The 144,179-nt window shown below is 37.9% G+C and overlaps 6 protein-coding genes across 8 annotated transcripts in view; 2 read left to right on the top strand and 4 right to left on the bottom strand.

Moving 5' to 3' along the window:
• LOC133301354 (PHD finger protein MALE MEIOCYTE DEATH 1-like) overlaps positions 1-2,861 on the bottom strand; it is an 11,290-nt gene extending 8,429 nt beyond the window's left edge. The window contains exon 1 of the mRNA XM_061500983.1: positions 2,567-2,861. Coding sequence (XP_061356967.1) covers positions 2,567-2,861 — 295 coding nt within the window. The remainder of the gene's footprint in view (positions 1-2,566) is intronic.
• A 16,445-nt stretch (positions 2,862-19,306) lies between these two features.
• LOC133301347 (5-methyltetrahydropteroyltriglutamate--homocysteine methyltransferase-like) lies at positions 19,307-24,857 on the bottom strand. The gene is made up of 12 exons (XM_061500974.1): positions 24,705-24,857; positions 22,765-23,118; positions 22,328-22,415; positions 21,970-22,097; positions 21,501-21,892; positions 21,255-21,418; positions 21,101-21,181; positions 20,840-21,006; positions 20,642-20,747; positions 20,299-20,549; positions 20,005-20,206; positions 19,307-19,920 (listed from the first exon to the last, which is right to left on the bottom strand). The coding sequence occupies exons 1-12, from the start codon at positions 24,821-24,823 to the stop codon at positions 19,552-19,554; spliced, it is 2,421 nt and encodes an 806-aa protein (XP_061356958.1). The 5' UTR covers positions 24,824-24,857; the 3' UTR covers positions 19,307-19,551.
• An 11,505-nt stretch (positions 24,858-36,362) lies between these two features.
• LOC133301351 (serine carboxypeptidase 1-like) lies at positions 36,363-39,844 on the bottom strand. The gene is made up of 8 exons (XM_061500977.1): positions 39,469-39,844; positions 38,969-39,076; positions 38,450-38,724; positions 38,105-38,356; positions 37,231-37,337; positions 37,040-37,126; positions 36,731-36,836; positions 36,363-36,521 (listed from the first exon to the last, which is right to left on the bottom strand). Exons 1-8 carry the CDS (start codon positions 39,842-39,844, stop codon positions 36,363-36,365), a joined length of 1,470 nt encoding a protein of 489 aa, XP_061356961.1.
• A 4,876-nt stretch (positions 39,845-44,720) lies between these two features.
• Positions 44,721-46,713, top strand: LOC133301350 (uncharacterized). Its single transcript, XM_061500976.1, has 2 exons — positions 44,721-45,849; positions 45,932-46,713. Exons 1-2 carry the CDS (start codon positions 44,721-44,723, stop codon positions 46,711-46,713), a joined length of 1,911 nt encoding a protein of 636 aa, XP_061356960.1.
• Positions 46,714-46,848: 135 nt separating this feature from the next.
• On the bottom strand, positions 46,849-53,553 carry LOC133301349 (uncharacterized). The gene is made up of 4 exons (XM_061500975.1): positions 53,046-53,553; positions 51,722-52,645; positions 50,711-51,229; positions 46,849-47,793 (listed from the first exon to the last, which is right to left on the bottom strand). Exons 1-4 carry the CDS (start codon positions 53,551-53,553, stop codon positions 46,853-46,855), a joined length of 2,892 nt encoding a protein of 963 aa, XP_061356959.1. The 3' UTR covers positions 46,849-46,852.
• A 15,906-nt stretch (positions 53,554-69,459) lies between these two features.
• LOC133301353 (F-box/WD-40 repeat-containing protein At3g52030) lies at positions 69,460-129,209 on the top strand. Of its 3 annotated transcripts, XM_061500981.1 has the most exons (11): positions 69,460-69,731; positions 69,852-70,052; positions 70,626-70,680; positions 73,259-73,357; positions 85,320-85,418; positions 88,106-88,209; positions 109,233-109,322; positions 109,790-109,929; positions 115,376-115,460; positions 128,669-128,772; positions 128,866-129,209. In XM_061500981.1, exons 1-11 carry the CDS (start codon positions 69,532-69,534, stop codon positions 129,030-129,032), a joined length of 1,344 nt encoding a protein of 447 aa, XP_061356965.1. In that variant the 5' UTR covers positions 69,460-69,531; the 3' UTR covers positions 129,033-129,209. The 3 variants fall into 3 exon arrangements, with proteins under 3 accessions (XP_061356965.1, XP_061356964.1, XP_061356966.1); XM_061500980.1 differs by having other exon boundaries at positions 128,669-129,209; XM_061500982.1 differs by lacking the exon at positions 85,320-85,418 and having other exon boundaries at positions 128,669-129,209.
• The last annotated feature ends 14,970 nt before the right edge of the window (positions 129,210-144,179 follow it).

Below are 144,179 nucleotides of genomic sequence, written 5' to 3'. Positions count from 1 at the left end.
CTCAACCCAAAACCTTAAGGCATTGGGTTCATGGGTCCTTTCACTTATATACTCTTCACTTAGCTCATTACCAACCAATGTGGGGGGACTCATCACACTTGAATATCTCAACAATCTCCCCCTCAAGTGTGAAACCCACCATTGGTATGCTCCCCCTCAACCGAGTACCCGAAGCGCAAAGTACTCGACCCGCCTCCTAGCCAATCACTAGGCTAGCTCGAGCCCAATCCGGCTCTGATACCACTGTTGAGAATCTTAAGGTCACCACCCCAAAAGCTAGCTCAAAGGGTGGGAGTGCCCAAAGCCTTATAAACTCCACATTAGTTGCACATACAACCAATGTGGGACTATATATCTCAACAAAGAGTATGATCCCAAGTATGATAATGCTCAATACAATAGCAGAGTTCAAAGATACCCAGTTTATTTACACTAACTACAAAACAGAAAAATTAAAACTCAGCCATGCCTGGTATCATTTCCCCTTTTTATCACCTGATGAATTTCAAAAAGATGCCCTGAAATTTTATGCTGGATAGGTTGAGGGTCAATTTAATTCCCAAGGTTCTTTCATAATTGTTCACACAACAAAATTTTACAATACAAAGTTAGACAGATTTTAAAACAATCGGATATACCTGCCTATCACATATACAGACCAAAACTAATTAACTAGAACCTTCAATTTCACTTATTTTATCTTTAAAGTTTACAGGTTACAACTTATACTGTTATCCTTTCCCTAGTGACTCTTTATACATATTAGAATTCAATCTGATACACCTCACAACCATCTACCAGACTGGACAGGTATTAGAAGTGGAATTTTCTAATTTAATAATCTACAGGAAAACAAGCAATTAAAATAGAACGCCCAACATGCTAATTTATAATGTAGAAGAGTGTTCATAAAATTACAGAAGTTCATCACTCCTGAGATATAAAAATTTAATGGCATCCATTAAGTTAACAGCACATTATTTGTTACTATCTTGCGGAAGAGAATTACATTAATGAGTATTGCTTTTGGTCTAGAGCTTATGGTTTGGGAGACACTTCTAATTGAATTTGAACTATGAAGCTGAATTAAGGACACGAGTAAGAATACTTAGATTCTAAAATGCTCAATTCTATTTGTCGTGGTTACCAGAAATGCTAAGTTTGTTAGTTTATTTTGTAGCCACTTGTCTAATATTTTTCTAAAGTCCAAAAGTAACCAAATCTATTCTTTTACAACGTACTAAATAAATTTAGAATACCAAGCAGTCATGCAAGCAATTAATTAATTCTAGCATGCTCTTCGTACATATCACGTGCGATGGTACCTCTCATACAGTTCGCCAATACACCCATATGAGGAAACTTCCTCGAGCTTTCCGCTGTCCTAGGTACCTCGGATGTAATTGACTCCACTGGTCAGAGGATCCATTACCATGACCTGATCTTTCCCATCATTAACACAATACCATTCGAAACAGTCATCAATCATAATCCATTAAATAGACTAGACTTCCAACATTTCAAATTTCACAACAATCACATTCCAACTTCAAGGTGTATTTAAATTTCTACTTAGAATGAACAAGGGAATACAGCTATATCCATAGTAACCAACTCAACATAATACTTATAAATTTTCTTACATTCCCATTGTGATAATATGTATCTATTGTAGTTTTCCTTTTTACCAAATTTTAATCTCAATTTGATTCCGTAGTATTTCATGAGGAGTAAAACAACTGAGTCACGTGAATTCCTTTTGTACATTCATTAAATAAAGTATAATTATTTACACAACTTCTCCACACTATTGCAGCAATTTTCTATTCGTACTCCTTTACATCTACTTCTCTTTTCCGCTAGTATACTATTTAATTTTAATTACTGCAATTAACCAAAATCTTAGTTTCTACCTCAGGTTCGGTTTGCTACTGTTCCCACTATGTACCACACACTAAGTCCAATTTCAATATAACATAAAATTCGCAAGAAAATCAAATACTCAGAACAGAAAGTAACTCGACCCAATTCACAAGGTAAAAGAGTTTTCAAGTAGTAAATAGACTATAACAGAATCCACGCATTCAGATCACGAAACATATATAATTTCTTAAGCACAGTACCCAACTGATATTAACTAAGCATTCATACTATGGATTTCACATTCTAGACGGTTGACACAATTTAAGCAATTCATAACTATTTCATAATTGGCGACCAACCAGAGAGAGACCTATTCAGATCAGAGAAAGACCCTATTTCAGAGATATTGATCACACTATTTCATAATTACAACCTAATCACACCATCCACTTCATTATCAAAAGAAAGACCCTATTCAGAGATACTGATCACGATGACAACAACCACAACAGACGTCAAAGAAAGCACGAGAAAAAAGGAACCCTATTCAAGACTCGAACAAATTAAAGACGCATGCCCAATTCAGAAAAAAAAAAACAAACAAACAAACAAATCAAAATTCTTGCAAAATCGAACCGACCCAGATCAAGAATCATCAACCAAACCAAGCCCAAGAGGAAAAGATTGGAAATTGTAAACGTACCTACACAGCGGCAATGATCGCAGAAGGGATTGGAAGAACGGGAAACGTCCTCTTCGATGGTGTAGAGAGGAGCCGTTAGGTTAGTGTTGTCGCGGTTGAGAATGAGAAGGGTGCACCATAGGGGGTTGCCAGAGACAGTGTAATCTTGGGGTTGTGCCGCTTCTTGAAGAAATAAGCGAACGTTGTCGCGGAAGGGACCAGAAGGTGCGATGGGGCAACCATGGTCAGCGAAGGAGTGAAACCTGAAAACCTTGGGGCATCGTTTTCTCTTCCTACAGATGAGAGAGGAAGACATGTTGTTGAGCGACAGAGAGTGAGTGAGTGAGTGAGTTTAACAGAAGAGAAGAGAAGAAAATTGAGAGAGAGAGAGAGTTTAAGAGAAGAAGAAATTAGAGAGAGTTTAAGAGAAGAAAAATTAGCGAGAGAGAGTTTAACAAAAGAAACGAGAGAGAGATTACCGTGGATGCTTAAGGCGGCAATAAAAGGGGCCAAACGACTTTTGGCGCCCAAAAGAATGTGCCGTTGGGACCTTGTAATTCAAATTTCAAATTTATGCTGCACATGTGTTTGGGACCGTTGCAATCAAACTCGACCATTGATTAAGTTCACGATTTCAACGGCTTCGATTTCGTTGAAGAGCTTGACAACAACCAGCTACAACTTGCGCACGTGATATTGGAGCTGCTCTCAATCAACGGCTACGATCTCCCGTGGGAAAACGACTCCACCGAGCAGCGGTCATGATTCATGAAGACTGAAGAGGAGATGGGAATCGACGAGAAGAAGGGATTTATGTTATGATCATTGTGTAGTAATGTTGCCTTGGCGAGCTCATTGTGTCTGGCAGTCACCATCATAAGAAGAAACAAAAAAAGGGTATTTTATGCTTCAGATTCAGCATTCCATAGGAACGAACAGTGTCAGTGAATGAAATAGCGCCTGAGAAGAAAGAAAGAAAAAAATGGACTTTTGTGGTTGTGGTTGTCGGATTTTAGACATACAGAGAGAAGAAAAAAATGGATTTTTGGCCAATCAAGAAGCATCACCAGGATTTGTGTTTTCTATTTCTCTTGATCACCACCGTCCCTTCCCAAGCTCAACATGCGATCCAGTCCGTCCATCAGCAAATACTCATCACAAAAAGTCAGAAGCTTATCCATTTATCTATACTAATGGATTCTCTCACGTGAAAAAATAGTCATGTGGTGGTCATGTTATTTGATCACAACTACTCATTGATAATGAGATAAGAGAGAGAAAAATATATAACTTTTAAATGAGTGATTGTGATCAAATAACATGATCACTTTTTTACATGAGAAGATCCACACTCATGCATGAAGTAGTAGTGTTTCTACTTCTACTAGTGTTTTTACAGATGATCCTTCGTTGATCATGTACGCAATACGTGTTCATCGTATAATTTTTTATTGCAGATATGTGACTCTCGTATAATTCCGATAATTTAAAGAAACCATTAAATAAATAAATTATAGTAACCAAAATTACATAAATTATATGAGAAAAAACTATTATAAATTATGTGTGATATACTATTTTATTTCCATGTTTCATAGAATGAATCATTCATTAGTTCAGGAACAAAAAATTACAGAGAGTATATTTTTTAACTTCTTTATTTTGGAGATTAAAATAGAAAAAAAATTCTTAAAAAATAAAATAAATAATAAAAATAATTATGCACATCCTGAGAAACATGGTTAAACCCACCTTTTGCATTTGCAATAAAAATTATAACTCAAATATTTTCTTAATTGCATATTCAAAATTGCTTTTCATCAAAATATTCAAATAATATATATTTTGTCAAAATTACTTTTAAACGTATTTAAATTATTTTTGACTAAAATTTATTTTATTCAAATTGAAGTTTTCATGTTATAAACTTGAAGTCGTGTAAGAGGAATTAATTTTCAGGCTCACTGGTCATGCATATTAAATTCTTGGTAGTTATTTTCGAGCTCATAGATTTATTATTAAAGTAAATATCATTTTGAGTCCCTAACAAAAAAATACGATCCCTACTTTAGTCCTTTACAAAAAAAAAATTAGTCAGTTGGTTCCCTTGAAATTCAAAGTGAATCCATTTTAATCCTTTTGAGGGACTAATATGATTCTTTTTTGAATTTGTGTGAGACCAAGATTTCAACTAAATGGGTCCACTTTGAATTTGTTAGGGACTTCGAGACTAATTTTTTTGTAAAGGACTAAAATAGGGATCATATTTTTTGTTAGGGACCAAAAAGGATATTTACTCTTATTATTATTTAATTGTTAGGTTCAAAGGCCTTGTTTTTTTTATTTACATGAAAAATTATATTCTCATGTTGCATGAGATTCATCTTTCATATTATACTCATATAAAAAGATGTATCTCTCTTCTTCTTTTTTATAAAAAAAACATTGATGGACCTCACTTTATTTATCTCATAACATAAGATAACTTATCTCCAACTTTATATTTAAACTCGGAGGTTCATCAATATTTAATCTTTAGGGCCAGGGACATGTATTCTAAATTTATGCTAATCATTTTCAAGGTTAATGACTCATCATTATTTAATTTTCAGGTTCGGAGCCTCACATTTTATATTCATATCATTTATTTTCAAAATTAGTCGAGGCTAGTTGCATTTAATGTTTAATTTCACAGGCCTTGCATTTAAAATTCGTTCTATTTATTTTCACGCTCAGAAGCTCATTCGATTTAATATTTAGGCTTAGTGTCCTTGCATTTTAAACGCATGTTATTTAGTGTAACATTTTATATGCATCCGGTCCGTTAACTTAAGTATGGTATTAAGCGTAGCAAGAATAATTAAGAAAACAACAAAGAAATTACCTTACTTTGTTATCCATCCTCCTAACTTAAACAATTCCTTATATCTAGAAATATGGATTAACTTTTCCTTTTATTTAAACATGGCATCTAAGTCTACTAGATCCTTTCACACTTCAAGTGATTCATATGTTCACCTAATTACTTCACAACTTCAAATCTTAGAGCTTTACTAAGCCAGAATTAAATATGGGTAATCATGTTGAGACTTTAAATCATAGTGGGAGAGGTTATCAACTCCCTATGGATCCAATATCCTTGAAATTTCAATTAATATCACAATAGAGTTCTTAAGTCCTTCCATTTAAAAATAATCAAAAGAAACAAACTCTATTGTCATGCTCGACTCTAAACTGTCTTTACCATTTGTAAAACTGATACTACATCACTTTACCATTAATTCTAATATTTTATTATGTTAAATTAGACATCTCAAGATTTTCAAAGACCCATAATATGCTTCAGTTGGATTTATACATCTCAAGTTACGTCCGTCGCAAGCCAAATGCTTTAAATCGGACTTCCAAAAATAGGGCAGAAACTTCAAATTAGAACTGAGATTAATTCACTTATCCAATGGTCTTAATATTTTGTAGAGTTGTAGTTCTTTAAGTTAGTTTTACACAGGTCCAAACCTCACTCGATTCGGAGTTCTCTAGCTCAAGATATACGCATTTTACTGCGCGATGCTGAGCATACTGTATGTTGGCACTGGAGGCGCCAACCTGGAGGTGGAAGTACCAATTTGGTGCTAGAAGCATCGTGGGACCATTAGCTACTATTTCTTGGTGCTGGGAGCACCAACTCTGGCACCAAAAGCGCCTCGAAATAGGGGAATATGCAACAATCCATGCTTTAAACTTCCTAAATGGAGTTCTAAACCACTTCCCAAGTGTGTAACTCTAATCTTGCACCTAATAACCATATCAAATGTATAACCTATCTATACAAAAATTTATTTCATAAAACCCATACATGGATTCATCAAATAAGGCTTTAAGCCATCATTTAATCATCAAAATACATCTTAATACTTGAACTTTAATATGAAGTGTAATACACGTTACAAACACATCCTTTGAACATTTAGATTACAAAATATAATATCCAAACTTTATAAAATTACATCCACGATAATTACAAGCCTTTACTCCAATGAATGTTAAAGCTTATACAAAAGGTGTGACTATTAAGGAAGCACCGACACATGATTTTTTCAAAAAATATGTGTCGGACACCAACACGCATCCAACGTGTAACACCCCCAAATTTCTAACAATTTTAACAACAATAAAATATTCCATAATAGAGAAATTTTCAAAAATAAAAATAAAAATAATATTTAATTATTTATTAAGATCTTATATCTATTGCGGAAGCTAATCTAAAACTAATTTGGAGAAATGTTACCACTGCACCTGTACAGGGACAGGTGCAAGGCTAACTCTATTACATTCAAATAAAATCTAAGACTACATTTTAATACATAATATTTATGACTAACTAGAAATATCTGAGTCGTTATCCTCAGATCTCACTGCTAGCCCGATCCTTTGGAACCTGTTTCACTGAAATTCTGCTCCCCCGTAGGATCATTGCAGTCAAACAAACACAAAAGTCAACAAAGCTAATAATCCTAATCAAAACACAATTATATAACTCAAATATAATAATCAAATAAAAATTGTAATTACATAACAATTGAATCAAACATCAATTTCAATATTCATCATATATATATATATATATATATATAATTAAATCAATTATTATCTTTATTAAATTCATTTAGTGGGAAGAGAACCATGGTAGACCCGAAGATCCTGCCAGTCTACCTTGTAACCCGGATATCCTGCTAGTCACATATCAACAATTTGGCCATTATCAAAAACATATATTCCTAGTGTGCACACATCTTCCCAAAGTTACTACTAGTATCCAGATATCCTGCCAGATACCACTTTGAGAAGAACGAATAATATCTGTTCACATGTATAAATATATCAGAGGCATAATTATCACATGTAGTGATTTAAGTTAAAAATTTTTACCTATATATATATGTATATATATATATATATATATATATATATATATATATATATATATATATATATGTTCACAAAAAAACTAACCTGAGAACACCTAGGGATTAGGATTACGTCATAACAAATTTTATATCAAGCTACCATATGACTCTAGAGATTAGGATTACATCTACCAAATTACATATAACATATAACTCTCTAAGGATTAGGATTATCTGGTCTCTGTGTATGATGACTTCTAGGAGGAAAAGCAATTAGAGAAGAGAAGCGGTTGTGGCCAAATTAAAATAAATAAATAAATTTTGAGGTAAGAAGAAAGTAGCAGAGGAGAAGAGGAGAAATATTGGTTAGGCTATGCCTCTATTTATAGTTGGAGTTTTGGGCTTGGGTATGAATTTCGTGTAATTATTTTCTTATTCTTCATTGATGTATCTAGCTCAGATATTGGCTTCATACACTATTTTATTCTTAATTTCTTATGGCTCATAAAAAAGTTAATTTATTTGCTAACTCAAGGCTGACTCATGATTGACTCATCATATCTAATCAAATTAAGTTTGTTGACTCATCCTAATCCAATCAAACATTACCAATTAATGCATAAATGACCAATCAATTAATGATTCAATTAATCATAATTTATCATCTAATATATATATATATATATATATATATATATATATTAATATTATTTTATTATTATTAATCTGAGTATTACAAAATATCAAAATCATTTTCCAATAGCACTCATATCGCACAAAATCATTTTATCAAATGTAAAATTTATATTATAGTTTGTTATCTATAACCATCAAATATATATATATATATATAAATATATATATATATATATATATATATATTATAACTACTAATTTATAGTTTAATATTATTATTATTATTTTTCTGAGATATTACCCAACGTGTGGTCAATATTTTGGAACACGTTGAACATCTCAACGATCAAGAAGCAGAAATGTAAAATTTTTGTGGGCTCTTATGGAGTTGCTTTAGCACTTCCTGTATCAAGTATCTATCCCTACCCCTCTCCAATTCAAATTGAAATTGAGCCTTATCAGCTTCAAATGCAATGACATCGGAGGTGGTTTCGCTGTGGTCGAAGTAAGTGGAAACAAGGTGTGTGAGGGTGTTGTTGGGTTTAGCATTGGCGAGTGCTTCACGGATGCTCTGTATTAGAATATAGAATTTTTTAATTGGAGTTTGTTATCTTTTAGCACAGCTGTACTAACCTTTCTGTTATGAGCTCATGTGCTCACGTTTTATTCTTTCTGTTATTTTTCCTTCTTTCACAGTAGCTCTTGTATATAAGACTATTATTTCATTGTATACAAACACACAGAAAAATGAAATTGAAATTCACAAGTTCTCTAAGTTTATTCTTCTAACATGGTATCAGATGAATTTTTCTGATCATCTTCTTTATGGCTCGTGGTAGTAAAACCACAAACCCTGCCACATCCACACCTCTGCATCTAACACAGGTGCCTCACACTCTTCCATGGAGGATTCTGGAAGTCTTTTTTATCTTCAGAATGGTGACCACCCTGGTATCATTCTTGTTACTCACACTCTTATTGGTCCTAATTTCAACTCGTGGAGCAGGGCCATGCTTATTGCTCTTACCGCCAAGAACAAGGCGTGTTTCGTCGATGGCACTCTCCCTCGTCCAGAATCATCAGATCTCTTGTTCCACTCATGGAACCATTGCAACTCCATGGTCATATCTTGGCTTCTTAATTCGGTGTCCAAAGATATTGCAGACAGTCTCATGTACTTCTCCAATGCCTTCAATCTATGAGACGACCTTCGTGTTCGATTTCATCAAGCCAACGGTCCCAGGATTTTTCAACTCAAACAACAAATTTTTTCCCTGCATCAAGGGGCCTTTGATGTGAATACCTATTACACAAAGCTGAAAATACTTTGGGATGAGTTGAGTGATTATGCTCCCAATTTCTCTTGTTCTTGCGGTGGTCTTAGGGCTTTATCTGTATCGCAATGACGGGACTATGCAATGCAGTTCTTAATGGGATTGAATGATTCTTTCTCTTCAATGCAAGCTCAGATTTTGTTGATGGAGCCTTTACCCCCATTGTCTCGTGTCTTCTCGTTGGTTATACAGGAGAAGCGACAACGTCAAATCTCAACCTCTTCTGTTCATCTTCTTGACACTCCTCTGGCGAATTCTGTCAATGGTACTCCTGCTGCAACTGTTCTGGCATCTTCTCCCATCACTGCCGCCGTTAACAACCAACGAGGTGACGATCAAGAACAAGTATCCCCTTCCTCGGATTGATGATCTGTTGGATCAGCTCAGGGGCGCTTGTGTGTATTCCAAGATTGATCTCTGGTCCGGATACCATCAGATTCGGGTGAAGCCGGAGAATGTCCCTAAGACCGTGTTTCGTTCGAGATACGGTCACTTTGAATATCTGGTGATCCCGTTTGGACTCACCAATGCGCCAGCAGTGTTGATGGATTACATGAACAGGATTTTCCAGCCGTATCTGGATCAGTTTGTGATCGTCTTTATTGATGACATTATGATTTACTCCAAAACTGAGGAGGAGTATGCGGAGCATCTGAGGATTGTTCTGCAAGTGCTGAAGGAGAAAAAGCTTCATGCTAAGCCTTCTAAGTGTGAGTTTTGGCTCAAATTAGTCAAGTTCCTTGGGCATGTGATTTCAGCATATGAAGTTGCAGTGGATCCCAACAAGATTCAGGCCGTGCTGGATTGGGAGAGGCCCAAGACAGTTACGGAGGTGAGGAGCTTCTTAGGTTTGGCAGGTTACTATCGGAGGTTCATCAAGGGTTTCTCCACGATGGTTCTCCCTTTGACTCGTCTTACCCGAAAGGAGACTCCAGTTGGGTGGACTCACGAGTGTGAGGCGTGCTTTCAGGAGTTGAAGGAGAGATTGACTACTTCACCTGTGTTAGTCCTTCCTGATCCTGAGGAGCAGTTTGAGCTTTACTGTGATGCTTCTGGAAAGGGGCTGAGCTGTGTGTTGATGCAGTCTGGTAGAGCTGTTGCTTTTGCTTTGAGGCAATTGAATCCTCATGAGGAGAACTACCCGACTCATGATTTGGAGTTGGCTGCGATTGTTTTTGCTTTCAAGATTTGGAGGCATTATCTGTTCGGTATGCAGTTTGCGGTGTTCAGTGACCACAAGAGCTTGAAGTATCTGTTTGATCAAAAGGAGCTGAACATGAGGCAGAGGAGATGGATGGAGTTTTTGAAGGACTACGACTTTGAGTTGAAGTACCATCCTGGCAAGGCCAATGTGGTAGCTGATGCTTTGAGTCAGAAATCCGTGAGTCTATCCAGTTTGACTATGGGTGACTTCGACATCATAGAGAAGTTTCGAAACTTGAAGGTGACAACCTTGTTTGGGGGTGCATTTCTCGAGATGGAGACTGTGAGAGTCAGGAATGAGCTTATGGAGAAGATCCACGAGGCGCAAGTGCAAAGAGAGTATCTCGACTACGTGAAGAACCAAGACGGTGTGTTTTGGAATGAGGATGGACTTCTGTTGTTTCAGAAGCGTGTTGTGATTCCTCGAGGTCCTTTGACCGAAGAGGTTATGGCGGAGGCCCATAAGGGACAATTTACTGTTCACCCTGGTGCTACAAAGATGTACCAAGACCTGAAGAGGAATTTCTGGTGGCCAGGAATGAAGAAGGACATAGCTGTGTATGTGTCCAAGTGTTTGATCTGCCAGAAGGTGAAGATTGAACACCAGAAGCCGTCTGGTAAACTTCAACCTCTTGAGATTTCGGAATGGAAGTGGGAGAGCATTTCCATGGACTTCATGGTGGGTTTGCCGAAGACTCAGGTTGGTTGTGACTCTATATGGGTCATTGTGGACAGACTGACGAAGTCTGCCCATTTTCTTCCAGTGAATGTGAGCTTCACTACTGAGCAGTTGGCCAAACTTTAAGTTCGCGAGATCGTGAGGCTTCACGGGGTACCCGAGAGTATCATCAGTGATAGGGACCCGAAGTTCACATCTCGGTTCTAGGAGGCGCTGCAAGGAGCTTTTGGTACTCAGTTGAGATTGAGTACAGCCTATCACCCTCAGACTGATGGACAGACTGAGCGGACTATCCAAACCTTGGAGGACATGTTGCGGGATTGCACGTTGGAGCAGGGCTCGACATGGGATAGGTACCTTCCGTTGGTGGAGTTTTCGTATAACAACAGTTTCCATGCTAGCCTGGGCATGGCACCTTACAAGGCATTGTACGGTAGAAGGTGTCGTACACCTACCTGCTGGTCTGAGGTTGGAGATAAAGAGTTGTTTGGCTTGGACTTTGTTCAAGATACTACCCAGCAGATCCAGATGATCAGAGAAAAGCTGAAGCAAGCGCAGAATCGCCAGAAGAGTTACTACGATGTCAAGTATCGTCCACTGGAGTTCAGTAAGGGTGAGCACGTGTTTGTGAGACTTTCACCTGTCACCGGTGTTGGACGGGAACTCGGAGTGAGGAAGCTGAGCCCGCGATTTATTGGGCCATACCAGATTCTTGGTAGAGTAGGATCTGTTGCCTACCGGCTTGCCTTGCCTCCGAACTTGGCCAACATCCACGATGTGTTTCACATGTCTCAGCTTCGCAAGTATGTATCGGATCCTTCGAACGTGGTGCAACCTGATGATGTGGAGGTTCGGGAGAACTTGAAAACTCTTGTCCGACCACTCAAGATTCTCGATCGTGGCGAGAAGCAGTTGAGGAGCAAGATCATTCCGATGGTCAAAGTGCAATGGTCAGGAAGGACTCCTGAGGAGTGTACCTGGGAGCGAGAGGATGAGCTTCTCCGGCAGTATCCCGATTTCCGAGACAGGTATATTCTGATTTTGAGGACAAAATCCTAAAAAGGTGGGGTGAATGTAAGAACCTGCACCGTTAATTAAGGAAATTAATCAGTTAATTATGAATTTAATGAGATAATTTCATAATTGACCCTAATAATTATTATGAGGCTCTAATAATTAAAGTAATTGGGTAATAATGCTGAAAGTCGCTTTTCTGACGAAAAGTGCAGATACCGGTTCTGCTAGTCGGTATAAATACGTACCGAAAAAGTATCTCAGAAAATTATAATAAGTATATGATAATTACTAAAATAATATGTAGGACTTGTAAAACGAGTTTCAAGTTAAAATAATGAGAACTGGTGCTAGAAACTGATACTGGCTATGAAAAGCGCATACTAAAAAGGTGCTGCGAAAAATATGAGAAAAATATGTTAATTCTTGTAAAATTGAGTAGGTTAAGAATCCTGAGTTTGGAATTAAAAAGATAAGCGTAGCAATTTAAGTTAATACTGTGTGTTTAATTGTTGAGTGACTATATATACAACTTATGTGCACAACCCTAAGTTGATTTACCAGATTTTGTGCGTGAGTGGCTGCTGAGTGTGGGTCTCTTTGCTGACTTGGTGTCTCCTTCCCTTGCCTTCACCATTTCTTCATGGGAACCCACCAAATGATCATATTTTCTCTTGGTTCTTCCTTGTAAACACCTTGTGGTTGTGTTGGGTTGAGTGAGAGGCTTGTTTTTCTGAGTTGGTGGGTTGTTCTTGGGTGCTTTTGGTGCTGACTTTGGGGGTTGGTGTTGTTGGAGCCATTGTGGTGGCATTTTGAGCTTCAAGAAGCTTCCTTTGTGTTGAAAGGTCCAAGCTTGTGTTGTCATTTTCGTATTCCTTGGTAGTCTGAACCTTGGAGACAGTTTGGAGAGCTCCAAGAGCCTTTGCTTTTCTGTTTTGAGCTTTGGTAAGTTGTACCTACCTTGATTATGAGTTTTAATGGTTTAAAGGTGATATCTTTGCATGTAAATGGGTTAAGCAAGTAACACTGGTATGTGGACCTAAAACAGAATTAAATTGTATGCTCTGACGTTTTAAAGTGTTAAAAATGGTACCTTGGATGGATATGCGAATGCAGAAGCTGCTGTCTGTTGCGAAATATCCGGATATGTGTATCCGGATATTGATATCCGGATATGGTATCCGGATATTGATATCCGGATATGGTATCCGGATATTGATATCCGGATATGGTATCCGGATATTGATATCCAGATATAGGGTCTTTGATATCCGCAACATGCACTACAAGCATACATCATAAAGACAACGCCTTTCTTATACGTTTTACGTCTGGAGGCTTCTCACAAAGCCATAAGCCCTTAATCCATTGGTTCTGACTTAGTTCAATAATTACAGAAGTTCAACTTCCTCAATCTAGGGTCCACAAACCCCCAATAGCCTACTGTATGAACAGTACAGCTACTGTTCTTCGAAATCCCAGAATATCCGGATATTCGTCGCGGACATATCTGGATATCAATATCCGAATATCATATCCGGACTCTTGGCTTGGAGTGTTAGCTTGCAAGGTAAGCTTTCGTGTCCTCGATTTGGCCATGTTGTGGTTCCACCATGTCCCATGGGGGTATGGTTATATGCATGATGTGTTACATGCTTTGGATATTTTGAAATGCTTTTGAGCTGGTATGTGCAATGGCTTATAATATGTATGTGTTGTTTTCACTTAGTCGGTAAGCCTGAGTATGTAGCGTCATACAAGATGGTGAGTCCGTGGGTAGGTGCAAGTAGCGTCTTGCATATTGTGTGGTAATAGACGTATTCCTACATTTCTCTGATCAGTAGAATAGTATTGACACACATGACATGATTATCTGCTGCATTGCACTGTTTTAGAAATGATATTGATGAACTGCTTTTGAACTTATATTGCACATGTAATTGAGCTTGGGGTGGAAGATCCTTGAGGACCCCTTGCCTTACTAAGATTTCTTGTTTAGAGATCTCACCCCACGTTTGGGGAATGCTTATTTCAGGTTCAGGTAGTATAGGGACTGATGTCTCTGGCGGCAGGAGGCCAGAGCTTAGTTGATGATATTGCTGTTATTTATGCTGACATGTTGGATGCTGGTTATATCTGCTGATTTGATGTATTAGCTTACTTTTATTATGTTACTGTTGTTGAGACGATGTGGGCTTTGTTGCCTTATGTGTGTGAGCATGGGGATTGTCCATGTCACTGATGTTAGTACTTATAGTTGGAGTTGTATAAACTGCTAGTTGGACCGGTCTACGTGTTGTAGTTCTGTGTCTAGAGACATACTTATGTTATTTAATTAATGAGGTATTTTAGTTAGCTGTTTATTGCAATGTACATACAGGCGATATTTTGAAAATGGTTAAGTAATCAAGTTGGTAATGATTAATGACATCATAATTGAAAGAAAAAGATATTCCGCAATTTTAATTAAGCGCAGCTTAATACGATAACATGACAACATTACCGGATATATACGAGGTGTTACAATAAGTGTTTGAGACTCCATGGGTTTTCTCCTGGCTATAAGCCCAGGAGCCCAAATCCCAACTACCAACCCAAATCTTCGATGGGCCAGACATTCCCTCAAGCCCATGTCCATATGGCATCCTCTCAGACAATTCCCCCATCTATCTCACCTAACCAGTACGCTCACCTACTTTCCCTTATCAATCACCAACCTAACACCACCGACAATGCATCCTCATCTGATAGTTACCCCTCACCGACAAGCACCAACCACTTACCGTCAGCTACCTCTCCTGCCAAACCTATGTTCGCGAGCTTCAGTGGTAAGCACTCTTCATTTCTTCCTTTATCTAGCTGGGTACTTGACACTGGTGCTACTCACCATGTCACCTACCTTCCCTCTTTTCTCTCCAATTCATTTTTTCCTTCTGCATCTGCTACTGTTTCCCTTCCAAATGGTTCCCATATTCCAATTTCTTCTATTGGCAACGTCTCTCTTTCCCTATCCCCTATTTTACAGCATGTATTATTAGTTCGATCTTTTCAAATGAACCTAATCTCTGTCAGTGCTCTCACACGAGACTCTAACATCATTGCTCTTTTTTCGGGTTCTTTTTGTGTACTTCAGGAACCTACAATGCACAAGACGATTGGGATTGCTAGGCGCACGGGTGACCTCTACCTTTTTTATTCTTCAAAAAAATTTCCCATTTGTAATGTTCCCCATCCCCTCTATTCTTCTGTAATTTCATCATCTACACTTTGGCACTCACGTTTAGGCCATCCTTCTCCATCCATTTTAAATTCAATGAAAAATACTTTAGAATTTAAAGATGTTATTTCTGATTCACATTGCTCTGTTTGTCCATTAGCAAAACAAAAAAGGTTGCCATTTATTTTAGAACCAAAAATATCTCCCAATGCTTTTTCTTTAATCCATTGTGATATTTGGGGCCCTTTTAACCCCATTTCTGTTTCTGGTGCCAAGTATTTTTTAACCCTGGTTGATGATGCAACCCGTTTTATATGGGTGTATTTTTTAAAACATAAATCCAAATTTTCATCTGTTTTTCAATCTTTTTACACTTTAATGCTAAATCAATATTCATCCTCAATCAAATCCATTTGGTGTGACAATGCTCCCGAATTCAAAATTCTTGACTTTTACTCCTCAAAAGGAATTCAATTATTCCACTAATGTGTTGAGCGTCCTCAACAAAATTCTGTTGTTGAACGCAAACATCAACACATCCTCAATGTTGCTCGTGCCCTGCATTTCCAGTCTCATATCCCTCTAGCTTATTGGTCTGACTGTGTATTGACTGCCATTTATCTAATAAATCGTATTCCCTCTCCTCTCCTTCACCATAAAACACCGTTTGAACTCCTTTGCCACAAACTTCCCTCTTATTCTCATCTTCGTGTGTTTGGCTGCTTGTGTTATTATTCTACATTTTCTCGTGAAAGGCACAAATTTTCTCCACGATCTAGTCCTGCTGTTTTTCTGGGATATCCTCCTAGATATAAAGCTTATAAGCTTCTTGACCTCCACACCAACCGTGTCATTATTTCAAGGGATGTTGTGTTCCATGAGTCAATTTTTCCCTTTGTAACTTCTTATCCTTTTTCTTCCCCTTTAACTTATTTATCTCTTCCACCAACTCCAACCATTACTGCTGAAGCTCCTGACCACACCACTACCAGACCATCTCGAATTAAGAAGTCTCCTATCCATCTCTCAGATTATATTTGCTCATCATCTACTGCCCATCCCATCTCAGCACATTTATCATACAACCACTTATCTCCTTCCTATCATGCCTTCCTCAATACATTTTCATCACATTTTGAACCTTCATCCTATGCTGAAGCTTCTCAGCTACCCGAATGGACTGCTGCTATGGATTCTGAAATATCTGCTCTTGAACACAATAATACATGGTCTAGTGTTTCACTGCCTGAAGGTAAACAGCCTGTTGCTTGTAAGTGGGTCTATCGAGTCAAATACAATGCTGATGACTCTCTTGAGCGATACAAAGCCCGTGTGGTTGCAAAGGGATTCACCCAGCAAGAAGGATTGGATTTTACGGAGACCTTTTCTCCTGTTGCAAAAATCACCAGCATTAGTCTTCTTCTTGCTCTTGCTGCAATTCACAGTTGGCATCTAATTCAATTAGATGTCAACAATGCATTTTTACATGGGGAGCTTTATGAGGAAATTTACATGAACTTGCCTCCTGGCTATCATAAACAGGGGGAGTTTCTACCAGCCAATGTAGTTTGCAAACTTCACAAATCATTATATGGACTCAAACAGGCTTCCTGTCAATGGTTTGCTAAACTTTCCTCTACTCTTTTATTTCTTGGTTTTTCTCACTCTCAATCTGATCATTCTCTGTTTATCAAGCATTTGGGTACCTCCTTTCTGGCTGTCTTGATATATGTTGATGACATTTTGGTAGCATCTAACATCTTGATCAGATTCATCATCTCACTGACTCTCTGAGCAGCAAATTTAAGTTGAAGAATTTAGGTTCTTTAAAATATTTTTTGGGCATTGAAGTTGCTCGTTCATCTGCTGGAATATCCATTTGTCAAAGACAGTACACTTTGCAAATCCTCTCTGATGCTGCCCTTCTTGGTTGCAAGCCAAAATCAACACCTATGGAACCCAACCTTCACTTATCTTCAACTACGGGTGACATTCTTCCTGATCCAACACAGTACAGACGATTGATTGGGCGGTTGATTTATTTAACTATCACTCGGCCTGATATTTGCTATGCGGTTAACCACTTTAGACAATTTATGGCCAATCCTCGAGTTCCACATTTACATGCTGTTCACAGAGTGCTTGGCTACTTAAAAGGTACCCCTGGTCAAGGGATATTATTCTCTTCCTCTTCCAAGCTTCAATTAAATGCTTTTTCTGATTCGGATTGGGCTTCATGCCCTGATACTCGTAAATCCATTTCTGGTTTTTGTGTCTTCTTGGGCAACTCCCTTATTAGTTGGAAATCCAAGAAGCAAGCTACTGTTTCAAGGTCTTCTGCTGAATCTGAATATCGTTCAATGGCTGCTGTAACTTGTGAGCTTATTTGGTTATTTTCTCTGCTCAAGGATTTTAAGATCAATCATCCTAATGTTGCTCATTTATTTTGTGACAACACTGCTCCTCTTCACATAGCCCACAATCCTGTTTTTCATGTGAGAACAAAACACATCGAAATTGATTGCCACATAGTTAGACAAGAAATCATTAAAGGCAGTCTCCAAATATTTCCTATAGCTTCTGCTCATCAGTTGGCTGATATACTGACTAAGGCCCTTCGTCCTCATCAGTTTACATCACTGCTTTTCAAGATGGGAGTGCACAATATTCACTCTCCATCTTGAGGGGGAGTATTAGAATATAGAATTTTATTTTTAATTGGAGTTTGTTATCTTTTAGCACAGCTGTACTAACCTTTCTGTTATGAGCTCATGTGCTCACATTTTTATTCCTTTCTGTTATTACCTTTCCGTTATGAGCTCATGTGCTCACGTTTTATTCTTTCTGTTATTTTTCCTTCTTTCACAATAGCTCTTGTATAGAAGACTACTATTTCATTGTATACAAACACACAGAAAAATGAAATTGAAATTCACAAGTTCTGTGAGTTTATTCTTCTAACACTCAGGGGGTCGGGTTAGAGAACCTAAGATAGGACATGACGGTGGTGTGAGTCCTCGTCGTTCTCATTTTCCTCGATGTGTTCAATCCTATGTGTGTTTGGCATTTTTTATTTTTAACTTATCTTTTTCTTAATAAAAGAAACTTAATCAAACATAATTTTATGAAAGCTCTAATTATAAAAATGATTTTTTTTTTTTTTTGAATACAATGATTTTTTTAATAATGAAGAAAAATGATAAAAACTAAAAGCTCCGTGAAGAACCTTTTTTAACATACATACCAACTTTTTGAATTCCTCATAATTATTTTATAATTTTACTCTTATTTTAGACTTATAAATTTTATCCTTTACTCTAATAATCCATCCTAACAACAAATTATTCATCTTCCTTTCTTCAAAACTATTAAAATAATATTATATAATCACCAAACAACTTTTGACTTCCTTTTTTAAGGGGTTTTTTTTTTATTTTATTTTTATAACTTTTAACTTAAAAGTAACTTTTGCACTTAACTTCTCCACATGACTTCTTCATTCAAAGCACTTGTGAGCAATTTGTTTCACCGGCAGATCTTGCATAAAATTTGAAGGTCGTGATATTTTACTAATGTTGTGAAATGATTTTAATTTCTGTAAATACTCCACTGCCTAGAAGAATAAAGCCACTCATACCACAAACAAAACAAAAAAGGAGATCCCCTTTAATTATAGCCTACAAAGGGTGTGTCGTTGTGGGAGTTTTAAGCATAAGAATATAAAAGAAAACAAAATAATCACCCAGTTCTACAACAAAACATGCAAGATAAACCAATAAAAAAAAGAAAAAGACGATAGAACAGTTTATTCATATGCAGATTCATATACTGAAAAAAAGCATACCTATAAACAAAAATAAAAATAAAAATAAAAATAAAGCAAACAAAATCATGTGGAAAGAAGAAAGGACAAAATCTTATATCAAGACATTATAGGAAATATAAAGCGTTTAGTTGTCCATCTCGAGCACATTATGTCACCACATCCAAGACTTCGTTGGTTCATTTTTAAGTCACTTGGCAGTAGCTAGCTGGTTGCGAATATGTTTGGCAGCAGCAACCATATTGGTAAGAGCAGGATTAACCTCTGTGTATTTGCGTGTCTTGAGGCCACAATCTGGGTTGACCCAGAGAATGTTGCTTTCAAGAACTGCAAGCATCTTGTTGATTCTTTCAGCAATTTCTTCTGTGGGTGGGATCCTTGGTGAGTGAATATCATAAACGCCAGGACCAATGCCAGCACCATATTTAACTCCCTCGCGGAAGACCGAAAGTAACTTCTCATCTGATCTGGAGTTCTCAATGGTGATCACATCAGCATCCATATCTATGATTGAGTGAATGATATCATTGAAGTTGGAGTAGCACATGTGGGTGTGAATCTGGCAAACAGCAGTATATATTTTAATATTTAATAATATAACTAATCATTAGTAAAGATTAGAGCCAGAGATGTGAAGCTGAACCTGAGTAGTGTCCTTCACACCACAGTTGGTAATCCTAAATGAGTGAACTGCCCAGTTTAGATAAAAAGCCTCCTCAGACTTCCTTAGAGGTAAACCTTCTCTTAGAGCAGCCTCATCGATCTGGATGACAGTAATACCAGCTTTTTCAAGATCCTCAACCTCATCCTTGATAGCCAAAGCAATCTGGTAGCAACTTTCAAATCTAATAACAAATAGATAAGGTTAAATGAAACTGATATCTTGCAAAATGATCCTTTAAACTTGCATGGTAGCCATAGAGGTTTATTTTCATACCTGGGCTGGTCATCTCTTACAAAGGACCAGTTCAGAATAGTAACAGGGCCAGTAAGCATTCCCTTCATAGGTCGTTTTGTCAAACTTTGAGCTGTTGAAGACCAAAAGACAGTCATGGGCTTGGGACGGCTAACATCACCATAGATGATGGGTGGTTTGACACAACGCGATCCATATGATTGCACCCACCCATTGGCAGTGAAAGCAAAGCCAGATAATTGTTCTCCAAAGTACTCAACCATGTCATTCCTCTGAATTGGCAAAAAATTTCAACAATTATAAATAGTTGAAGTTTTGAACCATATTTTCACCCAATAATTAATAACAAATATCAGCTCCGCACCTCAGGCTCTCCATGCACCAAGACATCAATGTCAAGTTCTTCCTGGAGCTTTACAACATTGTTAATTTCTTCCTTAATGAAATTGATATAATCTTCCTCAGAAATCCTAGTAACATACAGACATATAGCAGTTTATGTTATAAAATGTAATAAGCATCCAACATGACAGGTAACTGAAGATGAAAATTTGATGCTCACTTGTTGGCCTTGAATTCACGGCGAACCCTTCTAAGATCTGCAGTCTGGGGGAAAGATCCAATCGTGGTGGTTGGAAGAATAGGAAGGTTCAGTTTCTTCTGTTGAGCATCCAACCGGGCACTGACATTTGTGGCCCTCCGGTGATCAGATCCCTTCAGAGCAGCAGCCTAAGAAAAGAAACTACCCAGTTTAAGAATTGTTCTAGCCTAAATTTTATCAAATACTGTAAAAACCAAATTGACAGTCCTGATGAGCACTTACAGCCTTTTGGACAGCCTCATTCGTCACCCTTGGGGAGGACTTCCTTGAAGCCAAGGCAGCAGCATTAGAAGAAAAGAAAACCTGCAAAAGGACAGGCAATAAGAAGCAGAAAGATATCAAGTATTTGACAAAAAGCCCTATGGGTATGATGTACCTCATCCTTTTGTCCAGTCAAAGCCTTGGCCAAAGCATTTACTTCCACTACTTTTTGTGCTGCAAATGCAAGCCAAGACTTAATTTCTTGGTCCAACTTGGTCTCATTCACCAGATCAACTGCAGTATGTAGAAGAGAACAGGATGTGGAAACCACAACCTTGTCTGCAGAAGAAAATGGTAATTCACATTTAGCTTCTAATGTGCTGAATATAAAGCAACAACAAAAAATAATAATAATAAGTACCCTTGCCAACAATGTCCCCAAGTGCCTGCAAGGCATTCAGAGAAGATGCCAGATTATTGGCCCAAATATTTCTTCCATCAACAACCCCAGCAAAAAGGAATTTTCCCGATGGAAATCCTTGCTTGATCAAATCAATGGTCTTTGTTCCACGAACAAGGTCAAAACCGTATGCAGTAGCAGCCCTTAAAGAGGTGAGTGTTTTGTATGCTTCAGAGGGGACATCAGCAAAGTATGTCTCTATCAGAACATTCAAACCAGATAATGTTGATTCTAGCTCTGAATAGGCATGAGTAAATGCTTGTAACTGGTGAGCATCAAGATCCTTGACAAGGGTAGGTTCATCAAATTGGACCCAAGTGGCACCAGCAGCTTTCAGTTCAGCCACAACCTCCCTACGAAAAATTACAAAGTACGAGTAAAGCAACTTTAATATATGATTCAAGAACATATCTGTACATTAAGGCCATACTTGTAGACAGGAAGGATCTTGTCAATTAGGGAAAGAAGGGAAAATGACTTCTCGACACCCTTTGCTGGTTTTGACAGCAACAAGTAGGATACAGGTCCCACAAGCACAGGTACAGTATTAATTCCCAGCTGTACAGAAGAATGCAGAAGCATCTTATAAACATCATGAATGAAGTAAATGATTTGAAATAATTTCTTATTCTCTTTGTAATTAACATTCTTCCCAGATCAGAGTCTTCTGTAGTATATCATTGGTCAGGCAGTGAAGATTCTTTCAAGGCCAGAGTCTTCAGTAGTTCATCAATGAAATTTTCAGATCAAATGTAAGATAGTTATGCTCAAGAAATCTTTAAACTTACAAGTTTGGCCTCATTGTATTCAAGCACTGCCTTGTGTGATGCATAGGAGAACTTAACATCAGGACCCAATTCAGGAACAATGTAATGGCTGTACCATAAGAGATTATAATTTTGTTACAACTATGAGAAATATCAAGTCAAATTGCCAAATTCAATTTGCATTTATATATTCAAATCATATATAAGAAATGAATGTATATATAATATTCATTCCTGCAGTTATTTCGAATTCCTACTATACTTTGTATAGTTATGCATCAAAAGTCAAAATCTCCATTCATACACTAACCTATACTTTGTTCAATTTTATTTAATCAAATTGTGTAAACTCAAAATTAAGAAATACTTTCACCAAAAAAAATGCATAAGTGCAAATAATTACCACCTATCACCCCATACTATTTTTAATATTTTGGGGGGAAGGGCGATTTACTTACTAGTTGGTGTCAAACCACTTGGTCATTTCCATAGCTGGTACAGATGAATTTCCTCTTGCCATGGAGAAGTAAATATCAAATCCAATCTCCCCACCATTCCAATTATATCTAGCAGGAACTGCCCCGAGCATGGCTGTTGTGTCCAATACTTGATCATAGTATGAGAAGGTGTTGCTCGGAATATACTTGATTCCAGCTTCAGCCATTTGCTTCCAGATGGCTAACCTAAGGTCTGCAGCAATCTTCTGCAGCTCCTCAGCACTACTCTTTCCATCCCAAAAGGATTCCAAGGCAAACTTAAGCTCTCGCTTGGGTCCCATGCGAGGATAACCAACAATATGGGATGCCATCGTTCTGTTATTGCAAATACCCAATTTGAATACCTCATATAACCAATTCAAATAAGTTTAAAAATATTTCATACAAATTCAATTCTCTTCAAATGATGACAAAACCAACGAAAAGACAGTATTGATAGTAAAAGAAATCTGTGGGTTCAACACAGCCAAATAAATCCTTTAAACATAAGTTTCATTAAGAAATTGGTGAAGAAAATATCATAAACACAATGTAGCAGTTTAGGACCAAAATTGTGTGTGAGAGTGTGTGTGTGTGTAAGAACCAAAATCTAACAATGTCTTCAACAACAGGAAACATATAATCCAAGGACCTCAAGAAATATTGACTACCTAATTCAGCCTTTCAAATTCTAAGTAGTGGTGTGAAGGGGATACTATAGACATATTTGTAACTTTGTTCATCAAATACACAGTTATAAATTAAGAGGAATGATTGAATGAATCATAAATGGATTGAATATTTGAATATGGCTTTCCATATGGATTTCTTTTACTGAATGTGAACAGACAACAACTAAATGTGAGAGACAAAGTGAGCAAACTATTACGTTAACCTCCAATAATGAAACCTTTTTTTTAATAAAACCTCCAAAATTGGAATCTGAAGCTAGAAGACCATCCATGAGATTGTTTGTTCATTCCCCCCATAAAGGTGGATGAACCTGACATTGAAATCAACACCTTACCCAAATGTCAAAAAGTTCATTGATAACATTGTAGCATATCAGTCAGTCCAAGCCCAATACTTCACCGTTTATGAATAAATTGAACTAATTATTTTACCTTCTCCAGATCACAGGTATGCTTTCAATTGTACAATTTGAATAAAGATCAGAATGTTCACTATAAAATATAAATAAATAGATATTAAGCATTTGAGCCTTTGTACTTTTCATGTATTATATATTACTTATTACTTAATTCTTGCCAATTGTCTTAAATACAAGTTCTATACATCTAAGGCAATCTACAACCATGGTCCAGTACATAGTCTCGCAGCTTCATCAATCACTCCTTCCTATTAGTTAAAAGAGCATTTAAGTTCAAATTTAACTCCGAGGGAAACATATTCAGAGAAAGAAAACACCCACCCAACATCTTTTTTTTTTTTTTTTTTTTTCCATCTTACAAAAAACAGACATCTAACATAAAAAAACAAGAACTACTAGAATTCTCAATAAACCCAAACTAAAACACATAGTGAACAAACATAAATTTGGGCTTGTTGGTCATACAATTCTAGCGAGAGCGAGATACAGACCAAAAGGTTAAAAAAAAAAAAAAATTAACAACTTACCAACTTCAACAGACTACGAATGTCAAGTTTTAACTAAATCATGCTTAGTACCCACTTCAAAAAAAAAACATATATCCATTTTGAAAGTGGGAAGCATTAGAAGGCATTAACTTGCACATGTGAACATCAACTTTAACCTCTACATAGCATCAAAATCAAATTTTGAAGGCAACAAAATAGCAAAATCATAAAGGGCAACCTCAAAACACGAAAATCCATTTCTGGGCATAGATCGATTCTCAGTTACCACTTACTTTAAATAAAGAAAGATAAAGAGAACAAACCGAGAAGAAGTAGCACGGACAGAGAAGCGAAGAAAGGAGCGTGGGTTGGGTGAGAAAGAGAAAGAGCAGAGTGAGAAAGTGATCGGCACTAGACTCTGAAGGGAGGAGACTTTGATCATTTATACTACTCACTGCGCAGCTTCTCTCTCTATCTGTCCTCCTCCCTATTCTTATTTCTTACTGTTAATTAAATCTAGCTTCTTATCCAAAAAAATAAATAAATTAATTCTAGCTTGTATTTTACTCATTTTTTCTTTTTCATATATTTAATTAATTAATAGGAAAAATATTTGTATTTTTAAATGATATAACTTATGTCATTTTACTCTCACAAATAAGTAGGATCCACACTTTTACTTTTTTTATCCACTCTTCCCTCCATAATTTATTTATTTCTCTAACTTAAAATAACGTAACTTTACAAAATTTAAAATGACAGAGAGTTTACCCTTATAATTAATTTACTTTTTCCCATTCTTACTATTCTGGATTTCTCCAATTCGAGTTCTGCATTTTTCATAAACCTTTTTGGCTTTTCATTTTTCTTTTTTCTTTTAACCGCTTTTACATATTTATATATTTCAACCCGACACCTAGTATCGTGAATAAAGTTTTTAATCTTTTTACGATTAATATAGATAAATTATTTATATTTACTCTTAGGGATATTTGGTAGAGGAGATATTTTTTTTACTAGAAAAATATAATTACTGGAGAAATAGTGAAAAAATGAGTTTGACAGAAAAATGAGAAAAAAATTGTTTAATAGGGCAAAAAATTATTGAAAAAATTGATTTAAATCTTCAAAATCTATGTTTGGTTGAAAGTGAAATATTAGTAGAAAAATAGGATTCAATTACCACAACACCCTTTTGGTTATTTGGTTTTCTTGGTTGTAAATAGCAAAGAAAATGAAGCTTCTGGCGCTGCTTTTTATATGAAAGAAAGAGAAAAGAGACCCCAACAGTAGAACATTTTTGTCATCGCAAATTGAGCTCTTTTTCCTTGCCCAGCTAAATCTCAAATACCACCCATTATGTGGTTTTTCAAAACAGTGTTTTCTATCTACTTTTGCAAATGAATTGCAATGGATGGAGAAACAATTTTGATGGTAAAATTTGTTAAACTCTTACAACAAACATGGTGAAATAGAAATCCCAATAAAAGTTGCCTAGCTATCCATAAAAACTCCTACCAAACACCCCATTAAAATGATATTGTTTTGTATTGAAATATTAAAAAATTATGATAAGAACAACTATTGTAACACTAAATTAAATTATAATTATAAAAATATATTAATTTCTGTCTCAAAATGACATCATTTTAGATTTAATATAGATAATTTATTTACATTAACTGCAAAAAAATGAACCCAAAGTTTAATTAGGTGAATTTATTCACTTTTTTTTAGAAATATTTTATCGGTTCATCACTTCACGACAAATTCGATTGGGATGAATTCATAATTAAGGTTTTAAAATTTAATTAGGTGAATTAAATCACTTTAAAGTTTGCATAAGTATCTAAAAAAATTAAGGCCCAATGATGTAAAATGGAAATTTTTATGTAATTGATTTAAAATTTAAATATTTTATCAAAAAATTGTAGGGGTGTGTTCAAGTCATGTATAAGGGAGGTGTGTGATTTGTATATAAATGAATGTGTGTCAGCAGAGGCGAAGCCAGGATTGTTAATCAGAGGGGGAAGAATTTTTTTTTATAGCAACATGTAATAAACATTCAGAAATTTAATACCACCAAATCTAGATTTTGTTCACTCAATTTTTCATCCAAGAAATGCAAAGTTTATTGAATAAAACACCAAATCTAGAGTAGCCATTAGAAGTGATCTAGTGAGGGATTTTGGTAGGTTGGATTATTTGTTCAATTCCCACTTGTATCCAAAAAAATGATCAAAATGATGTTTTAAAAAAAAATAAGAAATATAAATTTTAGTACTATATACTCTTGTTAAGTAGGAGGACTAGGACAAAAGAAAACACACACAATAACCACCCTCACACACCACAGAATTGACAACAGGAATAGTAAAAAAAAAAGAGATAGTAAAGCAACCTTAACAAGATATACAATAATCTCGTGGTTTATTTTATTACAAGGTGAAATACATAGGCATATTGCCATGGTAGAATTAATATTGCTAAGTACGAAGCAACTGTTGAGAAATATAGTCTCACATTGGTTGTATGGGCAACTAATGTGAGGTTTATAAGACCTTGGGCACTCCCACCCTTTGAGCTAGCTTTTGGGGTGGTGACCTCAATACCAACCTCAAGGTTCTTAACATGGTATTAGAGCGTTCGAAATCTCACCGCCTCCCACTTTCTTTGTAGTGGAATTTCCACATGTAGGTGGGCTTGTATGTTGTCCACTCTTCAAGCCCAGTGGGCTCTCGTGTGAGAGGACGTGTTGAGAAATATAGTCCCACATTGGTTGTATGGGCAACTAATGTGAGGTTTATAAGGCCTTGGGCACTCCCACCCTTTGAGCTAGCTTTTGGGGTGGTGACCTATAAGGTATCAGAGCGTTCGAGATCTCACCGCCTCCCACTTTCTTTGTAGTGGAATTTTCACATGTAGGTGGACTTGTATGTTGTCCACCCTTCAAGCTCAGTGGGCTCTCGTGTGAGGGGGCGTGTTGAGAAATATAGTCCCAAAGGGGGGGTTGAATAGGTGTTTCCAAATTTTTCAAAACTTTTTCGTAGTAGATTCTTAAATCTATAAAGTCTAGACAAAGTTGAACTAACAAGGTCAATCACTACACCAACACAACAAGATTGACAGTTATCAATATATTTTGCAAGTTCAGTACAGATAACAGTCACACAGCCATAACAATTTTACTAATTTTACCTTAAGTCTCCATATGCCCAAAATGATTTTTCACAATGCTAAAAGTAATATAGTAACAGAAACTCAGAAAGTGTACTTTAACAATTTACAGAGTATAAAAGCAACAATGTAATTTTCTTAAACAAAACAGAAGATATTAATTTCGCTACAGCACTTTTAATATATCACCAGAAAACTGTTATAACACTTTCAAATCAGGAATCAAAGTTACTTTAAGTCTCTAAACAGAATATTCAGAAATTAAATCAGAGAGACAAGAGACACGCAATATATCCTGGTTCACCCCCGCTAAGCCTAAATAGGGTGCTACGTCCAGACTAAAGTTGCTGTAGATATTTTATTTATCACTAGTGTACCTGTTTTACAAATACGCGTCACACACGCAATCAAACAAAATATCAAAAATCTTCCTAGTGCCTACCCTGTTCCAAACTCTGAGAATACTCTCAAGCCGAACCTACGGAGTTCACCAACTCCTCTCACACAAAACCTCCACTCTCCCTAGTGGATTCTTAAGGCTCCAGGCCTTGAGATACACTCTCAAGCCAACCACAAGGTCGTTAACCTACAGGGTTGCACCCACACACTTAGGACAGATTTTTCACACGCGCACACTTCACTTTAAACAACCAATATAGAATTTTTCAGAACTGTAACAAGTGAAATTAATAAAAAGTACAGTGTTTTATCACACCAAATATATCACGGTAATATCAAACTAAGCTCCACAATTTTATGCCATATGCAGAAAATTAAACGAATGACATGTGTATCAAAATCTCTAAAATTAATGCACCAAGGAGCTTGGATATTACAAAATTAATTCTCTAATCAAAGGCAATCAACAAATCTGATTTAAACTGAAAATATCACAATGTAAATGGAAAAATCAGATTTGAAATTTTAACAAAAAATCTCTATATCAATGAACAACTAAAGAGATTTAATTTTCAGATTATACCACTCAAAATCCCTAAAGCTTATGAATCAATAAATTTGGAATTTTGAGAATAGAAGTTTCAAATCAAATATTCACAAAAGATTTGAGTTGGTCAAAAATTACCACAATGAAGCCCCAAAAATTTTATTTAATCTGCTCACAAAAGAAAACCCAAATTTGCCAAAGTATTGCACGTCTTGCTCTTGAGAAAGATTTTTCTCTTAGAAAAACCAGCACCAAAGATCCAAGAAATATCAGCCTATGTATATCGAAAAAGAACAGTGCCTTCTTTTCTTTTTAGAATATGAATGTTCAAGAGAGAACATCAAGTAGTAGAGGCTCAAAGAGAGATTGCAGAGAATGAGCTTCACGCATGAATGACGAAGATGAAGACTTAATTTTTGTTTGGTTCTTTGTGTAGATTTTTTTAAGCGGTGGTTATGTATAGAAAGAAAATGAAATCCATGAAACTGTATTTGACGAAGACGATATTTGACGAAGATGAACACCAAAAATTTTGTAAAGTGATGCTCTTTTTTTTTCTTCGAGTAAAATCGGTTGTTGAAGAAATGAATTCAGCGTGTATATTAGTATATGTGCCAAACAGAAGAAAAGATTGGTAAATTGATCCCTTTCACATTTTTTTATTACTTTTCTTTTGTTCAAAAGTGTAACATCTTGTATGCATCCGGTAATGTTATCATCAATTACGATATTAAGAGTAGTAACAATCACAGAAGTTCATTTAAATTTTATGGTAAAACTTTTTTCTTTTTTATACCGTTTATAAAATGTCTGTATTTAACATTTTACAAAAATGTAATCGTAACTTAAGACTATTGCGGAATCATAAAAACTATGGCTTAACATCACACGACGTCTATTTAAAGTTGCTAAGTGGTTCTTATAAACCAACGAAGCACAAATACACAATTTGACGTTTTACCTACTTGAGGTACATTCAGTTTTATCAAAACTGCAACTGGACTACTTGTCCATAAATATTCATCTTTTGATATATTATTCTACACTCTTATATTTCCAACAAGGTATCACACGCCCTATTTGGAGTTCTACAACTCCGTATACACTCGCCATAAATTAATTTCTTAAAACTGTCAAAATTGCACTTTCAAGAACAGAAACATCCTTTACTGCTTTTCAAACTTCAGACGTTATACTTTGTTATTTTCTCCCAAATTTTATTATGTTATAGGAGACATCTCAAGCTTCAATTTGATATATCATATGCATAATTTGGGTAAGAATAGAGAGAGATATGATTTTTTTCAAAAATGCACACAACGTTGTCAACTTCAGCATGGACAAAAACAGCTCTCATTCAAACACAAACTGGGCCGTTTTTAATAATCCAAATGAGACCAAATTTTATGAAAATATAGGTAACATCCTAAGCTTCAAAATAAGGTATAGTACGCCTTATTTGGACCACTGCAGAGAGAGTTATGATCTCTCAAAGTTAGGGTGAAATCTCACTGTTTTTCTAGTAATTTCGACCGAGTCTCCTTTGTTTTTATAACTTTTTCCCACTTTATATAAATGTGTTCCAATAGTCAAAAAGGTACCTAATAGACCAAAAGGTGGCATCCAAAGGATCAACATACCTTGGTGCACTTACAACCCACAATATACTTTTTCATACACAAATTCTCATTTATCGTTCATTATAAATAATCATCATCAATAAATACAATAGGCCTAAAGCCCTTCCATCACATACATCAATATTTACATATACAAAGTTCTCCAAAAATACAATTACATTTACATCAACTATAAAATTTAACTATTACATCGTTAACATAATAATAAATGACTTATACACAAAAGCATGAACAACTCTAACATGTCCACAACATCTCATACAAGACTAATGTTCATGCACTATGTCAATGATACAAAATAAGCCACTACCATGTGTATCAAAATAATATCTCAAAATGCCAAGTAAATTCTCATGCACTCCTATGTACATGTCAAAATACTCCATATGCTCGTTTCCACACTAAAGTGGGCTTCTTGCCCAAGGCTTCTCCAGCAGCACTAGTGGTACATGGAAATAATGCCCCATAATGCGGGATTAGATTTGATAATCTCAGTAAACCACGGGTCTTGGAGGGTCACTCCACCCAATGGCTCACTCAATGTGCATGTAATGATAACAAATGTATAATATAACATACAAAATCACATCAATCACTAGGCAAACATGCAAGAACTACTACTCAAGGATCCCAATCACAACAATCATCGGGAAAACATCTAAGAACTATTGCTCAAGGATCTCGTCACTGGGCAAACATCCAAAAATATCCCAATAAGGATATTTTATAAGGATCCCATCACATAACTACCAAGACATTTCTAGAGCATTAACAACTCTAAGGCACCGTGCCAACCGGTACTCCATACCTAGAGACCTATCCGGTGGAAGTCCATACAATATCTATCTACTGGCCAGAGATACAAGTATAGATACCAAACTGTATGCCAAAATGCATGTCAAACATCAGGTAAAAATGCATGATCATACTCTATCACATATTATCAAAGATCACAAATCCAACTATTCCGAAAGGACATGACGGAGCACACAAATGGACTAACCCCAAGACACACAAAAGTTTACCTGTAAAAAGTTCCACAAGCAATTTCACAAATCAACAGAGAGAAGCTTTCAAAGCTTAATCCTCCAAGATTGGATCAAAGAGAGTCAACCTGCAATGATTATACCACAATATGATCAATCACATGCTTGAGAATACACAAGCAAACACAAACAACAACTCTCAGAAAAACCTAGCCCACAACCATTAAGCCCCAAAGTATAACCAATAATATTTTAATTTCAACAAACCAATACCAACACTTAAATAACCTTATCAACCAAATCACCAATACATTCACACACACTCCATCAAGCCACAACACTATTTACATCATTTTTCGTAATATTTTCCAATATGGCCGGATGTGTGCATCCAAGAAATCCAAGGATTTTTCAACTAATTCACAAGCTTAAAATTCTTTTCAAACTTCATAATTTATGATTCAAACAACCACCAATCAATTACATCATCCATCAAAGACTTCCTTTACAAATCATCATTCTTTCATTCTTCAAAATTTGTCTAAGTGTTGACACTAAAATTATTTAAATTTTGAATTTGAATTTTGAAATTTGAAATTTGAATTTGAATTTAGGATTTAAATGTTTGAACGTTTGAATTTAAATGTTTGAATTCAAATTTGAATTGGCTATGAAAAGTTGTTTCATAACAAAAGGATAAGATGAGATCTTGTTGGAACAAATCCCTTGTATCAAGAGAAGATTTATGGAGATCTCCATGGGCTGATTTGGGGCGCCATTTTGGTGGGAGATGATTGTCATCTTGTCAAACCAACAAGCTCCAATCAGATTTGGTTGTTGAGAGAATCAGTGAGCTAGTTGGTTCAAACTTGAATGCAACAGCTCAAATGTATCTGGACCCTTTTTGGGCTGAATAAGGGCGCATGAATTGGTAGTCATATGATGACCATTGGTTCAGAATTTTGACTAGATAAAAACATAGTCTAATGAGGATTCAAAGGGGAGGTTGTTGGGATTTTTGAATTGCAACAACTCTACCTTTGTCTCACTCACTTGTGCGCCACTTTCATTATAAGTAAAGTAAATTTTTTGATTTGATACACTAATTCTCTCCCTCTCTTGTGCGCCTAGTTGGTGAGTTCCTCCTTAAGGTTTTTCAAAAGAACCTAGCCAATTCTTCTATATACCATTCCCACTCTTGTGAAGTTTTCATGCTGGAGACTTCACTCTTCTAAACACATATACCTAGCCTCCTCCTTCACCTATTGAGCGCATAGCAAGCCTCTCTGTGGTGGTCAATTGGTGGATTTCAAGAAAGCGTTCTTGCATCTTGACGCGGGTGGTGTGGATCAACGTTAGAGGGTTTGAACCCTTCAAACCTAACACTGATCGTCTTGGAGTTTTGAACTCACAAACAAAGGTAACATCATATGCCATAAAGCATGATTCTTGATTGCATGTGTAATTCTGCATATGAAAAATTTTGTTTTTCCCTCTCACATGCTACGGCCTTCAAGGCCATTTTACTTTCAAGTGGTATCAGAGCCCGGTTGCTTTACCATTGGCGGGTGATGGTACTTTGTTTGTGAAATTAATTTTCTCACGGTTAAAAGGTCTTTTTGTTAAAGATTAATTCTTTGCATGTGGATTTTTTTTATGAACCTGTTTAATATGATTATGGTGTTCATATATCTACATGACCTCGTGGTTTTGTTTGTTTTGATTCTTTGTGAAAGTTTTCAAAAGAAACATTTTTTTTGAAAAGGGAATATGATTCTGCCATGATGTGAATATTCAAATGCATTATTTTCTCCATGATTTTATTTAATAAAATTTTTGTATATGATGATGTATGGTTCGGCCATATGAGTTATGGTTGAATAAATGGTTTAATTTTTGTGATCTTTGAGAAAGATTTGACAAAGATTTGAATTATGCATAAAGATGCAAAATTCGACCATTGGGAGAAAATTGGAAATTTTTTGAATTTTGATTCTTGTTTTGATATTTTAATTGTTAAATTATCAAAATATATGTGAGGAAACTAAGGCGTTTGAAGACTACTTCGCAGTGTCAAGCCTTGGCTGAAACAAAAAGGAGAGGCTAACAAGTTAAACTCGAAACCTTCAAAGCCCTGACAATATAAGCCGGGCCAGATCAATATCTAAAAAAGGCCCAAAAATTACCTTTGAAGATTTAAGGCCTTGGCATAACAAGTTGGGCCATTGTAACGAACAAAAGAGAAACCCAAAGCCACCTCTGAAATCTAAGGCGACGACAACACAAGCCGAGCTAAAGGAGTGAAGTTACTGTAGTCCAGGAGCAAAAAAATATGGGTGGGAATGAGGTGAGAGGAATAGAGAAAAGGTTGAGAGAGAGGAGAGAGAAAAAAAATTAATACATGTGTCAATTTTTGAGTGGAAGGACCAAGGTGGTCCTGGAGCATATTAAAAAATTCTGAGCTAAAAGAACTTGAACAAAAAGAATGACAAGATGCATCATAAGAGCATAATAAAAGTTGAAATTGAAATGGCCATAAAGGCCGGGAACAAACTCGACAATATACTTTACAACACAAAAAAAGGCTCAAGCCCCCACAAAAGGAAAATGTAGAAAGATTACCAAGTAAGACGACATGTCAACACACAATTACTCGCCCACAATCCCTGATGCAAACGTTTCATAGTGCAATCATTGCACACAAAACTCAAAGGCTACAAACGTTCCCCCAATGCATGTCCCACAAATAAGGATTAGACACGTGTAAAGGTATAACCACTAGAAAGAGATACAGGAAGACCAAAAGCCATCATCCTGGACAACCCTAGCAAGACGACTCAAGAACCTGGACCGGTTTAAGGAAGCCGAAAAAATCATATACGAAATATTAATCATCCTACTAAGCATTTATTGCACTGATGACATTGAGTAAATTTGGATTAAGACTTAAATTGGGCTCGGTGTCATTAGGATCAACATATAGTTCTTGAATCAATCCAATAGAAGCTTTTTAAACCTTTTGGCCCGTAACCTTATAATGGGCGCAATTGGCAGCTACAATGGATCCTTAAATGTTATGATCTTATCAAACACGTTGCTAGTTAGGGGTGTTCGCGGTCTGGATTGGATCGGTTTTGAAGCAAAAATCATCGAATCTAATCCCTTTGGTTTGAATATTTTTTAAAATCCAATTCAATTTTATTCGGTTTGAATTGGATTGGTTTTCGATTTTTCGAAAAGCCTAAAATTTGAATGATACAAATTACTAGCTATGTCATAGTAAAGTCATTCAAGATTATAAACCACTAAAAAATTCAAGTCTTCAAACTAAAAGTCTTAAAACTCATGAAGACTTAAAATAGATTAATAGTCAATAAAAAACTAAAACAAGATAATTTGTTATCAATAATATCCAGATTTCAAGTCTACAAAACAACAAGTCATCATCTTTCGAAAATAATAAATATATAATACATTGTATCGGTTTATACTGGATCGATTTTTACCAAACAAACTGGATCAATTTTTACCAAACAAACTGACAAACTGAAAATCAATCCAATCCAATTAAATTATGTGATTTTTTTTTTTTATTTTTGATTAATTCGATTATCGGTTCTTTTATTTGGTCACCCCAATACCCCAATTTGAATCGGTACGGATCATGAACACCCTTGTTACTAGGTCCTACAAGTGGAAGGAAGCCAGTGGCAGGCGTTCGTTCTCAATGATCAGATAATATTGGATATAACGCTCATTGGCAAACAACCACTTGTTGGATCCCTCGAGCAAAAACGGGGAAATCCAATTTCACAGATCTGGAGCGGTTGGCTGTCTATCCTGCTGTGATTGCATGTGGGAGGAGGTTGCACCCAATATGCCAGTTGAGGGTTGGATGGTAGGTCCTATAGCTTGTGTTTGATTCTTCAAGATCTGCGCCAAGTCCGGCCAAATCTTATCATATGAATCCTACAGTTGAGTTTGGGACTCTTGAAGGTTTTGAAATTGATGTTCCCTAAATAGTTTTGCAAGTTGCTGTTGAGGCACAACAACCTGATCGGCTAAATATCTATGTCGCCCATGCCGGATTAATAGTATTTTGGGTTGGGACAATGAACCTATTTGAAATGGCTCGTTTCCAACTGTTCCACGCAGGTAAGCAAGTCACGTATTCTAGTGTTTTCGGCCTTAAGGGAGATTGAGATCGAATGGAAACACCAGTGTAACAAGGGTTGAGAATTAGGGAATAACAATCTGCATATCATTTGCATCACGCTCCACAAATAAGTAGCCATCTTACCTATGGGTTCGATTGGGCTGATAGCTAACCTGATTAATTAACAGAATGTAAATACTAAACCTAAATGGAATGAAATAATTTAAACATTGCTGTAATAGAACCCAGCCCAATTCATATTTAACCCAGTACACAGTCGAGAGGTAATGCGTCTTCCTGGTGCTCCTCTTATTCTTAGGCCTTGCTCAGCTTGCTTGCTGGGCTGGAAGCGGGCCTGCCATACCCACAACAAAAATGTATAATGCATGAACACTTAAAAAATTTTTGACTTGTTATCAAAAAAAAAAAAAAAAAAATTTTTTGACTTATCATGTTCGACATTCTCGACACTTCAACACACCTTGTAGAGTAGAGACTTAAAAAAGGTTCAAATGTTACATTGCGTTTTTGGTTCTAACTATTAGATTCGTTTGATTACGATTACTATTTTATTGAGTTTAATATAAATTTTTCTGATATTTTATGTTTCTTTGCAAAATTTATTGGTATTATAAATTTAGCTTCATTTTTTTTATAAAACTATTGAGTATTAAATATAATATACACTACATAAATTTAAAATATTTATCAAAACGTGTCTTAACATGTCGAAATCTAATATTTTTTAAAATTAACGTGTCAGAGTATTGTATCGTGTCCCGTGTCGGTATTGGTACTAGGCAAAGATTGTAGTCAAAAGTTTCCTTTCAATAGCCAACACCGATTAAAATGAAAATATTATCAAGCATTACATAATCAAGTACACCCTTAACATACAATGACTAAATTTTCCAAGATTCAGTCTCCATCCATCAAGCGTTACATAAACAAATACACAAACAAACTTTTAATTGGAACTGTAAAATTATTATTCCAATCTACTAAAGTAGATTTTGCATAAAGCGCATCTCATCAAGCCAGTAATTTTAAAGTTTCAAATAAATGATGGATAATGCTTAGAACCCTATCCACGGTGAAGCAGGAGGCAGGCTTTCATAGAGGAATGATAAGATCAAGATCAGAGCCCGAGCTGGTTGCCAGCTTGGAACCGTATGTCCTGCTCCTCTTACTGTCACAAATGTCACTCCTTTGTATTTCACCACATATCCTCCAACCTGTGATTATGACAAGTTGGTCATATTGCCAATGGGGACTTACATGAGTTTTACTTGAACATCCAAGTAAACCATGTTCACAAATGTGTTTTATTTTGACCGTAAATGATTTTGACTGAAGCAATACTGAAATCTATTTTAGCTGTTTTTTGCGAATGAAAGGCAAAATAAAAAGAGGTGAGATGAGATAAAGAGACTCATTTCAGTACCTCATTTCCAGAATACCATGGATGCCATGCAACCTGGATAGGGAGCTTGAGGGTGTTGATTGAATATCTAGAAGATGTGACAGGCACCCTTGCATCTATATCACCACTGTACGATAACACATAATCTAGATTTAGGAGTTGGGATAGATAAAACAATATACAAACCTCATGGTTTTTATAACATCGAAGAATTAATGGATAACCAACTATTTATGTGTATTTCTGTATAGTGTATATGTTACATATCATGGTTCTTGTGGATTCAACATGTGATAGCATTGTTTAATACTTTAATGAAATTGAGCTTGCCTGTATATCCACAATTTAATATCATTGGCAATGAGATACTCGATGATGGGTAGGATGGTAGTGGGGCTGTCAGTCCAGTTAAAACCACTGCAAATTATTACAAAATATGACAAATGCTTGGTTAGCATAGAAAGATAAAGCCATGCAGGCATCAAATAGTAGTATTTTGTAAATTGTTGCAGGTAAATTACCTGCAATGGCTCCAATTTGTGGGTTTTGCATGAAGAGCTAATTGGACCTCTGGCCTATTTAGATAGGCTGTCCCGTAGTAATCAGAACATGGGTCAAAATCATATACCTGAAATTAAGTGTCAGAGGGTTTTTAAAATTCACTTGGAAATTTCATAATTGAGTTTAGAAAACCTTGGATTCTTAAAACATTGTTTTTATCATTCTAAATGAAATTATGAACTACTTTGGTAAGAAGATCTTGGTGCCAGTTTCATTCTTAAATTATAAAATTTTACACAGCATATCTCTAATGAGACTTCGGAATTGCTACCAACATGTGATCCACCAGTTCAGTCCAAGAAGTAAGACGTTAGCAGTTCTAAAAAACAAAAGAAGGAAAGAATGAGGAGGCGAAGAGAGTCAAATGACAGCGGACAACTAGTGTGATTGCTATAATATGCTCATTTTGGTTCAAAATTGGTGTTACTATTGCAATAAATGAAGTAGAGGAATGCACAGTTTATAATGTTGAATTACTTATGTTTTAAGAGAAAAAAAGGAGTGTACTTTTAAACAAAAAAAGCTTATGTCCTTTTAGTAATTTTTAATTATGTATTTTCGGAAATGTATTGTTATAATATTAAAGTTGTACTTTTTTCACTTTCTACGTCAGCAAACAGCTTCTGAAGTGAGAGAAAAAAAACTACAACTTTAATATTACAACTATCCATTTCCGGGAATGCATAGTTAAAACCTCTAAAAATATATAACTTGTGTATTTTAAAAGAACACTCACTAACCCCATATTTTAATGCTGAATTATATATATTTTGACAACCTTGTGTGCCACACAGTCTATGCAAAAAATGGACACCAGAATATAGGAATACTTACAGAACCAGTTGATCCATTTTTCAAAGAAGTGTCATGACACAGGGGAGCATAGATGTTATAGAAATCTATGCTCCCTTTCTCAGTTATGGCCCTTGTTGTTGCATTAAGGCATATTGCTGAAAGATTTTCAGAAGAGAAGTCGCAATACTTCTCAATCACCTCATGGGTTTCATCTGAGTTCAAAGCGTGAGCCCATAAGTAATCAAATATTCCCTTTAAACTTGTAGCATCATCAATCCAGGCATTCCCTATCTGAAATTTTCAGTACAGATCATGAGGTTAGAGAGATAAGTTAATAAGTAATACGATATAGGCATCATTTGAAGTTGTAGTCTTTGAACATACAGCAATGCCTTTGAGATTAACAATTGTTTGGTAATTCAATTTATTGCTTAGCAAAATGGTGTATGCAAGCTGAGGCACATAATGACCACCATAGCTCTCTCCGGTTATGTAAAAATCCCTGCTCTTGTATTCTGGAAACCTCTCTAACCAGTTTATGAGGAAGACATAGGCATCCTTGGCAGTAGACTTATCTCCTGTACGGTCATAGTCAGAAGTAGTGTTTGAGTAGGAAAAGCCAACTCCAGCAGGGGATTCCAAGAAGAGCACATTTGCAACTGCAGAATACAATGATGTGGTATTCAGGTCTAAGCTGAGAATCATCAAGGTTGAAATTTTAAAACACAAGAACTCGATGACTATTGTAAAGAACCAATTCAACCTAAAAGCTTAAGCGTGAGTATCGAACCCGGGACACCGAAACTTTAATACCATGCAAAGAACTAATTCAACCTAAAACCTTAAGCTATTGGGTGGGGCTACATTAATGATTTTATATATATCTAACAACTATATTCTCACCTTCATTCCAAGCATATTTGTTATTAAATAGTGTTTTGCCATCAGAATTGACTCTGAAGGGTCCCAGCTCCTCGAAGGCCCCATACCCCAGTGAGGAACAACCAGGTCCTGTGAGTTTCAAACATTATGGTATCAAGCGGTAATCCTGTATGATCTGCACCTCAAAATGCTCTGTTTTTAATCAGATGTGAATTTGTGAAGTTCAAATGATGATGCTGATAAATTCATTTATTCAGGATTCCCCATGTTCTTTTATATTCAAAGGGAAAACCATAGCAACTATAAAGTGATATATTTGTCTTTGGTAAGCTAGACTTTCATGTTTCCTCACTGTGAAAAGTGAAGAAAAGCTATCATTAAATAATAATAAATAATCAATCAATTGATATTATCTTGCGTTTATCACTGCAAAAAATGACAAGATATGCATAAAGCATTAAAAAAAAAGGCACATAAAAGAACATAAGTTATGAGCATAAAGCAGTTTGAGTTATTTTAACCTCCATTGAGCCACAATACTAAAGGTTTAGTTGAAGAGTTATATGGAGACTCCACAAAATAATAGAAAAGTGCTCTTCCGGCCACTGGATCAACTGTTACGTATCCTGCATATTGGTCAAAATTCACCCCATAGGGCTGGCCAGGCAATGCAACAATCTTGTCAGCTTGCCTTAAACCCTCTTGAGGTGCAACATTGGCAGAATAATGCGTTTTCATTGCATCTTCCTCTGCCCAAGAAAGTGTCATAGGAGGATTCTGTGAGCTCCTAGACAGAATCAACTCATCAAGTTTATCAGCCTGACTGGCTTTGCTATAAGGAAAAAAAGCCAAGAGACTCAAATTGAGTAAACAAGCATAAGGAGAGAATTTCTTCATCTCTTTCACAACTTGGTTTCTGTATCTTAAGTTTCTATCAATTTATAGACCAGAAAAGTTGGCAATACTGCGTAAATTAAATGGTTTTACATTTGTACCAAAAAATAAAATAAAATGGTTTTACATATGTTTGTAGGCCCGTGAAAAAAACTAGTGATAGATACCACTAGTACTATTGACCATGCATACATCAGCCGGCTGATTTAATTTAGTTTCGCATTTAAAATAGAATGGCTTATCCTTGTTTCTCTTTTTCTAGAATCATATGAAGTTAATATTTGATAATTTAGCACTTCGTAATTAACTACGAAAATTACTCGTTCCTTCAACTTATTCTTATGGTTTGATTTAGTTGTACATTATCTTAATCTCAGTTTCCCAATTGATGCCTTTGATGTACTGGTGGCCTAGCGGAATCATGTCCGTATCTGATATCAATACTCATACAACACACCTGATTCAATAAAAGAGAACAAATCATTAAGACAAAATAAAAAAGAAACCAAAATTTTAAAAGATTATATTTTGTTGGTGGAAACAATAAAAAATTATTTATTGAATTATTGTGTTTCTTTTTTATATTGGCACAAAACTTCAAAAAAATAAACAAAATAGATTAATATTAGAGGAAGAAAATATTTTGCATTTATTGTGTACGTAATGATAGGATTATAATAGTTGTCAGCATAATTAGTATGCATTGTCAACATATTGTTAGCATAGGATTAGAATTTGTTGTCAATATAATTAGTATGTTAATATTCTGCATTAAATAGAATTAAATAGAATTAGTTGTTAGGATAAATTCAAAATTCAAATAGCAAGTCTTTCTATTATATTCTTTTTGTATTTAAGAGTCATGTTGGCACAACAATGATATGGTTGTATTATTGTAAATCTTATAATAATATCAGAGCATTGATCCAAAAGACCGCTTCCTGATAAACACGCATAATGGAAGGCAAGTATAACATCAATCGATACTTCCAAAATGTAGTACATACAATGCAGAGTGACACTGAGCAGGAACGAGAATCCAACAATGCGGCAATGTTCTCTGCGCTTCGCCAGAGGTGGTACAAAGACTCCTATCCCTGGTTGAATCATCATCATCGAACCCAGATCAACTCTCTGGTAAGAATTGAAGCTCATATTTATGGTTGGTAGATAGCGGTGCTTCACAGCACATGACCGGTAACCTCAAACTTTTAAGTGACATTAAAGCAGAGCAGTCTGCGCGTGTCAAATTGCCTGATGGATGATTCACTTATGTTGTCCAACAAGGAATAGTTACTAATGCCTCAACTAGTCGTTACTAATGTCTTATACGTACCTGATTTGTGTTGTAACTTGCTTTCAGTTGCTCAGTCGACTGGGACAAAAAATAAACGTGTTGTCTTTACTGATAATGGATGTATATTGCAAGACCATCTTTCGGGATTGTAGATTGCCATGGGTAGGCAGCAAGTTGGAGTGTATGTGTGAAGCGCGATGCAGGACAACTCACAAAGTGTAGTGAATGCTGTTAGTAATATGGAATCGTTGGAAATATGGCATCAACGCCCGGGTCATCCTTCTTGTAAAAGTCTGTCTTCACTTCCTTTTATTTCAGTGACTGGTAATAAGAATAAATCTGATACTGTCTGTAATGTGTGCTACCAATAAAAATAGACGTGAAGCCCATTTCTTGTGAGCATTCACAAAAGTGTAGCATGTTTTGACTCAAATCAAATGGATGTTTGAGGGCCTTATAAAACATCATCTTCTATTGGAGCACACTATTTTTTGACTATTATTGATTATTGTAGTAGATCTGTTTGGGTGTTTTTGATGAAAAAAAGTAAAACCAACAATTTTGGACTATGGTGAAAACGCAATTCGGCAAAATAGTTAAAATGGTTAGATTTGATAATGATTCAAAATTTTGTGATCGTAGACTCAAAGACATATACGCAGCCATGGGAACTCTACACTAAACATCTTGTGTAGACACCCCTCAACAGAATGGTCGTGTAAAGCGCAAACACAGATAAATACTCATTGTAGCCAGAGCTCTAAGATTTCAAGCTCATCTTCTTGTCAGTTTTTAGGGTGAATGCATTCTTATTGCTGCTAATCTGATCAATCGTACACTTTCTTCACTTCTTCAAGGAAAAACTCCGTATGAAATATTGTTTGGCATTGCACCAAACTATTCTCATCTATGTGTTTTTGGGTGCTTATGATATGCACCACAACGACCAAAACCAAGGGACAAGTTTGCTTCTCGTTCATGACGATGTGTGTTTGTTGGGTACCTTTAAGCACAGAAAGGTTGGTGTCTCTACGATACTGATACACATGAATTTTTTGTTTCACGTGATGTGATGTTCTTTGGGCAAAGTTTTCCTTATGCTCAACATACTAATGTGGAGCAACCGCATAATCGCCCAAATTTGACACTTTCATACCCAATGTTTGATGAAGAAATGCCACAAGTTCCTTGCCTACTAGACCAAGAAACACCAGCATCTCATTCACCTATACAAACTGCACTTCCTTTGGAAAATAGGGGGAGGTCTTTTTCGCAACCAGCCACACCTCATATTCGCTCGAATGAAATCCAAGTATTGTGTGAGATCGTTGTTGCTCCAGAAAATCCTGAACCTGAACGCCTAGGCTGTGGACAATGTAACAGCCCGTTACGTACCAATGTTGTTAATATTCATTATGATATTAAGCGCATTTACAATAACAACAGTTAATTTAAAAGTGCGGGTAAATTTTTTCCTTTTCATTACGTAAGCGTTTGAATTTATAAACAACCAAAGCTAATTATGAATAAAGGAGAAAAAGAATACACCTACCTCAAGCAAACTTATCAACAATTTAATATTAGTTACGGGTGGTAATTAATAGTAGGGAAATAATAGTGTTTGATGTCTTAATATTTCAGGCCGGCCATAATTTGTATGATAATTCATGAACGTAGACTCCAAACATGCCTTCAACATATAATATTATTATTTTCTTCTCTTTTTCTGACTATGACTGCGAGTCATCAGTCTTCTTTTATGTCCTCTTACATATTTTATAGAGCTCAAAACCTGGCAGAAGTCTTTGATATTTTCCCTGTTTTTGTTTCTCGGCATATTCTTAAAACTCTGATAAAATTCAAATTAAGTTTTCTTAATTTACTGGTAGTAAAAAATTTCTCTAAGTACCCTAATTCATTTGCTAAGAAATTATGGTAAATTTGATTGTTGGTTGAAGTACAAATTTGAGAAACCTGGAGTTGTGGTTTGATTTGTGCATTAGATGAAATTTTCTAGTGTGTGATTTGAGTTTGGAGTTGAGTTTGTCCACGTACGTGCCTTGTTGCGTCTTGGTAGTCCTCTTATTTTTACCCACCACGGCAAATTAGCGCACCTAGTTTTCTACCATTTATATTTAGGTATTCCAATTATTTATTTAGAGAACTCCACCATATAACATTAGATTGATACTTTGTTTCGCTAGCACATTGTTGTGAAACGTGGCAAGTGTACCAATTATACAAGTATCAATCTAAGTTGTCACATTTTAGCACATTATCCTAAACGTGGAAAGTGTCCCACAAGAATTAGAATTATAAGCATTAATTCATTTCCTAGATCTATGATGGATGATTTGAAATTTAGGGATATAGTTCTTGAACTTTAAATCTTAGAACAAACTGTTTTTGGATATTTTAATAATTTGAAAGTAAGAATAAGCAAACTGAATTTAAATGCAAAAAAGCGTTGATTTCCTCTAATTGGATCTTATTTAATTTTTACAGAAAAACCTAATTTTCTAGGATCTTCTCGTAATGGGTCTTGTTTCTACAAACCAATCGCTTAAGCATGCAAATGGCAGTGTGAATTTCCAGCATCAGGTATGCGCACATAAGCATGTAGCATGTATTCCATCGTTGTTGAATGCCCTCTGCTTTCATGTTTTATGCATAACTTGTACTCATTTTATTGATACAATCTTGGACTTGTGGGCAAGAAAAAAGAAATATCTATTGTTTAGAAGAAGTGGGTAATATTAAAAATCAATAAGAGATTTGAACATATGTATAAAATAGATGAGATTATTAATCATGAACACAGTGCTATAGTAAGAATAAAGAACAAACCCAAAGTGTCTCCATAATACAATTTCCCCTCTCACTGATGCTTAAGGTTAATGGACACTTGTCTCTCAAGATAAAATAGATTGCGTTGTTGGGAATAGAACAAGGGAGCCCAAAACCCTTTGCAAATGGTACATCCACTAATGGGCCAACTAATAAACCACAATAAGTGAGCCAACACCACATCCCAACCCAAAACCTTAAGGTTGTAGGTTTATGGGTCTTTTTGCACTTATATGGTCATCACTTGGTCTATGTTTAGCCTATGTGGAACATACTTCACCACCACTCACTCACACTTGATTATTTCCAACAGTTTGAAGATTGATGATACAAACCCAACTGTCAATGTCCCAACACCTCGCCCACGTAAGCCACCATCTTACCTCTCAGACTACGTGCAAGGAAGATACAACAATAGAAGTTAAAGACTTGCTGACCTTCAGTTATTTTAATAGACCAAATGCACGTCCACTGCATTCTTGTATTTTTGTTGTTTAGTTTTTATTTTCTGCGGTGTCAGTTATTAAGTTTTAATTAGTGGGAAGTCAGTTATTAAGTTTCAGTTTTCTGTAATTAGTGGAAAGAAACTGCTCATTGTAATTTGTATTTAATGTTTTTATCATTTAAATGAAAGGATCAGAATTATTATTCCATTTACGTTACTTTTCAAAGCTTAGCCTTTTTGCTAAAAAGGTCCCCATCATTTGGTGCTTTCATTGAACACACTCTCCCTCCATGGCAGAAGGAACACGGTTCCGGAAGCTTGAAGAAACACAAGAGACTCAAACAAACCATATCAATCAACTTCGTGACTCTACCACCAAAACCTCTACCCAAATTTCTGAACTCACAGAACAAACCAACCAAACTGTCCTTCGTCTAAATGAAGTTCAAACTACTCTCACCACCTTGCTGGGGCGCCTCGATCAACTGACACTTAGCAACAATACCAATTCTTCCAACACACCACCTTATTTCCCTCCGGTCCTTCAACCTCGTGCCTTTAAGCTAGAGTTTCCTCGGTTCAATGGCAGTGATCCATCAGGATGGCTCTTCAAAGCAACACAATTTTTTGACTTCCACAACACTCCCCAACACCAAAAGCTCCAAATAACTTCCTTCCACATGGATGGACCAGCTCTAGCATGGTTTCAATGGATGCACTCTAATTATCCATTTCATGACTGGAACGAGTTCACGCAAGCATTAGAAGCTCGCTTTGGTGACTCACCATATACTGATCATATGGGATCCTTAGCCAAACTTCAACAGACCACCTCTGTGGCTGACTACATTGCCACGTATGAAGCATTAGCCAACCGTACCACCAACCTCCCTGCAGAATTCCTCCTTCGCAACTTCATTTCCGGTCTCAAACCAGCCATACGACAAGAAGTCCAGGCCTTACAACCAACCACTATTTTTTCCGCCCAAGGATTAGCCAAACTACAGGAGGAGAAACTTGCCGATCTACACTCTAAACCCACTGCCATCACTGCTCTAGCCTTGCCTGCACCAAAATCAACGACTTTGTCACGCCCTTCCATTTCTTCAACACCTTCCCTTCCACCCGGTGTCCGTCGCCTCACACCTGAGGAAATGAAAACCCGCCGTGAACAAGGATTGTGCTTTAATTGTGACGAACGATTCTCCCGTGGCCACAAGTGCAAACAGCCCTCCAATCTCCTTCTCATAGAGGATATCACTGACATTCCACCCGAAACTGAAATCGACCCAATCACCCCCCTTTCAACCGAAACACTTGACATCTCTCTCCATGCCTTTGCTGGCCAAGACTCTCCCCGTACACTTCGTCTGCAAGGGTACATTAAGGGTGTCACAATACAAGTTTTAGTGGATGGCGGTTCAACTCAACTTCATTCAACAACGGATGGCAAACCACCTTCATCTTCCTGTAGATACCAATCACTCTTTTCCTGTTACAGTGGGTAATGGAGATACGTTGCAGTGCTTTGGTTTGTGTCTTGCTGTTCCTGTTCAACTTGCTGGACACATTTTTCACATTGATTTATTTGTTCTTCCCCTCCATGGTGCTGATATTGTTCTTGGAGCTCAATGGTTGCGTCAATTAAGCCCAGTTACCTTTGACTACCGTCTCCTTACCTTGTCATTTCATTTCAACTCTGAACCTGTCACACTTCATGGATACACTCCTCCTATGTCCACCCCTATTACATCATCCACAGTAAGACGTCACTTGGCTACTTCTTCCATCGCAACACTCTACCATCTTCACCTTAATACAGATTCTACATCCACTTCTCCCACTATTCCACACGACATTGCTCCTATCATCCAACTCTTTCACCATCTCCTTGAGCCACCTAGTGGTCTTCCTCCCCCCAGAAACCAAGATCATCGCACCCTCTTACTTCCAGGAGCCAAACCCGTCAATGTCAAACCCTACCGTTACCCGTACTTTCAGAAACAAGAAATTGAGCGTCAAGTTCATTCAATGTTGCAAGATGGACTCATTCAGCCTAGCCTAAGCCCATTTAGTTCACCTGTCCTCCTTGTCCGTAAAAAAGACGGTACCTGGCGCTTTTGCGTTGACTTTCGTGCCCTCAATGCCATCACTACCTGTGACCGTTTCCCTATCCCCACCATTGACGAGCTCTTTGATGAACTTAGGGGCTCCAAATATTATCAATCAACAGTCCGAACGATCACAACTGAATGTGATTTACAAAAAACGGAAACAATTTAAATAATGGAAATTGGCCCGATCTCATAGAGTCTCTTACTTTCCCCTTGTCATCAGGCCATAGTACTAAACTAACAGTAAAAACTGTAAAAAGGTATTTTTCTCTAACAACCCAACTTCAATACACATGACAGAACAAGAGTCAAACTGCATTGTGATGAAGAGCATCCTTTATTAACCTAAAGAAATCATTGTAAGACGATCCACTTAAATCAGTAGCTTTTATTGCTTTCTTCTTCCACTCCAAAGACTTCTGTCTCATTTCCTTTCCCTTTTCTCCCATCGTCATATCCTTCAAAATCTTTGTTATCTCCTCTCTCTTGACATCATGGTTAATGTCCATCCCTATTCCCCAAGTTGTGCATGCATACCTGCAATTTGTTTGTTGCTCAGCAAAGAAGGGCCAACAGATCATAGGCACACCAGCAGATATGCCTTCTATTGTAGAATTCCAACCACAATGAGTTAGAAAGATGCCAACTGATGGGTGAGCAAGCACTTGGTCTTGAGAGCACCAGCTTGTTATATATCCTCTATCCTTGATCTCATCTAAGAACTCTTGTGGCAAAGTTACAGATTCTCCCATTACAACATCTGGCCTCATTATCCATAAAAATGGTACCTTGCTATTTGCTAATCCCCAAGCAAATTCTTTCAAGTGATGCTCTGTCATGACAGTTATACTTCCGTAATTAACATATATGACCGAACAAGGTTCCCATTTGTCTAGCCATTCTATGCATTCTGGATCATTTTTCCAAAAGCTTGACCCACTCGACATGAAGCCATTTTCCTTTTCAGAAAAATGCCTACCTAGCAGGTGAAGTGGGCCAACGCTGTATATGTCAGGGTTCTTGGCCTTAAGGGCATCAAGGGCTTCACCTTCCAATTCTTGAAAAGTGTTGATAATGATTGAAGATGATCTCAAACAGTTACGTGCCTCTGAACCCAAGAAATCAAACATGATATCATCTAGAGTGGTGGTTCTAATGAAGCTTGGAAGGTCTTGGAGTCGGATATTTTTCATTCCTGAGATCCAATCTAAACTTGTATCCAAGGTGCCATCGCTAACGAAATTTTCATCTAAAAATTTGACAAAGGTAAGTAAAATCAGATAACATAAATATTAATGTACCAAAAGGATAACTTAAACATTGAAATATTTGTTATAAATTTGGTATATTGTCATTTTTTCTGTAGTTATCTTTTTCCTTATATAAGCATCAACTGCTTTAAGAAGAAAACTCAAATTGATAAGGAATTATTTAACTAATACCCAATAAAAATAAAAATCATTTATTAACAACAGATTTTTGGAAGAACCTGTCATTACATAATTTTGTTTTTGTTACAATGAGAGTTTTTTTCACCACTATTAGAACCTATATATTCTGTACTTAAATATCGTGCACCTTAATCACTCGAGCTGAATTTCAGTCATACTGAAGAGGTTAATGTGACACTGTAGCGGGCCCGACTGGGATAAACAGCTAGAGTTTAGCTATTGTCATAGGGCCCAAAAGAGAATAACAAACAAGGTCAGGCATTTTCGGGACTATAAGATAACTAAAGTCAGGATCCAACATTAAGCTGAGAGTATTGGGCTTGAGAGCCTCAAACTTCAGTATTAATCAGCTATATATAAAATTAATTGAACTATGGATAATTTTATTTTGTAGGACCTTTATGTCGGTGTAGAAGGAAATGAAAGGGTAAGCAGAAAATCACAAGAATTTATCTCTCTTCCCTCTACTCTCCTCCTATCCCTACTCCCCTCCCCCCGTGTCTTCTCCGACCTGACCCTAAGAACCAGGGGATTATAGACCCTTTGTCTTATGGTCGCCTTGTCAACATCATTCATTATTAAATGGTATAAAATCAAAATAATGGTAGTTCACTTTGCACCGACAAACTGAGTCGGTGAAAGTGAGTGAATATATTCGATTCTTTTTAGTATTATTTTTGGGAGACATATAAATTCACCAATTGAAATATTTAAAAAAAATAATATAAAGAAATTTCGTCAGCAGAAATAATTTATCAACTTTATATTTAAATTAATACACTTTTTGTTCAAAATATTTCTTTTACGGGCTAGGGATTTTATTACGGCTTTGTAAAGAGTCAAGAGTCAAGTTTTGAGTGTACCAAAAAAAACAATAATAAAGAGTCAGGTTTTGATAGTTGCAGCACCTCATGGGCTAAGGATTCTATTACGGCTTTGTAAAGAGCCAGGGGTCAAGTTTTGAGTGTACCAAAAAAGCAATAATAAAGAATCAGGTTTTGATAGTTGCAGCACCTTATGCGCTAAGGATTTTATTACGCCTTTGTAAAGAATAAAGAGTCAAGAGTCAAGTTTTGAGTCTTAAAAAAAAAACATATAATAAATAAAGTATTTTTTTGAGTCCCTGACAAAAATAGGGTTTTCATTTTAGTCCCAATGTCTCTAAGAAATTTAAAATTACTTATTTAATTGAAATCGTGATTTTTCATAAATTCAAAAAAAATCTATATTAAATCTTCAAAAAAAAAATAAAATAAATCTATTTTGAATTCGTAGAGACCAGAAGACCAGAAGATTAAAAAAAAGTATAAAAAGATAAATGAGAACTGACTAAAGAAAAAGCTTTACTCAAAAATAAATAAAGAGTCAGGATTTGATAGTTGCAGCACCTTATGAGCTAACGATTTTATTACGGCTTTGGAGTCAAGTTTTGGTATAGTTGTTAAGCCTCTGCTGACGTGGCTTTAGGAAATTAGATGAGCTGTATAGTTAGTTACTTAACAGCTGTACTAAAAAGAGTCTAGGGTGGTGTTCGCAATCTGGATTGAATTAATTTTGAAAGTAAAAATTGTCTGATTCAATTCTTTCGATTTGATCATATAATCATCCATTCGTGTTAGATTTTTTTTTTCAAATCCGATCTGATTCAATCTAATTTTTTTTGATTTGGATTGAATCGATTTTCAATTTTTGAAAATCCTAAAATTTGTTTCATAATTATTGTGCAAATAACATTTTTTTTGTTTATATTGACTTTGTAATTTTTTTTTTGAAATATCAAAGCATCAGTAGATGATAATATAATTTTTTTTATGAGATGTGAGTAGGTTTATTTTTGTATTTAGTTGATGGTTTAATGAGTCTTGAGTTTAAAAATTTTTGGGCTATGATTGAGGAAAGACCCAAGTAGGTAGAGAGAAATTAATATATTGGATCGGTTTGGATTGAATCGGTTTTCATCAACCAATCTAAAAACTACTCTAATCCAATTAAAATTTACAATTTTTTTAATTTTTAATTTATTTAGTTATCGATTTTTCAGTTCGATCACCCTTTGAATTAACAATGCGAAACTCATGAGTTGAAGGAAATCAATATTTTTTTTCCTTCTTTTCTGTTATCCGTGACTGTTCATCTGAGATATCCAAGATAAGATCCGAGATCCGCTATCTTATCATAATACGAACCGCGTTATTTTTTCTATTCTTATTGTATTTTTAATTTTATTAACAATTTATATGTTATATCACTGTAGTGACATTGATTTCAACTTGGTACGCGACTTATTTTTTATAACGAAAAATTTATAACACTACTTTAGTTTATTTCAAATTTATATTCATTAAAATCTTGTTATATAATTCAACATTTTTATTTATTTAAAAATATGTATGCTTATTTAAGATTTAGTGGTTAGAAGCAATCAATTTATCCGTAGGTGATTCGTATGGTTCAGATCTTATTCAGAAAGAATAATGGATTAGATATGCCTTCATTATGAGTGTAAATTTAATATTTTTATAAAAAAATTGAATTGGTAAAACTTTTCGAATTTTGTGATAATTTCAAGCAGTAAAATGAATATAAAACTGTTGATGGAAAAATAAACAAAATCATGCCGGTTTTTGCTGTCTTAAGTCATCAATATTATCACATAAACTCTAGAATGGAGACGCACACAAAATCGAAAACCAACAGAGAGAGAAAAAACCGCACCTTTGAATGGAAGAATACCTCTTCTAACAAGTTCATCGTATTGCAAATATCCCACAAAGCCACAACCCGAGGCTGTCCAAAACTGTAGCTCTCTTATGCCTAAATCTTTTGCCACTTTTCCAGCGAAGCCCATAGTCCCATCAGCAATTATGCAGCTAACTGAAGGCACATCAGGTGAACAGTTCAGCTTCCTTACCAGCTCTTTCAATGGTTCATAACAATTTTTCCTCGTTGAATCACACAGTAGTGGAACATCTTGAGTTGCATTCTTCTCTGATGGTGGCAAACCATCTGGTATGGTCTCAAATCGAAAATCTGGCAGACCCTTCACAAAGTCGGGTCCAAGAGACTTAACTAAACGATTGTGGTTGAACTCAGTGTTCACAAATGTTATGTGAAAACCAATGCAACGAAGAAGTTTGGCGAATTGCATGAAAGGGTTTACATGGCCCTGTGCTGGGAACGGTACACATACAGCATGAAGCTTTACGCTATGAAGCGAGTCCATTTTTTGTTTTCCTTGAATATGGGATATTGTGTTCAAATAACAAAACAGAGCACAAGAAATTGAATATCTATGAAGGATGAGGACTTGAAGAATGACTGTCTTTTAGCTTTCCTCGTCTTATCTTTATGTTAAGAATCAAGTTGTTCCACGGCCTCAGGGTCCTTGAGGGATAAGAAAACTAATGAGATGATGGTATTGAGAAGAAAAAAGAGAGAGAGAGTAAAGTAAATATTATTTATTTACTTTTTAAATAAATAAACTAATGAATTCTAGATATTATATTCCAAATTAAAAACTTTTATTCAATTGAAAATACATAATCATACAATAACATACACGGAAACACTCCAAATATAAGCAATGTTTGATCAATTGCATGCATACACATATTTTATTTTATAGCCTTGCTTTCGATTAGTCAAGGCGTAGTAATTGCATTATAATATTTTATCTAATAGCCCAACCTTCGGATCTCTCATGAAGGACTCAAATAGCGGAGTGACGAAGGGCCTCCTTTATTAATCGATAGAAATCACTGTAAGATGACCCTCCTACGTCAGTAGCTTCTATTAATTTCTTCTTCCACTCCAAACACTTTTGTCTCATTTCCTTCCCCTTTTCTCCCGTTATCATTTCTTTCACAAGTGTTGTTACCTCATCTCTTTTTACATCATCGTTGACGGCCATCCCTATACCCCAATTTGTGCTTATATACCTGCAATTTGTTTGTTGCTCAGCAAAGAAAGGCCAACCAATCATAGGAACACCCCCACATATACCCTCAAGTGTAGAATTCCAGCCACAATGAGTTATAAAGATCCCAACTGATGGATGAGCAAGCACTTGGTCCTGAGGGCACCAGCTTGTTATGTATCCTCTATCCTTGACCTCATCTAAGAACTCTTGTGGCAATTGTATACATTCACCCATTACCAAATCTGGCCTTATTATCCACAAAAATGGTAGATTGCTGTTTGCTAGTCCCCAAGCAAATTCTTTCAAGTGATGCTCACTCATCACAGTTATACTTCCATAATTAACATATATGACTGAGGAAGGTTCCCATCGATCTAGCCATTGGATGCATGTTGAATCATTTTTCCACAAATTTGAACCACTTGACTCGAAGCCTTTGTCCCTCTGAGGAAAATGTCTACCAAGCAATTGAAGTGGACCAATGTTATATATGCTTGGGTTCGTGGCCATAAGGGTATCGAGGACTTCACTTTCCAATTCTTGGACGGTGTTAATTATGATTGAAGATGATCTCAAACAGTTTTTTGCTTCGAAACCAAAGCAACTAAAATTGATATCATCTAGAGTGGTGGTTCTAACGAAGCTTGGGAGGTCTCTGATTCTGATATTTTTCATTCCAGAGATCCAATCTAGAGTTGTATCCAAGGAGCCATCAGCAGCAAAATTTTTATCTGAAAATTTGACCAAAGAAATTAAGTTACAAGATTACACAACTGAAACATTTTAATTTATTTTTTTTATAAAAAAAAAAATTCCGGTAATCTTTTTTTAATGTGGGTACTTGGTACAGCTTGTTATCCGTCTCTATTATATGAGCGTAAACTACTTTAAACGTCAGAGCAGTTCTCTCATGTTACACGCTATTTAAAAGCAAAAAGAAAAAAGAAAAAAGAAGGGGCACGATTTTTAAAGTGAGAGAAAAAGAGATAACTACTTTATGTAAAAAAATGAGAGTAATATTTTCCAATATTTATTTAATGAACAAGAATGAAACATTATCGTTGGCTCAGTTTATAAAAGGATTTAATGAGTATTAGCTTAGTACTAAAAAGAGACAGAAACCGTCACCACCTTCGAAGGGAAGAATGCCTCTTCTGACAAGCTCATCGAATTGCAAATATCCCACTAATCCACAAGCTGAGGCCGTCCAAAACTGTTGCTCTGAAATGCCAGAATCCCTTGCCACTCTTCCGGCAAAGCCCATAAGCCCATCGTATATGATTGAGCTAACTAGAGGCACTTCAGGTGAAGTGTTGAGCTTTCTTATGAGCTCTTTCAATGGAGCATAACAATGTTTTCTAGTTGCATCACACAATGATGCAATGTCTTGGGTTGCTTCCTTATCAGATGGAGGCAGACCATCCGGTATGGTCTCAAATCGAAAATGTGGCTGTCCCTTTACAAAGTCTGATCCAAGCGACTTAACCAAACGCCTGTGGTTGAACTCAGTGTTCACAAATGTTATATGGAAACCAGTACAAAGAAGGAGTTTGGCCAATTGCATGAAAGGGTTTACATGGCCCTGTGCTGGGAATGGTACACAAACAACATGTGGCTTCTGAGTATGGGACAAGTCCATTTTTCTTTTTTCTTTTAAAATAGGATGTTAGTGCTTTCAAATAATAGAGCGAAGAAGTAGACTGGCAGTGAAAGGGGGGAAGGACTTGTACGAATGGCTGTGGCCTGGTTTTCTCCGGCTTCCCTTATATAGTGCTAAGAATCAACTGTTGTAAATAAACTGAAAGAATCAACTGTTGTAAATTTTAAAGATTAAACCTAAGGTTTAAAGTTTGTCATGGTACATGATAAACTTTTAACTTTCCTTCCCAAATAAACAAACGTGGAATCCACCATTTTTTTTTAAAGAAAAAAGGAAAAGAGCTGATGGAACTGTTGCTATCTGTGCAGAAAAGTTAGAAATTTGTCCCGTAACATCAAACACTTTTAATCCTTAGGGGCTGTTTGGTAGGAAGGCAAAAGAAAATTGCTCACGAAAACAGGGTAGAGAAAATTATAGGATTTTATTACTATTATGTTATATAACTCAAGAAAATTTTCTTACACACACAATTAAGAGGTGGGATCCACATATTTTTTTTTTCTCTTTCATCATTCCATCTTCTCTCTCTTCTTTATTGTGAGGGTAGGAAAATGTTCTTATATCATGTAACATTATAGTAATAAAATCCAAAATTATATGACTATATTTGATACGAAGAAGAGTTGAAAGGGGTGTGGAAAAAATTCTTTCCCGTCTAATTGTTTTACACACAAACCATAATGTGAATTTTGCCATTGAATGGGTGGAAATTCTTTTTTGCTAAGCTGCAGTGAAGGTATAACATCTTTTGGTTGACAAAATTAGCCTGCACATGTGTCTCAATAAAATGATACTCTGTGAATTTGTGCAATCGGAAACATACCCTGCACATTTTTTTATTTGTGCAATCGGAAACATACTAATTTGTATTTACTTGTTTTTTTTTTCTACTGATTTATTACAAATCTGATAAAATGATTTTGTTCATTATTAATTTTTTATTTTATTTTTCAGTTAATTATAAATGTAAAAAATTTTGTTGCAGATTTGTTACATCTGTACAGGAAATTCAATATTCAAAATGGTGGGCATTTTGGTAACTTACGTTTACTTTCCCATCAATATTTTACAACCATCCAAACACATCAGTAAAATTCACCCAATTTTTCAGAAAAAATTTTGTCCTACCAAACACCTTTTTTAACTTACCTGGCAAAAAATTCTTCCCACCATATTTTGAGCAAATTTTTTTTTCTTGGTAAAATATTTTTCCTGTACCAAACGCCCCCTTAAAGCTTTCACGGTACTAATGTTTTAAATATTTTTGTCACAATTAATTTTAAAATATTTAAAACATTATCATATTTGTCTTTATACAAAACTAAACTATTAATACAAAAAAATCAATTTAGTATCAATTTACTCTATTCTAAAACCTTCGTCGATTATTTGAATCCGTCTTAACAGGACGTTTGTGAACACCTTGTTTTGTCCCTTTTTTATATCATGTCTTTTCCATTTTTTATTATATTTTCATTTTTTTAAGGAAAAAAATATAATAATAATAAAAATTATAGTAATAGAAGTATTAAATTTTTATTTTATTTATTTATTTTAGCCCACTACCAACAGCCCAATCCAAATAATTGTGAATATGACAACAAACTTCGCTTATCGTTTTTAAAATTGAAATTGTAACTCTTTACCAACAATTCTAAGATTTTAATATGTTATACTAGACATCTCAAGCTTTCCAATGACATATTACATGTCTCAATTGGAGTTGTATAACTCCGGTTATATTTTCAGTAACCAAGATGCTACTTCAAAATTAAACTACTGTAAATTCGCTTATCCAACAGCTATGAATATTTACAGAGTTGTAGCCCTATATGTTAGCTTCACATAGGTTTAAACCTCACTTAATTTGGAGCTTTGTAGCTTGAGATATCAAATTTTTACTAAAACATGTCGCTGTTGTCTAGACCAAATATCGGGATACGTATTGTTCACATATCCGGATATTTGATATTGGGATACACACTGTTCACATATTCGGATATTAGATATCGGGAGACACACTGTTCAAATTTCTGAATATTATATATCGGGATACACACTGTTCACATATCCTGATATATGTCGCAAAATATCAATTTTTCGTCCAGAAGCTTATTTTCAAGCAATAAAAGGTACCATTTTTAACATTTAATGAGGTTCCAGCTACTATTTTTAAGGATGTTTAAGCTAGTAATCATCTTGGTCACTTATTTTTCTCATTTAACATCTCCAAGACTCAATATTTTCGTATGAAACATAAGAGGAAAGGTTGAGACATATACTTAAGGCTTCAAAATTGTAAAAAAAGATTTTGAAGGCTTTGATGCTACTCCATGCTATTGTCCAGAGGTTGCACGAATATTTCTTGGGAAAGCTTGGTTCTTTCTTCACCAAAATCTCTCCTTGATGGTTCAATGTATATGTAAGTGACTCCAATCCACTCAACCTAAAAGGACAACCTTCTAACCTCACAAAACAGAATCTTAAACCCTTCAAGAATGGGTTTTTCTCCTCTAAAATGCTTTCTCTCAAGTATTTACAATGTTTGGGTGATCAAATGATGAAGAAATGATGTGTCTTGGTTGTTTTCTTGAAGAAATGATGAAATCCTAGAAGAGAAGAGCATTTTCTGCTATAAGAGAAAATAAAGAGGGTGGTTTACGTAGGTGAACAAAAGAAATAAGAGTGAGTGACTAGGTTTAAGTTATTTACAGTAGACTGACTTAACTCAACCGGTATAGACCCACTCGCTACAATCGTCTAACTCACTATTAATTTTGGACCACCGTGTCATATAAAATTTATGACGCATGAATCTATAATTTATTTTCAGTTTCGGATATTTTTCTATACCTGCTGTTTCTACCGCAGGTATAGAAAAATTTATTTTGTTGTCATTAACTTCATAAAACTTATGGAATAATAATTGCTAATTATCTTTAAGTTTCGAGTAATTTCGCCCCTACTGCATTTTTTACCGCGAAACCCTCAATATTTATCCTTTCATCAAAAGGTGCTTTATCTTAATTAATTAAAATAATTAAATCTTTCATTTAATAATCCTCATTTAGTTATTATTTAATTTTAAAAATTATAATTTAACGGTGCAGGTTCTTACTACTTTGCTTCCTCACTCCCAAAGCACGACCAACACTTGTAACTGGTGATAATTTAACAAATACATGCTTTCCTTCATTGAACCTTTCAGTTACTCTAACAAATACAACTCTCCTTCACCGGTCTATGCTTATTATCATAGTAACTTTTCTGACGACTTTATACCAATTTCAGTTATCTCTGATCATTTCTATCTGCTCAGTTGTTTCTTGCACAAAATCATGTCCAAACCTTTCCTTATCACCTACCTCATACCAACACGTTGGAGTCCGACATCTCCGTCCATACAATGCCTCATAAGGTGCCATGCCCAAACTGGAGTGAAAACTATTATTATATGAAAATTTCACCAATGATAGGTACTTATCCCAAGTAGTACCTGCTCCAACATACAAGCTTCAAAAGTTATTATTATCCTCCAATGTATGAATGGTCCTCTTAGTATGATCATCAGTCTGTGGATGGTACGCAGTACTCAGTCTAAGCTGAGTGCCAAAAGCCTGTTGCAAAGCTCCCCAAAAATGTGAAGTGAACTTTCGGTCCCGGTCGCTCACAATACTAACAGGATTCCCATGAAGTCGTACAATTTCATTCACATAGAGCTTCCTCAATATCTCAATAAAGAAGTTAACCTGCACCGGTAGAAAAAGTGCAGACTTAGTCAGTGTAACACCCCGTTCATGACCAGCGCATTAACATACATATGATATTAAGCGTTGTTACAATCATGGTGTTTGAATTAAAATATGGTAGAACCTTTTGGTTTTGAAACAATGTTTTCATTTAAAATAACCATACTTAATGCAAATAAAACATGATTGAGGACCCAATGAAAACAAATTGGAATATTTTTTCTAACCCTTTTAGGTAGAATGCTACCATAGGTGGATTGTGATCTTGTGGTTAATAAGGATAATTGAGATGAGTTGATATCATGAGGATAATGTTGGTAAATCTTCTCTATATGTGTGGAGTAGTTAAAACAATAAGGTACATATGGATTTAGTGGTCTGACTTTGACATAGAGGGTGACTTGGAATCCCGGTGAACTCTTGGAAATTTGAATAGGTATGCTTATATCTAAGCTTGGATACATTGAGGTTAGATAAGAAAGTTATAAGTCCCTAATGGAGGGCATACACTTTAATGAATTGAGATGTTTAGGTGTAGAAATAATTTGAATCTTTAAAATCTGATTGTGAGGAATGTGAGTACCTTGGAATGACTGTGACAGTGATGAAGGTACGTTAATGTTGGAATATGAAATTTCAGTCCACGATGATGTCATATTGATTGGACATAAGTGAGGATATCATGATGTATTGTGAGTACAATGGAAGAAGTTGAGAGAATTGCCATAGATGGCATTGGACAAGGTATATTGAAAGTACAATTGTCAATAATGGAATACTGGTTTAACTTGACAGATATGCCATGAAGGAAACAAATGTGATATAAGAAAGTATGACTAAATGTTATATACTACTAGTAGTAGTGTGCTTTTATAATGTCTGATAGTTTGTGATTTTATAATATTGTAACATGTTTAGAATGTGCATTAATGTGTGGGATTTCCTCTGGAAATGGCTCCTTTGCGGAGGTTCAGGTGGCATAATGCCTAAGAGGATTGATCAAGGATGGTTGTCTCTTGGAAATCCCAATGGATGAATATTGTATTTTTAAATGGCTTGATTGCCATGTTAGTATTTGGGTGTCCTAAAGACAATCTTATGATTAAATAAGGACATAGATGTAGACCTTTTTAATATTGTCGCAAATAAATAAAAGCACTCTTTATCTTGTTTCATAATTCTGTCTCGATATTAATGTTAATATATTATGAATAACTTGATAAACCCCGTGGAATAAAATAGGTATCTCTTGAGTATCTGTGATGAGATCACAATCATGAGGATTCAAGAATACCAGATGTTTATTTCTAATTTTATGTTCCTAGTCTAGAGATACTGAGAATGAGGTCAGTAATCTCGGGTAAGACTAGCACGACTTATCTACTTGTATATGGATACAAGGTATAGACCTCATATGCTACAGATATGGAGATGTCTTAGCTAAAGTCGTGGGTGGACCTATAAGGGTATAACTCGCACTGAACAGACCCACAAAGAGACTCTATGAGGAACTCTCACAGAGAGTATCATTAGAGTAGTCTCTTTATATTTGGGTATGTCTTTCCTAAGACCAGAAGTTATTACCTAGACTGTGTTCTAGAAGGCATGCTTTGATTGTGCACCTCGTCTGCCTGAAACATGGAGACTCATAGGTATACTGTTGGGCTTGTCCTGAAAGAACACAGGGCTAGGGTGATAAGCTGAAGGAATTCGTCAAATCTCTGTGAGAGATTAGGTTATCTGTAAACCGGAGAAATCGGGATGACATTTACAGGGACTCGAGAATCTATGCATAGTAAAAGAGATCATGAGATGATCTGCCTTTAGAGTCTGTAAATTGAAGATTCCCTATTTCGAATAAAGCTTACCCTAAACCGCAGGGGTTGATATGCTTCCTTACCCTAAGTTTTATGGAAAGGTAACCGAGACGAAAGGAAATATATACGGCAACCAAATATGTGCAATAGGATGATCAAGTCACTAATCTAACTAGTTCTGGGGCAACAAAGCATTGCTAGTGCTCTGTGTTGTCATTAGATGGGTTGTGGGCTTATTGGGCCCAAACCCATTTATGTCAGTGGCTATGTTGGACCTAATGGGTCACACACTAACACCTAATTGTCTAGATGCTCTAGCATTAATGGTATTGGCCTAACAATTGTTATTAGCCCAAGAAGTAGTTTGGAACTCCACAGATAAGGTGGAGGGCGCATGGATCAAAGTAATGGGTTTGGATAGTCCAAAACATTACTAATTAATTTAATTAGTTAAATTAATTATCAAATGTTTAAATTTTGAATTTTGAATTTGAATTTTGAAATTTGAATTTTGAATTTGAATTTTGAAATTTGAAATCTGAAATTTAAATTTTGAATTTTGAAATTTGAATTTTGAGTTTGAATTTTGAAATTTGAATTTGAATTTAGAATTTGAATTTGAATTTAAAAATTTAAGTGTTTGAAAGTTTGAATTCAAATGTTTGAAATTCGAATTTGAATTGGCTATGAAAAGTTGTTTCATAACAAAAGAACAAGATCTCATCTTGTTGGAACATATCAAGAGGAAATATTTTGGACATAATCTAAGAAGATTTGGGGCGCTGATTTGGCTGTTGGTTAGTTATCAGAATCAGCTCCAGAAGATACGATCTGTTGGGAGAATATTTGAGTGATTTGATTCAAGTTTGAATGCAACTACTCAAATGTATCTGGTCATTATTTAGGCTATATGGGGCGCACCATATAGCTGATTATATGATGATTTATGATTAGATATTGATTAGACTTTGAACCTAATATCATAAAGATATGATAGGATGTTGTTGGCAAGATTTGATAAGATTTGATTTGCAACAAATCGTCTTATTTATCCTTGTTGGTGCGCCCTTTTTGGCTCCATCAAGAAGGATTCCAACTGCGACCTATGCAGACTGTGTTAGTATATAGGTGTCCTAGAGACAATCTGTTTTATCAGATGAACACCTTTTTTCTATTTAGTATTTCATGATTAATAAATATGAGCAAACTTTATCTTTATCATATTTATGTCTCACCAATATTTTATTGTTAATATGCATTTAAAGACCCTAAGAATAGAAGAGGTGTTCACTCGGGGATCTATGATAGGGATCATGATCATGAGGACTCGAGGACACTGAATGTTTATTACCTAAAATATGTTCCTGGTCTTGAATCACCAAGAAAGGGTATTGGTGATTTCAATAAGACTAGTATGACATCATCTACTTGTATGGAGATACAAGGTAAGGACCTCATGGAATGCATGCATGGTGATGCCTTAGCTGATGTCGTGGGTGGATCTGTTGGAGAACAGATAGCATTGAACTGACCCGCTTAGAGACTCCACAAGGATTCATTATGGAGAGTATCATTGGATTTGTAAAGTCTCTGAACGTTTGGTAGTGCGGATCGTCCTAGACTTAAGGATGTCATCGAATACTATGTCTTAGAGTTATACTTTGACCGTACAACTCTATCCGTTTGAAAATGGGGAGAACAGTGTACTCTTGGGTATAACTCGAATACATAAGTATAGATGGACATGCCGAAAGGACTCACAATCCCCTATAAGGGATTAGTTATTCACAAAGACCGGTAGGGCTGAGATGACTTCTAGTTGACTCGGGAATCTATGCATAGTAAGAGATCATGAAGAGCCATGATCTGTCTTAGAGTCAATAGAAGAAGATTCCTAGTTCCTGTGAAATATTATATTTAGTCATAAAGAGAGATGATACTCTATCCTTGCTCTTGACTAAATGTGAATGATGATGTGAGGGACAATGTTGGCACGGTATCCAAATCAGAAAGGTAGATCACTTGATCAACTCAATTAGTTCTGGGGCTACAGAGCATTGCAAGTGTATCATGTAGTCATTAAATGGATTGAGCCTTTTAAAGGAGTTTAACTGGTTCAAGTTTATTTATGTCAGTAACTAATTGGGCCTAATGGGTCACACACAAAGGTTATTCTTTATTGCAAGTTATAGCAAGTTTGGACCAATAGTGAGTTATTGAGCTTTGTCAAGACTATGAGTCAATTTGGGTTGGAGTACGGACTCCAAGCCCACTTGACCCATGCGCCCTTTTTTGGGCATTAGTGGTGAAAGAGTTTTCTCCACTAATGGGCCCAAATATGTGTTAGTATTTGGGTGTCCTAGAGACAATCTTATGATTAAATAAGGACAGAGATGTAGACTTTTTTTAATATTGTTGCAAATAAATAAAAGCACTCTTTATCTTGTCTCATAATTCTGTCTCGATATTAATGTTAATATATTATGAATAACTTGATAAACCCCGTGGAATAAAATAGGTATCTCTTGAGTATCTGTGATGAGATCACAATCATGAGGATTCAAGAATACCAGATGTTTATTCCTAATTTTGTGTTCCTAGTCTAGAGATACTGAGAATGAGGTCAGTAATCTCGGGTAAGACTAGCATGACTTATCTACTTGTATATGGATACAAGGTATAGACCTAATGTGCTACAGATATGGAGATGTCTTAGCTAAAGTCGTGGGTGGACCTATAAGGGTATAGCTCGCACTGAACGGACCCACAAAGAGACTCTATGAGGAAATCTCACAGATAGTATCATTAGAGTAGTCTCTTCATATTTGGGTATGTCTTTCCTTAGACCAAAAGTTATCACTTAGACTGTGTTCTAGAAGGCATGCTTTGACTGTATACCTCGTCTGCCTGAAACATGGAGACTCCTAGGTATGCTCTTGGGCTTGTCCTGATAGTGCACAGGGCTAGGGTGATAAGCTGAAGGAATTCGTCAAATCTCTGTGAGAGATTAGGTTATCCTTAAACCGGAGAAATCAGGATGACATTTACAGTGACTCGGGAATCTATGCATAGTAAAAGAGATCATAAGATGATCCGCCTTTAGAGTTAGTAAATTGAAGACTCCTTATTTCATATAAAGCTAACCCTAAACCGCAAGGGTTGGTGCGTTTCCTTACCCTAGGTTTTATGGGAAGGTAACCGAGACGAAGGGACAAACATACGACAACCAAATATGTTTAATAGGATGATCAAATCATTAATCTAACTAGTTCTGGGGCAACAAAGCATTGCTAGTGCTCTGTGTTGTCATTAGATGGGTTGTGGGCTTATTGGGCCCAAACCCATTTATGTCAGTGGCTATGTTGGACCTAATGGGTCACACACTAACACCTAATTGTCTAGATGCTCTAGCATTAATGGTATTGGGCCTAACAATTGTTATTAGCCCAAGAAGTTGTTTGGAACTCCACCTAAAGGGGTGGAGGGCACATGGATCATTGTAATGGGCTTGGATAGTCTAAGACATTACTAATTAATTTAACTAGTTAAATTAATTATCAAACATTTAAATTTTGAATTTTGGAATTCAAAATTTGAATTTTGAAATTTTGAATTTTGAATTTGAATTTCGAAATTCGAATTTTGAATTTGAAATTTGAAATTTGAAATTTGGATTTCGAAATTTGAATTTGAATTTTGAAATTTGAATTTTGAAATTTGAACTTTGAATTTGAATTTTGAATTTCAATGTTTGAACATTTGAATTTGAATATTTGAATGTTTGAAATTCAAATATTTGAATTCGAATTTGAATTGCCTATGAAAGGTTGTTTCTTAACAAAATGATAAGATGTGATCTTGTTGGAACAAATCTCTAGTATCATGAGAGAATATTTTGGACATAATCCAAGGCTATATATGGCGCTGATTTGGGCTGTTGGTGAGCAAGATTTGCTCATCAAAATCAGCTCCAGAAGATTCAGTCAGTTGAGAGAAAATCTGAGTGAGTTGATTCAAATTTGAATGCAACTACTCAGATGTATCTGGTCACCTTTTTGGGCTATAAGGGGCGCATCATATAGCTGATCTTATGAAGATTTCTGATCAGAATTTTGAATAGGTTTTGAACCAATTCGCAAGAGAATATTCCAGGAGCCTGTTAGTAATTTTTGAAATTAAACATCTCCACTTCTCTCTCTCCAATCTGGCGCCTAATGATCAGATTTTTGGGAGAAAAATCTGATTGGTATTTTATTTTAAATACTCACCTCTTATGCGCCTAAGTGATAAGTTGTTCCTCAAAAAGTTTTTCTGAAAAGTCTAGCCTATTCTCTCCTTTCTCCTGCGCCACTTGTGAAGCTTTCACATTGATATCTTCACTCTTTCAAACACTTTCACCTAGCCTCCATCTTCACACATAGAGCACCTATCAAGCCTCTTTGTGGTGATCATCCGGTGGCTTCATAAGAAGGAGTTCTTGCACCTAGACGAGTGGGTGGTGTGGATCAACATTAGAGGGTCTGAACCCTTCAGACCTGCCTTGAACATCTGGTGATTTCACGAACAAGGTAACATCATGCTTTCCTAAAGCATGATCTTGATGTGCATGTATATTCCGCAAAGAAAAATTTTGTTTTTCCCTCTTGCATGCATCGGCCTTCAAGGCCATTTCGAACTTTCAAGTGGTATCAGAGCCCGGTTGCTTTACCATCGACGGGTGATGGTACCTTGTTTGTGATCATATTTTTCACGGTTAAAATCTCTTTAAAGGTTAAAGATTCAATTTTTTATGATTGGATTCTAATTTACAATACTTTAAACGGTTAAAGTTTTTGTTTTTATGAACATGTTATTTCGAATGCCATGTTCATGCATCCATTCATATTCATGGTTGTCTTTTTCTTTATAAAAGTTTTAAAAGGAAGCACCTTTTTGAAGGGTGGAGTTCGACCATGAAAGGTGTTTTGAACACCTTATTTGTTTTCTTATTTTTTTTCTCCATGAATTGTTTCATGAGCATGCAATAAAATTTTTTGAAAATTAATCTCATATACATGAGTATATGGTTCGGCCATTAAGTGTTGATGGCTATATGCATGATTTAATTTTGTGTTCTTTGAGAAAGAGTCAACAAAATTAGAATTATATTAATTGTTATATAATTCGGCCAATTGAAAAATTAAGAAAAGTTTTAAATTTTAAATATGTTTTGATAATTAATTGTTAAATATCAAGACATACGTGAAAAATATATATTATGTGATAATATTTTGTACTTGTGAGTTGTCTAACATTTCAGGTTTAAAAGAGGAAGGAGATGGTCATGGTGCCCGGAATTTGAAATTTGAAGTTTTAAATTAATTTGTAATTTTGGGCTCTTTTACAAGAGATGTAATTTAAATTTCAAATTTTTTGTAATTTAAATTTTGTCCCTCCAAGATGTTTTGGAGTTTCTTTAATTGTAATTAGAGAAATTAGGCTAGTGGTGTATAGACGACAAGAAGCCGAGGCTTGAGAAGCAAGATGGACAAAAGAGCGAGCACCATGACTATCTCAAAATAAAACTGTTTTATTTGCATGTATGTTATTATACGACTAGTATGCATGAGATAGAGTATCGCGATATGTATGCTTTATGGCTAATGACGTCTAGTATGCATGAGTTGGACTAAATCGCGTTTGTATGATTATTATGCAAGTCCAATTGCGACTAGTTTAAACCATTAGATGTATGACATAGGTTACGACTAGCATGATAATATATTAATGCGTTTGATGAGACTTAATAAACCCTTAATAAAATGAACCCTTAAAAGGAATAAAATTATTGAGCGCATGATTACCTCCCACCACCAATATTACTCAAAACTCCTCTAAATAGTGGTGCTCTACAACCCAGTTGGGATCCACTGTTTCGTTGAGTAAAAGTAGTATTAGAAGTGTAAGACACTTGGGGTGCTGGTTAGTGCTTAACTGAGACATGAGCTGCAGGCTCAGCCGGGCTTATGTGCTTAGGGTAATAGTGCTAGGTTGGTTGCATGAGATGCACCACTAGGTGACAAAGAGTTGTCAACCTAATGTTAAGAAAGGGTATAAGATACCATTGATAAAGATCAATCCATTATTTAAATTAATCTTGCGGTCTCAGACGGGGGTTAAAATAAATAATCGCATTCTTAATCCCACTAAGGTAAATTCTAAAAGTAGAATAACCCTAAGTCAAAAGGAAGGGTCATTGACTTAGATAAAATAGTGGGAGGGGCAAAATTATTTAAAGTCTTTAATAATTTGTTTTTACTACATGACCAAATATTAATTAATTTTATCTTTACATTTTTCAGTTAATTAGTATGACTAATACACTGTCACTGCGCTCAATACTTGATACGAACAAGCTGACCGGTCCAAATTTTATGGACTGGTATCGGAACCTAAGAATTGTTCTAAGGGCCGAAAAGATTGCTTACGTCCTAGATGCTGAATTACCCGTAGCTCCTAGGGAAGGGGAAGATGGGTTCGCAGAATTTGATTTTGAGGCCCACAAACAGCACATGGATGACAATGTGTTGGCTGTCTGCATCATGTTGGCATCCATGTCACCTGAACTGCAAAAGCAGCATGAGCATATGGATGCTCCCTCTATTGTCTTACATCTCAAGGAGTTGTATGATATTAAAGGCAGGCATGAGAGGTATGAGGCCTCAAGAGAATTGTTCTCTTGCATGATGTCTGAGAGCATGCCTGTTGGCAGTCATGTTCTTAAGATGATCGGTCTGATTGAGAAGCTAGGAAATCTAGGCTTTATCATGGATGCCGAACTAAGTAATGACTTAGTGCTCACCTCACTTCCACCTTCCTTTAGTCAATTCATCATGAATTACCACATGCATGGGATGCAAGTGAACTTGCCTGAGTTGTTAAGTATGTTAACAACCGCTGAAGTGTCTATCAAGAAGGATAAGACACAAGCTCTTCTGATTGGTGGGCCTAGCAAGGCTAAGGGTAAGGGTAAGGGGCCTGCTAAAGGTGACTCCCTTAAGCCCAAAGGAAAATCCAAGAAGAAGAAGGGCAACAAGAAGGGTAAGAAAGCATCCAAGGACAAAGGCGATGCTGAGTGCTTCCATTGTGGCAAGAAAGGCCATTGGAAGAGGAACTGTCCAGACTACCTGAAGAGTGTGAAGGACAAGAAGCATGGTGATGCTTCTACCTCAGGTATTTTCATGATTGAGATAAATTATTCATGTGTTAATCCTACTTCATGGGTATTGGATACCGGTTGTGGTTCTCACATCTGCAATATGTTGCAGGCACTTAGGAGCCCCAGGAGATTGGAGAGGAACGAGGTGGACCTCCGCGTTGGAAATGGAGCAAGAGTTGCTGCTCATTCTGTTGGAGAAGCCGACCTCATTTTGCCTACGGGCCTTATTTTGCATTTGAATAAATGTCTTTATGTTTCAAGTATTTCTAGAAACATTATTTCAATTTCTTGTTTGGAACAAGATGGTTTTATTTTCAGTATTAAGAATGGTACATTTTCTATCATTATGAATGATATTATTTATGGTACTGCTACCTTAATAAATAGATTGTATGTTCTGGAAATGGGAACTGAAGTGCTCAAAATAGATGTGAAACGACCTAGGATGGATAATCAATCATATCTTTGGCACTGTAGACTAGGGCAAATAAATGAAACAAGATTGTCTAGGATGCATGCAAATGGATACCTAGATTCCTTGGATTTGGAATCCTATGGACAATGTGAATCTTGTCTAGCTGGGAAAATGACTCGTCACACGCCCAAAGGGCTTGAGAGTCATAGGGCTAGTAATTGTTATAAAATTCGGCCAATTGAAAAATTAAGAAAAGTTTTAAATTTTAAATATGTTTTGATAATTAATTGTTAAATATCAAGACATACGTGAAAAATATATATTATGTGATAATATTTTGTACTTGTGAGTTGTCTAAGATTTCAGGTGCAAAAGAGGAAGGGGATGGTCATGGTGCCTGGAATTTGAAATTTAAAGTTTTAAATTAATTTGTAATTTTGGGCTCTTTTACAAGAGATGTAATTTAAATTTCAAATTTTTTGTAATTTAAATTTTGTAATTTAAATTTTGTCCCTCCAAGATGTTTTGGAGTTTCTTTAATTGTAATTAGAGAAATTAGGCTAGTGGCGTATAGACAACAAGAAGCCGAGGCTTGAGAAGCAAGATGGACAAAAGAGCGAGCACCATGACTATCTCAAAATAAAACTGTTTTATTTGCATGTATGTTATTATACGACTAGTATGCATGAGATAGAGTATCGCGATATGTATGCTTTATGGCTAATGACGTCTAGTATGCATGAGTTGGACTAAATCGCGTTTGTATGATTATTATGCAAGTCCAATTGCGACTAGTTTAAACCGTTAGATGTATGACATAGGTTACGACTAGCATGATAATATATTAATGCGTTTGATGAGACTTAATAAACCCTTAATAAAATGAACCCTTAAAAGGAATAAAATTATTGAGCGCATGATTACCTCCCACCACCAATATTACTCAAACCTCCTCTAAATAGTGGTGCTCTACAACCCAGTTGGGACCCACTGTTTCGTTGAGTAAAAGTAGTATTAGAAGTGTAAAACACTTGGGGTGCTGGTTAGTGCTTAACTGAGACATGAGCTGCAGGCTCAGCCGGGCTTATGTGCTTAGGGTAATAGTGCTAGGTTGGTTGCATGAGATGCACCACTAAGTGACAAAGAGTTGTCAACCTAATGTTAAGAAAGGGTATAAGATACCATTGATAAAGAGCAATCCATTATTTAGACGGATTCTAAAATAATCTTTTAAAATCCTAATTGAATACCAACAGATTTTTTTGTCCAAAAATAATCCATTAAAATCCTTTGAAATCCCAATCCAATACACCTCCCTAATATTGAGTCGTGAATTAGTCACGTTTAAACTTAAAGCTCTGTATTCGATAGGAATTGAATTCAAATTTCCTACTACACACAAGGATATAATTTTGGGACAGGATATTGTGACAACCAAATAAAGTTAGAACCAATGTTACTACCAATCAATCTCACCGTTAGATTAGTAGTGGCGATCTGACGGTCCTCATTGGTCTCTTAAATAGCCTCTCTATATTCGTTTCTCTCTCCCCTTTCTCTCTCTCTTCCCTTCTCTCTCTCACTATACACTCTGCCACCGCCGCCGCCGCCCATATCCTCTGTCCCGACGGCGCCAATTAATAATTGTATTCCACGCCTTCATGTTTACGAACAATTAAATCGTTCTTCATGTTTACGAACAATTCCACGCCTTCATGTTTATGCCCATATGAATACAATTACGCCCATATCCTGTGACAAGAAGAACAGATCGGGACAGAGAACAACTAAAAATTAGAGAGACAATTTTCACAAACAATTAAACCAATTAATATGTTTGTATTCCACGCCTTCATGTTTCCCTCTAATAATTGGCACAGACCTTTGAGGAACCAAACTGTTCTTCGTTGGTAAATAAAGGTTCACCATCTGTATTCAAATATTAATTGGACTTACAAAACCGCGATAATTGATCTGCTCAAAAAATCGAATCTGGTAAAAATCGAACCCTAGCTCGTGTATTCGGCGAAGCTCTCCGCGGGATGCAGCGGTGGCAGCGCGACGGAGGCAGGCGGCGTCGTCGGGACAGAGGCTGCGACGGAGGCAGGCGGTGCCGTCGGGACAGAGGCAACGGCGGCGGTGGCAGAGTGTATAGTGAGAGAGAAGGGAAGAGAGAGAAGGGGGAGAGAGAAACGAATATAGAGGGGCTATTTAATAGACCAATGAGGACCGTCAGATCGTCACTACCAATCTAACAGTGAGATTGATTGATCGTCACTACCAATCTAACAGGGGCTATTTAATAAACTTATTTTTTTATATTTAATTATTGAAATTATATAATATAAGCAGGTTGATTATTTCACTTAAAAATACATTTAAAAAAAAAACTAAATACACGGTGGTAGTTGTAATTTAATTAAAATTTTTTTTAACATAATTAATTTAAGGGAAAACATTTTCTCATGTTGCATTAGAATTCAATTCTCATGTTGTGACCCTTCGATTTGCGTGCAAAACTTTTCTTCTCTTTTTCTTTTTTTAATAAATATGGGACCCACCACTAGTTGAGTCACAACATGAAAATTGAATTCTTATGCAAAATGAGAAAATCAAACCCCTTAATTTTAATTCCAAAATTATGTAATTAGTCATATTTAATTTTACAAACGTTGATCCGGAATGCATTTGCAAACGACAAAGACTCCTTCCGTCCAAATGCATTAGAGAGCTGGTTTAGGCTTACACCCTTGGCCGGTGTTCCCGCGACTGTGAACAATGACCAAACCGCAACGGAGTTTCGCGGCAGCGGCGGAGAAGAGGGATGAATCTCCGGCGTCCGCCGCCGCCGACCAAAGAAAGAAACGCCGTGGAACTCCGACCACAATACTGTCCCTCGACCACGACATCATGTGCATAATCTTCGCTTTCCTCGACATGTTCGACCTCGTTCGCTGCTCTCTCGTTTGCAAATTTTGGTACTTCCCTCTTTTTCCTTCTTCTCGATATTTTGCAATTTGAACAAAACAATCACCAATTGTCACGTGCCTTATTGAAACGCGCGCGCGCGTGCGTTCGTGGATTTTTTTTTCTTGAAGGAACGCAATCGTCGAGTCTCGGTCGCTGCGAGAGTTTTATGACAGGAAGCTGAAGCATTCTTCCACCTTCACTTCGAGTTCATCTGAATTTACCGAAAAGCCCTTGAGGTTGATTTTAAGGGAAGTAGCTATGGAGCAGCATAGATTAGCCCTTCAAAGTGGTGTGTTTCATGTTGATCAGTGGAGGGGTCATTCAAAAACGTAACTTACTCTTCCACTTATTATTGTTTTCAATCACTTGCTTTATTTTAGAGATTTGCATAGTTGATAGAGTAATAACATTCCTTTGCATAGTTAGTAGGGAAATTTGTCATGCTGTAATATATATATATTTTTTTAAAAAAAAAATTGGTTTATATTGGGCACATATGGTGTATAGCTTATGCAAGTGACTTTCCCTTAGTTGATAAGTAGTTAGCTGCAATGTAAAAGTTGTAATGTATGTGCCTGTTAGTAAAATGTATATGCTATTGAGACAATTCTTTGAAGTGTTTGTTCAATGTTCATTATACCTAGAACATTCATTTGGGTGTCATTACTCATTATTAGGTACACACCAGATCAGCATAGTTTGTATATCACTCTCATAACTATAACTTAATGCATTATATATGAAAAATCCGATAGACATGTCGCTCCAATGTGAGTACTATTGATGGATCCATACTCAGATTGCTTTGTTGCGTACCTTTTTGTGTGCATTTGTGTCATAAGTACACACCAGATCTACATGCAGGGTGTATATTGATGTCCCATACATCCCTTTCAATTCAGGGTTGCACAGTGCCGAATGAAAATGGGCATGGTTGTCACTGGCGTGGGTGATAAGGTATGGCCGTATTCTTATATCTCCTATTTTTCCAATTTCCTATCCTTAAAAGTTTCCTTCCCTAAGTAGCTGGTATTCATAAGCTGTCAGTTTTATTGTTTATTATGAACTGTTTTTGAGCTACTTGGCTAACTTTGTATGATCTATTCTAGAGATGATAAACTTTTCTGGCTTGATTTTTCTCTCTTTCTGCCCCCTTAATTAAGACATGCATATCACGTGCCGAGTACATTAGTAAGTTATTACTTGGTAGTTATGAATCATGAAAACTGGTATAGTGGTACTTCAATATACATCTTCACTTCACAATACAATATCTAAAGATCTTGCATTGGCTGAGACACCTGTATTATTTACCAATTCCATATCATGCATCTGATAATTTCTGAAGTATCAATTTAGTCTTTTGATATGTATTACAAAAGAGAAGATGTGATTGGACTTTGATATCGCTTGAACTATTGGGATAATTTCAACATGCTGTATTTGAGATACCATCCTTCATAGTTAAAATGATAAAAATACATTGTTGTGCAGAAGTAGAGAATTCGGCTACTAATAATTTTAAGCCCTATTAGTTTAGAATATTATGGAAGGTTGGATAGCTGGAAAGAAGCTTCTCATTCAGAGATGCTACCACTCTGGTTTAGGCTTGTTTTCTACTATCCAAATGCACCATCTTTCCCAGTTTAAAATTATATGATGGTTAATCAAATTGGGAAAATCACCTGGGATTTCTTGTGGTTGGGGATTGTAGCAAGAAGAGGGATCCTTTGATTATATGATAGCATAACTTTAAGCCTAGAAAGGAGGGAGGACTGACTTGGGAATTTGGTTCCTGAAAACGTTGCTTCAGTGGCTATTACATATGGTGTTTTATCTGGCCCCCACGACAATGTTTCTATATCTGTTCCTCATAGACTTTCCTAAAATTTAATTGATTAATGAGGAGAGGTTTCTAATTGGGACATGTCTGACAAAGTTATCAAATACGGATTGTGGCCTATTGCGGCCAATCCTAAAAAATGCTATAGCACTATAACGGATTGTGGTTGTGGAAATAACAGAAATAGCCGAATAGATCAATAGAACCTGGATATACCATGCATATATATGCTAAAAAATAAAGACATTCATTCATAATGAAGAATTGTTCCAAAAACAAGTAGGATTCCAAATATTCAATTAAAAGGATCTAAATATTGTCAATATTCTAAAACATAATTAATCCAAAACATCTCAAAATTTAATTTAGAGGCAGGATACATTTCATTTTCCTGCAAAAAGTGAAACCAAAATGACAGAGACAGTATTGTTAGTCTGTTTTGCCCACTTACAAAATGAATTTAAAAAAAAAATAATGAAAACCTAAAGAAAGAAATAAAATTAAGCTCATAAATGAACTTGAAACAGAGGACAAATTCTAGTTCTAGGGAGCCAAGTAAATAAAACCCAGTGAAAATTTCAGACTAACAATGCATTGATAAATTCAAACAAATGAAAATAAGAAACCTTACAGGTACAATTCCTAGAGACTAAATAAATAAGAAACATTAAAAAAAAAAAGCAGAGGCCTTCTACGAGAGAGACAAACGAGAGAGAACTAGAAAGAGCGAGAGAGGCAGAGCAGAGAGTCAGCGCGAGATACAGAGAGCGAGAAAGGCAGGGTGTGCAACAGAGAGGGAGAAGAGAGTGGGTTAGGTTTAAACCCACAAAAAGACTAAAAAACCCTTTTAAAATATTTCTGTTAGACATTTAAAATGAGGACAAAATTGACATTTTTCCTTATGACGTTGTTGTGGCGTTTTGGCCGCAGATGCGGCTGCTATTGCAATCTGGTGCGGCGCGGCACATATTGTTGCGGTGGGGCACCGTGAAGCGCAACCGGCATGGGTTGCGGCACTATGTCTGAGTACTTTTAATTGTTTTAGTTTGGCATTAATATAGTTTTGTCATCGAATATCATGGCAGACATGTTACACTTCCTGCTTGATCTGTACTCTGGGTTCTGCTTATGTGAAGTTGGGTGATGAAATTGTAAACCTTGTTCTCTCTCTCTCTCTCTTTTTCCAAAGGGGTGTATGTTTCGGGGGGGGGGGGGGGGGGTGAATGGTCTCAAGAAGTATTTCAAGGCTGAAACTTCAAGAGATATTTTGTAAGAAATTTGCAGTGATTTATTTTGGTTGAACATGAAAAACACAAATTTTTCAAGGTTTCAAAACTACCTTGCTAAGGATTTAAAGCAATTTGCTGACATTCTTGTTTCTATTACCTATTCCTTCATTTCCCTCGTGGCTGGAGAAATCATCATCATTAGTTTCTTTAAATTTGTAAAATACTTTTTTGTTCTTTTTCTGGTATTGGAGTGTATACATCTTGCGTACTTGACTATGTATCCTGCGTACTTGACTATGTTTATCTTTCTAAATAAAGCATCGCTGTCCATGAAAACAGCATAAATTTATGTTAGTTTATTTACCCTTTATTGCTCTGTTTTATTTTTCTTGTTTTTGGTATGGTATAGTTTCCAACTAGGTTAGTCCTTGTTGAACTTACTATTTCCATTGCATTATGATAGGTTATTCGTCTCTGGTCATTAGACAACTACAAATGCATGGAAGAGTACTTGATACCAGATATGTTCCCTCTTGTTGACTTTGATTTTGATGAGAGCAAGGTTAAGTGATTTAATGAATGTTTTATGGATTAATTTTGCCCACTGAAAAAGAAATTCTACTCTATCAGTATGATGCCTCTTGTTTAAAATATAGTTCAAAGCTTTTATTGGGAGTGAAAACCTTAATTACTGTAAAATTTACACTCATGTTTTGTTCTCATGTAAGACTTGAATGACATACTATTATTGTCTTTATTATCTTGCATTTAAAAGCAGACCGGAGATACCCCGTTCATGGTACTGGGTCACTAGGTCACTGGTTCTGTTGAGATATATAGTCTCACATTGATTGTGTGGGCAACTAATGTGGCCTTTATAAGGTCTTGGGCACTCCCACCCTTTGAGCTAGCTTTTGGGGTGGTATATCCCAAGGTTCTTTACATGGTATCAGAGCTTGAGTGACTAAAAAGGTCACAAGTTCGATTCTCACGGCCCCCCACTTTCAAGTGGAATTAAAATAAAAAAAAAGCACAAAAAGGTAAACCAAAAATTGGGCCTGTGCAATTCCACGCTTTTAGCCCAAAGAGCTCTTGCGTGAGGGGGCGGGTTGAGATAAATAGTCCCACATTGATTATGTGGGCAACTAATGTGGTCTTTATAAGGCCTTGGGCACTCCCACCCCTTGAGTTAGCTTTTGGGGTGGTGTATCCCAAGGTTCTTTACATGGTATCAGAGCTTGAGCCCTCACCGCCTCCCACTTTAAAGTGGAATTAAAAATAAAAAGCACAAAAAGGTAAACAAAAAATTGGGCCTGTGCATAATCTACGCTTCAAGCCCAATAGGCTCTCGTGTGAAGGGGCGTGTTGATATATATAGTCCCATATTGATTGTGTGGACAACTAATGTGGCCTTTATAAGGTCTTGGACACTCCCACCCTTTGAGCTAGCTTTTGGGGTGGTGTATTCCAAGGTTCTTTACAGGTTCAATTGCATGTTTATAAATAAATATAAATTATAAATAATATAAAAATAAAAATACACATATACAACATAGTAATCAATCTTGGACAACAACCGATTCCAAAACCACGCAGTGGGATAACGAATAGCCTGTAGATAAAAGTTGCATGAATTATACTACATATATATAAATACTAAAAAAAAACAAATTTAAAGATCTATTCATGATTAATATTAGCATAGCTTTATTAGTAGGCTCAGTGGGCTTTTCTATTTACTGATTTACTCTAAGTTCAGTGTTATATTGTAGTCTTGGATGTAGTGGATTATAGCTTCTGTTTTTGTTAGTCAGTTGTAATCTGTTTAGCTTTTTTTTTAGACTTTGCTGACTCATCTCTGAGTCACTTTCCACTTTGATACCATACAGTGTAGCTTTATTAGTAGGTTCTGTGGGCTTTTCTGTTTACTGATTTACTCTAAGTTCAGTGCTATATTGTAGTATTGGATGTAGTGGATTATAGCTTTTGTTTGTAATTTGTTTAACTATTGTGTTAGACTTTGCTGACTCATCTTTGAGTCACTCTCAGCTCTATATATAGAGCTTGTACTGCATTTCTTTGTAACTTTAAATCTTAGATCTGAATACAAGGGCTTCACACCATTTTCTATCTCTCTTCATTTTCTTAAGCCAAATACACAAGTCAATAACAACAAAAGTCAAGCAACATAAAGGAACTAAACATTGTCACTTTCGAATTCAAATACAAGTTTTTCCTCAATTGAAATCATCATCCTCGGTATCTTCATGCCGCCAGTGCATTTTGCCAAAGCACAAGAAAAGACCAAGGCTGAGGTATTTGGTGGAGTTGTTCCTTGTGGCTAGTGGAATGATGCCATGACAATTACCAAAGCCTATGTGGAGTGGATGATTACCAAAATCAGAATTAAAAAAAAAAAATAGATTTTGGTGCAGTGCGTAACATAATAAAGGTTAAAGAACCCAAAAATGAGTAGGGCTTGGCCATATAATAGAGCTTGGCTGGAAAACAAAGTACAGGGTTTGGCCAAAAAACACCAAGGCTGAGAGAGAGAGAGAGATTATTCCGCACAGGTTTTTACTCACTCTTCATAGGAGCGGCTGTGACAATTGTTATTCCCCACAATGTTGGTCGTGACAGCAGCCGCAATATAGGCAAAACTCGAAAACACTATGTGATGGCTACTGCATAGTGGCCAGATAACACATTGCCCGCGACACTATGGCCTACTATTAATATGGGTGAGGCAAACAAGCATAAATGATACATATGGTAAAGAAGCAAGGGCTAAGACTATTAAGTACATAGCTGGTGTTTTTGTTGGAACAGAGTACTTTTTAACGTTGTTAATTCAAGAAGCTTCAAGTGATGGTTGAAGCTATTTGAAACTATGGTCCACACCTAAAAGTTCCATGTTTTCATGAGATGATAGTTCCACTCCTTAAAAAGGAATTGGAGTACACTATTGAAAAAGGTTTCTGTATATTGATATTGAATAAATTACATGAGTGTGTATTTATACAAGGAAGAATCACTAAGAATGACTCAGCGATGACTAATCAATCCTAATCACAATCAATTCTGATCAATTACAATCAATCCTAATCAATCATAATCAATCCTAATTAATAGGAAATAAAAACGGAAACATATTCGAATTCTGATTTTCTACACTCCCCCTCAAGTTGGGAAGTAAATGTTGATCATTCCCAACTTGCCAATCAAACCTTCGAATGCTGGACGGTGTAGGGCCGTGGTAAGGATAACTGCAGTTTGCTCTTTGGTTGGAACATATATCATACGCACACTTCCATTATCTAATTTTTCTTTGATGAAGTGACGATCAACTTCCACGTGCTTTGTTCGATCATGATGTGTAAAGAACCTTGGGATACACCACCCCAAAAGCTAGCTCCATAGGTCCCTCACATTTTATTTTGAGGTCATCAAGTACAATTTTTAGCCACAGTAACTCACAAATGCCTGGAGTCATGACTCGAAATTCAGCTTCTGCACTTGATCTGGCAATCACATCTTGTTTCTTACTTCTCCATGTCACCAAGTTACCACAAAGAAACATACAATAACCAGTGGTAGAACGACGGTCAGTCACAGATCCAGCATAATCAGCATCAGTGTAGACTTCTAAAGAGAGATGGCCATCACGCCGGAATAATAATCCTTTACCAGGAGTAGCTTTAAGATACTGAAGAATTCTCTCCACTGCCTGCATGTGTTTTTCCTTTGGATTGTGCATAAACTGACTGACAACACTAATAGCATAAGCTAGGTCTGGTCTAGTATGAGCCAGATATATCAATTTCCCAACTAGCCGTTATTGTCCTTTATCAGCTGGAGGACTCTCCTCTTCATAGCCTAACTGGTGATTCTGCTCAATAGGAGTATTAGAGGGTTTACACCCGAGCTTTCCTACTTCTTTGAGAAGATCAAGAACATATTTCCTCTGGCTGATAAAAATTTCTTTTTTTGAATGAGCTACTTCTATCCCTAGGAAATATCTCAGTTTCCCAAGGTATTTAATTTCAAACTCAGATGCTAGTCTTGTTTGCAGAATATGTCTCTCCACAAAATCATCACTTGTGATAATAATATCATCAACATATACAAGGAGCACATTGAGCTTCCCATCTTGGGAGTGCTTAAAGAAAAGAGTGTGATCTCCTTGACTTTGTTTGTATCCTAAAGTCATCATAACCTTAGTAAATCTTCCAAACCAGGCACGAGGTGACTGCTTCAATCCATACAAGGCATTTTTTAATCTACAAACTTTATTTTCTCCATTCACAGAATCAAAACCAGGATGGATTTCCATGTAGACTTCTTCTTCTAACTCACCATTAAGGAAAGCATTCTTCACATCAAATTGATTTATATCCCAATTGTAATGAGCAGCAGACTCTCACCGTATTCATCTTTGCAACTGGAGCAAAGGTTTCTTCATAATCAATGCCATAGGTCTGAGTGTAACCCTTGACGACTAATCGAGCCTTATATCTCTCAAGAGGGCTATCAGAATTATACTTTAGGGCATAAACCCATTTGCACCCTACTGCTTTCTTTCCATTGAGTCTATCAATAACCTCCCATGTTTTATTTTTCTCCAATGCATTCATTTTCTCTTGCATGGCTTGAGCCCAATTCTTATCTTTCAATGCTTCATGTACTGATTTTGGGATTGAAATAGAATCTAGTGCTGAAACAAAGCTTTTGTGCTGCACAGAAAGATTAGTAGAAGAAACAAAATGGGAGATAGGACATTGAGTACAAGATCTTTTCCCTTTTCTTAGGGCAATAGGTAAGTTATCAGAAGCAGAAGCAATGGGTAAGTCATCAGAGGTATCAGAAGAAATAGGCAAATCATGAGAGGCAATAATATTAGAATCAGAAACAGGAAATTCAGGACTTACCAGTGGTTCAGACGATTGGGGTTGCTGGTGAGACAGTATGGGTTGTTTCCTCCTCTGATATACCAATTCAGGTGTCAAAATCTTTCGTATCTCAGGTGTATTTGAAGGTTCTGACACACCAGGAGCAGACACACTAGGAAGAGGTGTAGGAGTAGACAAGGAGGATCCAGACTCAAAGAAGGAAGGGGATGAGTCTTCTGAAGAACTGTTCTCCCCCTGAAGATTAAGACCCAGGAAATAAGATTCAGATTCTTGAAAGGTGACATCCATAGAAACAAAAAAATTTCGACATGGTGGATGATAACACTTGTACCCTTTTTTTATAAGGGGTATAACCAAGGAAGACACACTTAAGAGCCCTAGGATCCAACTTACTCCGATGTTGTTTATGAACATGGACAAAGGCAACACAGCCAAACATTCTTGGTGGAAGGCTCTGCAATATGGGAACAGAAGGAAAGAAGGAAGTCATGGAATGAATAGGACTGATATTGTTAAGGACCCGTGAAGGTAAACGGTTGATCAAAAACGTTGCAGCTAACACGGCTTCTCCCCAATAAGAACTAGGAACAGATGTCTGGAAAAGTAGTGAAGTAGTGCTCTAGCAACTTCAAGGAGGTGACGATTTTTCCTTTCAGCAACCCCGTTTTGTTGAGGGGTATCAACACATGTGAGCTCATGAATCATACCTCTGTCTGAAATGAATTTTGACAGGCGTTGGTTGACGTACTCAGTACCATTATTAGATCTTTGTCTTTTAATACACTTACCAAACTGAGTCTCAACCATGTGATGAAACCGAATAAATATCTCTGGTACTTCAGACTTGTCTTTCATCAAGTATATCCATGTTACCCGAGTACAATCGTCAATAAAAGAAACAAACCACCTTGCACCTGAAACACTATGCACTTTAGAAGGGCCCCAAACATCAAATGGATAAGAGAAAAAGGTTCGCTGCTTTTAATAGTGCTAGAAGGAAATGACACTCTGGTGTTTTGCAAATTCACAAACATCACAATGAAAGGTCTCAACCGACTGATTGAGAAACAGAGAAGGGAACATAGACTTCAATAGACTAAATGGTTTATGTCCCAGACGCTTGTGATGGAGCCAAATCATAGACTCTGCAGTAGAAGGATGACGTGTCATTAATAACTGATTTTTGCTATCATTTATAGCATGTTTTGGAAGGAGATGATACAACCCATTCTGTTCATTAGCAACTCCAATTGTCTTCTTTGTGGTAAGATCCTGAATAACACAATGAGAAGGAAAAAATGTGATAGAACAATTCAAATCAGTTGTAAGTTTTTGAGTGGAGATAAGATTAGTAGAAAGCTGAGGAACATAAAGAACATTCTTAAGAAACAAGAAAGGTTGAATTTGAATGTTACCAGAACCAATAACTGATTTATGGGATCCATCAGCTACGGATATAGTATGACTACCAACAGTAGGATGATAAGAACAAAACAACTCAGTACGACAAGCCATATGATCAGTTGCACCAGAATCCAAAATCCATGAGGTTTTAAAATTAGTGCAAGAAGCAAGAAGAGATGTAGAACATGTGTTCTTACAAGATAAGGTCAAAGAACGGTCATATGGCTTACACATATTATCAATAGCAGGTTTAAGCTGATCCATGGAGAGGAGACAAAAAAAAAGCAGGAAAAGTTTTTTTTTTTTTTTTTTGTGAACAGTACCGATGAATAGTACCGCGTGAACAGTACTTGATGAACAGTGCGCGATGAACAGTACCGCATGAACAGTGCGAGATGAACAGTACCGCGTTTTTTTTTTTTTTTTGAGCTGTTCCGGTCGTCTGATGAAAAAGAAACCTTCGTAGAATGATAGATCTAAGAAAACAGAGTGAAACAGGGGTCCTCACGGTTCAAAAGGTCCCCAAATTTTTTTTTTTTCCCGGCGGCGGTTTTGTGGCGGCGAGAGGCAAATAGGGTTGGTTTTTAAAAATGGTGATTTGCGGAAGCAGAACCCTCAGAATCGAGAGCTCTGATACCAACTTAGGATATACAACCAATGTAAAGAAACTTGGGATACACCACCCCAAAAGCTAGCTCAAAGGGTGGGAGTGCCCAAGACCTTATAAACTCCACATTAGTTGCATATACAACCAATGTGAGACTATATATCTCAACACGCCCCCTCACACAAGAGCCCATTGGGCTTGAAGAGTGGACAATGCAACAAGCCCAACCTACCTGTGCTAAGAAACGTCACAAGAGAATGTGGGGGGCGGCGAGGCTCTGATACCATGTAAAGAACCTTGGGATACACCACCCCAAAAGCTAGCTCAAAGGGTGGGAGTGCCCAAGACCTTATAAACTCCACATTAGTTGCATATACAACCAATGTGGGACTATATATCTCAACATGATGCACAGGATTTTGAGCAATGCTAACAGCTGCCTTGTTGTCACAATATAGTTTTATTGGTAGGGAATATGAAATCTTCAATTCTTGAAGAAGTTTTCTCAACCAGATTCCTTCACAAACTCCATGAGCTAAAACTCGAAATTCTGCTTCAGCACTACTTCTTGCAACCACTGTTTGCTTTTTGCTTCTCCAAGTAACAAGATTTCCCCACACATAGGTGCAATAGCCTGAGGTAGATCTACTGATGAGCCTGCCCAATCTGCATCAGTGTAGATTTCAATTGTCCTTTTATACCCCTTTTTAAAGAATAATCTTCTTCCTGGAGTGTTCTTGAGGTATCTAAGCACTATAGACTGCACTAAGATGCTTCTCCTTGGGTGAGTGCATGAATTGACTAATCATACTCACCGCAAAGGCAATGTCACCGCAAAGGCAATGTCAGGATGCGTTTGAGATAAGTAAATTAGTTTACCAACCAATCGCTGATATTGTTCTTTATCCACCTCATTCCCATCTTCAATACCTAACTTGGTATTAGGTTCCACAGGTGTCTCAGCAGGTTTACACCCTAACATTCCTGTTTCCAACAAAAGATCTAGAATATATTTCTTTTGTATGAAAGTGATGCCTGTTTTGCTCCTAGCAACTTCCATACCAAGGAAATATTTGAGAGTGCCAAGGTCTTTGAGTTCAAATTGAGCTGCTGGAAATTTCTTCAAGGTGTTCAATTCCTCAATATCATCACATGTAAGAATTATATCATCTACATATACAATAAGAATAGCAATTTTACCATCCTTAGAGTGTTTGTGGAAGAGAGTATGATCAGTCTGTGCTTGAATGAAGCCTCTTCTTTTGACTGCTTGTGTGAATTTGTCGAACCATTCTCTGGGAGACTGTTTCAATCCATATAGAGACTTTTTTAGTTTACACACTGATCCATTTCTCTTTTCAAAACCAGGTGGAGGATCCATATAGACTTCTTCATGTAAGTCACCATTTAGGAATGCATTCTTCACATCTAACTGTTGCAGAGGCCAATCTAGGTTGGTAGCTAGAGATAAGAGAACTCGGATGGTATTGACTTTAGCAACCGGAGCAAAAGTCTCATGATAATCTATCCCATGAGTCTGAGTGAAACCCTTTGCAACCAGTCTTGCCTTGTATCTGTTGATGCTATTATCTGCATTGAATTTTATTGTAAACACCCATTTGCATCCTACTGCCTGTTTTCTCTGGGGTAGGGTCACTATCTCCCAAGTTCCATTTCTTTCTAAAGCATTCATTTCTTCAAAGACAGCATCCCTCCATTTTTGATCATCGAGAGCCTCATGTATATTTCTCGGTATCTTTGTACTATCCAACATAGTATTGAAAGCACGGAACCCTGGGGACAACTTTCCATATGAAATATGATTAGAAATAGGATGAGTAGTACAAGATCGAGTACCTTTTCTGAGAGCAATGGGCAAGTGTAGATCATTTTCACCATGACACTCAAGTGTTGGGGTGCTGGAACTAGAACATGGTTCAAAATTCTGGCAGTGTAGAGGCTCTGGGTTATTCACACTTTGAGGAGGCTTTCGCCTGCTATAAACTTGTCCCCATTTTGAGGAGGCTTCTGATGGTGAGGATTCTGTAGCTCCCCCTGTTTCCAAAAGTAGAGGTAATACTGTGGCATCAGTAGGTTCCCATGACTGATCTTCATCTACTCCTATAGACTCCCTCTGAAGAGAAGTCAAGGGGAAGAAAGGGTCATTCTCAGAAAAAGTGACATCCATAGAGACAAAGACCTTACGAAGAGAGGGTGAATAACACTTATAGCCACGTTGAGTAGGAGAATAACCAATAAAGACACACTGGAGAGACTTAGGATCAAGCTTAGACCGTTGATGGGAGGGAATATGGACAAATACAACGCAACCAAATAACTTGAGAGGTAAGGAGGAGACGCCTCGGAAGGAAGGGAAGGTACGAAAAAGACTAGAAAGAGGAGACTGAAATTTTAGAATACGAGATGACATTCGATTTATTAGATACGAGGCAGTGAGAACTGCCTCTCCCCAAAGATATTTAGGAACACTCGTGGTAAACATAAGAGACCCCACCAACTTCAAGGAGATGTCGGTTTTTTCTTTCCGCAACTCCGTTTTGTTGGGGTGTGTCAGGACACGAGCTTTGGTGAAGGATGCCATGTTGGGAAAGATATTCTCCAAGAATAGAGTTAAAATACTCTTTGCCATTATCTGTACGAAGAATTTGTATAGCAACTTCGAATTGGGTTTGAACCATGGCATGAAATTTTTTAAACACGGATGCAGCATCAGACTTGTCCTTTAGAAGATATACCCAACAGACTCGGGAATGGTCATCAATGAAGGTAATGAACCATCGAGTACCTGAAATATTTTTAACACGGGCTGGACCCTATATGTCACTATGAATTAAGGAAAATGGGGAAGAGTCATGGTGAACTTTAGAAGGATAAGGAGCACGAGTATACTTGGCAAGTTGACAAATATCACAAGAAAACAAACTAGGACTTTTATTAATAAATAAGTTTGGTAACAACTTCTGAAGATAAATAAAATTTGAATGGCCTAGCCTACAATGCCACAGCATAACATCATTACATGAATCAAAAGGAAACATAGAGTTTTTTTCTACGAAAATAGCTTCATGAGTCATCCTCCTCAAAGTAGTAAAGTTCACTATCCTCTCTAGCACTGCCAATCATCCTCTCCGAGTCCTGCTCCTGGAAAACACAACCATGTGGAAAGAATTTAGCAAAGCAATGCAACTCAGAAGTTAGCTTGCTAATGGAAATGAGATTACAAGCCAGAGAAGTAACATAAAGAACTGATGTCAAATTAATCAGCTCAGAGATTTTAATGGTTCCGTGTCCCGCAATCCGGGAAAAACTGCCATCGGCGATCTTGACCCGAGAGGGTTCAGAATATGGAGTGTATGAACAAAATAAGCCAAGATTACCTGTCATATGATCAGAGGCTCCAGAATCAAGGATCCAATGATTTTGACTATCAACATGGAAAGCTGTACCTTGCTGGACCACATTACTAGTGGCCTTAGGAGGTTGAGTCAAAAGTCTCTGAAGTTGTTCAAACTGAGTCTTGCTAAAATAGACACCATCAGAGTCAAAGGATGCATATGGCTCATCAACCTTGTCATCAGTAGAGACCTGATATGCACGACCTTTATTTTGTCCTTTGGGCTTCCAATTTGCAGGTTTCCCGTGGATTTCCCAACATTTCTCACGGGTATGACCAATTTTATTGTAGTGGGTGCACCATGGACGACCATCCCGTTTTGATTCTCCAGAGGAACGATCAATGGTACGGTTGGCAGCTAATGCAGACATATCATCAGACTTATCAAGCGACTCCTTTTCTCCCAGCATAACTCTCCGTCTACTGGCTTCTCTACGAACTTCAGCAAAGGCGTCAGCAAGTGAAGGTAACGGTCGCTGCCCCAATATTCGACCACGAACCTCATCAAGATCTCGGTTGAGTCCGGCAAGGAAATCATACAGTCTTTCCTTCTCCAAGTGTTTTTTAAATTGGGTATTAGCTTCCAATCCCTCAAGATCGGTTGCTTAATAAAGATCCAATTCCTGCCATAAATTTGTTAGTGCAGTAAAATATTCAGTAATAGTCATACCACTTTGACGAAAGTCTCTCAACTTATTTCTCAGTTCAAAGACTTGAGAGGTATTCTCCAGATCTGAGTAATTTTTTTGAACAACATCCCAAATTTCCTTGGCAGTATCGAAGAACAGATAGGTTTGGCCAATCTGTGGTTCCATGGAATTAGTCAGCCAAGCCATGACCAAGGAATTATTAATCTCCCAATCGTCATAATCAGGAGATTCCTCAGTAGGTTTCTTAATTTTTCCCTCGAGATAGCCCATCTTACCCTTTGCCCGGATGACCAACTTAACCGATTGAAACCATTGCAGAAAATTCTTACCGTTCAACCGGTGATTAGTGATCTGCAAACCTAAGTTGTCTCCAGAGGGCTGAGAATTTGGGGCAGATGAGAAGGCGGAAGAACGATTCAAGGAAGCCATGAGTAGAAAGTGAAGGTTTGACTGTGGACCCCAAATTTTTTTTTTCTCCGATTTGATATTTGACCACTGGAACAGGGACAGAGGAGGCCGGCGAGGTGATCTGGGCAGCTCGCGCTGGGAAAAAAAGTCCGAGAAGGCGGCGCGTGGACTACACGCGCCGGAGAGGAGCCGCGCGTGGGAGGTCGGACGGCGACGGGTCCGGCTGCGTTTAACTCGTCGGAGCCTTCTGAGTTGAATGGTACCTCCACCTTCTTGATTGGAGGTCTGTAGGTATGGTTTTCTGGGATTTGGGTTTAGGTTGGATTGTGTTTGGGTGGTTTTGGGATGATTTCAGCCTTGAAGGTGGCTGATTTAGGGTAGGAACGAACCCGCTTTGATACCATATTGAAAAAGGTTTCTGTATATTGATATTGAATAAATTACATGAGTGTGTATTTATACAAGGAAGAATCGCTAAGAATGACTCAGCGATGACTAATCAATCCTAATCACAATCAATTCTAATCAATCACAATCAATCCTAATCAATCATAATCAATCCTAATTAATAGGAAATAAAAACGGAAACATATTTGAATTCTGATTTTCTACATACACAAAGGAGTTGTTGAATGATCAAAAGTGAACTATGGATGTTCTATTATATCGTGTAAAGAACCAATTCAACCCAAAAGCTTAAGCTGTGGGTGAGGCTACATTAATGGTTTTATATATCTCAACACGCCCCCTCACATGAGAGCCCACTGGGTTTGAAGGGTGGACGATGCACAGGCCCACCTACCTGTGCGAAGAAAGAAATTCCACTAGGAAGAAAGTGGGGGGCGGTTAGGATCGAACCCAATACACCTAGGCTCTGATACCATGTAAAGAACCAATTCAACCCAAAAGTTTAAGCTGTTGGGTTAGGCTACATTAATGGTTTTATATATCTCAACATATCGGATGCATGGATGGATAAGAAGAATAGAACTTTGATAAATTTCTTGGTGAATTGTCCATCGGGGTCTATGTTTGAGTGGTGACTGACAAAGTAATTAAGTGCTGGTATGGTATAGTTTCCAACTAGGTTAGTCCTTGTTGAACTTACTATTTCCATTGCATTATGATAGGTTATTCGTCTCTGGTCATTAGACAACTACAAATGCATGGAAGAGTACTTGATACCAGATATGTTCCCTCTTGTTGACTTTGATTTTGATGAGAGCAAGGTTAAGTGATTTAATGAATGTTTTATGGATTAATTTTGCCCACTGAAAAAGAAATTCTACTCTATCAGTATGATGCCTCTTGTTTAAAATATAGTTCAAAGCTTTTATTGGGAGTGAAAACCTTAATTACTGTAAAATTTACACTCATGTTTTGTTCTCATGTAAGACTTGAATGACATACTATTATTGTCTTTATTATCTTGCATTTAAAAGCAGACCGGAGATACCCCGTTCATGGTACTGGGTCACTAGGTCACTGGTTCTGTTGAGATATATAGTCTCACATTGATTGTGTGGGCAACTAATGTGGCCTTTATAAGGTCTTGGGCACTCCCACCCTTTGAGCTAGCTTTTGGGGTGGTATATCCCAAGGTTCTTTACATGGTATCAGAGCTTGAGTGACTAAAAAGGTCACAAGTTCGATTCTCACGGCCCCCCACTTTCAAGTGGAATTAAAATAAAAAAAAAGCACAAAAAGGTAAACCAAAAATTGGGCCTGTGCAATTCCACGCTTTTAGCCCAAAGAGCTCTTGCGTGAGGGGGCGGGTTGAGATAAATAGTCCCACATTGATTATGTGGGCAACTAATGTGGTCTTTATAAGGCCTTGGGCACTCCCACCCCTTGAGTTAGCTTTTGGGGTGGTGTATCCCAAGGTTCTTTACATGGTATCAGAGCTTGAGCCCTCACCGCCTCCCACTTTAAAGTGGAATTAAAAATAAAAAGCACAAAAAGGTAAACAAAAAATTGGGCCTGTGCATAATCTACGCTTCAAGCCCAATAGGCTCTCGTGTGAAGGGGCGTGTTGATATATATAGTCCCATATTGATTGTGTGGACAACTAATGTGGCCTTTATAAGGTCTTGGACACTCCCACCCTTTGAGCTAGCTTTTGGGGTGGTGTATTCCAAGGTTCTTTACAGGTTCAATTGCATGTTTATAAATAAATATAAATTATAAATAATATAAAAATAAAAATACACATATACAACATAGTAATCAATCTTGGACAACAACCGATTCCAAAACCACGCAGTGGGATAACGAATAGCCTGTAGATAAAAGTTGCATGAATTATACTACATATATATAAATACTAAAAAAAAACAAATTTAAAGATCTATTCATGATTAATATTAGCATAGCTTTATTAGTAGGCTCAGTGGGCTTTTCTATTTACTGATTTACTCTAAGTTCAGTGTTATATTGTAGTCTTGGATGTAGTGGATTATAGCTTCTGTTTTTGTTAGTCAGTTGTAATCTGTTTAGCTTTTTTTTTAGACTTTGCTGACTCATCTCTGAGTCACTTTCCACTTTGATACCATACAGTGTAGCTTTATTAGTAGGTTCTGTGGGCTTTTCTGTTTACTGATTTACTCTAAGTTCAGTGCTATATTGTAGTATTGGATGTAGTGGATTATAGCTTTTGTTTGTAATTTGTTTAACTATTGTGTTAGACTTTGCTGACTCATCTTTGAGTCACTCTCAGCTCTATATATAGAGCTTGTACTGCATTTCTTTGTAACTTTAAATCTTAGATCTGAATACAAGGGCTTCACACCATTTTCTATCTCTCTTCATTTTCTTAAGCCAAATACACAAGTCAATAACAACAAAAGTCAAGCAACATAAAGGAACTAAACATTGTCACTTTCGAATTCAAATACAAGTTTTTCCTCAATTGAAATCATCATCCTCGGTATCTTCATGCCGCCAGTGCATTTTGCCAAAGCACAAGAAAAGACCAAGGCTGAGGTATTTGGTGGAGTTGTTCCTTGTGGCTAGTGGAATGATGCCATGACAATTACCAAAGCCTATGTGGAGTGGATGATTACCAAAATCAGAATTAAAAAAAAAATAGATTTTGGTGCAGTGCGTAACATAATAAAGGTTAAAGAACCCAAAAATGAGTAGGGCTTGGCCATATAATAGAGCTTGGCTGGAAAACAAAGTACAGGGTTTGGCCAAAAAACACCAAGGCTGAGAGAGAGAGAGAGATTATTCCGCACAGGTTTTTACTCACTCTTCATAGGAGCGGCTGTGACAATTGTTATTCCCCACAATGTTGGTCGTGACAGCAGCCGCAATATAGGCAAAACTCGAAAACACTATGTGATGGCTACTGCATAGTGGCCAGATAACACATTGCCCGCGACACATTGCCCCCTCACATGAGAGCCCACTGGGTTTGAAGGGTGGACGATGCACAGGCCCACCTACCTGTGCGAAGAAAGAAATTCCACTAGGAAGAAAGTGGGGGGCGGTTAGGATCGAACCCAATACACCTAGGCTCTGATACCATGTAAAGAACCAATTCAACCCAAAAGTTTAAGCTGTTGGGTTAGGCTACATTAATGGTTTTATATATCTCAACATATCGGATGCATGGATGGATAAGAAGAATAGAACTTTGATAAATTTCTTGGTGAATTGTCCATCGGGGTCTATGTTTGAGTGGTGACTGACAAAGTAATTAAGTGCTGGCTGGTAAAAATCTAATTTTATTTAATTTGGTCTTAAATAAATTGTTACAAGCTTGGAGAATGAATCTGTTGTGGACTCCATGCAACACGCCACACATGGTGTCCAAAAAAATGTTGATGTCAATTAAAGTTTGTCAAAGTTGCTAGCTTGCTTAAGTTTTGCATTTTTTATGGTTACTAACGTCTCTTCAAATATTTATTTGTAGATTGTTGGTCTAATTGGTAGTCGGTTATGCATATGGAGGCGGAATGGGAAAAGAAGCATATTTCCTTCACTTGAAGGCAAATTTGTAAAAGGTTCATGCATACGGTAAGCAAAAACAATGCTCTGTTTTCTGGTTTCGTCTAAAATCTATTTACGGCAGTCAAATGTTGTATGCGTAGTGTGGAGTGATGGCATGAAGTAAGTTGGGAATTTATATAAATTGAGTTTTATTCCAAGCTCTTTTAACTCTTCCTCCCTCACTTCAAAATGTCCCCCTTTGAAGAATTATCTATATGTTGTATACCAGAAAGGTGAGACCGAATACATAAAAGGTTGCAACTACTATTGTCAGTTAAATATCTGCCGAAAATTAATTATAACTTTCAAATTTGAAGCCAAGTGAGAAGAAACTTCAAATTTTTGCATGGCATTGATACTATCATTGAGTTTAGATTTTCTGTAGGTATTTTGTTAAGATGGCTCAAAGTTTTATTTTGTAATTTTAGAGTGTAGAAAATAGGTTTCTGAATTGCTTCAGGGAATCCTTTGCAAAACCTTTTTTTAATGCAGGATTTACAATCTCTAATATTGGGAAGTTAGGAAAATAAGGAAATTAAGAAAAATAATATATATATATATATATATATATATATATATATATATATTTATTTCAAATTCTAACTATTTACAGTATAGCATACCCTAAATAGGAGATATGTGAAGTATTTCCCTAAATAGGAGATTCTTTCTCGAGCATTTAAATCATATCCATCAAGCTTGTTACAGATGAAGTTTATTTGAGATTCCCGCAATGACTTTGTAAGAATATCAACAAGCTAATTACTAAAATTAACTAATTCAATGGTGATTTTCTCGGAGAGAACTTTCTTCCTATTAAAGTGACTATCATTTTTTGTATGCTTGGTCCTCTCATGGAAGACCATATTTTAATTTTTGTTTGAAGATATTGCAACTGGTTCATCGCTTTGTAACTAGTCCGATTCGAGGAGGTCTCTGAATTAAGGCTTTAAACCCCTCTCAAATACAATACTGGAGAGGATCAAACACAGGCGAAGTATATAAAGTAGTTTTTTTATCATAATATGTAGTATGTAAATTTGTTTGAAGAACATTTTATGCAATATGTAAAGTAGTTTGATTATCATAATATAGCTTCATATAATCAATATTCCAAACTTCAAACTCACGAAGAAAATGTTTCACCCATATAAGTTCACAACTAACCATTGACATCAAAGTGCCCAATCACTATCAAAGTGCTCCATAAATTGAGCATTACCCCCGTCTTCATACGACAATCCTTGACTTGGAGCATTTTTAATAGATCATAAGATTCGTAGCACTATATTCAGTCGAAAAAGAGATAATCTTATTGATAAAATTGTATATTACACCTGTATAATTTCTCTCTATTTAAAGAGACTAAATAACCTAATGGGCTAAGCTCAAAGAAAATTCTAGAATGAAAATAAATAAATAAAGAAATAAACAAATACAATTATTTACAGCACTCTCCCTCAAGCTGAGGAATAGATATTTATTATTCTCAGCTTGCTAGTAAGCTCTTGAAACCTTTCTGAGAGAAGTCCTTTTGTTAGAATATCAGCTAATTGACGTCTAGAAGGGATGTATGGAGTGGTGATCAACCGGCTATCAAGCTTCTCGTTGATAAAATGGCGGTCGACCTCAATGTGCTTAGTCCGATCATGTTGAACTGGATTATGAGCTATACAAATGTCGGACTTATTATCATAAAACAGCTTCATAGGTCCTTCACATCTTATTTTAAGATCACCAAGTATAATTCTCAACCACAATAATTCACTAACGCCTTGAGCCATAGCTCGAAATTCAGCCTCAACACTCGATCTGGCAACCACGTCCTTGGCAACCACGTCCTTCTTCTTACTCCTCCATGTCACTAGGTTACCACAAAGAAACATACAATAACCAGTGGTAGATAGACGATCAGTTATGGATCCAGCATAATCAGCATCAGTATAAACTTCTAAAGAGAGATTCAGGACTTACCAGTGGTTCAGACGATTGAGGTTGATGGTGAAGCAGTGTGGGCTGCTTTCTTCTGTGATATACCATCTCAGGTGTCACAACCCTCCGTATTTCCAGTGTATCAGATGGGTTAGACACAGAAGAATTAGATACAGGAGAAAGATGTGTAGGAGAAGACATGAAAGGTCCAGACTCAAAGATAGAAGATGATGAATATACTGAAGAACTGCTCTCCCCCTGAAGATGAGGACTTGAGAAAAAGAACTCAGATTCATGAAATATGACATCCATTGAGACAGAGAATTTCTGACTAGCAGGATGATAACACTTGTAGCCTTTTTTTATCAGGGATATAATCAAGTAAGATACATTTGAGAGCCCTAGGATCTAACTTACCGCGAAGATGTTTATGAACGTGGACAAAGACAACACACCCAAATACTCGTAGCTAAAGACTCTGAATAGAGGAAACAAAGGGAAAGAATGAGGTCATTGAGTGAATAGGACTTACATTGTCAAGAACTCGAGAGGGCAAGCGGTTGATTAAGAAAGCTGCAGTAAGAATGCCATCTCCCCAGTAGCACTTGGGTACATGATTTTGAAAAAGTAAGGCACGAGCAACTTCATGAAGATGATGATTCTTCCTCTCAGCAACTCCATTCCGTTGAGGGGTGATGCTCACCGGCAAGTGTACCGATCGCACAAGTAATACAATGATAAGAAAGTATCGTCTCCACAGGGATTGGATCGAATATCAAATAATTGTCCTTTTAAGATGGAAGGAATTCAAATAGGTGTGACAAATATTGTTGATTTGATTAAAATTAAGAAATAAAAGCAAGAACGTATTTTTGGAATTTTTGTGATAAATAATAAAAATAAAAATAAGGATTGATTTGTAAAAGTATAAGAAAGCATTGTAGCTAGAGTGCACTCACCAAATGATTCCCACTTCTTACTTTGGATTGATTTACAATACTCATTTATATAATTACTCAGATAAATTATTATCTAAAAATATTCAGTAGTTAACCCTCAATTCCTTGCAAGATTAACCCCAATTGGAACCCTAATTTCTTGCAATGTTCCTCGTGGCATTAAGCAATGAACCCAATAATTTAAGCATCTACAATCAAATATACATCTATTCCTAGCATGCATATAAATTGTTATCCTACCCCCTTTCAAGATCAAAACCCCAATATTCCTATCTAGGGTTCTAACCCTCAAACTATCATCAACTATTAGATTGATCAGTTCTAACAACGAAGACAGAAATTACGCACAGGGTAGAGATAAAGATAATTATATAAACGAATAATTACAAACCAATCCGTTGTAACAAGGGTTCACATAGGGTTCGTGACCTAACTACAATAAAAAGTACCTAGCCAACCATGATTATGGTTGAAATATCAATGTTCAAAATTGAACTGGAAATTGGAAAAGGGAAGAAGAAGATGAACAAGATCTTCGCAAGACTCTCCCTCTGAGCACGACCGCCGTCTCTGAAGAAATTCGCATGCCTCGTTCTGTGTAAAACATCCTATTTATAAGCCATCTTTCCTTCTTCCAAGTTTGCCCTCGTAAAAACTTGGTCCTGTAAAATCGCAAACTGGGGCGGGTCCGCGCCACTGTGGCGCTGGTCTGCGCCATTTTTCTGCCCGTGGTACTGTGTCACTTTTTTCCAACTGGCGCGGGTCCGCGCCATTGTGGCACTGGACCGTGCCAACTCTCTGGTCATTGGCCTGGACAAGGTTTTATGCATCTCAGGAGCAAGCATCTGGCGCTGACTTGCGCATCTGTGGCGCCAAGTCGCGCCAGTTCTCTGGAAAATGGCCCAGCAAGATTGATGCATCATGGAACTTCCACCGTTGTGGATTTGCGCCACCAAGCTTTTTGTAATTTCCGCCTCTTCTCTCTATATAAACATAACAAATAGGTGAGAAATGTCATTGAGATGGAAAAGTCAATACAATAAGCAATTATGTATAAAAAGTGCTCTTTTATAACTTAATTCTCATCATTTCTAGCTTGGAAAACTACATCTGCCAGAGGCACATCAAACCATTCCCAGATTTAAACGTTGCTGTCCCCAGCAATGTACAAGACTCAATCCAGGAAACATTCAATTAATCCAACATAACAATCCATAGACACTCTCAGACACAATATGCCATGCATGACTGACCCAATATCATAAATTCCCAACAATGTCATCAACTTCTTAAAGATACAAGTCTACATTGATTACCCCTCACACAGATAAATAATGTCCACTCAACACTCAGTGTTTAAGGGTATCATGAGCACTCAATCAATCACAGCTATAACACTACTATAGGCTTGATCATATTCTCAAAAATTCTTAAAAATGAAGAATCAAACACATGCACCAATTGATCAAAAGGACTTCACAGGTTGTAACTTGGCCAAGTTAAATGGTAGGAATATATGGATAGTAGCTCAAACAACAATGAGATTGAAAAACTGATACTCTTTCACCTTAACACATTCAACTCAATGATTTTGCTCCACTAACATTTCCACAGAATTTCGGGAATTAATTCCTGTCAGCCACCTTTTATGCACATTCACCCTTTTTCTTTTTCTTTCTTTTTTAATTTTTTTTATAAGGGTACAGATGACATCTACATCCCCTACTTACTTTACCTTTGTGGAGCTTACCTCAATTTCTTTGTTTTATTTTCAACACATCAGGAATTCAATCTCAATCAAGGTAAGTCACATGGATATAGGTTAAACCATCAATCAGGCCACATGTCATTTATCAACAAATTAAGTTTAGGCTCAAGGGGCTAGCAATGGAAAAATTTCATACAGGTGGGCTATTTTTGCCATAGGCTAACAAGAACAAAATGCCTTTATCCTCTCAACCAATGCATGCATTACAGAGAAACAAATCAAGTTCTAGAGTGTTACAACAGTGAGGTCTCTCAACAAGAAAATTCAGTTTTTAAGCTCAAACCTCACAACTATGGTATCAATATAGACTTAAGAAAATTGACTTCAGACATTATCTGAATTTCACAACATTAATTCGGACAAACGAGCAATCATGTAATCCAATTATACCTATGCAATATCATGTTAGAATGTCATACAACATACTTCCAAAAATTCAGTTAAGCACATTAACTAGATAAGCACATTTAACCTTGAGAATTGCTTGAGAAACAGAGCAATATTTTCTTTTATAGATAAACAGATCAAAATTGGATCTCAATCATTTTATAAAATCGAAAGAATAACTGTGGTACCTTAGATTTTTCATGCATTCAATAAACCCAGGTTACACGAGTGCAATCATCAATGAAAGAAACAAACCATTTATTACTAGAAGCATGAGGAACTTTAGAAGGACCCCAAACATCAGAATGAACAAGATCAAATGGCTTAACACTTTTAATGGTACTAGAAAGAAAAGAGACACGATGGTGTTTAGCATACTGGCGAACATCACAATGAAAACACTCAACAGACTTGGACAAAAATAATGATGGAAATAAAGACCTAAGCAAACAAAATGGAGGATGCCCTAAGCGTTTATGATGGAGCCAAATCAAAGAGTCGGCAGTAGAATGTAGGGGTGTTCATCAACCGATCCAAACCGATTCAAACCGCGGTGACCGAACCGAAAAACCGATAACCGAATAAACCGAAAACCGATTAAAATTCGCAAATTTTAATTGGATTGGATCGGTTTTTGGATGGGTTGATGAAAACCGATCCAATCCAAACCGATCCAATATATTAATTTTCCTTTACCTACTTGGGTATTTCCCTAATTATAGCCTAAAAATTTCTAAACCCAAGACCCATTAACCCATCAACTAAACCCAAGAAAAAATCTAGTAATATCTCATCAACAAAATTCTATCTTTGTAGAGCTTCATATCTCATTGTCAAACTTAAAAAAATTATATTATAGTTTACTAATGCTTTAGTATTTCAAAAAAAAAAATTTACAAAGCCAATATATACAAAAGATGTTATTTGCACAATAATCATGAAATAAATTTTAAGATTTTCAAAAAACCGAAAACCGATCCAATCCAAACCAAAAAAAATTGGATTGGATCGGATCGGTTTTGAAAAAAAATCAAAACCGAATGGATGATTATATGATCAAACCGAAGGGATTGAATCGGATGATTTTTGCTTCCAAAACCGGTCCAATCCAGGCCGCGAACACCCCTAGTAGAATGAGACTGAGTCAATAAGGTGTGATCCTTAGCATACTTTGCAGAAGATTCTGGCACCAGATAGTACAATCCACCTTGCTCCTTAGCACCCCCAATTGTCTTTCCCATGGCGAGATCCTGAAAAACACAGTGAGTAGGGAAGAAAGTTACAGTGCAATTCAAATATTTGGTAATTTTATGGATAGAAAGAAGATTAGTGGAGAGTTTGAGAAGATAAAGAACATTTTGCAGTTATAAAGAAGGCAGTAAATATATGTTATCAGAACCCGCGATTGATGTAAGCCATCAGTTACGGCTATTGTATGGGTGCCAATAGTAGGGTTATAAGAAAGAAAGGAGTCAGCACAACAAGCCATATGATCAGTAGCGCCAGAATCGATAATCCAAGAATGTTTAAAATCAGTACAAGAAGTAAGAAAATAATGAGTAGTGGAGCTCTGATTAGACTCCTCTGAAGGTGTATGGTAGAAAACGTTACAGGGGATCACATCCCACTGCTGACTCAGAGGAGAGAGGTGCAAATAAAGTTCTTGAAGGGAATTCTGTTGAGAGGCGTAATTCTGTTGAGAGGCGTTCCGTTAGTGCTGAGCATGCTGCTACTGATGTGGAAGGAGACCCTAATGTTGGGTATATAAACAGAACAAACAAAGGGTAGAGGAGGCTGGCTGGCATTTTTGGGAGTTCTTGGGAGAGATCAGTGCCTCTACAATTGCACTGAATTTACTTGTAACGAGTCTGTAGTCTTTCTTTTATGCATTTTAGGAGTAATGTTGTTTGTAAGTTGAATTTACCATTGCTGATATAAACACAAAAATCCAGTTTACTGGGCCAAATCCTTGTATCGTTGCGTTATTTCTCTGATTATATTGCCAGTCTTATCAACTGGTATCAGAGCACTTCGATCCTTGGGGTGCTTTGAATGGTTCTCACTCGCAACATGGATAATCGGTTGGAAGTTTTTGTGGAGCGTTTACGGAGGATAGAGGCGGTTGCAGACAAGGAAGCACAGACACTTGTAAAAATAGGGAGAGTCGTGTCCGACATGCTCCGACACGGTGTCGGACACGCGGTCAACTTTTTCCGACACGTTGACTATTTCGACACGCTAATTTGACCGTGTCCGACACGGTCAAATGGCATTTTCGTAATTTATTATTATTATTTATTTAAATTTTTTAAAAAAAATTATTTTTTTTAAAAATTAAAATATATTAATAAAACTTCCACCTGATCATATCAATTTTATTTTTTTGTCTTTTTTCCCTTTAAGTAGATAAGAGATCATCTCAACATCATTGTTGTCAATTCCTATCACACTCTTGTTGTATCTCCTTGTCTCTGATCTCTCTCTCTAATATGATTTGATCTCTCTATCTGATATTATATCTCTCTCTCTCATCCCAGTTCTTATATTTTTTATTAAAGCTTCCATCTTTATAACGTGTTGATGGGTATTATTAATTTAGTTTCATTTTTTGTTAAATTATTAAATATTAAATGAAATATACACTATATAAATTAAAAATATTATTTAATATTAAAACGTGTCCCAACGTGTCGAAATCCATAATTTTTTAGGATTGACGTGTCGGAGTGTCGTGTCGTGTCGTGTCACGTGTTGTATCGGTGCTACATAGGTTGCAGACGAACGTCACGAAAGAAGCGAATAGAGGCTAAATGACATCTTAGCCTTGCTTCAGCGAAACAAGCGCAATCGAGAATGAAACAACAGGGAAGCCAGTCCCCGCCGTGGTCGTTCCCGTCGGAGGAGTACGGATTCAACTGAATCAGAATGGCGAAATCCGTTGGCCAGAAGACATGGAGGGGGAATCTCACGTCAACCCAGCCTTGATCCACCTAGGTTCTCTGGTGAAGATGTGTTTGCGTGGGTGGCCATAGTCGAGCGATACTTCTTGGTTAACGAGATCCCTAAACGCATGAAGGTGGATGCGGTCATGGTCGTTCTTGATGGACTTTCTCTAAACTGGTTCTTCGTGTGGGAGCGTAGTAATCCAAACGCTTCTTGGGAGGAATTCAGGACGGACGTGATGGATCGATTTCAATTGGAGTTGACTGGGAGTCCTTATCAGGAGCTGATGAGTTTGAAACAAACGGGTAGTGTTGCAGATTATAGGGCTGAGTTTGAGAGGATAATCAGCCCCATTCACTACGCAGATGAAGCTATGCTCAAGGAAATCTGGTTGCATGGGGTTTGTAACAGCCTTCGAATGGAATTGATTCAAAGCAACATTGATTCCTTATCAGACATGATGAGGACGACAATGAGCTTGGAGAGAAGGAATTCATCATGGATGATTGATGGGCTGGGTACGATGTGGGTTGGTAGGGGAAATGGATTGGGCCGTTCCAATCAGGCCACAAAGGGGTTATTTAATGGGCCACATGCCAAAAGCTCGGTCACAAATGCTGCCCAATCGGCTAATGCCGAAACACGTGCCTCAGGAACGAACCAAAACGACATGCGTTTTGGACAAGGGAAACTTATGCGTTCTAATAACGCTGGGGTTGTGGTAGACTCTAGAGCACTCGAAGCTTCTGGAAGTAACAGTGTCAGAGGAGGAGGGCGACTCAGCCAAGCGGAGTTACATGACCGTAGTCACAGGGGGCTTTGCTTCAAGTGCGGGGAGAGGTGGGACCGCAACTACCGTTGCCGGAATGCACAGCTCCAGCTGCTGGTTGTCGAGGAGGAGGAAGAGATGAACGAGATGGGGATACCCACAAATGAAGAGACGAGGGCTGAGGAGGAGCGACTGATCGAAACGGAGACCTTGCAGCTTTCCGTCTACAGTATCCTAGGGCTTTCTTCGAACCAAAGCATGCAGTTGTGGGGAACTGTGAAGGGGGAGAGGGTGACGATGTTGGTTGATAGCGGTGCCACCCACAATTTTGTCAGTCGACAGGTTGCGGAAAAATTGAGGTTGTCCATTGAAGACTCATACAACTTTAAGGTTGAATTAGGGGATGGTCACAAAGTGGGAAGTCAAAGGGGTGTGTCGTCAGGTGGAGTTTCGAATTCAAGAGTTTCAACCGAAGCAAGACTTGTTCGTTTTTGACTTGGGCGGAGCACAGGTCATCCTTGGAATGGAGTGGTTGAGGGGTTTGGGGGAAATTACGGTAGACTTCAACAAATTGACGTTGAAGTTTAATACCGAGGGCAACGAGAAGATTCTTCGCGGATATCCCTCACTTTTGCGTACAGGTGCGTTGGCCTCTTTTCGGTCAATGTTGAAATCACTAAAGGATGAGGGTAAGGGGTGTGTGATTGAGCCTCAGTGGGTTCAAGGGGATTCAGAGGCAGTGCTGGAGGATTGGGGTGAACTCACTCAGCTGTTAACAGAATTTGAAGACATTTTCCAACAGCCTCAAGGCTTGCCCCCCCCCCCCCATTGTCGTCAAGATCATGCCATTGAGCTTAAACCTTGAAGCGGGGTGCCAAATATGCGTACTTGAAGGTTCGAAAGACTGCACCATAGTCATACCATGGTGCGCATACATGGGTGGAAAACAAAATTTTTTTGCAGCGGAAGCATAGACCATCTATACACCCCATGTATGAATGCTTTTCGTTGAAACGAAATAGGGTTTCAGAATTACCTTTACACTTGTAGGCGCAAAAAGATGACGCCCTCCAATGGTGATCCACACGATTATCTCCTTCTTGCAAACGAGAACTCTTTCTCCTTGATCCCTCTTTATCCTCGGTGGCTGGGTAGGCGCATGCAAGGAAGAGGCTACCAAGTGTTTGGATTATTTTTCACAAGACTATAATGGTGTCTTGAGGTTAGGTGATGGTGCAACAAGAGAGAGAGAAGGAAATGTTGGAGCTTTTTCTTTTTCGAATGCGTCCTTACAGGTACCCCCATTATGAAAAGTCTTTAATTGAATCTTTGGTTTCTGAGTTACTGAATGCAGGGATGATACGACCTAGTATCAGCTCTTACTCGAGCCCAATAATTTTGGTGAGGAAGAAGGATGGAAGTTGGAGAGTTTGTGTGGATTACAGGGCCCTCAACAAGCTCATAGTTCCGGACAAGTTTCCCATTCCTGTTATTGAGGAACTCTTGGATGAGTTAGGAGGATCCAACGTTTATTCCAAACTTGACCTCAAGTCAGGATATCACCAAATAAGAATGAGGGAAGAGGACATCCCCTAAACGGCATTCAGGACCCACGAAGGTCACTACGAGTACTTAGTGATGCCTTTTGGGCTCACCAATGCTCCCTCCACCTTCCAATCTCTGATGAATGAGATATTGAGGCCTCATTTGCGCAAGTTTGTACTGGTGTTCTTTGATGATATTTTAATCTACAGTTGTAGTAAGGGTGAGCATTTAGAGCTTCTCAGGTCTGTTTTAAATATTCTACGCCAGCACCAATTGGTAGCAAATAAGAAGAAGTGTAGTTTCGGACGACAACAGATTGAGTACCTTGGCCACATAATTTCAAGGGAGGGTGTGAAAGCCGATCCTTCCAAGATTGCAGCTATGTCTCAGTGGCCTAGCCCTAAAACCTTGAAAGGGTTGAGAGGTTTTTTGGGGTTAACAGGTTATTATAGGAAGTTTGTTCAAGGGTATGGCAAAATAGCCAAACCACTTACTGACCTGTTAAAGAAGGATGCTTTTATCTGGAGTCTAGAAGCCCAATCAGCCTTTGAACAATTAAAGGCAGCCATGTGCTCTGTTCCTATCCTAGCAATGCCTAATTTTGAGAAACCGTTCACTGTTATTACTGACGCGTTTAGAAAAGGAATAGGAGCAGTACTTACACAGGAGGATCGCCCAATTAGTTACATCAGTCAGGCATTCTCTCCTCGGGCCTTAGAAAAATCAGTGTATGAAAAGGGATTGATGGCCATTGTGTTTGCTGTTCAAAAATGGAGACCATATCTATTGGGTCGTCATTTTATCATCAAAACCGACCAAAAGAGCTTGAAGTTTCTCACTGGCCAGCGGCTGTTATGGGAAGAACAGCAGAAGTGGGTCTCCAAACTCCTTGGATATGACTTCGAAATTCAGTACCAGCCTGGGAAGGAGAACAAAGTTGTTGATGCCTTGTCCCGTAATCTGCAGTGTTTTTCCCTCTCTTGTGTAGATGCCAACAAGTACGAAGCCTTGGAGCAAGAATTACAGGAAGATGACAGAATGAAGGGCATCATTCAGGATTTGATAATCAATCCACAAGCTCACTGAGGATTCAGCTTACATGGTGGGCGTTTGTATCATCAGGGCCGATTGGTATTAGCAAAGAATTCTAATTTTATTCCATTGGTGCTAAATGAGTTTCATGATTCCTATGTGGGCGGGCATTCTGGTTTCCTTCGGACATTAAAGAGGGTAAATAGCTTAGTGTACTGGGAAGGCATGCGCAAAAGGATTAAGGACTATGTGGCTGCTTGTTCAGTGTATCAACAAAATAAAGTTTTCACTTTGTCTCCTGCAGGGCTTCTACAGCCTTTACCCATTCCTACAAGCACTTGGTCTGACCTATCTATGGATTTTATAGGTGGATTACCTAAGGCTCAGGGCTTTGACACAATTTTTGTAGTGGTGGATCGTCTTTCGAAGTATGCCCATTTCATTTCTCTCAAGCACCCATATACGGCCAAGGTAGTTGACTTATTATTCATCAAGGAAGTAGTCAGATTACGTGGGTTCCCAACATCCATTGTAAGTGACAGAGACAGAGTTTTCCTTAGTGCATTCTGGTCTGAGTTGTTTCACTGCAGTGGCACTAAATTAAAGTACAACACCTCTTATCATCCACAATCAAATGGCCAGACGGAGGTAGTGAATCGTTGCTTGGAAGATTATCTAAGGTGTTTCTGTTCACCGAAACCCAAAACATGGCCTTCTTGGCTACATTGGGCAGAATTTTGGTACAACACCACTTTCAAGAATGCTACTGGTACCAGCCCTTTCAAGGCATTATACGGCTGCGAACCACCCACACTTTTTAGATCTAGCTTTGCTATTTTCCCTGTAGATGAGGTATCCACAATGTTACAAGATCGAGATTTGATCTTACATGAGTTACAACAGCATCTTTTGGTTGCTCAGAACAGAATGAAGATGCAATCAGATCTGCACAGAAGGGATGTGGAGTTTAAGGTAAAGGACATGGTTTATGTCAAGCTTCAATCATATAGACTAAGATCACTGGCAAGGAAGTTCAATGAGAAGCTAAGTCCACGATTTTATGGGCCTTACGAGATAGTGGAACGAATTGGGGCTGTAGCTTACAGATTGCTGCTACCTGTGGACTGTAAGGTCCATAATGTTTTCCATGTTTCCTTTTTAAAGAAGGCCATCTCACCTACTACTACAGTGCAACCTTTACCACCCATGTTGAATGATGATTGGGAGCTTATGGTACAACCAGAGGCTGTCCTTCAATGGAGTAAAGATTCCATGGGGCGAGTTGAGGTGTTAATTAAATGGTTTCAGCTTCCTTCCTTTGAGAACACTTGGGAAGATTCAGCCCAATTTAATTCTCAGTTCCCTGAATTTCACCTTGAGGACAAGGTGAAGGTTTTGGGGGGAGTATTGATAAGACTTCTCTGAAAGTGTATGGTAGAAAACGTTACAAGGGATCACATCCCACTGCTGACTCAGAGGAGAGAGGTGCGAATAAAGTTGTTGAAGGGAATTCTGTTGAGAGGCATTCCGTTAGTGCTGAGCATGCTGCTGCTGACGTGGAAGGAGACCCTATTGCTGGGTATATAAACAGAACGGACAAAGGGTAGAGGAGGCTGGCTGGCATTTTTGGGAGTTCTTGGGAGAGATTAGTGCCTCTACAATTGCACTGAATTTTCTTGTAACGAGTCTGTAGTCTTTCTTTTATGCATTTTAGAATTAATGTTGTTTGTAAGTTGAATTTACCATTGCTGATATAAATACAAAAATTCAGTTTACTGGGCCAAATCCTTGTATCGTTGCGTTATTTCTCTGATTATATTGCCAGTCTTATCAAGCTCATACCAGTTATTGCCAAAGTACTAGTACTAGTACTATATGGCTTACTCAGAGAATCAAGCATAGTCCAAATCCGCTCCAATGCATCTCGGCGAATTGAAATAAATTTCGAAGATGCACCATTTGAACCAATCATAATGTTGAGGTGAAAATCACACAAATGCAAATCCAAATGATGTCTGACCGAAGAAAAAAGCGCAAATCTGGAAAGAGGAGACAAAATCCGAGTAGTTCTGTCCTGAAATAGTTTTTTTTTTTTTGTGAACAGTACCCGATGAACAGTACCTCGTGAACAATGCGCGTGAACAGTACCGATGAACAGTGCGCACGATGAACAGTGACACGTGAACAATAGTTTTTTTTTGGAAAACGTCTGTGAATATGGATTTCTAAAAACGGAGTCAAACAGTAGTCCTCTTGTCCAATAGGTCCCCGGAAAAAAATAATTTCCGGTAGCGGCTAGTGGCAGCGAGAGGCAAACAAATAGGGTTCTGCTCTAAAGGCGGCAGTTGCGGAAGCAGAGCCCTCAGGATCGAGAGCTCTGATACCAGGTTGAGAAAGATATAATCTTATTGATAAAATTGTATATTACATCCGTACAATTGCTCTCTATTTAAATAGACTAAATAACCTAATGGGCTAAGCCCAAAGAAGATTCTAAAATGAAAATAAATAAATAAAGAAATAAACAAATTACAACACATTCCAATGATCTAGGCTTACCACACTGATTGCGAAGGAAATGTCTGGTCTGGCTAGTTTAAGGTAGTTTAGTTTCCCAACTAAACTGCTATACCTGTTTGGATCTGATTAAGGTTCCCCTTGATCTTGTAATTGTTTACTATTTTGATCCATGGGAGTGTAAATAGATTTGCAGTTTGTCATATCGGACTCTTCCAATATATCCAAAGTATATTTTCCATGTGAAGTTTTGGCCATTCAGTTTGTGGCTAGTGATATGGAGAAGAGTGCCTTCAATTGGGCTGGCTATAGTTGTGCTACTGATCTCCAATTAGGATCCCACTTTTGAGGTGCATTTCTATACCATGTTGTCTACCCAATAGGCACCTTTCTCTACCATCTTGGCCTCGTCTCCTCCAAATTGGCCATCTCCTGGAGTTTCAAGCCAAGTCGCTATTCCACTTGCTTAGACATGTCGTCCTTTCATTCAGTTGCTCACCCTATGCGTATTCTTTTCAGTAGTGTATGGTGACATGTCTAGCTATAGCATCGTCTCTATCCACCACTTGTTATGCAGTACTCAACCTTCTCTCCTTTACCAAAGTTTGGCCTCATCGCATCCAACCAGTCACTAGAATTTATCCACCTGCCAGCCTTCGACCATCACATTATCTTATTGTCTTTGCTGGTCATCTCCAATCTAATCCAGTTCATCTGGCCCTTGTTCACCACCTTCCCATGGTTATTTGGCTCCCTTGGACGGATACCATCACTAATATCTGGAAACAAGGAAACTACAAATCACCCAGTTGATTGCATAATATACAATCCTTAAATATATATGATCTATTTCCTTAATTAGAAGATACTTGTAAAGAACCAATTCAACCTAAAAGCTTAAGCTAGTGAGTGAGGACCTTTTTAATGGTTTATAATATACTTTAACATGCCCTTCACACGAGAGCCCATTGGGCTTAAAGAGTGGATGATGCATCAGGTCCAGCCTACCCGTGCTAAGAAATTCCACAGGAGAAAGTGGGGGGCAGTGAGGATCGAACCCGGGACACGAGGCTCTGATGCCATGTAAAGAACCAATTCAACCCAAAAGCTTAAGTTAGTGAGTGAGGGCCTTTTTAATAGTTTATAATATACTCTAACAATACTATTTAACAGTTAATTATGGTTTGTCATTGTTTTGGATATTATATGGCTCTTTTCCAATGCTAGCATAACATTGAATGGGAGAAATTTGGAAGGTGTCTGGCCTCAACCTTTGTCTCAAATGTGATTTGGCCCTGGCCCTTTTCCCAAACGCGGTCTGCCACACCCCTATTCTTTATCATAGAGACCCGGATGTGGCATGGCCCCAGCCTTTCACATAATATTTCTCCAAGATGCTTTGGCTCCATCTTTGTCCTAGATTTTTTTCCGACTAATTTGTTGTAGTATATTTAATTGTAACAAGCTGGGGACTGATAGAATATCAAGAAAATATCTCATAATATCACTTGAAAGTAAGAATGAATAAAATTGTATTCAATTGTGTATTAATCTAATACAAAGAGTTACAATATATAGAGACCCTAATGGGCTTAAGTGAGAAGCCCAGAATATTTACTAATCTATTCAAATCTAATCAAATCAAATCTAATCAAATCATATCTAATCAAATCATATCTAACACTCCCCCTCAAGCTGGTGCATATATATCATAAGCTCCCAGCTTGTTACATATATGATCTATTCGGGGACCTCTAAGAGCTTTGGTGAAAACATCTGCAAGTTGATCACTGGAATTAACAAATGCTGTCTCGATCTCTCCTGACTGAATCTTCTCTCTAACAAAGTGACAATCAATTTCTATGTGTTTGGTCCTCTCATGAAAGACTGGGTTAGAGGATATATGCAATGCTGCTTGATTATCACAGATGAGCTTCATGGGCTGCTGTTCACAGAGATGTAGCTCCTTAAGCAATTGTTTTAGCCAGATCAGCTCACAGGTTGCATTTCCCATTGCCCGATATTCTTCCTCTGCACTTGACCTTGCGACAACAATTTGTTTCTTACTTTTCCAAGAGATCAAGTTTCCTCCAAGGAGAACACAATACCCCGAGGTGGATCGTCTGTCTGACGGAGAACTTGCCCAGTCAGCATCTGAATAGCTAGATACCTTAGCATTCCCTTTATTTGTGTATAATAAACCTCTACCTGGTGCTCTTTTGATATATCGAAGAATCTTGATAACTGTATCCCAATGGGAGTCACAAGGAGAGTCAAGGAATTGACTTGCCACACTAACTGCAAAAGAGATGTCTGGTCTTGTCACAGTAAGATAGTTCAACTTTCCAACTAACCGGCGATAACGACCAGGGTTTGCCAATGGCTCCCCCTGTCCGGGTAACAGCTTAACATTAGGATCCATAGGTGTATCAATAGGTTTACATCCCAACATACCAGTCTCATCTAGGATATCCAGTGCATACTTCCTCTGACAAATGGAAATGTCCTGTCTAGACTGTGCCACTTCGATCCCTAAGAAATATCGAAGTCTGCCAAGATCTTTGGTCTGAAACTGATTGAATAAGTATTTCTTTAACTGATCAATCCCAACTTGATCGCTGCCAGTAATAATGATGTCATCAGCATAGACTAGAAGATAGATACACTGACCAGAAGAGCTATGCCTATAGAAGACAGAATGATCGGCTTTACTTCTAGTTAAGCCAAAGGATTGAACAGCAGAACTAAAGCAACTAAACCAAGCCCGAGGGGATTGCTTCAGGCCATATAAGGATTTACGAAGCTTACATACCATTCCAGAATTCTCCCCCTGAGCAACAAAACCTGGTGGTTGCTCCATATATACTTCGTCTTGCAAGTCACCATGTAAGAAAGCATTTTTGATATCAAGTTGTAGAAGAGGCCATTGATGAATGGCAGCAAGTGCAAGAAATAGGCGAACAGATGCCATCTTGGCAACAGGAGAAAAATATCCCCATAGTCAAGACCAAATATTTGAGTGTATCCTTTGGCCACTAAACGAACTTTGAGGCGATCAACAGTGCCATCAGGACCAACTTTGACAGTGAATACCAATCGACAACCGACTACTGACTTTTCAGGAGGAGCATGAACAAGATCCCAGGTGCCATTGGAGTGAAGTGCTTGCATTTCATCAATCATTGCCTGACTCCAACCCGGATGAGATAGTGCTTCACCTGTGGTTTTAGGAATAGAAACAGACGAAATACTAGAAACAAAAGTAAAATGTGGTGAAGAGAGTCTATCATAACTCAAGAAACTATAAAGTGGATGAGGGTTGCGAGTGGATCGAATACCTTTACAAAAGGCAATGGGAGTAATCTCTGATGGAGGATCCGGAGGGGAAGAGTCGACCGGAGCAGGCGGTGAGTCAGTAAGAGTCAAATTTGCTGGAGGCGCAGGCGGACGACGCTGATAGGTGAGAAAAGGACGGTCCTTCGGGATGGAGGCAAGGGGTAGCTCCTCCGGGATAGTCACCTGTAACTGATAAAGACAAGTCAAGACAAGGAACAGGAAGAACATGATCAACTTGTGCTAACTGAGACGGGATAGAATGAAAAAGGTTGTTGATCAAGGAAAGTGACATAAGCCGAAACAAGATAACGCTTGAGATCAGGAGAGTAGCAACGATACCCCTTTTGAAAACGAGTGTATCCAAGGAAAACACACTTGAAAGCTTTGGATGTTAACTTATCTTTTCCTGGAGTAAGATCATGAACAAAGCAGGTACACCCAAATACATGTGGAGGTAAAGGATAGGAAGGTGCTCCTGGAAATAAAACACTATGTGGAACTTCATTATTGAGTATGGAAGAAGGCATACGATTGATGAGAAAGCAAGAAGTGATTATAGCATCTGCCCAGAAACGGAGTGGAACATTCATATGAATTAGTAGGGTACGTGCAGTTTCAACCAGATGTCTATTTTTACGTTCAGCCACTCCATTTTGTTGTGGAGTGTGTGGGCAAGTGGTCTGGTGTAACGTCCCACGGTTTTCCAAGAAATTAGAAAATTCAAGAGACATGTATTCTTTTGCATTATCACTACGCAAAATTTGAATAGAAGCACTAAATTGAGTGTTTATTTCAGCACAAAATTTTTAATAAATTGAAAATAATTCAGAACGATTTTTCATTAAATAAACCCAAGTACAACGAGAGAAATCATCAATAAAGGTGACAAAATACTGAAAACCTAAAACAGACATTGTTCGACTCGGATCCCAAATGTCAGAATGAACAATAGAAAAAGGAGCATCAGCTCTTTTATTTACTCGATTAGCAAAGGAAGAGCGAGTGTGCTTTCCTTGCTGACAAGACTGACAATTAAAAAACTTAAGACTGGACAAAAAAGGACCATATGCTGAAGCTTGGAGAGGCTTGGATGACCCAGACGACTATGAATTAGCTCAGGAGACTCTGTAAGAGAACACGCTACTGGAGAAGGTGGTGCAATCAGATAGTAGAGACCTTGTGACTCAATGCCCGCTCCAATCGTCTTCCCCGTACCCGGATCCTGCATAGAAAAAGATTGTTTAGAGAAGGTAACAATACATGAAAGAGAATGAATCAATTGGCTAACAGAGATTAAATTAAAAGGGATGCCAGGTATTTAATAAACAGGGGTCAAGGTTAAAAAGGGAGTTGGGTTGGCTTTCCCAATTCCACGAGCAGGAGCCTTAGTGCCATCAGCAAGAGTAACAGAGGGTAAGTTACTAGAATAAGAAAGTGAAGTGAAAAGATCCTTATTACCACAAAGGTGATGAGTAGCACCTGAGTCTATTATCCAGGGCCTAATAGATGATTGAAAAAGGCAATCAACATGATTACCAGTGTCTGGAGCAGGATGCTGAGAAGAAACCTTCTTGAGAAGTGCCTCATAGTCGGCACTTGAAAGAGTTACTGATCCAGTAGAAGGTGGTGTAGCATCAGTCTGAGCAAAGTTGGCAGTCGGTGGTTTCAAGTGAGGGTACTTCCTGTAGCAGCGTTCTTCAAAATGTCCAAGATTCTGGCAATAATTGCAACGAGGCCTCTTCCGCGGCCACCCTGTCCATGGCCACGTCCGCGACCGCGTCCACTGTTCCAATTGGAATCATTGGAACGAGAAAAGAATGCAGTGGAGTCAGTAGCTGGCGCATGTGTGGGAGCTGTTGATTTATCCTTGAGATTTAGAAGGCGCTGGAAGGTGTGTGACAGGCTAGGAGTCTCAGCACTGGTTAGAATATTTTCACGAACACTTTTTAACTCTTCGGAGAGGGTTACAACCATAAAGAAGCGCTCCACCTGCTTCTTGTACGCAGGAGCATCTGCAGCATGAGGTAACATAGCTAAGAATTCTTGCATCAAAGAACGAATCTTACCAATATAAGTTTCCATTCGAGACTTCGGAGATTTGCGCAATTCCATTATCTGAGACAATTGAATAAAGCTGCTGAATGTCATTAGTGTAAAGGTTTTTAGCTTCCTCCCATACGTCATAGCAGGTCTCAAAGGAGATGAAAATGTCTATAAGTGTCGGATCAATGGACTGCCAAAGGATACTTAGGAGTTGAGCATCAATCTTTTCCCAATCAGATGCCTGATCCTTGGGAGACTTAGTTGTGAGATGTTGACCGTATCCTTGAGCAGTAAACCAGAACTTAACTGAGGTAAACCAGGTCTTATAAGTAGCAGATCCGGTCAGTTTCATCGTTGTAATAGATGGGGTAGTACTAGTAATATTTTTGGATGAACTACTTAAACTCTCCATCACAGAAAAATTAAAACAAGATGACCAGTATTCTGAACGGACAAACAGCAAAGGATATAAAACCAGAATATAAAACCTGAATGAAAATTAGAATACCAATGAAAATTGTTAAGAACCTTGGGATACACCAGCCCAAAAGCTAGCTCAAAGGGTGGGAGTGCCCAAGGCCTTATAAACCTCACATTAGTTGCCCATACAACCAATGTGGGACTATATTTCTCAACACGCCCCCTCACACGAGAGCCCACTGGGTTGGTCGCCAGAGCAAGGAAGGTCTGATCGCAGGTTTTGCGGTTGAAATCGTCAGCGGAAAAGTTCTCCGGTGACTGTGAACAGTGGCAAACGGCTGTTCCGACGGCAAACGGAGGCTAAGGAGGTTGGGTTCTGACTTTTTAAGGTTGAGGCTAAATATTTTGTGACTAATTAAGGGTTAAGGCTAAAAAAAAGGTTGCCGGTATGATGCACAGCGAGAAAAGGGTTTTATGCGGAAGCGAGGTTTCCCAGAACGTAAGCTCTGGTACCAACTTGAATGTAAGAATGAATAAAATTGTATTCAATTGTGTATTAATCTAATACATAGAGTTACAATATATAGAGATCCTAATGGGCTTAAGTGAAAAGCCCAGAATATTTACTAATCTATTCAAATCTAATCAAATCATATCTAATCTAATATTTCTAACAATATCATTATATGTATTATAATATTTTAGAATATCATAGATAATCTTATGTGTGGTTTTCATATTTCATTATTTGTTTCCTTATTTACTTAGAATTACGAGTCGTCTATTAGCAGAAATAAAAGTTAGTACTTTGTCTTTTGTAACACATCCTTCTCACCAAAATTAATTTAAATTATTAAATCACTTTTCTCTTTTACATGTTCCTCTCCGAAATCCCTATATTTTCGACAGTAGTTAATGACTATAGCTGGAGATTCTGGAATTATTGCTTATTATGTACATCTCTTTAGACAAAAAACACAACTCCATATTTTCTCACTCTCTGTAAAGGTGGAGAAAAGTATATTGAATTTGATAAGTACCAGAGTTTTCCTAAATGACTACCAAGCAACCTGATAATCACAATGTAGAAAAAGTTGACTGATAGTTTCTGAACTATTGTAAGAAAACACATGTATCAAGTAATGGATCTTTTAGGCCTGCATGCTTATAGCAAGTCAGTGTTTTGAGTACGGTAAAGTAAACAATAGCCTTGATCTTAAGTGGGCTTTCATCTTCTAAAAGGAAGTTGTAAGAGCTGAATTGTGTGGGGAAGGATGGAAAATTAAAATTTGAAGTAGGATTTAATCCACTATTTTCTTCTGAAGTTAAGATTATAACATAAGACATGATTTATAACACTCCATGTATGAATTTTTTCCCCTTTTTTCTGTGCTCGCAGTTACTCTGATCCTGAAGCTGTGGTTGGATGTGATGATGGGGCTGTACGTGTTTTTGACATGTACAGTAGGAGATGTTCTCAAATAATAAGGTATTTTGTAGCTTTTTCTATTTTGATTTCTGTCCAAAAATGGTCAGCTGCAACTACATATGTTAAGTTTATTGTGAAAAGAACATGATTTGCATATTACTCAAAAAGGAATTTTTTTTTTTTTTTTGGTGAGAGGGGACTTTGGATGTATCATTCTGGTGGCTTAAAATCAATAATATTCTTACGGGGCAGGTTATATTTACAAACTTTTTTGTTTACAAACTCTTACAAACTACACTATATTCTCCTGGGAGAATACAAACTTTTGCAAACTACACTATGTTCTCCCGTGGAGAACATACACTATGTTCTCCCGTGGAGAACATAGTGTAATTTGAAAAAAAATTCAAAAAAGTTTGTAAACGGTTCCTTCCCCTATTCTTATATGTTGATTCATCTGTGTTGCTTGAGGAATAACTTCAAGATGTCATCTAACATTCTTGATGGGTACAACTTGCTATCTGCAGAATGCATTATGCACCTATAACTTGTTTATGTTTGAGTGAAGATCAACTGATACTGAGTGGCTCTACTTCAGGGAATATCACAATATCAGATCCTTCCTCTGTTCAGCAAGTAGCAACACTTAGATCAAGTGATGTCAGAGGTAACAGTTTATCCTTTTTATTTGGCATAAATATCCTCCATTCTTTTCTGCATAACATGCATTATCCTCGTCTTGTTTTTCGTTTTTCTTACTTTAGAGCTTGTTTGGATCATCTCTTTTTTAAGCTAGAAGCTACTTATAAGCTAAAGCTAAAAAAAAGAGCTTAAAAAAAAGCTAAAAGTTGGTTACCTCCACATAAAATTTTTAGCTTAAAAACACATATTTCAAAAAAATTATCTCTCTCTCTATCTTTATAACTCTTCATTATAAAAAAAAAACACACAATTCAAGAAAAGCAGATAAGAGCTTAAAAAAAAGCTCCTCCTAGGAGCTTTTAGCTTTCAGCTTTTTTCTTCATTATAAAAAAAAGATCTTTTCATTATAAGAGCTTTTTCCAAAATCTGTTTGGCCTAACTTATGCTTATAAGTAGCTTCTAGCTTAAAAAAGAGAGGTTCCAGCATGGGCTGCTCTTCACAGAGATGTAGTTCCTTAAGCAATTGTTTTAGCCAGATGAGCTCACAGGTTGCATTTCCCATTGCCCGATATTCTGCCTCTGCACTTGACCTTGCGACCATAGTTTGTTTCTTACTCTTCCAAGATATCAAGTTTCCTCCAAGGAGAACACAATACCCCGAGGTGGATCGTCTGTCTGAAGGAGAACCTGCCCAGTGAGCATCTAAATAGCTAGATACCTCTGCATTCCCTTTATTTGTGTATAATAAACCTCTTCCAGGTGCTCTTTTGATATGTCGAAGAATCTTGATGACTGCATTCCCAATGAGAGTCACACAGAGAGTCAAGGAATTGAATTGCCACACTAACTGCAAAAGAGATGTCCGGCCTTGTCACAGTAAGATAGTTCAACTTTCCAATTAATCGGCGGTAACGACCAGATTCTGCCAATGGCTCCCCGTGTCCGGGTAATAGCTTAGCATTAGATCCATTGGTGTATCAATGGGTTTACATCCCAACATACTAGTCTCATCTAGGATATCTAGTGCATACTTCCTCTGACAAATAGAAATGCCTTGCCTAGACTGTGCCACTTCGATCTCTAAGAAATATCGAAGTCTGCCAAGATCTTTGGTCTGAAACTGATTGAATATGTACTTGTTTAACTGATCATTCCCAGCTTGATCGCTGCCAGTAATAATGATGGCATCAACATAGACTAGGAGATAGATGCACTGGCCAGAAGAGCTATGCTGATAGAAGACAGAATGATCGGCTTTTCTTCGGGTTAATTCGAATGATTGAACAGTGGAACTAAAGCGACTAATCCAGGCCCGAGGAGACTGCTTCAAGCCATATAAAGATTTACGAAGCTTACATATCATTCTAGAACTCTCCCTTTGAGCAACAAAACCTGATGGTTGCTCTATATATACTTCCTCTTGCAAGTCACCATTTAAAAAGACATTTTTGATATCAAGCTGAAGAAGGGGCCAGTGATGAATGGCAGCAAGTGCAAGAAACAGGCAAACAGAGGCCATCTTGGCAACAGGAGAAAAAGTATCCCCATAGTCTAGACCAAAAATTTGAGTGTATCCCTTGGCCACTAAACGAGCTTTAAGACGATCAATAGTGCTATCAGGACCAACTTTGATTGTGAATACCCATCGACAATCGACTTCACGAGAAGAGCACGAACAAGATCCCATGTGCCATTGGAGTGAAGTGTTGTCATTTCATCAATCATCGCCTGGTGCCAACCTGGATGAGATAGTGCTTCACATGTGGTCTTAGGAATGGAAACAAACTAAAGACTAGAAACAAAAGTAAAATGTTGTGAAAAAAAACTAAAGAAAATGTAAAGTGGATAAGGGTTGCGAGTGGATCGAATACCTTTGCGAAGGGCAATGAGAGTAATCTCTGATGGAGGAGCCGAAGGGGAAGAGTCGACAAGAGAAGGCGACGAGTCAGCAAGGGCAAAGTCTGCAGGAGGCGCAGTCTAACGACGCTGATAGGTGAGAAAAGGGCAGTCTTCAGGGATGGAGGCAAGGGGTCGCTCCTCTAGGATAGAGTCACCTGCAGCTGGTAAAGACAAGCCAAGAAAAGGAATAGGAAGAACCTAATCAACCTGTGACATCTGAGACGGAACAGAATGAAAAGGGTTGTTGAATAAGAAAAGTGAAATCAGTGGAAACAATATAAAGCTTGAGGCCAGGAGAGTAGCAGCAATACCCCTTTTGAAATCGAGTATATCCAAGGAAAATACACTTGAAGGCTTTGGATGTTTATTTGTCTTTTCCTAGAGAGAGATAATGAACAAAGTAAGTACATCCAAATACATGTGGAGGAAGAGGATAGAAAGGCGCTCTCGGAAATAATACAATGTGTGGAACTTCATTATTTAGCACGGAAGAAGGCATGCTATTTCTGAGAAAGCAAGAGGTGATAATAGCATCTGCCCAAAAACGGAGTGGAACATTCATATGAATTATAAGGGTATTGTCAAGATGTCTATTTTTACGTTCAACCACGCCATTTTGTTGTGGAGTGTGCTGACAGATGGTCTGATGTAACGTCCTATGTTTCTCCAAAAAATTAGAAAATTCAAGAGACACATACTCTTTTGCATTATCACTACGGAAGACTCGAACAATAGCACCAAATTGAGTATTTATTTTAGCACAATTTTGATAAATTGAAAAAAATTCAGAACGATTTTTCATTAAATAAACCCAAATACAACGAGAGAAATCATCAATAAAGGTTACAAAATACTGAAAATCCAAAATAGACATAGTTCAACTCGAACCCCAAATATCATAATGAACATAGAAAAGGGAGCATCAACTCTTTTATTGACTCTATTACCAAGAGGAGCGAATGTGCTTTCCTTGCTGACAAGACTGACAGTTTAAAGACTTAAGACTGGATAAAAAAGGAACTATAGGCTGAAGTTTGGAAAGACTTGGATGACCCAGACGACTGTGGATTAGTTCAGGAGCCTCCATGAGAGAGCACGCCATTGGAGAAGGAGGTACAGTCAGATAGTAGAGACCTCATGACTCATTGTTCGCTCCAATCGTCTTCCCAGTACCTGGATCATGCATAGAAAAAGATTGTTTAGAGAAGGTAACAGTGCATGAAAGAGAACAAATCAACTGGCTAATAGAGATTAAATTGAAGGGAATGCTAGACATATAATAAACAGAGGTCAAAGTTAAAAAGGGATTTGGGTTACTTGCCCAATTCCACAAGCAAGGGCCTTAGTGCCATTAGCAAGAGTTATAGAAGGTAGATTATTAGAATAAGTAAGTGAAGTAAACATATCCTTATTACCACAAAGATGATTAATAGCAGCACCTGAGTCAATTATCCAAGGTCCAAGAGACGATTGAGAAAGACAAGCAATAAGATTACCAGTGTCTTGAGTAAGAGTCTGGGAAGAAACCTTCCTGAGAAGTGCCTCATAGTCTGCACTCGAAAGAGTTACTGATCCAGTAGAAGGTGGTTTAGCATCAGTCTGAGCAAAGTTGACAGTTGGTGGCTTCAAGTGAGGGTACTTCCTATAGCAACGTTCTTCAAAATGTCCAATGTTTTGGCAGTAATTGCAACGAGGCTTCTGTCCTCGGTCACACTGTCCACGGCCACGTCCGCGACCGCGTCCATTGTTCCAAATAGAATCATTGGCACGAGAAATGAACGCAGTTGAATTGGTGGCTGGCACATATGTGGGTGCTGTTGATTTATCCTTAAGATTCAGAAGGCGCTGGAAAGTTTGTGACAGGCTAGGAGTCTCATCACTGGGTATAATATTCTCACAAATACTTTCTTACTCCTTTGAAAGGCCGGAAAGGGTTACGACCGTAAAGAAGCGCTCCACTTGCTTCTTGTACTCAGAGGCATCTGCAACATAGCTAAGAATTCCTGCATCAAAGAACGAATCTTACTAATATAAGCCTCTATTCGAGCATCTGGTGATTTGCGCAATTCCATTATTGGAGAAACAATGGAACAAAGCTGCTGAATGTCATTGGTTAGAGGTTTTTGGCTTCCTCCCATACGTCATAGCAGGTCTCAACGGGGATAAAAATGTCTATAACTGCGGATCAATGGATTGCCAAAGGACATTGAGCAGTTGGGCTTCAATCTTTTCCGATTCAGATTTCTAATCCTTTGGAATATCAGTAGACTTGATCGTGAGATGTTTCTCGTGTCCATGACCAGTAAACCAAATCTTAACGGAGGTAGACCAAGTCTTGTATTGTTGTAATGGATGGGGTAGTATTGGAGATGACACCGGTAGTGTTGTTGATCTCATTACTTCAGCCTTCCATCACAAATCAGATGTAAGAACAACGAACGGAGACCAGATCTGAAAAGAGGAGACAAAAACGAGCAAGGACGTAGGAACAATGTTTCCGGCGATGAACAGTACCGTGATGAACAGTGATTGCGATGAACAGTACCGTAAACAGTACCGCGATGAACAGTGATCGCGATCTTTTTTTTTTTTTTTTTACGGAAATGAGGTTTTCCTAGAACACAAGCTCTGGTACCAACTTAAGAGTATGAATGTATCGTATTCAACTGTATGTAAAACTGTAGGGAGTGGATCCTCTCATGTGAAAAAGTGGTCATGTGGTCATGTTATTTGATCACAACCACTCATTTAAAAATTATACACTTTTCTCTCTCTTATCTCATCATCAATGAGTGGTTGTGATCAAATAACATGACCATATGACCACTTTTTCACATGAGAGGATCCACTCCCAAAACTGTATAAGAGCCCTCTATTTAAAAAGGTTAAATGACCTAATGTCTAAGCCCATATAATCTAAAAATAAAATAAAATAATAATAATAATAATACAATACTATTTCTAACAAATAACTACAGTTTTGTTATTTGTTGGACTGCTTTTGTGGTTGTCATTTGGCCCTATTCGGATCTGTTTGGCTTAGCTCTCTAGTTGTTTACCTTTATTTGATGAGTTATCCATTTGTAGGTTCCCTTTTCTTCTTGTTTGCCACGCTCTGGCTTTGTTCGTGCTGTTTGGCTTCGTTTGCCATTGTTGACTGCTGTTAGGCCTGTTTGGCCCTTATTCTTTTGTTAAATTTATTAAAATCTTCATATCTGATCTCTTCCATTGTTTTTCAACATTTTATAATTTCTTCAAATTTAACTCTACTTCTTCTGATGGCAATCAAGATGGGGTTTGTTTCAATTTTTACCGTTGCTTGGTTAGCACTTTCATTGTCATGTGTATGTTAATGTGTTTCTGTTGACATTTTAGTTAGAGTTAAGTTTATATGCTCTTATTTTCTTTGTTGGACCGATTCTATTTGATGAAATATATTGTAGATATCTTATTTATATGTTGAGAATTAATTTTGTATGATATGCAGGTCTATATTCAGTTTTAACCAATATTTTAAATATCCTATACATTCTGATGTAGAAAGTGAATCTGATTTAATGTTTTTCTCGTAGGCATACGAACCTTATGTTTAAATACCTCCTCTCAGCTAGTGTTTGCTGGATCATCTGTTGGACATACATCTTGTTGGGACCTTAGGTATGCTTACATATATTGTGTGTGTGTAGTGTTTGCTGTATTGTTTCTCCTTGTCTGGTTTTATTTGTCCACTTCGCTTGTTGATGTTGGCTGATACAAGTAGGAAGTCCAATAGAAGTATTAAGAAGCCCACGTGGATGTCTGATTATACACTTTAGTGTAGTCACGTGTGTTGAATGTAAATGTAAAGGGGTGGGGGCATGTGTAATAGGCATCTAGTTGGTGGAAGTGGGAAAAGGGGTGTTATAAAGGATATACATACTGTAATTGATTTTTCATCAGAATTAATAAATCGATTTGTCTTCCGTTTCTTTCCAATACAAGTTGTAACTTGTATCATCTGGTGCTTTCATCATCGAATCCAAGCAAACATGCGAGTTCAGGATCTAGCCGAAGAGTGTGCGTCTCACAGGCTGGAGTTCCATCAGCGTTTGGACCAAATTTCTGAGTCGATTGAAGCACGGTTCGCAGCGATTGATGCAAGGTTGAGGGATTTCATGTCCCATAGCCCACCGACGACGTCGCATGAATCTCCGAATCGTCCACATGTGCCGTTTGATTTGCACGATCAGCGTTCAGCTTTGAAATCTATGAAGTTGGAGATTCCCATCTTTCTAGGTCATGACCCAAATAATTGGATCTTTCGCACAGAGTCTTACTTCAGGATGCATCAGGTTCCTGACAACCTCAAAGTGCAATTAGCGGGTCTGAGGATGGAGGGTTCAGCGGGTCCGTGGTTTCAATGGGTTTTCCTGCTAGTATAAAGTGTTGAACCTTTTGACCTTATTCATTTTGATGTTTGAGATCCTTCTAAAGTTCCTAATGTTTTTGGTAGTAAATGGTTTGTTTCTTTTATTGATGATTGTACTCGTGTAACTTGAATTTATTTAATGCATGAGAAGTATGAGGTACCACATTTATTCTTTCAATTTTATAAAATGATTGAGACCCATTTGGTAAAAGAATCAAAAGACTAAGGTCCAAAAATGGTATAGAATATGTCAATCAGTGTCTTTCCCAATTCATCCAAGATCAGGGTATAATTCATTAACTTACTTGTGTAGACACCCCTCAACAAAATGAGGTTGCTGAGAGGAAGAATCGTCATCTTCTTGAAGTTGCTCGAGCCTTATTTTTTCAGACCCGTGTACCTAATTTCTACTAGGAAGATGTCATTCTCACTGTAGCTTTTTTAATCAATCGCATACCTTCTCGGGTCCCTGACAATGTAAGTCATATTTACTCAATGACTTTATTCTTTCCCTGTTCCCATTATGCAGAGTCTTCAGCCACGAGTTTTTGGGTGTGTTGTCTTTGTCCATGTTTATAAACAACATCGCAATAAGTTGGATCCCAGGACTCTTAAGTGTGTCTTCCTTGGTTATGCCTCTGAAAAGAAAGGCTACAAGTGTTATCATTCTCCCAGTTGGAAATATTTTGTTTCTATGGATGTCACATTTCATGAATCTGAGTCCTTTTTCCCAAATCCGCATCTTCAGGGGGAAAGCAGTTCTTCAGCAGACTTGTCCCCTTCCTTCTTTGAGCCTGGGTCTTCCTTGTGTACTCCTACATCTCTCCTTCTTGTCCCTCTTGTGTTTGATCCTTCAAATACACCGGAGAAATGGAAGATTTTGACACCTAATTTGGTATATCACAGTTGGAAACAACCCATGCTGCTTCACCAACAAATTTCAATTGTCTGAATCAATAGTAAGTCCTGAATCTCCTGTTTCTGAATCTAATATTGTTGCCTCTAATGACTTATTGCTTCTGATAGTTTGCCCATTACCTCTGATGACTTACCTATTGTGCGAAGAAAAGGAAAAAGATCTTTTTACTAACCTTTCTGTGCAGCACAAAAGCTTTGTTTCAACATTAGATTCTATCTCAATCCCAAGAGGAGATGATTGCCTTGGAGAAAAATAAAACATAGGAGGTTGTTGATAGACCTAATGGAAAGAAAGCACTAGGGTGTAGATGGGTTTATGCCTTAAAATATAATTCTGATGATACTCTTAAGAGATATAAGGCTTGGTTAGTCGCCAAGGGTTACACTCAGACCTATGGTATTGATTATGCATAAACTTTTGCCCTAGTTGCAAAGATGAATATTGTGAGAGTCTTGTTGTCCCTTGTTGCCCCATTACAATTGGGATATAAATCAATTTAATGTGAAGAATGCTTTTCTTAATGGTGAGTTAGAAGAAGAGGTTTACATGAAAATCCTGCCTGGTTTTAACTCTATTGATGGAGAAAATAAAGTTTGTAGGTTTAAAAAGGCCTTGTTTGGATTGAAACAGTCTCCTTGGGCGTGGTTTGAGAGATTTACCAAGGTAATGATGATCTTAGGGTACAAACAGTGTCAAGGAGACCACACTTTTCTTTAAGCATTCCCAAGATGGGAAGCTCTCTGTTCTCCTTGTGTATATTGATGACATTATTACAGCAGGTGATGATATTGTGGAGAGAGATGTTCTACAAGCACGACTAGCCTCTAAATTTGAAATTAAAGACATTGGGAGATTGAGATATTTTCTAGGTATAGAGGTAGCTCATTCAAAGGAAGGAATTTTTATTAGTTAGAGGAAATATATCCTTGTTCTTCTTAAAGAAGCAAGAAAGCTTGGGTGTAAACCCTCTAGTTGATAAAGGACAATATTAACTGCTAGTTAGACGACTGATGTATTTGGCTCATACTAGACCAGATCTAGCTTATGTTGTTAGTATTGTCAGTCAATTCATGCATAATCCAAAAGAAAAACACATGCAGGCAGTGGAGAGAATTCTTCAGTATCTTAAGCTACTCCTGGTAAAGGACTATTATTCCGGCGTGATGAAAATCTCTCTTTAAAAGTTTAGATTGATACCGATTATGCTTGATCCTTGACTGGCCGTCAATCTACCGCTGGTTATTGCATGTTTCTTTGTGGTAACTTAGTGACATAGAGGAGTAAGAAACAAAATGTGGTTGCCAGGTCAAGTACAGAGGCCGAATTTCGAGGTAGGGCTCAAGGCATTTGTGAATTATTGTGGTTAAAATTTTTACTTGATTTCAAAATAAGATGTAAAAGACCTATGAAGCTGCTTTGTGATAATAAGTTGTGAAGGATCGCCATTTCATCAAAGAGAAACTTGATAGCAGGTTGATCGTTACTCTATACATTCCCTCTGGGCGTCAATTAGCTGATATTTTGACGAAGAGACTTCCCTCAAATAGATTTCAAGAATTTACTAGTAAGCTGAGAATGATAAATATTTATTCCTCTACTTGACGGGGAGTGTTATTCTATCTATTATTTTATTCTAGGTTATTCTAGAATCTTCTTTGGGCTTAGCCTAATAGGTCATTCAGTCTCTTTAAACAGAGAACCCTTTATACAGTTGAATATACAATTCAATAATATAATCCTTCTTTTCAAGTTATAGGTAGATGGGTCTTTGTATTGTCCATCCTTTAAGTTCAATGTGCTCTTGTGTGAGGGTACGTGTTAGAGAAATATAATATAAAACCATCAATGTGACCTTAATTAATCGTTTAAGATTTGGTTACAAATGGTTTTTTACATGGATAACTATGTACACTTAGGGCCTGTTTGGTGTGACGTATAAGGCATGATAGTATAAGCTTATACTATACGTTATGACATTTTCAGTTATTTGGTGTGACCATCGTATAGTATAAGCTTATACAGCAAAATCCCTTAATACATCAAAATGATGTATAACTTATTCCGGCCTAAGGGGGAGGGATTAGGCCTGATAAGGGGTTAGTGGATTAAAATCGTTGACCAGTGCAATTCTAAAAAATTAATATATTATTTTAATATTAATATATTAAAAAAAATTAATTTTTCAATATATTAAATTTTAAAATAAATTAAATAAAAATTAATTTATTTTTTGGACACACTAATCTATAGATTTTTATAAAAATTCTTTATTAAAAAATATTTATTTTTATCCTATGTAGTATTATAAAGTGCATTACTAAATACTAGATGATCTTATCTTATATAATATATTATTTTATACAATACCATGCCAAACGCTGGATAGTATTAAAATTCAATCAGATCTTATACAATCAGGCCTTATACTATCAGGTCTTATACTATCAGACCTTATCCTATACTATGTACCAAACATGCCCTTAGGGGGTGTTTGGTAGAGGAGAAAAAAAAATTATCTGGGAATTACGATTTCCAGGAATATGGTGGGAAATTGAATTTGCCGGGAATGTTACCAAAAAGCTTTTTGGTATGTAAAATTTTCCCAACAATATTGGGTCAATTTTCCTATTCTATGTTTGGTTGATCGTAAAATATTACTGTGAACGTGGAGCAAATTTACAAAATTAACCTTTAAGCCTTTTTTTTTTCAGCCTCTATTTTTTCTTCTCTCTCAACTCCCTATCTCTTTCACTTTCTGTCTGTCTCAACTTGTGGAAGATGAAAACGAAACACCAGCAAATTTAAGAATGGAAAATTGGTGCGATACTGTATTTATCAATTATCGATTCTTAACCAGTGACTTTCATATCATGGATGCAAGTGAGATGTTGGTAGGACCTACTCAAGTTTTCTTAATGGATGAGATTTCAACTGGTTTGGATAGTTCCACAACCTTCCAAATTGTTAGGTTTTTGAGGCAGCTAGTTCATATCATGGATGTTACAATGATAATCTCTCTATTACAACCTGCTACCGAAACATTTGAACTTTTTGATGACATAATCTTACTTTCAGAAGGTGAGATTGTGTACCAAGGTCCACGTGAGAATGTTCTCAATTTTTTTGAGAGTGTGGGGTTCAAATAGCCCAAATGCCCAGAAAGGAAAGAAGTTGCAAATTTTTTACATGAGGGTGTATGGAGCACTTGTTGTATACCCTGTGTTTATCGACTATCGATTCAGTGCGAAACACTTGTTGTATGGAGCACGGCGACCAGCAACAAGGGCAGCCAGAAACAGGCCTCTATATCGGACGAAGACCATTACAACTAGAAACGGGCAACCAGGAAGGGTAGATTTGTCAACCAAATCTTGTGTGATTTTTCCGGCCCATGGGAATCCATCCAAGAATACCACCCCCTGGGTGGTATTTTTCGGTGGTATTTTGGTTTTAAAGAATACATACAAAATGAAATCCTGGGAAAATTTTCTAAAATCTTCTACCATGTTTTCTTGGATTATCACCCTCAATTTCTCGAGAATCTTAAAAAAATCGTGTACCAAACGCCCCCTTTAAGGTGTCACGGGCTTCTACATAGGCAATTTCCACCGAGAATGTATTGTCAATTCCATGAATGAATTTGATCGAGAGTAGCTTTATTCCTTTTGTTAGCAGGTGATGCGCTATAGGCCTAAAAGTTAGTAAAATAGTTTGTTTGTTATGAAAACTATTCTAGAATATTCTTGAAGTATAGGATAAAAAGGAGGTAGTGTGGGGATGCATGTATTTAGAATTGATTAGTGGGGAAATGGGAGACCTCTAGGGAACTCTTGAGCCTAGGTATTTGGTTTGAGGGAGAGTTGAGGCTTTCTGGGTTTATTTTCTGCATTTTATATTGTATTAGTGTATGTAAAAAGATGCTATGCCTCCATTGTTAATGAATTCAATATTGTATTTTTCTGGGTTCCATTAATTTGGTATCAGAGCACTTCTGATCTAGGGGTGTTTCTGTTCCTGATCTGAAGAAGAAGAAAAAAAGATAAATAAATAATGGATAACAAAGTGAACAGAATGGAGAGGAGCTTGGATCGAGTGGAAGAAGGAATGGATCATCAACTTCAGAAAACAATTTGGACGTTAATAGAGCGCATCGAGCACTCAAATTGGACCCAATTCGTTTCAGCAATGACATACAAACGATGGGTCTAACAATGAAGAAAAAGGGCCCCAATTCTTTCATAACAAGGCCCAATGATTTACTTCATGGGCAGGGGTTGGTGATGAGTGACCCAGGAGAAAGGCAGTGGCCAACACAAAGGGAAACAATGAGCTACGGGAACGAGAGGAAAAGAGAAGAACAGTCTAAACGGCCTTCTAAATTCATTGGGGTGTTGCAACAAGTCATTGAGGGGACATGGTCGAGATGTTTCACGCAATGGGACCCGGGCGGAAGTTATCCCACATTACCTATCCCCTTTCTTAACGTTGAGGACAAGGTGAGTTTTGGAAGTGGAGTATTGATGGGCCATAGGTCTGAAAGTTAGGCAATTAGGCAGTTTGTTATGGAAACTATTCTAGAATATTCTCAAATAATAGAATATAAGGAGGGGAGTGTGGGAGTGTGAGGTAGGCATGAATTCAATATTGGTTTAGTGGGGAAATTGGGAGACCTCTAGGGAACTCTTAAGCCTACGTATTTGGTTTGAGGGAGAGTTGAGGCTTTCTAGGTTATTTTCTGCATTTTATATTGTATTAGTGTATGTAAAAAGAGGCTATGCCTCCATTGTTAATGAATTCAGTAGTGTATTTTTCTGGGTTCCATCAATTTGGTATCAGAGCATTTCCGATCTAGGGAGTGCTTTTGGTCCAGATCTACAAAAAAAATAAAAAAATAGAATCACGAAAGTGGAAGAAAGCATGGATTGCGTGAGGGAAGAAAGATTGGGAGGGGTGGAAGACGCTATCCGTCAATTGCAAGGAACAATCCGAAGAAAGCATAGATCAGCGTTACGACAGTCGAAATCTGAATGGAGTGCACAACGAAGGAAGAACAGAGGGTGAAGAAGTTGAAGAAAAAGAAATCGAAGGTGCAGAAATAATCGAAGTAGAAGACGAAAAGGCAGAAGACTAGACATTGCAACTGTTAGAATATTAGATATGATATGATTAGATATGATTGGATTCTGTCTTATCCGTAAATATTCTGACTGTATTCTGACTGTATTAGGATTAGGTTTGGGCCTTTCACTTAACCCCATTAGGGTCTCTATATATTGTAACTCTCTGACACATATCAATACACAACATATTATTCTTCTATTATTTTATATTCAAGTTGGTATCAGAGCTCTTTCGTTCTGGGAACCCTCGCTTCCGCTTAGAAACCTTGTTTTTTGCTTTAAAACCTAAGCCTACTGCTTAGGAGTCCTCTTTCTTGCCGTGCGTCCTTCCGGCAAGCCTTCTAGGGCTGTAAACAGCCTCTGAGTGATTTTTCCAAACGCGTCAGCACCTCTGACGGCCACCGGAACCACCGCCCGCCGTCAGAATCACTGTTCAGGCAACCGGAGACTTTTTCCGGCGACTTTTTCGACCAAACTTCACGCGATCAGGACCCTCTCTTCCCGGCGACCAGGTCTGTGGTGGTCCGGTCAGCAACGCATCTCCCACGCGCCGTCACGCGCCACCTGTCTTCTCTGAGCGTGGGCTTCACGCGCCACCTTCTGCCGGCGCGTGAGCACTATTCCGGCGGCTTTTTTCGGCCGGTCTTGGACAGAGAAGCTCGCCTTCTCCTCCCCTTTCTGGATCTGTGATTGTTTCTCTGTGGGTCTGACCTTAGACGCGTGGTTCTTCTTGATTGGATATCGTTTGCCTTCGTTTACGGCTTTTATATTTTATCTTTAAATGGCAACAGCATCTCCTGATCTCTCGGAGGTTAACTCTCCTTCTATTTTTGCAAATATAGCTCAGTCAGACAATGCATCATTTGGTTCAGGTTCGGACTATGCTGCACTCCAAACCCCTCTCAGGAAGGCTTCTCCTCAGTCTCAGCCTTATACTGGTAATCTTATTGCTTGTGTTTCTCATTCTACATCACTTGGCACTTGGATATTTGACTCCGGTGCTACCGATCATCTCTGTGGTAATAAGGAACTCTTTACATCTCTTATTTATTCTGATCATTTACCGTCCTTTACCCTTGCGGATGGAACCAAAGCCCCAGTTCGTGGGATTGGACAAGCTCGTCCGACCTCTACCTTGGCCCTGACATCTGTCTATTACATTCCTGGCATCCCTTATAACTTAATTTCTATTAGTAAGTTGATCCACTCCCTCACTTGCACCATTACTTTCTCTAACCATTCTGTTTCTGTGCAGGATCCGGGTACGGGGAAAATGATTGGAGTGGGTCGTGAGTCACGGGGGCTTTATTATCTGGATGTGCCTCGTCCTTTAGTAGCATGCTCTCTCACAGAATCTCCACAACTTATCCACAGTCGCCTTGGTCATCCAAGTCTTTCAAAGTTGCAGAAAATGGTTCCTCTTTTGTCCGGTCTTCAGTCTTTAGATTGTGTGTCATGTCAACAAGGGAAGCATACACGCTCCTCTTTTGCCAGTCGAGTCAATAAACGAGCTGATGCCCCTTTCTCTCTTGTTCATTCAGATATCTGGGGTCCAAGTCGTACCTTGTCTGTCTTAGGTTTTCGGTATTTCGTTACCTTTATTGATGATTTTTCCCGTTGCACTTGGACCTATTTAATGAAAAATCGTTCCGAGCTATTTTCCATTTATAAAAAGTTTTCTACTGAGATCCATACTCAATTTGGTGTTTATATTCGTATTCTACGTAGTGATAATGCTAAGGAATATGTTTCTATTGATTTTTCTAATTTCTTGGCCACACAAGGTACTTTACATCAAACTACTTGTCCTCACACTCCACAACAAAATGGGGTGGCTGAACGTAAAAACAGACATCTCATTGAAACTGCCCGTACCCTTCTTATTCATATGCAGGTTCCCCTTCACTTCTGGGCAGATACTGTACTCATCTCTTGTTTTCTCATCAATCGCATGCCTTCATCTGTGCTCCACAATGACATTCCTCATAATCTATTGCTTCCAGATGTTCCTCTTTATCCTCTAACTCCACATGTCTTTGGTTGTACTTGTTTTGTTCATGATCTCACTCCTGGTAAGGATAAGTTAACATCCAAAGCCTTTCAGTGTATCTTTCTTGGTTATTCTCGTCTTCAAAAGGGTTATCGTTGTTATTCTCCCGACCTTAAGCGTTACTTAGTTTCCGCTGATGTCACTTTTCTTGATCAACAACCCTTTAATTCTATCCCATCTCTGATGTCACAGGTTGATCATGTACTTCCGGTCCCTTTTCTTGACTTGTCTTTGCCAGCTGCAGGTGCTTCTATTCCAGATGAGCAACCTATTGCTTCTATACCTGAGGACCGTCCACTTCTCACCTATCAGCGTCGCAAAACTGTGCCTCCTGTCGACTCGACTCTTGCTGACTCATCGCCCACTGCTGTTGCTTCTTCCCCTCCGGATCCTTCATCAGAGACTCTTCCCATTGCTCAAAGAAAAGGTACACGTACTACTCGTAACCCTTATCTTCTTTATTCCTTTTTGAGTTATGACCGTCTTTCTTCACCTCATTTCACCTTTGTTTCTAGTCTTTCTTCTATTTCTATTCCTAAGACCACAGGTGAAGCACTTTCCCATCCAGGGTGGCGCCAAGCAATGCTTGATGAGATGACTGCACTTCATTCCAATGGCACTTGGGACCTTGTTTCTGCTCCTCCAGAGAAGTCTATAGTTGGTTGTCGCTGGGTTTTTACTGTGAAAGTTGGACCTGATGGCCATATTGATCGTCTCAAGGCACGTTTAGTTGCCAAGGGTTTTACTCAAATCTTTGGCCTTGATTATAGCGATACTTTTTCTCCGGTCGCTAAGATGGCGCCAGTCCGCCTCTTTCTTGCCCTTGCTGCTATTCGTCACTGGCCACTCCTTCAACTTGACATCAAAAATGCCTTTCTTCATGGCGCAAGTTTACATGGAACAACCACCTGGTTTTGTTGCTCAGGGGGAGTCTGGAAAGGTGTGTCGTCTTCGGAAATCCTTATATGGTCTCAAGCAGTCTCCTCGAGCATGGTTCAGTCGCTTCAGTTCTGCTGTTCAGGCGTTTGGCTTAATCCGCAGTAAAGTTGACCATTCTGTGTTTTATAGGATTACATCTCCTGATAAGTGTATTTATTTGTTAGTCTATGTTGACGACATCATTCTCACCGGAAGTGATCAAGACGGAATTCGTCAGTTAAAACAGCATTTGTTTAGTACATTTCAAACAAAGGACCTTGGGAAGCTGCGTTACTTCTTGGGAATTGAGGTGGCGCAATCCAGACAGAGCATTTCTATCTGTCAAAGGAAATATGCCCTGGATATCCTAGAAGAAACTGGTATGTTGGGGAGTAAACCAGTTGATACACCTATGGATCCTAATGTCAAGTTATTGCCCGGACAGGGGGAGCCGTTATCTGATCCTGGACATTATCGGAGGCTAATTGGGAAGCTCAACTATCTTACTGTGACTACGCCAGATATTTCTTTCGCTGTTAGTACGGCTAGTCAGTTTCTTGATTCCCCTTGTGATTCACATTGGGATGCTGCTGTGAGGATCCTCCGATACATCAAAGGAGCACCAGGAAAAGGTTTGTTGTATTCAGATCAGGGAAATACAGAAATTTGTGGTTATTCAGATGCTGATTGGGCAGGATCACCCTCGGACAAGCGCTCTACTTCTGGCTATTGTGTCTTAATTTCGTGGAAGAGCAAGAAACAACCTGTTGTTGCTCGATCTAGTGCAGAAGCTGAGTATCGTGCAATGGCAAATGCTACCTGTGAGTTAGTCTGGTTAAAGCAGTTGATTCAGGAGCTTCATCTTTGTGAACAGAAACAACCCATGACACTCATCTGTGATAGTCAAGCTGCGCTACATATATCCTCTAATCCTGTCTTTCATTAGAGGACCAAACATATAGAGATTGATTGTCATTTCATTCGAGAAAAGATTCAGTCAGGAGAAATCAAGACTGCTTTCGTCAACTCCTCTGATCAACTAGCGGATGTTTTCACTAAAGCTCTTAGAGGTCCTCGGGCTGAATACATTTGTAACAAGCTTGGTGCTCATAATATATACGCACCAGCTTGAGGGGGAGTCTTAGAATATTAGATATGATATGATTAGATATGATTGGATTCTGTCTTATCCGTAAATATTCTGACTGTATTCTGACTGTATTAGGATTAGGTTTGGGCCTTTCACTTAAGCCCATTAGGGTCTCTATATATTGTAACTCTCTGACACATATCAATACACAACATATTATTCTTCTATTATTTTATATTCAAGTGCAACAAAGCAAAAGAATACAGGAGAAAATGAAGAAGAAATTGTAGAAGAAGAAATAAAAGAAATCAGTGAAAGATGAAATGCCAATACCTGTTGGAAGAGCTCCTCCTGACCGTCGGCAACCTCGCATCGGATGCCGGAGTTTCATTTTCGCTTGTGGCGACACCATCGTTGACATTAATGGCAGTAATTGGCTCAACGCTTTGGAGAATGATGGTGTGGTTGTCTTGAAGATCAAGAGTGACCTCAACATACTCGTCGGAGAAGATGCAGAAGAACAAGAGAAAGGACAAAAGGAGGAAAAGGAAAAAGAAGGTGCAGAAAAACTAGAGAAAAAAGATGGAAAAGTAGTCGAAGCTGAAGAAAGCAACGAAGAAGAAATCAACATAGAGGAGAAAGAAGCTGTTCTGGATCGAAGCAGGTCATATGCAAGTAATGGGCGAATCAGGTCAGGGGCTGTAAGCGGGTATATTGGGCGACCCGCTTTGAGAAATATGGAGGGACGAAATGGGTTGCAAGGGGGGAACACTCATAAGGGAAATGGGCCAACACCTACGGCCCAACATGGAATGATTAATGTGGAGGGTCCAAATAAGATTTCTATGGTAGTTAATGAAATTAGAAATGGGCCTAATTCAATCCATCAAAGAAGACTGGCCCAAGATGGTACCCAAGGTCATAATCCAGGGTCAAATAAAATGAACGTTGATTCATTAGGGTTAAACTTTTCTTATGACCGAAGAATGAAAGTGACAACATGGAGTGCCAACGCCGTAGGAAACAAGGATCAAAATAATCCTAGAAGCTCGCAGTATCGTAGATTGACAATGGAGGAGTGGAATGACCAGAGGCGCCGAAAATTATGGGCCCATTTTCAGGATCATATCTTCTATGAACAGGTATGCCAAACTCCTCACCTTGTTGGTTGGAACAGTGGAAGACAGAAGGGGAGAAGAAAGAGGGAAGGGGAGAAGAAAGTGTATAAAAGGGATAAGAGTAGAAAGCATTGGGCCAATGCATATGTCCAGGCCCACAAATTAAGTGGTGAAAATGTTCACCACTCTCCAACGGTCTGCTGAAGGGTAGAGAGCCCATGTGGGTCCCTTTTAGCATGGAAGGGTGTCAGTGAGGGGCATCTGGAATTCTGAAATTGGGTAGGCCTGGAAGAGATTCCGAACCTCTCTAAAGTTCAGAGACTTTTTGTCAATTTTCTTGCAATTTCCATCACTTTCCTTTTTATCTTTACTAAGTCACTGTAGGTCTGTAGCAGTCAAAACTGTCATTTGACTCCTTTTCTTTATTTTTCTAAACGCTAAACGTGTACAGTCTTGTGGTACTTGAGGCTGAGGTCACTGTTACTCACCTTTTGGAGGTAATTTCATCTATTTTCCTTTTTTCTGTTCTGGGAACGTATCATGATGACTTATTAAAACAAAATTATCTGAAGCTGATATAATGTTTATGGGCATACTATAAAGGTACGAATCCCTAAACAAATTAAGATTGCTGTAATAAAGCATGTTTATATATTTCCCCTTGCCTAGTTGTATCATTCTCAGATTTTGGACCTTGTCATACTAGTATCTCCATCAAATTTGTATTTCGTGTGGGCTTTGTAAACTACTTGTTTTTATATTTTCTCATGGGTAATATGGTGCTGGATGAAACTTTATGTCTGTGAGACAAAAGGGCAGGTATTAAATGAGCCCGTTACTAACTACTGGCAATGCCTTCTACAACTGCGTAACCTTTGTTTACATTCCTTAGGTAGCCCTCACTGGTTCTTTTCTGTTTTAGAAGTCAACAAATTTTGTTGTTTTGGAACTGTTGAATAACGAGGAAACGAGAGGCATATGTTGAAATTCATGTGTCCCATTAAAACAACGGAAACACTGTGTTATATATATTCTGACTATAGCAATTACATAATAATAATCTAATGATGTGAGACTTCATTCCTCACTGTATTATCAACCTATTTACATTATTTCCAATCAGGTCCAGAAGTGTGATGCAAGCATAAACCATTAGTGGTTTATTTTTATTTAAACATTACAAATTATTATCTATTTGTTTAACCATTTATGCCATCTTGTTTGTTTGTTCACATCATGCAGGACAAGGAGACTGTTGTGGGACACACGAGTGAGTCCTAATGTTGTATACTCTATACAGCACATGCCAAGCGACACATCAACATTAGCTGTTGGTGGAATAGATGGTATCTTAAGATTTCTAAATCAGAATGATGGAAATATTGTTTCAAGTTGTATTATTCAGGATAAATTGTTATCAACATCTCAAAGTCCTTCAGGATCCATTCAAAGAAGGAAAGGGAGGAGATTGCCCGAAGATACCTACATAAATATTGACATCATTCCAAAGAGTGTTCGACCCTCTATTACATGCCTCGCCGTTGGAATGAAGAAGATTGTTACCACACATAATAGTAATGACATTAGATTGTGGAAATTCAACTGAAAGGCAATACTCCTACGTTGTAAAATTAAGATCCTCTGTGATAATAGTTTGGGATAATTATCATGTAGGAATAAGGCCTACGCAGTGAGCAAGAGAAAATTACTCTCTTTTTTCTTAAAAAAAATATATTTATATAATCAATTCATTTTGTTGTACTATAACAGTGGTCTTTTTCATAGTAAGTATTGAGCAGTAAAGTCAGGCAGTCTCAAGTCTCAACTGGGGCATTGTGCAGTCCAGAATCATTTTAATATTTAAGTGTATTTAACCATTTTCCCCCGTTTACCTGTTAAATTGAGAAATAAAGAGCGGTTTTTATTTTTTAAGGGAAAAAAGTAATTTAATAATTAAAAATAGATATTACTTTTAAAAGAGGTACACAAAAAGTTAAAAAAAATAAACATTTATATTTTTTATGAGCAAAAAAAGTAATATAATTTTATTACTTTTTTAAAAGTTTAAAAAGGTGATTTTTTTGAAGAAAAAAAAAGTTTTTAAAATATTGTAATGTAAAAGTGTTTTTAAAGAAAAAATTATAAATGCACCAATGGTTAATTTGCTAAAAATCAAAGGGCCGTATAACATTTTGTGCACAACACAAAAATGAAATGAATAAAAATTCCTTTTTCTTGGTTTCCCATCTAATTTGTTGAACCTTATTTCTAGCATGTTCTTTGATCTTTTACTTGACCATCCTCTATGTGGCACTTACATGTCATGTCTTCTACATCTAGGACAACTTCACTGGCAAGGACTCCAAGACAGCCACCGTGGTTGAAAAGAGTGGACCTAGCTCTAGTATCCCACACTGTGGCAATGTGGCAACTGCGGATGACCTAATAAAAAAGGGACACCGGTGTATAAATGAGCAATTGTTTATATTTTAATTTGGTTCTTAAATAGAGGTTTCATAGGCATTGAAATAGAAAATAACTAGCTTCATTTCAATAATTGGGATGAGATGACCATACATTAGAATCTCTGTTAGTCATAAAATGTAAATGATGTGACAATATTTATTGTTTTAACTCATTTTTTGAATTAATGTGATACAATCAATAAGGGCGGATTTGGGAAGGTATATAAGAGGAGAAGGAGCAGAGAAGTTCCACGTGGACATGATGAGTCAGCAGCAGTGAAAGAATAAAATTGGTCACATGGACAGCGATGTCAGCAAGGCAATGATAGCAAGGGAGGGGTCACGTGGATAGGAAGAAGTTTGTTACAAGTTTGTTAAAAATAGGAGAAGGAGCATGGGAGACTATCATCTTTTCACTTGGGACTTTTGGGCACCTCTTGAATGATTTGGGAGAAAATCATAGTCTCTCAAAGTGTTCTGAATGGTAGTTATCTATAGTAGCTATTCTAGCTTGTAATTGTCTCTTACTGTTATTTCATTTCCACACTTGTAATTTTCCTTTTATATTTGTGATTGTCATTGAGAAAACTGTTGGAACTATCAGATTGAACCTGAGTTTGGGTTCAATGCTATAAATACGTTTTTACTTAATTAATTCAGCTTCCTTTTATCTCTTATACCTATCATAATGAAATGCTTGTTTTGTTGTTTTTGTTATGTTTTGGTGTTCATTTACTTTGGGACGTTGAGGAAAAAGATTCATCTGAAAAATCTCACAGATTCTTGTTATATGTATTTTTAGTGCAAAACACAAAGGGATAATAGTAAATTTTGCATTGTTCCTCCTATACTTATAAATATCAAATAACATACATCACAAAATTGCTTGTATTGTGCATCAACTATCAAACAAAACACACACAAAAATATTATGTTGAGACTCAACTACTTGTTTTGTGCGGCTATCTTTACCCTGCATGTTAGTATGCATCAAATTCAAAGGAATATTGAAAAAAGGAAAAGAACATCCTTTTAATACTAATTAAACATTTTATGTGAATTGTGATTAGGGATATCTAAACCTTATAAAACCAATCATATTAAATGCAATATTATAGGATTATTGGCATGGTCCATTAACCAATAGCCAAAACGTCTCATTTGTTCTGCAAATTAATCTTTCAGTCGATATCCAGAGGCACGTCTTATTAAATTTTTTTATTTTTATTTTTGAGAAATCACATGTATCTTTCGCGAGAGGCAATCCTGTTTGAGCCCGGAACATCTACATCATGGTGGGGCTAGATCTACTAAAAGGAATGTCTTATTAACCTTATATCTCAGCTATTGCATGCAATTTGCCTCATCGTCACAACGAGGCTTCTGTGGCAAGTTTTCTGTATCGGCCTAGAACACATCCCCTCGAATTAGGACATGTCCTCATGTACACACGTTCCTATTTATATACTCCACCTTAGTATTATATTGACTTGAGTGTTAGAGTTTTCCCTTACAAGTGCAGTGTAACACCCCGTGTATACCTGGTTGTTATCATATCATCGTATTAAGCGCTGCTTAATTAAAATGCGGAAACTAACTTTTTCTTTCCATTTATGACGTCATTATTATTAACCAAGTTGATTAATGAATCCTTTTTCAAAAACATTGCCTGTATGTAAATTGCAAATAACAACTAATTACACTGAATAACCTCATTACATAAATAACTGTGTCTCTAGTCACGAAACTACAACACGTAGACCGGACAAATCCTGATAGTTTATACAACTCAAAGCTACAAGCATAACTAACATCAATGTGGCATGGACAATCCCCATGCTCACCAAATAAGGCAACAAGACACAACAGAGTCTCAAATCATATAACAATATAAAGACAATAAAACATAAGTCGGCATCCAAGCAAATCAGCATAAACATGCATAAACAGTCAACTAAGCTCCGGCCTCCTGCCGCCCGAGGTATCAGCCCCCGAGGTACCTGAACCTGAAAATGTGTCCCAAACGTGGGGTGAGATCTCTAAAAAGATATCTCAGTAAGACAAGGGATCCTCAAGAATCTCTCCACCCCAAGCTCATTTACATGTGCAATATAAGTTCCAAAAACAGTAATATAATATAAGTTCCAAAATCAATGCAATGCAGCATATAATCATGTCATGTGTGTCAAAATCCTACTGGCCAGAGAACATGCAGGAATTACATACGTCTACAACTTACAATCAATGCAAGACGCTACTTGCACCCACCCACAGAATCACCGTATTGTATGACGCCACATACTCAGGCTCACCGTCTAGGGGGAACAACACATACATATCATAAGGCATTTGCACTTAACAGCTCAATAGCATTTCAAATATCAATACATGAAAACACATCATGCATATAAACCATACCTCCATGAGGTATGGTGGAACCAACAATGGCAAAACCGAGGACACGAAAACTTACCTCGCAAGCTAACTATCCAACTCAAGAGTCCAACTAAGTCCAAGGTCCACAAACAGCACTCTCACAGTCTGTTTATACCAACAACCATATCAATATTCATATTCTAAGAGTTCATGACATAACGAAAACGTTATCCTTTTATGTTTCATGCCATTAGGCTTCTCACAAAGCCATAAGCCCTTAATCCAATTAATTCTGACTTAGATTATTTATTACATAGGTTCAACTAACCAATCTAGGGTCCATAAACCCAAAATACAATTTTGTATGAACAGAACAGTGACCATCACGAATTTTCCAGAATATCCAGATATTTTTCGGGGACATATCCAGATATTTCGTGACAGAATGCAGTTCTACATTTTCGCAAAGATACCCTTCCAAGGCATCATTTTTAACATCAAGACACGTCCAAGCATGCATTTTTAGACACCCCAAGGTCAGTGTTTATGTTGGTTATCTATTCAACTCATTTTACATGCCAAGACTCTTCTTTTAATAAGGAAACTCATGATCAAGGTAAAAGACATACCCCAAGGCTCCAAAACAGAAGCTAGAGGTGCTCTTGGAGCTCTCTATGCAACTCCACAAGTCTAACTTCAAAGGTGCACGAAATGGCACACAAAGCTTGATCCTTTCTCTCCAAAAATGGCTTCTTGAAGCTCAAGATGCCATGACAAGGGCTCCCTCAACAAGGTTCAAGAACTCAGCTCCTAGACTTCCCCAAAACAGTGACCAAGACTCAGAAACAAGGTCTCTTACTTACCTCTAATGCTATCTCTCACTCACACAAGGTGTTTTGGTGAAGAGAATTAGAAGAAAGATGGTTTCTTTGGTGGGTTTACAATAGAGGGGGCAATGGAACAGTGGAGGGCTGATCAGCTTCCAAGGAACTCTCACGTAGCTTTCAAAATATGGCCTAGGGTTTTGTGCAATTAGTATATATAGGGACATTAGATTTAATCACATTGTATTAGCATTAATAGCTATGCTTAGTATTTTAATCCCAAACTTTGGATTCTGAACCCAGCCATTATTCTAAGATTTATCATATTTTTATTTTATTTTTTCGCAGCACTTTTTTGGTACGCGCTTTTACGTAGCCGGTATCAGTTCTGACACCAGTTCTCATTATTTTGACTCCAAACTTGTTATACTAGTCATATATATTATTCTAGTAATATATACATACTTTTCATAATTTTTCGAGATACTTCATTGGTACGCATTTATACCGTGAAGCAGAACCGGTATATGCACTTTTCATCAGAAAAACGACTTTCAACATTAATAATCACTTACTATAATTATTTAAGCCTTCTCGTAATTTTTAGGGTCAATTATGAAATTATTTCCAAAATTCACACTTAATTAATTTACATTCCTAAATTAATGGTGCACGTTCTTACATTCACCCCACCTTTTAGGATTTTGCCCGCAAAATCAGAAACATACTTGTCCCGAAACTCGGGGTATTTCTGGAGAAGCTCGTCTTCTCTCTCCCAAGTACACTCCCCTGGACCTCTTCCTGTCCATTGCACTTTGACCATCGGAATGATCTTGCTCATCATCTTCTTCTCGCCACGATCAAGGATTTTGAGTGGTCCGACAGGAGTCTTTAGGTTCTCCCGAACCTCCACATCATCCGGTTGCACCATGTGCGATGGATCTGCAATATACTTCCGAAGCTTAGACACGTGAAACATGTCGTGGATGTTGGCTGTAACACCCCGTATATATCCAGTAATGTTATCATACTATCGTATTAAGCTGTGCTTAATTAAAAATGTGGAATATCTTTTTCTTTTCAATTATGATGTCATTAATCATTACCAACTTGATTACTTAACCAATTTCAAAACATCGCCTGTATGTATATTGCAATAAACAGCTAACTGAAATACCTCATTAACTAAATAACATAAGTATGAGTCTCTAGTCACAGAACTACAATATGTAGACCGGACCATCTAACAGTTTATACAACTCAACTCAAAAGTACTAACAACATAGTGGCATGGACAACTCCCCATGCTCACCCAAATAAGGCAACAAAGCCCACATAAGTCTCAACTTAACAGCAACATAAAGATAAAGGCGGAAAACATAAACAACATCCAATCCAGTCATGCTAGCAAATAAGCAGTTTTATCATCAACTAAGCTCTGGCCTCCTGCCGCCAGAGGCATCAGTCACCATACTACCTGAACCTGAAATAAGCATTCCCCAAACGTGGGGTGAGATCTCTAAACAAGAAATCTCAGTAAGGCAAGGGGTCCTTAAGGATCTTCCACCCCAAGCTCACTTACATGTGCAATATAAGTTCAAAAGCAGTTCATCAATATCATTTCTAAAACAGTGCAATGCAGCAGATAATCATGTCATGTGTGTCAATACTATTCTACTGATTAGAGAAATGCATGAATACGTCTATTACCCACACAATATGCAAGACGCTACTTGCACCCACCCACGGACTCACCATCTTGTATGACGCCACATACTCTGGCTTACCGACTAAGTGGAAACAACACATACATATTATAAGCCATTGCACATATCAGCTCAAAAGCATTTCAAAATATCCAAAGCATGTAACACAACATGCATATAACCATACCCCCATGGGACATGGTGGAACCACAACATGGCTAAACCGAGGACACGAAAGCTTACCTTGCAAGCTAACACCTAAAGCCAAAAGTCCACAGCTCAAGTCCAAACACAGCAAAGTCACAATCTGATATGGACCAACAATACATCAACAATCATACTCTACAAGTATACAACATAAAGACAACGCCTTTTCTTTACGTTTTACGTCTTAAGGCTTCTCACCAAGACATAAGCCCTTAATCCTTTGATTCTGACTTACATTAATTAATTACAGAAGTTCAACTTCCTCAAACTAGGGTCCACAAACCCATAGATCAGTTATGGATGAACAATACGCTACTGTTCCTCGCAAACCCAAAATATTCGGATATTCCTCGAGGGCATATCCAGATATCCAATATCCGGATATTTCTCTTGCAATATCCGGATATTTCTCTTGCAATATCCGGATATCAATATCCGGATATCCAGATCCCCATATCCGGATATCCACTATCCGAATATTTTACGAGCAGATATCCGGATATTTCGCGACAGAATGCAGTTTCTGCATTTTGTGAAGATATCCTTCCAAGGTTCCATTTTTAACACTTAAAAACGTTAAAGCATGCATTTTTATACCCTCATAGGTTTACATACCAGTTGGTTACTTGCTTAATCCATTAACATGCAAAGACATCACCTTTAACCCATAAAAACCCATGATCAAGGTTGTACAACTCACCAAGGTTCAAAACAAAGGCAAAAGAGCTGCTCTTGAAGCTCACAACCAGCTTCCAAGGTTCAGACTTGAACACCAAACGAAAATGCCTTCACAAAGGTTGGTTCTTTCACACCAAAGGTCACCACTTGGACCTCAAAATGCCATGACCATGGCTCAACTACACCAACTCCCTAAGTCAGCACCCAAAGGCCCTCAAGACAGCCCACCAACTCAGAAATGGAGCTCACAACACACTCACCCAAGTATTTCCCACTCACCCAAGGTGTTTTGGAGAAGAAACCAAGGAGAAAGGAAGCTCCTTGGCTCACAACAATGGAGGAGAAGGTGGAAAGATGGTGGCTGACTCAAGACTCAGCAAAACTCACGTAGGAGGCAGCAATTTATGACCTAGGATCATGTGCACTAAGCTTATATAGTCACTTAACCAATTAACACACAGTATTAACTTTAATTGCTACGCTTCGCATTTTAATCCCAAACTCAGGATTCTTAACCTACTCATTTTTACAAGAATTATTATATTTTTCTTATAATTTTCAGAGCACATTTCTGGTACGCGTTTTTCATAGCCAGTATCAGTTTCTGGAACCAGTTTTTATTATTTTGACTTGAAACTCGTTTTAAAAGTCCTACATATTATTCTAGTAATTATCATGCACTTATCATAATTTTATGGGATACTTTTTCGGTACGCATTTATACCGACTAACAGAACCAGTATCTGCACTTTTCTTCCGAAAAGCGACTTTCAGCATTCTTAATCACTTACTATAATTATTAAAGCCTCATAATAATTATTAGGGTCAATTATGGAATTATTTCCTAATTTTACATAATTAATTAATTAACTTCCTTAATTAACGGTGCATGTTCTTACATTCACCCCACATTTTTAGGATTTTGTCCTCAAAATCAGAATATGTCTGTCTTGGAAGTCGGGATACTGCCGGATAAGCTCGTCCTCTCGCTCCCAGGTACACTCCTCAGGAGTTCTTCCTGACCATTACACTTTGACCATCGAAATGATCTTGCTCCACAGCTGCTTCTCGCCACGATCGAGAATCTTGAGTGGTCCGACGGGAGTTTTCAAGTTCTCCCGAACCTCCACATCATCCGGTTGCACCACGTGCGAAGGATCCGCTACATACTTGCGAAGTTGATACACGTGAAACACGTCGTGGATGTTGGCTAGGTTCGGAGGCAAGGCAAGCCGGTAGGCAACAGGTCCTACTCTACTAAGAATCTGATAGGGCCCAATAAACCGCGGGTTCAGCTTCCTCACTCTGAGTGCCCGTCCAACACCGGTGACAGGTGAAAGTCTCACAAACACGTGCTCACCCTCACTGAACTCCAGTGGACGATGCTTGACATCGTAGTAACTCTTCTGGTGATTCTGCGCCTGCTTCAGCTTTTCCCTGATCATCTGGATCTGCAGGGTGGTATCTTGGACAAAGTCCAAGCCAAACAACTCACGATCCCCAACCTCAGACCAGCAGGTAGGTGTACGACACCTCCTACCGTAGAGCGCCTCGTAGGGTGCCATGCCCAGGCTAGCATGGAAATTGTTGTTATACAAAAACTCCACCAACGAAAGGTACCTATCCCATGTCGAGCCCTGCCCCAACGTGCAAGCCCGCAACATATCCTCCAAGGTCTGGATAGTCTGCTCAGTCTGTCCATCAGTCTGAGGGTGATAGGTTGTACTCAATCTCAACTGAGTACCAAAAGCTCCCTGCAGCGCCTTGATGAACCCTTAGTTCATCAGGTTTTTAAGCATGAATTAATATCAATTTGTGTGATTAAATGGATGGAAAAGAGGTTAATGTCCTGGAAATCTCTCAAATACAAGTTCTGAAGCTTATGTTGAAAGTTTACATTGCTTTTGTAGGGAAATGAAGCTCAAGAAGCAAAAGAGAGAAGGAAGAAGATTCTGAAGAATGGGAAAATTCTAAGTGTTGGGCGCTAAAATGCCCAAAGTCAAGCGTTTTAGCGCCCTGCTGCACAAAAGATGCTGGTGCTGAACATTAAAATGCCCAAAACTGGGCGTTTTAGTGCCCAAGAAAGTTAAAAGCAGTTGGGCATCCGTCAAGGTTGAGCGCTAAAACGTCCAGAAATGAGAGTTTTAGCGCCCATGTCAGTTTTCAGTTGTAATTTGTAAATTATAAAAGGACAAGGGGCCTTCACATTCTGACATATTCCAGATATCAGATCCAATCCATCATATCTCATTCTGACTTTTCTCATCACACTAGGAGAAGGGAGATCAGATAAGGTCTTTCATAGATCTGATCTGACTCCTCATTTTCTTTGAATTTCCAAATTCTTAGGATTAGTTCTTGTAATAGTTAGTATTTTCTATGTAATTGCACTTGGAGATTGAAGACTCAACTATCATGTCAATGGAGTTTGATCTTTCTTCTCTTGTTTGTATTTCAATTATGTCTTAGGAGAGTCCTTTGTAGTCTGATTCAATGGAACACAAGTTTGAATTTATGAATGGTTAATTAGATATTTTGTTTATCTATTATGTGATTGTATGAAGTTGTCTTGATTAATTCTTCATGTTGAGGAATAGTGTAGAACATACATGTTTACATTGTTTCTCTATTTTTGACAACTTCATCATCAGTGTTCTAGTAGTCAAGGGATTGATGCTAGGATTCTGATGTGATCTTAAGACCTTAGTAATTAATGCATGTATTAAGAAAGGAATCACCAAGGGATTGGGGTTTCTGATTAATGTGTCTATCAGGGTAGTAAGGTATTACATCTTGAGATGATAAGAAAAAGGTTGATCAACATCATATAGTAGATATTCATTATGGAAATTGGTTCATCCATAAATTCATGCTTGAGGGAAATTGACATTTGACTACTTGTTTACATTATAATTTACATTTTATTTATTTATCAAGTTTTAATTCAATTCAGTGTAGTTTCTGGTGACAAGAAATCTATGCAATCTATGAACTTTTGTTTGATTCAACTCAAGTACATATGGTTAGTCAGTGCTTGACACAAATCCTCGTGGGAACGATCTTTACTCATCATTTTATTACTTGTACGACTAGTACACTTGCTAGATCCGCAACACGCCTCCCAGAACCGAGATGTGAACTTCGGGTCCCTATCACTGATGATACTCTCGGGCACCCCGTGAAGCCTCACGATCTCGCGAACATACTGTTTGGCCAACTGCTTAGTAGTGAAGCTCACCTTCACTGGAAGAAAATGGGCAGACTTCGTCAGTCCGTCCACAATGACCCATATCGAGTCACAGCCAACCTGAGTCTTCGGCAAACCCACAACGAAGTCCTTGGAAATGCTCTCTCATTTCCATTCCGGAATCTCAAGAGGTTGAAGTTTACCAGACGGCTTCTGGTGTTCAATCTTGACCTTCTGGCAGATCTAACACTTGGACACATACACAACTATGTCCTTCTTCATTCCTGGCCACCAGAAATTCCTTTTCAGATATTGGTACATCTTTGTAGCACCAGGGTGAACAGTAAACTGTCCCTTATGGACCTCCGCCATAACCTCTTTGGTCAAAGGACCTCGAGCAATCACAACACGCTTCTGAAACAACAGAAGTCCATCCTCTTCCAAGACACACCGTATTGGTTCTTCACGTAGTTGAGACACTCTCTCTGCACTTGCGCCTCATGGATCTTCTCCATAAGCTCATTCCTGACTCTCACAGTCTCCATCTCGAGAAGTGTACCCCCAAAAAAGGTTGTCACCTTCAGATCTCGAAACTTCTCTATGAGGTCGAAGTCACCCATCGTCAAACTGGATAGACTCACGGATTTCCGACTCAAAGCATCAGCTACCACATTGGCCTTGCCAAGATGGTACTTCAACTCAAAGTCGTAGTCCTTCAGAAACTCCATCCATCTCCTCTGCCTCATGTTCAGCTCCTTCTGATCAAACAGATACTTCAAGCTCTTGTGGTCACTGAACACCGCAAACTACATACCGAACATGTAATGCCTCCAAATCTTGAAAGCAAACACAATCGTAGCCAACTCCAAATCATGAGTCGGGTAGTTCTCCTCATGAGGCTTCAACTGCCTCGAGGCAAAAGCAACAGCTCTACCAGACTGCATCAACACACAGCCCAGCCCCTTTCCAGAAACATCACAGTAAAGCTCAAACTGCTCCTCAGGATCAGGAAGGACCAACACAGGTGAAGTAGTCAATCTCTCCTTCAACTCCTGAAAGCACGCCTCACACTCGTGAGTCCACACAAATGGAGTCTCCTTTCGGGTAAGGCGAGTCAAAGGGAGAACCATCGTGGAGAAACCCTCTATGAACCTCCGATAATAACCTGCCAAACCTAAGAAGCTCCTCACCTCCGAAATTGTCTTGGGCCTCTCCCAATCCAGCACGGCCTCAATCTTGTTGGGATCCACTGCAACTTCATCCGCTGAAATCACATGCCCAAGGAACTTGACTGATTTGAGCCAAAACTCACACTTAGAAGGCTTAGCATAAAGCTTTTTCTCCTTCAGCACTTGCAGAACAATCCTTAGATGCTCTGCATGCTCCTCCTCAGTCTTGTAGTAAATCAGAATGTCGTCAATAAAGACGATCACAAACTGATCCAAATACGGCTGGAAAATCCTGTTCATGTAATCCATGAACACTGCCGGCGCATTTGTGAGTCCAAAAGGAATCACCAAATACTCAAAGTAACCGTATCTCGAATGAAACGCTGTCTTAGGGACATCCTCCGGCTTCACCCGAATCTGATGGTATCCGAACCGGAGATCAATCTTGGAATACACGCAAGCACCCCTGAGCTGATCCAACAGATCATCAATCCGAGGAAGGGGATACTTGTTCTTGATCGTCACCTTGTTCAACTGCCGGTAGTCGGTGCACAATCGGATTGTCTCATCCTTCTTCTTCACAAAGTTAACCGGTGCTCCCAAAGGAGACACACTCGGCCGGATGAAATCTTTCGCTGAAAGATCCTCAATATGCTTTTTCAGCTCAGCCAACTCCGGTGGCGACATCCGATATGGAGCTAATAAAATCGGCCCCACACCAGGCAACAAATCAATGGAGAACTCTATCTCCCGCTGTGGCGGAAACCCAAGAATCTCCTCAGGAAACACCTCGAGAAACTCCCCCACCACAGGAATGCCAGTGATATCCTCCTTTGTCCCACTCACCAAACCTCCCAACATGACATAGCCAAATGCCCCTGCTCTCAAGGCCTTCCTAGCCTACAACAATGAAATATATGGCAAGGAACTAGCTGTGGAATCACACGGAGACATCACCACACGCTTTGCACAACAATCAATCAGTGCACAGTTTCTAGACAACCAATCCATGCCCAGAATAATCTCCAAGTTGGCCATCGACAATCCTATCATATCTACTGAGAACTCACGGCCGTCCCACTGAAACGCCACATCGCGATGTACAGTGGTAGAATCACAAATTTCTCCGGTGGCGGTAGTCACCCGCAATGGTGGAGAAAGCACAGACATGGGCAACTCAAGCCCCAAAGCAATCGGGGTAGCAACAAACGAATGCGTAGCCCCAGAATCAAACAATGCATCAACATCAATACCACCAATAGACACAGTACCTCTAACAAGGTTCGGAGCGCGGTCCGACTGCTGCCTATCCAAGGTGTACACACGCCCAACAGAAGGTGGCACCGCAGGTGCTGAAGTAGAAGCCATCGGAACCATCTGCAAGGGAACTGCCTGAACAGCTGCAGCTCTCGCCGTCGATGATGGACAGTCTCTAGAGAAGTGGCCCTCCTTGCCATACTGGAAACAGAACAGCTGACCCGAAGCACAACGACCAGTATGCTCCTTTCCGCACCCCGCACATCTCGGAGTGGAAGGAGGCCTAGCAAAGCTCCCCTGCTGTGAAGCAGTCCTCTTGAACTGACCAGGCGCCTGCCTAGTCGCCAACTGTTTACCTTTGCCCTTCCCAGTATACTTCATGTCCTTCCAAGAAGTAGGAGCAGGAGTGGAACTAACAGTCCCCTTGGTCTCGTTGACTTGGCCCTCTTGGCCTTGCTTGCTATGCAGACATCCTCAATGTCCTTACACTGCTGAACCAGTGTACCAAAATCCCTCGAAGCAGCTCCAGCAATATGCTTAGCAATCACCTCACTAAGTCCTCTACATAACTTAGCAGCTAGAAACATCGAGGTAGGAGGAACCATCCGGAAGTGCGCAAACTTCACAAGCTCATTAAACTTGGCCAGGTACTCGTCAACAGACATCGAGCCCTGAACCAATCTATCAAATTCCCCCTGCTTCCTCTCCTGCGCATCGTAGGGAAAGTACTTGCCCAAAAAGCATTCCTCGAAGAATGGCCACGTCATGACATGATCCTACATCTCATAAGCACGAGAGGTGTTCGTCCACCACTCATGGGCATCGCCCTCCAGCATGTAAGTCGAGAACATCAGCTTCTGCGGGTCTGTACAATGCATGACCCAGAATATCTTGTCCAGCGCCTATAGCCATCTTGCTGCAGCAATAGGATCCAAAGACCCATCAAACACAGGTGGCTTATGCTTCCTGAAAGCATTCAGCCGGCGATCAATCACGTCACGATCCTCAGCGTGCCCTACCAAGGTCTCCATCGTCTCAACGACATGAGTAGCACTGCCAATGTGACTCAAGATCTCATCTTGAACACTAGGTGGAAGCGGCGGCAGTGGTGGCGGCAGTGGCGGTGGAAACTGAACTACAGCAGGACCAACCCTCATCTCCTCCAACATGACTCTCATCGTCGTCATGTTCGCCATCTTGTTCTCCTCGAGGACATCCTCAGTGGTACTCCGATTCGCTTCATGAACCTCTTCTGCGGCTATCCGGTTCGCCTCGCGAACAACGTCCATCATTGCCGCGTTGGCCAATCTAGTGGCCTCCTGATCGGCTAACCTAGCCGCCTGCATCTCAGCCAATGCAGTCAAGATAGGATCGGGTTGATCCTCATAAGTCTCTCGTGTTCTCCCGGACCTTACCATGACTCTGCACAAGTTACACAAATTATGAGTTGATCAGGCCCACGCAATGTGGTTACATATGCATTATCATAATAAAATTCGACGCAGTAAACACACAAGACAGACGCAACCAAACATCCTAGCTATTGCAATACATACAGGCTTTTCCCTAGAACCATTGCTTTGAAACCATAAATGTAACACCCCGTATATATCCGATAATGTTATCATACTATCGTATTAAGCTGCGCTTAATTAAAAATGCGGAATATCTTTTTCTTTTCAATTATGATGTCATTAATCATTACCAACTTGATTACTTAACCAATTTCAAAACATCGCCTGTATGTATATTGCAATAAACAGCTAACTGAAATACCTCATTAACTAAATAACATAAGTATGAGTCTCTAGTCACGGAACTACAATATGTAGACCGGACCATCTAACAGTTTATACAACTTAACTCAAAAGTACTAACAACATAGTGGCATGGACAACTCCCATACTCGCCCAAATAAGGCAAAAAAGCCCACATAAGTCTCAACTTAACAGCAACATAAAGATAAATGCGGAAAACATAAACAGCATCGAATCTAGTCATGCTAGCAAATAAGCAGTAATATCATCAACTAAGCTCTGGCTTCCTGCCGCCAGAGGTATCAGTCACCATACTACCTGAACCTGAAATAAGCATTCCCCAAACGTGGGGTGAGATCTCTAAAGAAGAAATCTCAGTAAGACAAGGGGTCCTCAAGGATCTTCCACCCCAAGCTTGTAATAACCCAAAAATCTTGTACTCGAAATTAGCCTAATGAAATGAAATGAAAGAGGATCAAGTCCATATTCAGTGAACGAGTAGCTTTGAATAAGCAACATTAGTCCTAAGCTAGAACCCACTTTAAATAAGATAATTAATAACTTAGCCCAATGTGGTTTAAAGCCCAAATAAAGTTAAAGCCCAACCTACTTAAGAATATAACTAAGTTAAAGGATTTAAACCCAAAGCAATGCAAGCCCACTTTATAAGAAATGGCCCAATTAGTATCTAGACAAAGATCCAAGCCCACACCACTCAGCCTTGACCCAATTACTAATGGTCCCACACTTATTAACTTAATGGGCCCAAACACTCACCAAGCCCAACCCAATTCAAGAATAAACCCTAGGTGAGGTGGCAACACGTGATTGGACAATTTGAATGAAGATTTCACCCTCCTCACATGTCCACTTCGACCTAGCAAAGAGAAAAAGGGGATGAGATTGCTTTCCCCACCTTAGGCGCACTCATAGCAAGGAAAAGGAAGCTTCCTTCTTACACACTCAAGCCATGCATGACACAAGTCTTTCCATCTCCCAAGGTAACACATCAAGGGAACATAAACCAAGATTCCCTTCATAAAAGTAGGCTCCCTTTCCCTCTTCCCTAGGCGCACAAGTCTTCCCCAATGCATGATTAAAAAGGTGAAGCCACCTTTTCTCCATCT

This window comes from Gastrolobium bilobum, unplaced genomic scaffold (assembly GCF_033153095.1).
Source record: "Gastrolobium bilobum isolate Gb01-03AN ecotype WA unplaced genomic scaffold, APGP_CSIRO_Gbil_v1 utg7287, whole genome shotgun sequence".
NCBI classification, from domain to species: domain Eukaryota; kingdom Viridiplantae; phylum Streptophyta; class Magnoliopsida; order Fabales; family Fabaceae; genus Gastrolobium; species Gastrolobium bilobum.
This window is presented reverse-complemented; position numbering and strand designations above follow the sequence as displayed.

What these genes read in the sequence shown, in the direction of transcription:
- LOC133301347 (XM_061500974.1), bottom strand. Translation starts at nt 24,823, where the DNA reads ATGATCAAAGTCTCCTCCCTTCAGAGTCTAGTGCCGATCACTTTCTCA. An exon ending in AAGTGGTTTGACACCAACTA is followed by an intron (nt 22,416 to 22,764) that starts GTAAGTAAATCG and finishes CTTATGGTACAG; the next exon opens with CCATTACATTGTTCCTGAAT. An exon ending in TGGTGCATGGAGAGCCTGAG is followed by an intron (nt 20,550 to 20,641) that starts GTGCGGAGCTGA and finishes TTGCCAATTCAG; the next exon opens with AGGAATGACATGGTTGAGTA.
- LOC133301349 (XM_061500975.1), bottom strand. Translation starts at nt 53,553, where the DNA reads ATGGACTTGTCCCATACTCAGAAGCCACATGTTGTTTGTGTACCATTC. An exon ending in AGGCATTCTTCCCTTCGAAG is followed by an intron (nt 52,646 to 53,045) that starts GTGGTGACGGTT and finishes TCAAATTTTCAG; the next exon opens with ATAAAAATTTTGCTGCTGAT. An exon ending in AGGTATTCTTCCATTCAAAG is followed by an intron (nt 47,794 to 50,710) that starts GTGCGGTTTTTT and finishes TCAAATTTTTAG; the next exon opens with ATGAAAATTTCGTTAGCGAT.
- LOC133301351 (XM_061500977.1), bottom strand. Translation starts at nt 39,844, where the DNA reads ATGAAGAAATTCTCTCCTTATGCTTGTTTACTCAATTTGAGTCTCTTG. An exon ending in AAAATGGATCAACTGGTTCT is followed by an intron (nt 37,338 to 38,104) that starts GTAAGTATTCCT and finishes ACTTAATTTCAG; the next exon opens with GTATATGATTTTGACCCATG. An exon ending in ACAAATTGGAGCCATTGCAG is followed by an intron (nt 37,127 to 37,230) that starts GTAATTTACCTG and finishes AATAATTTGCAG; the next exon opens with TGGTTTTAACTGGACTGACA.
- LOC133301353 (XM_061500980.1), top strand. Translation starts at nt 69,532, where the DNA reads ATGACCAAACCGCAACGGAGTTTCGCGGCAGCGGCGGAGAAGAGGGAT. An exon ending in TGGAGGGGTCATTCAAAAAC is followed by an intron (nt 70,053 to 70,625) that starts GTAACTTACTCT and finishes CTTTCAATTCAG; the next exon opens with GGTTGCACAGTGCCGAATGA. An exon ending in AGATGTTCTCAAATAATAAG is followed by an intron (nt 109,323 to 109,789) that starts GTATTTTGTAGC and finishes TGCTATCTGCAG; the next exon opens with AATGCATTATGCACCTATAA.
- LOC133301350 (XM_061500976.1), top strand. Translation starts at nt 44,721, where the DNA reads ATGGCAGAAGGAACACGGTTCCGGAAGCTTGAAGAAACACAAGAGACT. An exon ending in ACAAGTTTTAGTGGATGGCG is followed by an intron (nt 45,850 to 45,931) that starts GTTCAACTCAAC and finishes TTCCTGTTACAG; the next exon opens with TGGGTAATGGAGATACGTTG.